Below are 105,557 nucleotides of genomic sequence, written 5' to 3'. Positions count from 1 at the left end.
ACTTGAGGCCAACCTTAAATACAGTTAGTACCACAGTGGTAATTTCATTTGCTCTTATGGGGTTTTTGACGACCACCCTGGACCTCTGTTGCTCTCCTTGGTCAGTTTCTGTACAATGGGGACCTCTAAGTTTACACCTCCTCTCTTGGTGATCTTCTATCATGCATGGAATATATCTGAGATCCATTTTAGGCCTCTTCTCTCTTCACCATTTTGTGGCCATATTCTGCCTCTATACTCCGCTAATGTTCCTTACAGGTCAACCCCAACCCTTTTGGACTTCTCAAAGATTGAGAGTGGTTACAGTCAGCTCTTCTTCTGTGTGTTATGGTTATTTAACTCAGCCACAGGCCTAATTTGAGGGGCTTGCCATAAGAGTTCAAATCCTTCCCTAGGTTTTAGGTAGATGCAGGCTGGGATAATCTGTGGTCATCTTCTACTTTCATTTTGTTCAACAGTCAGTTGAGCTCAGTCAGATCCAACACTTTCACTTTGCTGGAGGTTCAGGTGAGGTCAGCTCCTGGTTTGATTTGGGGCAACCTACATACCTTGAGTTTAATCCCACCACTTATATTCTGCTTACAGGTCATCTCAGCTGAAGCCCATTCTCTGTATTGTGGAAGATGGTTATACAGGGCTAGCTACTAATCCGAGATGCTCCACAGAGGTTAGCTGAAATTGAATATTATTCTCATTTCCTCAGTAGGCTCTCAGAGTCTGACCAAATTTCACTCTCCAGTGTATTGTGAGGTTAAAACTCAGTGTCAATTGAATTGAGTAGTTTGTCCTAGTTCATGTGGCATGACATTCTGCTACTCAGACATTTTCAGAGGTTAGGTAATACTTCAAATTTCATAGCAGAGATCAACTGAGGAGAAGCATCTCTTTTTCATTGTCAGGTGAGACACTTTCCTGTTGAAACCAGGCCACCTGGGATGCACGGTACACACAAATGCTCTGTCTTAGTAGAGCCTGCCCCATGCTACAGACCGCAGAACCAAGATGACACTGGCAGTATCTCTGTGAGACGACTGTTCAGTCAGGAAAAACAGCAGGAGGAAGGCTCATAAGTCAGAGACTGCTTTCTGCATCTCAACCTCACCTCCTCTTCCTCCTCCTCTTTCATCCCCTTCTCTGTTCTGCCAGCCACGGATATGCTGGACTGCCTGCACAGTGTCAAAACCCAAGTCATATTTGTTGAATGACAACCTGAAAAACTGAAGGTTTTATCCATTTATCTAAATCTCTGACACAAAGAACAGAGCCAGACTTTCTTTAGGCAACAAAGTCACCGCTTTTCTGCAGGACTTTTCTCTGATTTATTTCTTTAATCTTCAGCACTTTATCACAACTGAACACCAACATGTAAATGGACCTAGGTTATTTTAAAACACTAGTTTATTTGCTCTGTCCCTGCAAACAGAACTAATGACAGGTAGGCAAAGGAACAGAGCATTGCAGCTGTTTACACACTCCTCAATATGAAAGAGGAAAATAATTTGTTTGGATTTAGTTTGAAAAATATTTTCCCTAGCATTAGTTACCATAAATTAGGGGATGAAATTGTCCTCCAGAATAATTCAAGATGTAACAAGTACAGTAAAGAAAAGCTGAAAAGCAGTAACAGATCTTGCAAAAGGTCTAGTAACAAGGAAAAGGCTGATAATTCTGGTGTGATCACAGCTGATGTGAAGGCCTGGGTCACTACAGACGGGCTTTTCTTTATTTCTGGGATCACTTTTTTCAAGCAAAAAGTGAATGGCATCAACATCCTAAGAATGGAGAACAGATATAAAAGGTAGCTGATATAACACATCTGACAGTTAAGTCAATGGAATGACACTCATTTATATCAGTTCCTTATTTACACTAGTGGCTGTATAGGCTTTTTACATCACATCTAGAATTAGAGTGAAAAATAAAACTGTCATATTAAAGTGATTATATTTTTCTTAAATCTGCAACAGTAACTTGGCCTACCAACTACCAATTTTCTAAGAATCAAGCATGCATCTCAACTCAAAAAAAAAACCCAGTTTATTGAACATCTAATAAATTACGACCCAATAAATAAAACATCTAACAAAGTATCTACTTTCTACTTCCGTAAAAAGATATTTTTACTTATGGGACAGGTATAGAAACAGTCTTGCTGAAAACATATTGAATACAAGAATAGAAACTAATGCTACTACACCACTGAAACAAAAGGAGGAGCTGATACCACATAAATATAGAATTAATACCCGTTTGTTACCTTGAGATTAAAAATAAAAATAACTGCATTATTTTCTGTGTGTTACTTTCACCTGTTTCCCTAGTGCTTGGAAACATATTATTTCACTCTACACCCAATAACAACAGAAAGATTTTGAAAATGTGGTTTTATTCCTTTGAAACAGTATGAAATAGATTGACAAAACCACAAATATAAATCTATTTTGATAAAATATAGATGTAATATCCCTTCTGTCTTTATTGCACTAACAATAAATGAATAAACCTGAACACATCACAACTATGAAAAAGAGAAATTTTCAAAAGCCTTCCTGAGAATGAGGTTTGCAATTTCTGAATATTTTTCATATGTTTAAACTACATCTCCAATGCAGCAGCTGCCAGAAACACATTTTGCTTTGAGTAATCTCAAGTGAATTCCTAAGTAAGCTTCTTTTAATCTCATATTAAAATGTGAGTTTATAAATACTTTGGTTTCATTTTTTTTTTCAGAACTTTTTTCAGAGCAGGCAGTAAGCCTGACTTATTTGAGCAAGTAGCAGGACTTTTTTTCCTGAACCCACCAGAAATATGCAATAAATTCCTGTATGTGCTTTTAAGGAAAAAGAAACACTGAAACTAATAATCAGAAAGCCCTATGGTTTCACATGCAAGATTTCCTCTTCCACACTAGCTGTCAAGAAGCAAGAGAACCACCCTGTCCTGCATATCTTTCTTTCCACATGCACCACAGTTTTAGTGTGGGGTTTACTGCGTTCCCATTAAAGGCTGTTGGGTTTTTTTTTGTTTGTTTTCTTTTCATGTTTTCAGTGAGCATGATCTTCAATCTGAGGTCAGTATTTAGACAATTCAAAGAATGTACAGAATTTGTAGTAACAAAAGACACCATGGACTCAAAAGAAATAAAAATAATTTTTTCAAATTATTTTCATTACAATTTATTACTGAACTAGAACAAAGTGGAGAGGGGAAAGGCCTTTAACCAAACACCCAAATTTACAGTCTAGTAAAATGTGAATCAGCCCTCCCAAAAAATGCAGAAAGCAAGCTGAGGCAAAATTAATTAACCAGCAGGATCACCAAAATTTTCAACTTAGTGTCTCCATGCATGTAAAAATTAGTGCTAGGATAAAAGTACGTAACGAAACAATTTCAAATGCCTCCTTTTCTTGTTTCATCATATTAATACTTCACACTGAGCAAAAATAAATATCAAACATGTTTATATCAACTATATTTTAACACAAATTTGTATCTTGCAAGGATCCCCAATTTGAGGTGAAGGTAGTATGCTAGGTACTAACAAAAAAGAATAAGATGAATCTGCAATGAGCCATATACTGTAAGGCTTCTCACAAGTATTCATTTCTGTGAATGCAGAAGCCACTCACTCTTGAAGACAACAGGAGCAAGAGGGTTGTCAAGAAAAGATCATCTGAAGTATGACTTGCGCATATCTTCAAAACTTAAAAAGAAACAAAAGGTGCTCAAGTACGGAGTTTATTTTTTGTGTCTAATATACATGTGTTCAGAATTTATGGCAATGATTGAGGAAAACACAATCAGGGCAGGACTTAAATTGTCTTTGGCTTTAAAGACATATTTATGTCTCATTTAACTTAACTGAATTTAAAGGCATACTAACAGATAGAGATCCTTCAGAGAAAGTTCTGTCTTTAAAGTATATATGTATGCATGTAAGCAGCTACATCCCTAAATCCAAATTTTAAGATGATAATCACTGGAAGCAGAACTACTATCTTAACAGCAAAGTGATCAAAATCCACCATCCTTCTGTAGAGATACAATTAAACAAATCTCTTTCACAGGCAAGCTAAGCCTTCTGATACATTGAATTGCTTCCAAAAAAGCCAAAGGGAAGTACATTTTTTGCAAAATGAATAATATAATCTCATCAGGAAAAAGGTGGGGGGTTTCCACAAAAATAATCTTATAAAACAATTTTTAAAAATATAAAAAGCAGGAAGAATCTCCTCAGGATGCTCTCAGGAACTGAAGGCATCTCGGCTGAACACAGTGTAGGTGATTACTTCAGTGCCATCATCAATATCATAATCAGTATAAAAACTGGGTACATATGACTTCCAATTCCTATGTGTGCATAGACATTTTCTAAATATATCAAATGTATGCTAGATCATAACAAATAGCACCCTTATGCATTAAAATTTACTGTCAGTTGTGGTGGAAATATGATTTTGTTTCTTTTTCAAGTATAAAGTTATCTGTTGACTTACATTTCAACTGTAGGTATTTCTACAGAAGTACAAAGTTACTTTAATGACAGATGTGATCTGTAATACAACACTAGTTGTATTAGACATATTTCTGCTGAGCACTTCATTTAAATCTTTATTCTACAAAAATCATATTGCACATTGATTTTTGTGTTTTCTGAACTTCTACTGAAATCAAATGACATCAATAGAAACAGAGGCAGATGCTGCAAAAACATACGTATAATTGCATCACTGTTAGACAGAAGTCCTAGTACAACCTGAAATTGACAAGAAGTTAAATACCAAATGGAACACATTATTCTCTGTGACTTCTAAAATCTTTGTTGCCAATTACAACTTCAAAACATTCTGAAGCTAAAATATTATAAAGAAAGGCAGGTCCTGGTTAAAAGCTGAACCATGATCAAGGTTATTCTTTATGCTTGTATTAAAGATCATAGGTTTATCAATTTTATCAATTCAAAAATGAGAAAGGTCAATGATGCTTGTGGGTCCAATAATCTAACCCTTCATTGCTCAACTTGTCCTTGATCTGTTAAAAAAATTCAAGGTGAAACTCCCATTAAATTTTTTCATCTACCTGCTATATCCGTGACTATCGTTTAAACCACTAATTCATTACTCATACATTCTTGGTTTGTCTCTGCATCAAAATCAACAATAAAGAGAATAATATTCCTACAATTTCCTGGAAAGCCTCCTATGCCCAGGGAAAAGTGAGCAGGGGCTCTGCCTCTGAAAATGAATTATTTGCATGTATGTATACCTTCAGGTATGTATATACTTTCAGTTATATATATTATACTTTCAGTTATTAAAGAGTAGAGAGAGAAACATCGAATCACTGTCCCCCCTTTGAAACATACTTGTCACAGTCATTTTCCTAAGAAAGCAGAGTTTAGAACCATAATATACGTTTCAAATAAAAGAAAACAAAAAAAAAAGGCATTGATGGGACAGTTCATCCAGCTAAGAGGTGACCTGCTCCAGGCAATTCACTGAACTGTACGAGAAAGACCAGCACAAGAGCATGGAAGGGCATTAAATAAAGATTTTTTTTTTTTTTACTCCTTGCCTATAGGGTCTGTCAAGGGCAGACAGATGCTTCACTCAGACACCTGTGTTTTGTTCTTTTGGACTGACCCATGGCAGTGATAAGAGGCAGGTTTCTGAGCACACAAAGGCACAGGCTCTGCTCAGAGCCACTGCTTCACAGCCGCGTGTCATACTCCAAAGGCTCATCTGCATCATCAGCTCCTCTGGTGCATGTCTCTATTTCTATTTCGAAGGCTGGGCCAACCCTTTCCAGTGTGTAGTCACTTCTTCTCAAATCTATAGCAAGAAAATAAATTCAACAATGCAGCCAAGTAAATGTTTGAAAAACATGTTACCCCAGGCAGTGTCCAATCCAGTGACTGGTGGCAGTCTGTTAGCTGTTTCCAGGAGGAAGAAAATCTGCAGCAGGGCCAGGGATATGAAAGCCCTGGGGGGACCTAAAATGGCATGAGCTGATACAAATGAACCTTCCCTTATTGTATTCATTCAGCTGATTTTCCCCTCTATTATCTCTAGCTGCCACAGACACAAATAATCAAAACCCATAATACTGCAGTTTCTGTTTCAGAATCAAACAGCAATTATTAGTCCAGGCAGGCATTGGAAGGAAGGAGATTTCCCCTAGAAAAAAATAGGTGTGTGGAAATTCATCCAGAATAACAATCTATTCTAGCTTTGAATCTGCCCCACATCAAACAGAAGCACATTCTATCAAATCCAACGTGAACAACAGGCAATCCAACTAAGCAGAAGGGCTGTAGTGTATAGAACCCTATGTCAGGGCCAGGAAATCTCCAGTGAGTTTTACCCCAGCTGATGCATTTCCAATTTTTAGATTGTTACTCTTTCTCATTCTAAAAATTATTGTTGATGTTATCTGTAGTGATGACCCTGGAAAAATGAGCCACCATTTTGCAAAGCAAAGGAAAGAATTCAATGGGTAGAAGTTTTCATGATGAATACTAAAATTAGGTGGATACTCTCCAACCCTTACATGGTTGCTTGGTAGAAGAGCAATATTCTTGTATTGGCCTTTGCACAGAGAGAGTGTGCCTGCTAGAATTTTTCAGCTCAAAAGAATTTCAGTTATTTTCTTTATACCACACCTAGGCCTTTACTTCCTTGCACTTCAAAAGTTATAGATAGGTTAAAAATTAATCTTTACTTTGCATACCAGGAAGTTTCAGCCTCCTGCAGCAAGAGTTACAACGATGCTTTGTGATGAAGTTTCTTATTGCACCTTCTCCTAGGTTTGCTGGTCCAAATACCATCTTTCCAGATCTAAAAGAAATATTATTAAATAATCAGTGAACTCAAGTTAAAGCAATTGTAGGGGAGGGAGATGATGATTTTTTTTTTTTTTTTTTAAATGAGAGATAAGTTAGCCCTTTGTATAAAGACAATCAAAGCTTAGAGTACATCACAAGTTTCTTAGCTCTGGGACAAGAAAAATGCCAATTCTGGTAAAGTACTAGCTTACATATACCCCCCACACTACTCTTTTTTCCTGCTGCATCTCAAAGGTGTTCTACAGGGAGACAGGACACACCCAGCAGTTCCTAGCAAAATATTCAAAGGAAATTTGGGCACAGTGACATTCAGACAACATACACCTGAATCTGAGTGACTCTGTTGCAGCCACCACTCATTCTCATTGAGCAAATAGTTTGATTCTAGGCACCTGGGAACAAATCAGAGCTAGCAAGGACCTACACTTACCTTATTTAAGAACAGAAAGCCAAAAGAAAGCAGAGTTCTAGTCACATTAATATGCAGCAGAAAATATACAGAATATACAGAAGAAAAAAAAATAAAAAACAAAACCCACACAGTACACTGCTGACAAGAAGGCTTTAAAATTTATTGGCTTCTTCCTATGCTCATTTACATGTGTCTGCACTCTGGCCAATTCAGCAACGTTACTAGGGGATCCATTTGTGGAAGTGTATTGCATATTCTGAATGAAGCTGACACAATTACAAACAGAAAGAAGCTATATCCACACATGTATTAGAAATACCACATAATTATAACAGATTCTTAATGTAGTCTGAAAGACCAATGTTCATTAATTTTAATATTACTCCACCATTATTCTCAAGAATTTAATTGACATTCTAGACATCATGGAACACAGCACACAAGAAACACTTCCAAAGGAACTTTATGAATGCTAGTATTTTATTTTAATGATATGCAGAGTGGAAACAACCCATTTTGAAATCTGAAATCAATTACATCTCTGCAAAGCTATAGAAAAAGATTTTAACTCTCTCAAATCTATCTGTAATCCAAACTAGCAAAATATACTCTCTCTAAAGAAAGCAGTTTTCAAATGTGACATTCTCCCCTTTCACACAGGAGAAAAGCAATGATTAGACAAAACTACTACAAAAAGCTTAGCATCTCTCTAACTTTTGGCAGACACTAAAGAATACCTGTCTCCAGCACCACCTGAAGGACCTGTCTAATCAGCTTTTACTGCAAATTAGTACATCAAATGAGGCAAGAAGTGAAAGATAATTTATGTGCCATATATACATTTTAATGACATGATGCTATATAGCCATTTTCATCCCTTGGGATAATCTGGTAAAATGCCTGTAAGAAAAGAACATACTTAAGTATTTGCTTGGGCAGGCATAGGAAATTGAGAAGACTGCACTAACTCCAAGGCTACAGAACCACTCTGACAATTTCTCTAATCTGTTATTCCATGCAAAGTGCAGCAAATAGCACAAGGCATACTGATAATTTTCTCATGCTGTTGTGAAACAAACAGGGATACTGTCTGCAACAAATATGAAGTAATCTTCCCTCTCTACCCAGCAGTGGCAATGGTTAGAGGGATACTGCAAAATTTGGAAAACTATTTCCAGAAATAAGGGAGTAAATTGGGAAAAAAAAAAAAAAAAAAAAAAAAAAAAATGACCAATAGTCTAGAAATTATGACATACATGAAAAGATTAGGAAGTAGCCTAAAAAGAAAAAAAAAATAAATTGGAGGAGAAGATAGTGACTATCTTTGAGCTTGCTGAAATTTTTTTCTCTATGTCAAAAGTAGACAGGACCAGAAAGAAATGTTTCAAGAAAAAAATCAGGAAGAAAAAACCTTTCAGACAGTAATGATAGCCAACTACTGAAAACAGATGCTCTGGGAAGATTTTAAGGTCATCCTTGGAAGACTTTAAAATTCATCTGTACAAGATTTGTAAAGTCAGGAATGACCCAGTGCAGAAAAAGAACCAGCTAAACTCTTCAGGTCCCTTCTACCTCTACAAATGTTTTATAAACAAGGTCACTCTCCTGGTTATTCAGGGTCTGATTTTGTCTTCAAGGAGAGAAAAATACCAAGCCCAGGTTTCCTATTTCCCAAGCAGGTGCAGTAATGTGAGTTAATGGGTTTTAAAAAAAAAAAAAAAAAAAAAAAAACAAACACAAAACATATTCCTCCTTTTGTGTAGAACCTTGCCTAATAGTTATACTTCATAAATGACTACCAGATTGTACCAGACGGGTCCTGGCTGATAACACAGACTGTGCTGATGCACACAGCACTCCTTAACAGTCCAGAGCTACAAATGCTCAGACAATAAGACACTTACAGGGCTTTACCGATCAAAGGTAAAGGACTGTGGGAGGCTTCATGGCAAGGAACACCTTTCCAGGGAGGTGCTTAAATCATTTATTTGGTATGTTTTTGTAGATTTAGCTTCGAGTCCACCTCTTTCAGTTGTGCACCTCTCCACAGTAGAGGTTCAGTTCATGCAGATATTTTGTCTACTGGCAGCAATTCAACTGTAAATTGTTTGGCTAGAAGTGCACAGCCTGGTAAAATGCAATAGATTTATTCTTCAGAACACATGCTAATGAGTAGCTTCAGAGAAGTCTCCACTTGTTACTAAAACCTTCAGCCCATCACTATCTGCCTGAGAGGTTTCAAAAGGGAGAATAAGAGACGTAGCACCTCTGACTCCTCATTTTCACATGTTTGTAATGAGATTTTTGACAGCCAGTACCCTTTTTCTCACCTCTCTCAGCAGGCCTAATGCATCAGTTCTTTCCAATTTGAAACTCAGCCCACTACTTTCCTCATCTCTGAATCTGCTCTACAGAAACTCTGCACCTAGTGTTTGTGAATGCTTTACCCGTGTGGACTTTGTTGTGGATTTGTCAAACACTACACAGCATCCAGAGTAACAGTTAGAAGGCAATTCTTCCCAACATTTGGGAAGTACAGGATTCTTCAGGGACTGCACTGCATCACAGCCCTGGTGTTGTGCCTCAATTACTTCTGCTTTTAAGGGAAATCTTTTCATGAACATTATACCTGCATCATTTTATCACTTCATACATCCTATGCAGTGCACATGGCCAGTTCTTCAGCTGATATTAAATGTCCATGAACTTACACTGATTTACATCAGCTCGGGATCTGAGATGTCACAGTATCAGGAATACTTTCCAAACTGATCTCTTATTTTTGTCTTGGTACTGTATACAAAACAATGCACTGTCACAGAGCTAAAGATCACATTTTGCCATTACAAAGTCCATTTCAAAACAGCATGCAGGATGCATGAAAGAAAAGACTCATTACAAAATTACATGAGCCACTAAATCAGTGGAATTAAAGAAGCAAAACATAAATAATTTAACTATAAATAGTGCTAAAATTTGAGTCAGCCCCATCAGTCAGATGCCATCTATTTCCTCCTGGGCTTCTAAGAGAACGTGAGCTCAAAGCAACTTTTGAGGCAGCGCACAGGTCTGGATTAAGTATCTTACCTACAAATGAAAATTTAAACCAGATCTTGCTGCTGCCAGAAACGTTCCTCTTGTGAGCAAATGAAGGTTAGACAAAGACAGTGCCTCTACGTTGTTATTATTTTTACTATTTTAGAAATTGTTTCTTAGAATTGTGTGTCTGCTAGCTGCTTACAGAATCCATCCACAGTTTCACTGACATACTCCCTTAGATCCTTGAATCAAAACAATACAGTTTCGCAACTTGCTGTTCTGAAGATTTCCCTGAACATAAGAAAATCGAGCTGGTTTTGATCAATTAATCAACAGTTACTCTCTAACTAGGACTTGACTGTTTTGCAGATGATATAAATAAGAACAAAAAGTTCTGAAAATAAGATCCATGTGATCCTATTTTAGTAAGCACAACAAAATTATTGAATAACAAAAATAATTCAGAAGGACACTAATAAACATACACTTTAAGCTAGTGTAGATAAATATTATTCCTATTTTAAAGAGGACAAGCTGAACTGCCATGTGAAGTACTATTGTCAATGACTGGCCACAGTCTGCAGTAATAACTATTACAGTTTATGCTAACACTGATATAAAAAATCCACTTGAAGAGCAGCAAATCAGATTTCTATACATGTGTAGAAATACCTTAAAAATGTTTGCTAAAATCCTGTGAACAACTACATGATTGATCTCTCTGCCTCTCTATCCTTGTGCTTCTGTCATGGTCCTATAACCTACTCTGTGACTTTGTCACTGTGAGTTGCTCAACATATTTTTGATGTTGCTTCCAGAATAAGTCTTATATGGCCAATACACCCATATTCATAATTAAACATTCATACAACATTAACAGAGTCATTTATTACTAATCTTATTAATGAAATACTAACAATGGTCCCATAGCTAAAAGCCTGCTTCCAAAATTAACTTGTTCTGAGGTCTAGGCATGTCATCTGATATTTCTATAGTTAATTGACTTTTGTATTAAATTACACTATTCATACTTATATCTTCTGTCCTTCCAAATATGAGACATCCCTTCCATCAGATGACAGGAGCTGAGCAAGAGGGAGACAGGCTGAGCAGAAGACAGCAGAGGGGCAGGGATGCCAGGGCACAGCTGGAGAGACGTGTGGGTTTAGAAAGACTCCCTGGAGAAAAAGAACCCTGCAGGACAGCAACCATCAACACCACTGCTTCTCCTCTCACTACAGCAAATACCAGCAGGGAGCAAGGTTGCAGGATAGGAAGATGGCCATGGTCTGATTCTGAAATTTGATGCATGAAAGAAGATTGCTACTTCTGTGCAGTCTCTCTAGTTTTTGAAACTTTCCACACATAATATACCATCTCCATATCACGGCTCTGAGACTGTAACATGCAGCATACTTACATGTACCACCAGGACCTCTAAGAAAGATCAGAGGTCAAGAGGGCCTCTCCTCAACCTCATAAGTCATTGTGGCCCTATATACTCCGTGAAACAATGCCCCACCAGGCAGGGGAAACTGGTCTGCCACATTTAAGTTACTGATGACCTCCTTTGGTACAAATTTGTGAAGAGACTGACAGGGTCTATCATCTCCCATTCACGCTTTCCCAGCACAGCCCTGGAAAATTCCTGTGCTCCCAGCACAGCAACACAGACTCTCTCCATCTTTCACACACAAGTTGGGAGCTGGGACACTTACAGTCCCCCACGTCCATAGTCCTCCAAAGCACAGCGGAGGATGTAGTCTCTCCACTGACATCATAACTTCATTTAACCCAAACGCGATGCAAAAAATAATTCACACAAAACAGAATAAATATCCTAAATATGCAGAATGTTGGCAGAACATCTGAAGCAAATTATAATTTCATCAGAAAATAACCTACTTTTTGTCTTCAGGTTTAATGACAGATGGATCTGTAAGGTTTTCCCCAACACCTACAACGAAATCAACAGTGTGTGTTAAAAAGTAAAGTAGTCACAATCCCATGAGCTGGCACTTAAAAATGTAATTATTCTTTTCTTTGTACATCATAAAGTGTCATAGTTAAAGTGGTCATGAGTTAAAAAGAAAATGCTACAAGTATAAAAATCTGTTAGGTGTTGGCAAATATATAGAGTTCTTATTACAGCCCTGACTTCAGCTGCTTTGACGTTTATTTATATGTATACAGAAGGCTTATGCAAATATACTAAATAATATGCTGAAGCTCAGCTAACTAAGCAAAGCATGACCAACAGTGAGATTGCTATTTAAGTCAGAGTAGAGGTATTAATCAGATGTGGATCTTACTGATATCAATAGATGTACTGTCAGATACATGTTCTCTTCAAGGTAACAAACACAACAAGCCACAACTTTGTGATTTCGTGTTAGCCCTTTTTTCTTCTGGGTGGCCATGAAAGCATATTAAATAAATAACTTCATTTTGATACCTGAATGCTGATACCTATGTTGCAGTTTTCCCCAAACTGATGACATACCCCCATTTTACCAAAAAGCTCTTTTCTTATATCTGAGGAAATCATTGTGCTTTTACAAAAAAGTCTGTGATCATAAGATATGCAATTACTTTTATTACAACAGGCCACTGATGATAAGTTTATGCTCTGCAACAAGAACCAGTAAAGACCACAGCAACAGCATATTGTGATTGAAATACCCCCAAATTGCAACACTCTTCAATAAAGGTCATTTCAGTTGATGCAAACGAGACAAAATGTTGTGTATATGTATGCGGAGATGGCCCTGGTATTATATAGTAAAGTGAGATATAAATTAATTCTCTTAGAACTCCAAGGGGAGCAGCCCTTACACTTTTCCTAAACTCCAGATTAGAGAACTACAAGATGAACACGAGGACAAAACTAGAGCAGATTTCAGTTTGTTTGAGATAAAAACTGAAGCTCCAGTCTTGAAGAGATTTACATAGATGTTTAAATTCTCCATGTTCAAGCCAACACAGTTGGTCTGGAACTGTTGAGAGTTGAATAATAAACCCAAGCAAACTTCAGACAGATTCTAGTAGGCTTTGGTGAAGACACACTCTTTTTGTATTTTTTTTTCCATGTGCAGCTAAAACCAAATGAAGGCAAGGATGGAATTATAGTTTTATTTTGCATAATAAGCATGTCTTTTTGTAATTCACAGCTTCTGGATGCTGTAAAATGTAAATATGTTAAGTCTCTGTCTACCCATACATATTTCCCTTGACAGAAATGACAAACAATAGTGTTTATACTGTTTGATGGGTGATGTTCATCTTCTGAACATTGTCAACTGTTATCTCTTTAAAATATGCCATGCTCCCACTTACAGATATACAGTAAAGTGATCACCTGCTCTTTGATGGAGTCACCAGACTTTGTGAATAGAATTCAGGCTTGCAGCTTATGTAAACTGCTTACAGATTTATTAATATGAAAAATAAAAAAAAAAAATACAGATAGCAGTTCACGCACTTCTGACAGATACACTCTTACATTAAGTGTGCATATATACATGGGTATTCTTGAATCTCTGTATTATTTATATATCTTAATAAAAATACCTTAACTGTGGAGTGTTTTTTTGGAGCTGGCTGAATTGTTCCTGCATACTTTATCAACCTGCTCTTCTGTCCATTCAGCCTAGACATATTTGAAGTCAAATTATTTTCTCATTACACCTACATTAATGTAGTGTGTTTCTGCGGACACACATTTATCAGTGCTGCGCAACAGATATCCCTGGGGTTTCTTGATCTTTGCCAGTAGGTATATGAGAAGATAATTTGTCCCATTCCTCAGTATTAAATTCTCTTTTGAGAGAATGGCTTTTCATTGGTTTCAAATAGTGATCCCATGCTGTCACCTTGCAAATCCAGGACGAGGAGCTCTCCACGAGTGTACACGTAGGTCCAGTGAGAGAAGGCCAGCATTAGTTCTTCCAGCAAGCTGCTGGGAGTAATCTCATCTCCATTGTTGTTGTTGTATTTCCGAAACTCGCCAGTCATATACTTCTCAATGGTCAGCCACTGGTTTGCTGAGTGACAGTAGATAAGGAAAACTTCCAGGAACCTGTAGATATAAATGCAGTCCATCAGGAGCTGACAGGGTAATGAAGATCCTCACAGTCAGCACACGGCACGACGCACAGCAAATACACCAAAAGAAAAATATGTCTTCCCTAGCTGGAGCATTTTGAACAGCAGGAGGTAGCAAATGGTAGACAGCACAAAGGCTTTCTTGGTTTGATAACTCTCAGAACAAAGCATTTGATCAGCAAGTATAGTTTGTGGACAAACAACATAATCTCATTTCCTCCAGCCCACTGTAAATGAGCTATATGAAATTGTCTTATCTTAATTGTATAAAAGGCAATTCTCGCTTAAGTCTAAAGAATGGCATTATGAAGAAGCCTTTTTTGTCATCACATGTAGCTATAAAGACAAAGTTCAAAGCTGCCTACACTTCCTCTTAAAAAGTTGATTAACTATCATTAGACTGTCTAAGCAGCAGCTATTTCAACCGACTACAGAAAAGGAGACTGCACTAGACATTGGAAACCTTTGACATCTAATACTTAAAGACAGTGATTTTTACCTTGGAATATAGGGAATAGTATGAGGCTTCACTTGATTGAAGGTATAGATTAACTTCTGGGCAGCCCTTTGCTGTTGGATCTCCTGAAGAAAATAATGTTGTAAACATCACTTTCATTTTAATGAAGAAAAGTGCCACGAATTTGTCAAAATACACACACACATACACCCCTGATTGTATACTGTTTACAAATGGGAGATATATCTTCCTCAAAACCTTTTTACTTTCCAAAATATAACATCAATCCACATGTCAACCATGCTGAAGACATTCATATGTAAGCAGTATAACATTTAAGGCACATCAGGCTAGACCAGTCAGTGTGCCTTCAGGTCTGAACTCACCCTCAGGCAGAGATGTAACACTGTGCCATCATGAAAGATCTTTTGCCAAGTCTGAACCACCTCTGGCAGAAAAGACTTCACAATAAATACTTGTCCCAACTTTAATATATCATTCTCAGACCATGTACAAATGACCTTCATGGCCCTCCGCAGACCCCCATCCATCTCCTCCCGTGACAAGACTTGGATCATTGCAGCCATACCACGCTGGGACCAGGAAGACATGCTTTTATCAAGGTTCATAGGTGAACTTTCTTCTAGCCGATAGACCGTCACTTCCTCTCCAGCTTAAATAAAAGAAGGTTTTGTTAGCAGAAGTCACACATTGCACAAACAGGAGAGAACTGCATTTTGATTTGGTGTCTTAAAATAACATACCACTTTACACATCTCTGTAAGCCACACCTGAAGAGACCTTTTTTATCACTACTGTTCATCTGTGCAAAAACTTCCCCATTCTACACTTACACTACTTACTACATACACTCTGCTTAAGATCTACTGTGATAACGTAAGTGGTTCAAAGAGCTTTTATTAAGCTTCTAAACAGAAATTAATTTAAGATCTCCTGGACACTTATGCACAAACAAAGCTCATTTATATAGACCAGAATATGAATCAATCTCATTTGCCACAGTTTTTTGAGTACTTAAAGCTGATTGAACTTTAAAAGTACATCTTTTTAAAGGGTTATCATTTTATCTCCAGTGCATGTGTTTGAAAATGGATGAAGGGAAAAAGAAAAATTATTTAAGGTAGTATAAGAACTTAAGCGATCAGTTGAACACCTGCAACATGTTGCCCTTGAGCTCGTCAAGCATGATAAACACCTCCTGGGAAATGAGTATATGGAGAGGCTCCATGCGTAAATTGGGAGACTCCTAATTAGAAACCCCTGTCCTTGAAGATTAAGGCCTTCTGAAAAATAGTGGACTAGCTGAAGCTAGGCAGGTAATGAGAAAGTGCAAACCAAAGAAAGGCCAGTTTCAAAGTGTAGACAAGGTTCAAGAAAGGCTCTTCTCTAAAGACCAGCAGAGACCATTAGAGACCACCACCAACCCCTATGGAAGCCCCCCCAGAGACTTAAATTGCATGCACAGTAACTATGTAAATACGATAGTGAGTTTTGGGAAATTTGAAGAATATGTATGTAACAGAGTGATATAAGCTTTGGTTATTGTAATGTATGGTGGACTGTTAGGTGGAATGATTCCCTCTTTCCTGCTCATTAATACTAAACCCAGCTTTAAGTTTTCATTCCTGATTTAGGTGTCAAATTTTGGCGACTCAGGTGGGACACTGCCTATGAAGCTCAACAGATTCACAGAATCGTGAGGACTCCGTCACCACTGAGGTGTTCTTCCGATCCCCTGATCCCGTGAGCTTAGGTTAAAATCTCTGGGGTTTTTTAAGGCATTACTAAAGGTAATCCAGATTGCAGGATTCAGTCCCGCCTAGAAAAGCCTGTCTGTAAAATGTGATGGGAAAAATTCCCACAGGACTAGGCTATTGAGGGAAATCTGGGAAAGAAGTCTAGATTGGATGTTACTACGAGGATGCCCAGAGTGCCAGCCAGGATACTGAAGGGTATTTGCCACTGTACATTTGTAATTATTATCTTCTATGAGTGGTTTTGTTTGTTCTGTTCTTGTGTACCTATTTTGGTGACACATGAACTTTAAGTATCTTGAGTGTGGCTCCCTCTGTTTATGCACTCGTGTGGAAGGGGAATTTTTAGGAAGGCTAGTTTTAAGTGAATCAAGATCCATGAAACACAATCTTTACCTTGCAACTGTTCCTTACAAAAAAAAAAAAAAAAAAAAAAAAAAAAAAAAAAAAACACAAAACCAAAAACATAAACAAAAAAAAAAAAAACACAAATAAACAAGATAAACACAAACACAGAGCTTGTAATAGTTATTGACTACAAAATTAAAGGGCTGGACAGTGCCACCTTTTGACACAGACAGCCCAGTTGCTTCAAAAGTGGTGATGTAGCCCCAATGAGCCAGTAAAGTTAGATTGAAAAGGACATGACTTCCCTTGGAGAAAGGAATCCTAGGAGAACAAGCTAAAGCAAATTAACAGGAAGTTTACAGTTTTGGTGTTTTGAACTAATATTTTTCTTTTTCCTAGAAATTCCAATATTATTTGTACAGCATAAAATTTCAGATGTCCTGCTCCTGCTAGTAACATTTTTCTGAAAGCAGAAAAAACACAGTGAGCTTTAACTCAGTTGCACTCTGCTTCCCTATGTAATTGTAACAGCATTCCTCTCTTGCAGTGAGACACTTTTTCTGTTGCCGTAATTTGTAAACGAAAAGTGGACTGATTTTTTAAACCTGGCTTTCCTTCTTGCAACTGACATTATCTGCAATGTTAATTTGTAAGAAACAGGTTTTTACTGGCAAGTGAGATGAGGTAACTACATCTGCAAAATGGCAGAGAATAGCATAAGGAAGGACAAACTAGATTCAGACTAGTAGACTTTCTCCCTGCTCCCAGGCCTACCTTCGCCAGTTAGCACAAATGTAGATGCTGTCGAACACCACAATTTGTGCACATTTTAATTTAAAATACAGCAAAGGAAAAGGCAGTATCTTACATAAAAGACAGACACTTGAATAAAGATACTATAACAAGACACATTTTTTAATCTTATATTAATTGTTCATTTTATTATCTTTTGACAATTTAATACCTAGAAAGGTGTATCCTGGGAGCTGCAAAGATTAGAGTGTTCAATATGCTCATAGCTATATTAATTATCTGCAGCAATCTGCTCCCAAGAAATCCTATGATGCTGCAAGTATCAGCAATTAGTTGCTGTGAGACAAAATATTCTACCCATTGAAAACAAGGCACCTAGATCTCAAGAGTCTAGAGGCAGAGCTTCTGCTGCTGTAAACTAATAATGCACACTAATTTCAGTACTATTCCAAACAATTTATGTATTAATCTCTACCACACTTCAGTTAGAGCACCGTTCTTTTTTCCATCATACAGTACAAGTCTTCTGTACCAGATACAGGAACAGGAACAGTACCCTTTCAACCAATACTTAGTTTTCTTCTTGATGGGATACCTTATATATATATATATATATATATATATATATATATATATATATATATATATCTATCTATATATATATCTACATGTGTGTGTGAGAGAAAGAGAGAGAAACAAAAAGATAATGCAGGTATCAAGGTTAAGGGGAATCTTTTTGTTGACTTCAGCTATCCTAATGGTAGATATAGAGAAGACAGGGTTAGACTCATCTCTGAGGTTGAGATTAATCGCATGAATGCCAACGGATACAAGCTATAGCATGGGAAACCCCAAGAAATACTGGGGAAAATACCAGGTTCACAATGAAGTCAGTCAAACACTGGAAGAGGCTGTCCAGTGAAGCTAAGGGATCCACATTTATAGACATATTCAAAATGCAATTAGACAGGCCCTCAGTAACATGATCTGAATTGGCTGTAGAGGGAGTTGGACCGGACGACCATCAAAATTCCCTAAATTACTGCATAACTACAATTCTATGCTGGTTCATCCTTTTTTGAAAAGAATTGCTGAAATTAATCCAAGGAAATTTCTCAAACAAAAATCTTTTCTTTAAAAAGATAACACACTGACTATTTATAAAGCAAAAAACATAACTAGAAGTTGGTACTCACCAAAGAGCTGGACTGGTGTAAATGGTATGGTCTGAGCAAGTCTCATTAAGTTGTTCCTTTCAACAGCTGCAAACGACATAGATTTCACTATTATAATGAATAAACAACAAGATGGTTGAGTTTCAGAAACATCTGGTGGCACTTTACTGTAGTGCACAAAGCCAAGGAGGCTGCAGTGTGATCCTGTGTCAGATCTGATCACCCTCCTACACAGCCAGCAACTCCCCTTTGCACACCATTGGTATCTTACAAGCATCAGCTGCCACTCTCCCATTCATTGATGCCTTTTTCCAAGGAAACAGACCCTCTGGGGCAAGACCCTGGCACCCTGCTTCTGCTAACTCTTCATCCTCCTCCTTCCACCAAGGGCTGCTGCTCTTTCCTCCTCCTGCCAGCTCCAGTGCAACAACATTCACACTGCCAGTGAGATGCACTGACCCCAGCTGCCCTCACTGCCTGTCTCATCAGGCTCAGAAGCACCTGGGGACTTAGCAAGGCATCACAGGAAAACCTTGTTTCTTTCATCTGGGCTCCTTGACAAACAACATCAGTAACGTTACTGTATCTCCCTAATTGGCAGCTTATTTCTCAGGCAAACACCTTCAAAACTTCAGTGTCCTCACAACGACTTAATTATCAGGAAGGGGGAAAGACATGTGAAGTAAGCCACAAAGAGGGTAAGACTAGAACAAAGAGGCAACTCGGACGTTACAGTGCTGACTGCCTAATTTCCTTATCCAATGGCTGAAGACAAAACTAGCATCCAAAGCAGAGAGCAAATCGCAGCAGAGCTGTGTTTCTCTGCAGAGCAACCAAAAAGCCCTGATGGCAGACTCTTCCAGAGCTTGGACACCATCTGTCCTTCTTTTTAAGATTAATTCTCTAAGCTGAAATTAATTAAGAGATTATTTAGCCCAGAAGGAGAGAGCAAAGGGGACCCATGACAGGTTAACCCATCAATTAGGGTTCTCATTTGAGCAGATCAGCTTTTCAGATCAAGTCTTGTTTACATATTCTGAATTCAACGGGCATTGGTTAACATGCCTGAATATCTTAGGAGCATGGACTGAAAATCAAGGTCCTCTTTTAAGGCCTCACTAGGAACATGCTCTAGTCACAAAATTAGTGCATAGCAGGGACAAGGATGTGAACAGGGTAGCTGCCAAACCTGTGCCATCTGTCAGGCCCTGCCAGCACTTACTCTAGAGCCTCGAGAAGCAGTGTGAAGTGGACTTGCACCAGCTGCTGAGCTTGGGTCAAAACTTGGGTTTTTTTGGGTGTACAGAGAGGCAGACTGTATTTGTCTGTACAACGTGATAGCAAAAATAATGCATAAGCAGTTTATGGTGCAGGATTTTAGTATCAGACTTTTGTGCTTAGTTAGCGAAGTTCTATCCCAATCTTCCAGAGAAAAGAAAACCTACATTGGAAACATCTCAAGATGTTTGTCAACTCATAATGGAAACCACTCTCATCACTGCTAAAAACTCCTACCTAATCTCAAATAGTGTGCCTGATGAGAGCCAAATTAATCACTGCAACAGTGCTACGATGTCAGAGAAACTACTCCTATACACTGATTACAAACCAGGAAGTGTTATTCCCAGTGAAAATCACAGAGTTTTTTGCACTTCAGGAGGCTGCTAATGCCCCTGGTTTACCCTAGGCTTCCCTTGAAAGGAGGCCAAGTCCTGTGGGCAAGAGAGACATCTACTGACGAGCTCTGCTCATTTCTCCTCCAAGGGAAACCTAAATCCAAGCCTCCCGGGAATAATCCATGCATACTCTGTTCAGGAAAAGACAGGACTGCAGGCAAATAGCATTCAAATGATTTATTCCCTGCCAGATTTCCAAGAGTTCATAGGTATATAAACACAGATTAAGTAGCACAGGACCAATTAGCTGAAGAAACCAATTCTAGCAAGTACAAAGGAGGATGTGGGAGGTGTGAGGGGAAGTGACAGCTATAAACAAGCAAGTGCCTCTTCTGCCCCCCCCCCAGGAATCGGAGCTCTGTTCAGTGTTTTCACTGATATTTTGAAAGTGATTATGTGCATTCTGCTCTGGATTTGCCAGAAATATCCAGGATGAAGCAATTAGCAGCAAGAAAATAATTTGTAATTTCCTCACTGGATGTTAGGCATGAATTAACACAGAACCTTCTCAGCAGTGGGCAATTGTGCAACTCTTCAAAATGAAAATCACACGGGATGACAAGGGAAAAACTAAAGTTCTTTTAAATTTGTTAAATTACTCAGCTATCATTTCTGTGCCTCCTGCCTTACCCGAGTAGTGATGATGCAGATCTTGAGATGTTTTCAAGCAGGAAAAGATATCTGAAATAATGTTTAAAGGATCATTATGTTAATTATTATAGCAGAGAAAAATGCATGATTTTTCAATTCCTTCCATCCCAGAGTTTGTCATTAAACAGATTAATCAGAATTACTATCTCAGCATTCTAAAGAGGAGAATTACTAATAGGCTTTAGCTACATTATAATGTATAGTATATTGGCAGATTTCAGTCACCAATGTAATATAGCCAGATGACTTATTTATTCAGGGAAATGGTGGGAAACTTGTGATATTAACCTCAAGGACATGTAGCTTCTCTAAGCCAATTATACCTCTGGGATATTAAAAGCACTTTGGTGTCCATCATGCTTCGCAGCCTCCCAAAGGCATGATTTTTCCAACTCCATCCTCAGTCATTAAGCATTCCATTAACTATAGTATTACACCAAAGTTATAATAATACTGTCCCATCAACCCACAGCATCTAAAATGCTGTTAAAATATAAACAGATTAACAATTTCTGTAGGTACATATTTAACAGGCACAGCCAGATCAAATCTGGTGCAAAAATCTTTGCTTTATAAAAAGTCTTTTTAATAAAACCAAGATTAATGAGCATGTTTCCATTAATTAGATGAAATCACTTTGTTGTATTGAAAGAAAATCCTTCAAAATGACAGATTTCAGAAAATACATATACTGTACTACTTTTCATTCTGAAAAATTAGATAATCAAAACTGAATCTTCATCAAAATACATGAACGTTACACTTTTCATTCTGGTGTATTTTATTTGCTTATATTCCCTTTTCTAGCAAAAGAGATCTTAAAAATATAAATACATGTAGGGGGAAGGGCCAGCATTTCCACATTCAAGGTCCCTTTTGCTCTGTTTCTTGCTGGACCCAAATAGTTTTGTTGGTTTTGTATGCTGTAAAACAACAGACATGAAAAAGGGAAGGGGGGCTAAGTCATTCATTCTGAGGATAGTAGAACTGGATTTTAGCCAAAGCAATGGTGCACTCTAGAGAGTAGCCCCACAGCTCACTACACTTGCAGCAGTGTGCTTCAGCACTGCAGCGTTTTCTGAACAGCCAGACCCAGAAAGAGCAGTGCTTGAAGGGGAGGTAAGTCTAGAAGTGACTCATTTCTGCATCACCACTAGCCTCAGAAAGAGACAGGTGCCCAGCTGCTCAGCCTCTTACAGGTAAGTGGCATGTCAGGAAAGCTGGAAGATAGACTAAACAGCAATAAATACAAGTGACGTTAACTAGCACCCTACTTTTGTTGAATGAAGTCATTCCTTGCTATAGCTGTACGTTCCTTCATTGGTCATTTCATAAAAAAAATCAATCATTCACTGATTTCATCATTTCAGGGAAAGCACACAAAGAGAGGAATTACACCAAACTGCAACTTGAAAAATCAGGAAAAAAATTTTATATCACAGTCTATCCTCAGGTATACATTCTGTTTTAACTCAGGAGGTCTCTTAGACTGGCAGGGATGAAAGCAGCACCATTATCTTAAAGAGTTTCTTCCTGCTAAAAAGGACATTACTGGGCAGACTAGAATAAATATATATATTATATATATATATATATATATATATTTTTTTTTTTTTAAGACCTTGCAGTTATCATGAGGAAAATATGTCCTCACAAAAAAAACTTTTTCACATTAAAGTACAAATTAGTAACTAACACATGAAACAATAGCTGAACATTTTCCTATAATCCTCTAACTACAATAAATTAACTTCCTTTTGGATTTAGTACTTCAGAATTGACAGATTTGCAGAGAGGAGTTAAAATGAGTGACAAGCAACCAAAAACTTACTATCAGTTTCCTCTGAAGCTCTCAACCTGTTTAAAAGCAAACATTTGATATTTTATTCCAAAATTTCTGTCATTAAGCTAACACGGGTACATATAAAGAGATGTGATCTATGTAAAGGAACACTCACAAAGGTTTGATCAGCAGTCATAAAACAAAATAACTCTCAGTGCAACTTTGTTCATTGCAACAATCAGCAAATAATCTTCAGTTACTGAAGAATAGCTACATTTTTCTGCATGTTTCTTCCTCTGCTTTATGTTGAGCTGTTCTTATGATTTTGCACCGCTGTTCGTATCGTTTACACTGCAATAACAGTATCAGCTAAAGACCACTTCAATCACATACACAATTGTTCATTTTTCAATCAATCCTGAGATGTATTCAGAGCTACATACACCATTACCATTGCTTGCACAAAAACAGACTTTTTAAACTGATGGTCCTTTGGATTAGCAAGGCTGCAGAAAGACCACAGCATCAGCATTAACATTAAAGCAGTCTTTGTTACCAAAGACAGTGGATATGATTCACCTCACAGACCACAGAGATGCCACTGAAGACAACAAAGTGACAGAATCAGGCCACTCAAATGCCTGTAAGTCCTGCTGGAAAGTATGAAGTTTGCCTACTGCCTATAAATGACTGTGTAAATCCCCCAAACAACCACAGGATCGGTAAAAAAACACAGTATCTTTTTATCTCTTCCCATGGTGAAATCATATGGAATGTGTCAGGTTTCTAGTGCCTTTAATTATTACATCCTCAGTGTTACTAAGAGATACAAAAGAAACTGATGAAGATAAGAAAGAAAAGGAACATATAGACATCACTTCATGTGGAAAAAATGCCCCCAATATTAACATAATGATCAATCAAGCTGGGAAAAAAAAAAAAATCAAAAAACCTACAATAAAACTGAAAACACTTCTGAAATCAGTGTATTTTCACTAAATACAATCAAAGCTTCATAACTATTGAAAACCCGTTATGAAAACCAAGCTAAATATTTTGTAAATGTGCAGACCTGGTACAAAAGAGATTAATCAGAGAATGACAGAAGCTTTCAGGAGCTGCTAGCATTTTAATTATTGAAAAAGGAAACATGCAATTTGCACAGCAAAAGCAAATGCAACATTTCATGCTTGCTAGATTGGAATAATGGCTAGTTAAAGATTCTATGGTGATCTTAGTGACTGAATTAGAAAATTGGATTATTGTTAGAATAAAAAGGGGTGTCTATTTCACCTAAAATTATAGAATCATAGAATGGTTTGGGTTGGAAGGGACCTTCAAGATCATCTAGTCCCAAGCCCTCTGCCAAGGGCAGGGACACCTTCCACTAGATCAGGTTGCTCAAAGCCCCATCCGACCCAGCCTTGAACCCTTCCAGGGAGGGGGCAGCCACAGCTGCTCTGGGCAACCTGTGCCAGTCTCATCATACTCACAGGAAAGAATTTCTTCCTAATATCTAACCTAAATCTATGCTCTTTCAGTTTAAAACTGTTATCCCTCATCCTATTCACTACACTCCCTGATAGAGTCCCTGCCCGTCTTCTCTGTAGCTCCCTTTAAGTACTGGAAGGCCACCAGAAAGTGTCCTGTGAGCCTTCTCCTTCTCTTCTCTTCTTCCCCAACTCTCTCAGCCTGTCCTCACAGGGGAGGTGCTCCAGCCCCTGATCCTCTTCATGGCCCTCCTCTGGACCCTCTCAAGCAGGTCCATGTCCTTCTTATGTTGGGGGTCCCACAGCTGGACACAGCACTGCAGGGAGCAGGGTAGAGGGGTACAATTCCCTCCCTCGACTTGCTGGCCACACTTCTCTTGAGGCAGCCCAGGACACAGCTGACTTTCTGGGCTGCAAGCACACATTGCTGGCTCACAGTCAGTTTTCCATCCACTGATACCCCCAAGTCCTTCTCCCACAGGGCTGCTCAATTCACTCATTTCCCAGCCTGTATCCCTGTTTGGGATTGCCCGGATCCATGTGCAGGACCTTGCACTTAGCCTTGTTAAACTTCATGAGGTTTGTACCTAAAGTTATACCACTTTGTTTATATGGATCTTCTTTATCTCCATTAATAAGTTTTCATTTAAAAAAAACTTAAACAGACTGAACTGCCTTAACTCTTTGTTTCACATAACTTCTCATCCTAAGTATATTGCAGAACTGAAGTGGAATCCTGCAGAAAGTATAGAAGTTTTTTTCTAAAAGCATATGATGAATATCTTTATATACTAATAATACATACAAGGAGTTCCTGTTCAGATTACTTTTCTTGGTGGTTCCAAATACGCTATTACTCAAATCCTGTGAAAAAGAGAGATACTTTTACTAGTAAAATCTACACATCACTGTCATATACACAGTGAGCAATTCAAAAAGATACAATCTTGAAAACACTTACTGATAGGCTTATTGTTAGCATGAATAATTACATTGACAGGCAGGTGAATCACAGCATTGCTATACCTACACTAAAATGGAACTGTTGCTCATGTTACAGTTTTCCATGCTGTCTCCATACACTTGAATAAAATACTCAGGTACCCACCTATATCTCCATACACTCATAAAAGAATGTTAAAGATCTTCTAAGATAGACAGTACTAGATAAATCTATTTATATTGGAAAATTCCAATTTACAATAGGCTTTATCTACAGTTATTGAAAATAAAATACACTCTAAATCTTTATAACAGAAGAAGGTAACACACTGAGCAGCTTTCCAGTGATATTTAGATCACATATTTTCCAGGTCTTATAGTTAAATAAGTACTCAAATAGTCTTTTAAACTTCCAGTCATATTAGGGAAAATTGGGCCAGCTAGGTCCTCCTAATGTACTAGTCAGAAGTGGGACTACTCTTCTGAATAGTAGTCATTAGTCTCAAAAGAAACAGAGCCCCCTAAAAAAGTTCAAAGATGACAAAGTTTAAAGATAAATTAAATAAAATCCAGCTTTGAATATTATCTGAAACTTAACTCACCATTTTTTATTTTCATTCAAATTTTCACCTTGTAGGTTGCTTTGCAGATGAAAAAATCTTTAGCCAAACCAAAATCTTCCTACACACACCCTTGCTTTGCTCCCTGATATGTACCGGGAGGGATTTCTGAACCACTGGTGTTCAATGGGTAAATCTGAGAAATAGCACTTTAAGAAAAATACCTTTCTTTAAAATATATCACACTCCAAGCAGAACACAGTTGGATGCAACAGCATTGTTACATCTCAGCGATATATGTAAAATCTCATAACCCAGACAGGACGTAAGGTAAGGCATAGTGACTGAGTGGATACTGGAGGCTGTATCTTAAAAGAATAAATAATTTGGTGTTCTGGAAGTGACTAGATTCAGCCTAATTCCAATCCTGCTGTAATCAGTGGAATTTTTCTGAGAACTTTAAAAATCCCACCCCTGAGTTCTACCCAAGACACCCTAATATGAGTTTTGAAGTATCATATTACTTGGTCCCTTCACGCAGTTTTCCTGACTGTACCTTTATTTTGCTTGTCTGACCCTGTGTTTCTCATTTCAAAGATTTATTGATTTAGACTCCAAACTCAGGTTTTACAAAATATAAAATCAGTAAATTTATTTATCTTCCTCTCTCACTCTCTACTCTTTCATAAAAAAACCCTGTAATTTTAAAAATTTAGGTTCAAACCCTCTTCCCTGGTATTCGAGATTCAAATTCTACAGTACTCAAAACAGAAGATCTGGAACTATCTAGTCTGTCTAGTTTATTTTTATTCCTTAGAAAACCAAAACAAGACAAAAAAAAAAAAAAACACACACACACACACAAAAAAAAAAAAAAAAAAAAAAAAAAAAAAAACAACCTCATAGCATTTACAGTGAAAAATAAGCTAGGCTTTTAAAGATGACCATTTTAATAATCAAGAGTGCTGTAAGTAAAACAGACAAGGAAGGGTGCTGTTGAAAAAGGATTATTTCACCGTTCCTTTTCTTAATTTATTCTTTGTTAATCTCCTTTTGTACCTCTGAAATACCCCTATGCAATGTAATGAAAGACACATCTTCCATTAGCTACACCATTTTAAAAATGATAGAAGTTTCTACAATCCAGATTCCTGCCCCAAGTCTTCAGGAAATATAAATTGGTCTAGCTCCATAAAAGTCCATGAGCCTATGTTGGTTTACATAGGCAGAGTATCTTTACATTATAGAGCTGCAAGTAATTCTGATAAATAATAAGATACACTGTTTATAGGCCAGTAGTTAAGAAATTTAAGCTTTGAAATTATTATCAGTATTTAACTCCCACTTTTCAAGAAAAAAACTTTCTCTGTGTGATCGATTAAGAGTTATATAGCTAACTTCACAAAACTTACTTCACTCTTCACAGGTTCCAGAACAAGCTGTGTGCTCACTCATTGCCTAATGAAACATCAACACGCGTCATTTCTGACTGACTTCTTCATACTCAGAACCACTCGGTGATTCAATAATTTAATATCCTACTTCAATAATCTTAACAGAGTATTAACAGCTGTTAAATTATTCACTTACACACAAGCACTCTGCCTGCAGACAATAAAGTTCCTCATCTCTCAAGAGGTATCTCATGACAAACAACCTATAGTGGCAAATCCAAGGACATCAGTAGAGCCCAAAATATGGGCTAGGATGTGTAATCTTAGGTCTTACCTCTCGAGAATGCCTCAGGTAATCACAGAATGGTATGGTATGCCTACCAGTGTCTTGGGTTTTCATTTTCTGGTGCATATAATTGAGACGTTCCAAACCTAGCCAAAAGAGCAGTTGTCAGCTATTTCCAGAGTGTAACTGAACTGCTCTACTGCTACAAACTAAACACCTATGCAGGGCTATAAAATAAACACTTATATACCATATTGCCACAGCAAATGTGTAATGGTCTGTGTAATGGTCTGTAAAAGCAGCAACAGAATTTCACAGGGTTAAAACAGACTGTTTCCATGCTCTGTCAGCAGATTTTGGAGGAACACAGTCCTCCTCAGAGCATGGTGTGCTGAGTCACAGCATTCCTTGGTGCTTCTCCCAGCAGCTTGCAGAATAAAGCCAGTGAGCTACTTCACAGCAAAGCTGAAAGATAAAATGAACTATGCAAAGGATTTCTGAGAATGAAAGAGCTGGAGAATTACTAAAAGAAGAGTAAGAATACCAATCCCTTTTTATTCCAACAGACATGATACAGAATTCATTTCCTCCCTTTGGAGGATGTGTTTCTGAGCAATGAGTAATGAATAATGCATGCAGAGGATCTGCCAAAAGATACAGTATTGCAGCACTGCCTGTGAGTGTAAACGTCCTGAGAAATTCACAAGAGAGTTTATTTTTGCAATTAGCCAGGATGCCACTTTAGAAGACACCTCAGGAGAGGAGACAAGGATATCATCATCCTTGCTTCCCACTTTTCCTGAGGATTGGTACTCTCTCCCACAGAAGACAGGCAGAACCCCCAGAAAGATTTAACTGATCTTCTACCCAACCTATGTCCCTTTCGCCTCTGCAATGATGCAGCAAATAACTAAATTGTGTGTGCCTGCAGCCTGAGTCTAATTCTGTAAAAATTATGTCATGAGGTGAAAGTGGTGGATGACACTTTGAATTTGTGAATTTTTATTTACTGCTTCTTTTTAAAAGCTGTTCCAGATTTCACCCTCTGCAAAATATCACATACTTAGCTGACTGAAATTAGACACAGAGAGCCAGTTTTTGCTGTGTTTCTCTTGCTCATCCCAGACATTGATCTCTGCAGGCTCGGAGCTCACTTGGGTGTTCTGGGGACAATCATCCACTCTAATCACCTGGCAAGACAGACGAAACGACACTCAATTTATAGGATGACTAGCACCTTTGCAGTTCCTCTGACTGCCTGTGACCTGGCCTTTCAGAGCATCACTGAAATGCCAATGACTGAACTCACTCCCAACTGAGAAAGAGGTTTTCCCATTTTTGTTACAAGTTGTAGAAGACACATTGCTTTTGTCTAGTAAATACTGTTAAGTATCTAGCACTACAGTTTTTTAAAACAAAGTCTGAAATCTCTCAGAACACCTTCAGAGGTATTAGGTCTCAAAGCTCAAGTCTAGGATCTGTTGCCAAAGTCTAGGATCTGTTGCCAACCTGAGCACCTTATGTAAACAAATCAGTCTTCAGCTATCATCTCATTAAACAGAGATGCCTCTTTCCAATTGACAAAGATCCTAGAAATCTCTTTATAACTTTCTAAATAGATTTTTATATAAGTACACACACATATAGTTACAAAAGTTGCTCCACACATATGAGACAATCAATATGATGTCTGCGAAGTGCTAAATGTTTGATGGACTCAGAGAAAAGACTACAGGACTCTTGCAGGCAGGAGGCAACATTACAAGGCCTGACTTGCTTGTTTACAGTGGCACACAGCCTGGATATGGCTCACCACTCCTTCAGTCTACCTTAGATCATATGAAGCCTCCCCAAGTCTTCCTGCCAGCTAATGTGCAAGAAATTACTCCTTTCTGTGTAAAATCAGTAACACCCCTGTGTTCCAGATAGTATACTATCTGGAAAAGGCCAAAGACTTCAACACACTCAAAACTGAAATCCCACACATCCAAACAAAAGGGACATTAAACCAAAGCCAGACACACAAAGAAGACGCCCCAACTTGTGTGAAGCATTTTAAATGTATACAATCTCAACTAAGCCACACTGCAGAACTGCTCTTAACAAATGAAAAATACAACTATGGGATATTTGATTCTCTTGCATCTGCACATACCGGCACTTGAAGGGGTTTTTGATTATTCTTTCCTCTCCCAGACTTTCTGTGTCTGTTTTGTTGTTTTGCTTTTGTTGTCTCACTGTGGTGTAGCTCACTGGATCCTAACGACTCTGTGGGAAAGAGTCAAAAAACATCATTAAGCTACAGAGTTTTTGTTTACCAAGAGAAGACCTGGTAAGACTGAGAGTTGGCAGCTCTCCAAAGCAAGCTGAGAAAGACTTGTGACACCCAAAACTAATACTCATGCAGTTCAGTGCAAAGATGTACACCATCACAAGATATGAAACTACAAACATTTTCCATCATCTCATACAATTCATACTTAGTACTGTATCTGCTGATTTTAGCTCTTGGTAAGCCAGCTTGGTGGTTGACAGGGAGAGTTTTAAACTGGCTATAAAAATGTATACCTCTTCATTCTCCATGCACCCATCTGACCTATGAGACTGCTAACATAGCTCCTAGGGATTGTGTAATTCATTTTGGCTCCTGCAGCTCTTGCATTGCATCTTCAGGGCAGGAGACCTCCCCAGAGTGAGCAGAGTCCCTCTGTCACCCCAGCTGTGTAGCCACAGCTATAGGGATCTGGTGAGATGCAGAGAATCAGGGTGGCTGACACACAGGTGTGGTACAGCTTGAATACTAGGCACACTTCAGAAATTCCTGAGAGCAGTCAGACCCAGCAAAAAGAAAGTGAAGGAGTAACTCTGGACTTTCTGCTACTACCCTCAACTGCAGCTAGTATCTTCTGGGTACAAAGGAAACATTTCTGTGTCTTGGGCTCCCCAGTAAAAGATACTCTACAGGTGTAGTGATTTATAATTATCACCTCTGGCCTTGCAGGGTTTCCTTCTTTTCTCTTTCTTAGGGCACTGTAAGCTCTTGCTCCTGTGGAAACCCCAGTCCCTCCAGAGTGGGCTGATCCAGAAGGACGTGCTGCGTTTCAGCTTGTTTTGAGAGACAATGCTGCTGTGACATGACCTGTCAGAGCTGTAGGAGAAGGACTTCGATTCTTCTATCTGGACATGCCTGGGAGGACTACCTGTGCAACCGTAGTCACTGTTACAGGTGGAACGTATGCACAGGGCCGCCTTCTTTGTTTCTGAGCTGAAAACCCCTTTTTCATCACCTTCAGAGAATCCCCAGTTCACATAACCAACTTCAGTTTCTTCCCTCTCATCACAGGAGGGTGCAGCACTCTCTTCAATATCCAGCGATGGCTGGACACCAAGAGGATGATCAGCCTTTCTGGCATTAGCCTTTTCTGATGGCAAATTAATAACAAAGTCTCTCTGGCTCCATTGATAATCTTCTGGCTCTTTTCCAATGAGGCTGACACTTCGCAAGTTTTGCTGCTCCACAACGCTACTTTGCAGTTCATCTCTGAATGCGTTGTCCCTGTTCTTGGCAGGAGTGCTCAAAAACGACAAATTTAAGGTGACATCCTCAGAGAAAGACCCTCCCTGATGGTCAGGGGGCACCAGCAAAAATTGTCCATATCTAGGGGTTGACTTAGTCTCAGAGGATACTCCCGAAGTGAGTGTGTCACTTTCTATTTCTATCTTTCGAGAGATGTCTTCTACCACCTTGTTACTCTCAGTCCTCAATATGTGATCTTCACATTCTGATGGCCACTGACTCCTTACCAAGCTCCGTAAGAGGGAGGGTGGCATGCTGTAATAGCGGTATTTCTTGTCATACAAACACTCCAGGCTGCTCAAGGTCTTGGAATAGAGCACATTGCTCCAGCTATGGGGCAGCTTCCTACCGGTTCGATGTTTTGTATCAGCCAGTAAGGCTTCTTTCACCTGCAAGGTATCTACAGCTGAAAGCACTTTCAGGATGTCCACTGTCAAGGCAGACAGGTCTTGCAAATGTCCTAGCTGGCTGTCCAGAGACAGTAAAGACTCCTTGATATAAAATACCTTCTCATGTACTTCTTTAAGCTGCAGAAACATCTCCTCGACTCTAGGTGGAAAAAGAAAATATAATTAAAATACCAAAACACAGATCTTTACTTCTGTTTGCCAGATGATGAAGGAATCCATTAACACATTTCAGAAAGTCAGTGTTTCAAACAGCCCTTTGTTTTTTTAATGGTGACTTCCTTTACCATGAATATCTACCTATATTTGACAAAACCCATCCAGACTTACAACATGTCATTCAGATTACTGGGTCAACAGCCAGTGACTTTTAAGGAAACAGGCCTTTTGCTCCAGGATTAGCTATGTTTAAAACTGCTATTTTTCTACTAATGTTCATTCCTTGCCGTAGAACTACTAAACCATGGACAGCAGGACACAGCTTTGGAAATGCTGCACTGGCTATTGCTGTAAATGTAAAATGCTGTAAAGTATACTTCTTGTCAGTTAGTCATCCTCCATTTCTACATTTTGTGCAAGCATGAGAAGGACAAGGCTCACACAAACCTAGATACTCTCGCATTTCTTAAATACTGGAGACTGCTGCGAAAAGGGTATTCCCAAGGACCTATTTGACCCCTGGGAACAGATTCTGTATGTCTGATGCCATCAGTTATCTTCAGGTAAAATTCAAACTGCCCAAAAAGCAAACCCTTTCTTTATGGTCTTCAAATCCCCAGTGAACAGTGCAAGAAATTCTTGGCCTGGAATGATATAATTTTAACAAAATCATTATGTTCACGTTTCCTGAAAATACTCTCTGGTGCTCTATCACTAAGACAATGATAAACTAGCTGCAGGCAATATGCAAAAGTTGCTCCTTTCTTTTGTCACTGAGTAATTAAAAGATGTAGTATTTAACCAATACCCGAATAAAATCATAGACCCGTGTTCCAAAATATTTTATTCATCTAAATTAATTTATTGCATTAATGTTATTCAATGCTGTGAAGCGTGTTTCACCTTAGCACTCAGAAAAACAACTCCTTTCCAGATCTATATTTATCCAGTAAATGAAATCTTGCTGTAATCAATTCTGTAGCTTTTGAACAAAGCAACTTATTTCTTTTACCGGGGACATTAATTTTGCTTGTGTGTTTTGTTTCAGTATGCAGAAAATAAGATTATGAGCAGGCAAAGATTAAGAGGCTATCTTTCTCTGGGCAGAATAAATTTATTAGATGAGATCAGTATTGGCATTCAGTAAGACTTTTTATAGTACTCACCTTCTGTAGCTCTTCCCATTAAACTTAATGGCACCTTTGCCATTGATTTCAATAGAAAGCTAAATTAGGCCAATATTGAGAGTTTGAAACCCCACTGACAATTGTGTATAGACATTTTGCAAACCAAGACACTATGTTGTAGATAATGCTAGATGGTTATTTCTGTAAACAGTAGTTATACTCAGTCACAAGCAATACTCTCACAGCATTCCTACACTGCTAAGTCTTTATGTAAAAAGACGTATCGTATGCTGTACTCTGGCATGTTTTCATGGTGCTACCTGATCTGCAAAAGTGCAACTGAGCAAGATCGTACTGTACCCCTTTAGCCACCTGCACACAGAACACATCTGGGGATGCAATTCTGCCAGCAAGGCTTCCCAGCCAAGCCTGCCATGAAGTTCAAACAGATACATTACACTTCCATCAAATTAGCAAAATGCATGTTATCGCTCCTCATGTTCACAGTGGCCACAATCTCTTCCAAAAGCATTAGCTTATAGAAGGCTTTTTATATGACAAATATATAGCAAGTGCAAACAAATCAGAAGCAAAACACACCTTTCTGTTGTCAGTCGGATCCTTTCACTGTCACTGGAACTCAGACTCTCACTCTTCTCATGAAAATATTTTTCCACACACTGTTCCTCAAAGTCATGGAGCTTCTTTAACTCTTCATCACTCAGGTACAGCTCTGAACAAAGAAGTCAGGAATCGGTATGAAGCATGCTGACAAATGCAATTGCTTATAAGCATACCATGAGAAAAAAAAGAAAACCATCAGAACTGGTTTCCTCCCCCTCCCTTGACAAGAATGAATCAGACCTAAGTCCATGAACTTGGGCTTATGTATAAAGACTCGACATGCTAAATACATGTAATCATGTTTTTATCCTTCCTTAGATAGGGAGCAAAAGCACAATGACAAAAATTTCCAGTGCACTCCCTTTTAAAGCCTCAAATGTACATACCCAGATGACTGCTCACAAAGACTTATTTTCTCCCAAACTTTTTCTATATTTTGTTATACATGTGTGACTCCCAAGACTTAGATATAGATATGTAAGACTTACAAATATTTCATTATAATTTGGTCCAGACCTTCATTTAGGGCTAGTCACCTATAGCAATTACTGTCCTTTCAAGTAGTCAACGCTGTATTTTTCACTTAATTGCTTCACATGTTCATATGTATACAACATTAAGCAAGATTACTGGGTGAAAAATAACACATTCAAAAGTTGAAGACTTCACAGCTTGGGCTGATCATGTTGCTATTCTTCTAGCACACCAATACTTCTGAGAGAACAGATCAATTATAAGTCAGTATGAAGAAAGGCATATGGTGGAAAGCTGATTCTTTGATCCAAACTCCACATCTTTCAAGTTCCTTTTTTCTTTCTTTTTTCACATACCAGAGTCCTTGCTGTACTTGCTAGGGGTGTATCTGTGCACACAGCAACACAGCAGTGTTTGCTACAAGCATGTAGTACTCGGTTGCAACACACAGTTCAGCATGGAAGCCCCCCTGCACTGTTCTGTGGTCTCCCTCTCCAAATGAGACTTGATCACCTCCTAGGGTCTTTTCCCCCCTAACTCACTTGTGTTCTTGCCTCCAAGATTTTACTCTGTATCTTGGTATTTTCATTGATTTTCCACAGGGTGGCACTGGGTCTTCATTGATAAAACAAGCTAATTATAAACACACCAAAATTGAAGAAACTTACCAAGCAATACATAGGCATATAGAAAAGGGACACAAAGGTACACAAACAGAAAAAAAATGTCTCTCTCTGAGAGAAGTGTAGGCAAGGCATGAGACCTCTTCTATCCAAGGACTTCTAGATGTGCTAAGCAGTGTTTCATTTTTCCTTGTGCCTAATGCACCTTATAAGACACCCTCTATGTTAGTGACTTACACTATGCATGCATATAAAATAAGCAGTGGTACTTCAAAGGCAGGCTGATGTACCCAGTCATGATGGAAGAGCTGAGCCTGGGAGCAGCAGTAAAGCGGCTCAGCATTTATTAGTTAAGCCCATTTTTGAACTCTGTAACCACCTGTGAACATGCCAGACAGCTTCAGGAATTCATGTTCAGCAGTGAAAATCCTAAGTGAAGCATAACCCGAGCAGGGTCTGCTCACCTCTGTTATTAGGCACCAGGAGGTATGTTGCATTGAAAGGATGACACCAATGTTCTCCAATGTATTTTTAGATAAAGTTACAGCCACCAGCCACTCCTCCTCCCTATTCCCCTGCCTCACCCGACCAACCACCAGGTCCCTCTTCTGAGTATTCATTCCCATCCCAACATCTTGTGGTCCTCTCCCCATAATGGCTGGGACTTCTCCTGGCAGAGCTTGCAGGAGCTGGCAACTTGGGATGGGGAACTGGCATCACCTTAAAGAGGCATTAGGATGGACCCAGGGATGAAGAAATCCAGGTTGAAAGGAGTAAAGGAGGTGGGACTAAGGTGCAGCGATGAACCAGCGCACAAAGGGAAGGATGTAGTGAGGAGTTGGGAGGCCCCTATACCCTCTCACTGCATCTGCCGTCACTGGATCTCCTCTATTCTTGGGCTCTGAGGCTACTTTCTCCAGACAATTAAAAAGAAATTGTTGGTCTTTTCAGGAAAAATGTATGGAAATGTATACCTCCAGTATTGTTTCCTTTCTTTCAAAATAAGGCTATTAATTCCTACAGAGTAAGTTGCTGTCACTTTATTTCAGCTCAGAGTGGTGATGTATCTTGACTGATGCAGAGTACGTAGCACAGCAAAAGCCAAATACAGAGCAAAGCATTCCCCTAGTCACTTTTTCCTAAAAGAGTTCTTAGACAGGCAAGTTAAATTCAGTTTTGCAAAGAAAAACAGCCTTCTACCCAGAACACCTCCATTTTTTTGGGGGGAGCAGGTGGGGAGGAACTGAGATACAAAGTGATGGGAAGCTGGCAAAACTTTCCTCATCAGCTTTTTCTTCTGGTCCCCAGCTTAGCTCTGCTTACTTAGTCCAACATCGCCTTCCTCTTGATCCAGCTCATTTGGGGGCCGGTGGTGGAAGATGCGGTTTATCAGAAGTCCAATGTGGCTCAGGATGATGAAAGGTGGAGGAAGCCACGGCTTCTCATGGTAGGTCATAATGTAACGGTACCGATTGTACTTCCAGAGCTTGTTTGATATGGATTTCAGATCATAATAAACATTACTGAGAAGAGAGTAGAAGGGGAAGGAGGGTAAAACACTCCTGTGACGAATATTCCCAATACAGCACAATATGCTTGTCTACAGATCTAATTTGACACTGAAGAAAAGTCCCATCCCCCCAGTGAGGTAAATCAGCTTAGCAACTTTCATTTAACATAGCAGCAGCATGTGCCTGCAGCTAGAGCACTGAGAATGAGATCTTCAAAGCTGCCTAACGGATTTGGAGATCCAATTCCCATTCACATTAATGGGAACTGGGCAAAAAATATCCCTGAAGTGGCTTTGAAATCTCAGCCAGATTATTTAAACTTTAATACATAGCCTAACTGAGAATTCAACATTGTTTGTCTCTTTGGATTAAATGTAGGAATCAGGCTAATGGAAGACTGATAACAAAACAGTCCTGTGCACACCCTCTAAACAAATTAATTGCTTCAAGCGGTAGCTACATGAGCGATTCTTCTGCAGGCTACTCTTTGGAGCTGTGATATTACTAAATGTGACTGTTGTTGCACTGAGTAATCTCCCATATCTACTATCATAGACCTAGGTACAGAAAAGTAACTTTGTGGTTTCTGGCACTATAATTCCAGTTGCACTGTCATACTACACACCCAGCATATAATCACAAAATCATCAGCTTTGCCTCTGGGAACATAATTAAATATATTGCTCATACCCATTTTTGCTCCCACTTCTGGAACAATCAAATCACTAAGCAGAAGATTTAACATATCATCATTGCTGAAGGTTTAAATCTAGAAATAATTCAAATTACAATTTCACAGCTGTGTATTAGAAAAAAAAATAATTTGATGCCACAATTTCAGGAAAGGGATTTCTAATTGGAATTGGGAATAGAATGGGTTTTGATCATTCCGTTTTCTTGAATATTAATCACTATATTTCTTCATTTGAATGTCTTTTAACCTACAGCTGACATTTTCTTCCCCAGAAATACTAGAACTCTAGGAAAAAATAATGAACTACTTGGGTTAGACTGCTTTTTACTGATATTTTAAGGAATTTGGTCCATTACAGGGGCTTGCCTTTTAAAACTTGAAAGGTCAGAATTACTGTGGACATTGATTAATTACTACAGAATTATTATGAATTACTATAGAATTACTATAAAGACCCTTCCTACTCTGGCAGCAGACATTAAAAAGCAGATAGTTAAAAACACTACAGTTAGATTTCTGTCTATAACGTATCAAATTGCATCAAACAACAGGAATTTTCAAATTATTCCCTATAGGAAGACCATGCTCCTACAAACCCATCATCCTCTTCCCTTGAATACCTTCTCCACTTATCCACTAACTTAAATCTTGGGCTACCCTATGATGAACACTATATAGGCTGTCAAATACAACTTTTAGGAACAGAGGACAAATTGCTTCACATCTAAATTAACGTTTCCTATTTGCCAACTGGAGCTGTCCACTTTCACAGAGTCAGAATCTCTTTAATGGGCAAAACAGTTTAGGTGTCTGCCCACCATCCCCTTCCTCCCACTCCCTTGCTTCCACCATTTTTTTTTTTATTCACTGGACCCCCATGGAAGATGGGGTAACAACCACCATCAACATGCCCAACTGTGGCAATTCAGGTGAAAGGCTTTTGCGGAAGTGTTGGCAGAACATCTATAAGTTGCTTTTGCTTTCGCAACAATATACCATGATACCTACTTAAAAAAAGCAATAAGCAAGTTGACCATGATGATGTACTGCACAAAGAGGTAGACAGCTTGGAGGAACGGCGTGAGGAAGGAGCCAGGAGGACAGTCTTCATTGGTTTCACAGACTGAAAGTGAAGGACATACATACAGAGCATGGTTAGCATGGAAATCAGAGCAGAGCACAGCAATGACATGCTCCTCATTCACCCCTGCACAAAACAGAATAGTCCTCATTACTTTCACAGAAATACATTACTAAATTCCCAACTAAAAAGTCTACTTCCACGTAAAGAAGACCTGAGACCTCTTCATGATACTACCACCCTACAGTTTCAATTGCAATTCAGAAGCTGTAAATACCACTTCACACACATCAGTTTGTATGTCAGTTTTCCCAACTTTTTGTTAAGGGGAAAAAATGATGCAGCTGAAATGTATTTGGGAGATGGATCACACTCAAGTAAACTGAAATCCAAATCTCTGATCCTTAAATCAAGTGGCAAAACTTTCAGTTTTTGCCACTTTATCAGTACTGGAGTGTTATTCCTTTAGAGTTTCAGAGAGATCACACTCATGTGCAAAAGGACATATGGCTATGAATACTTGTGAGATGAACCAACAAATCCTAAAAATTAAGGGACCCCTCTTAACATTTTTAAATTGTCAAAATAAATATTTTTCAGTCTTTATAATTAAATTTTACACCTTTGAGGAAATTTTAAAACAGATTTATAAGGCAGCAGCCCTAAATTCAGGACATCTTCTGCAGCATAAAGAGTCATTAGAGAAATACTAGCTTTATTTGGGAAGTGTCAAATTTCTAAAGGTTTAGCATTAATAAGTGATTAAATGGATTAAACTGTGAAACTTAACAGTGTGCTTTCATTTAAAGAATTTTGATTTGCATAACCAAAATATATAGCCATCGCATGACTATTTTAGCAAGAACAATGGATGCAACATCTTAAATTTTTTTAATTAATCAGGTCTATGCTGAATTATGTATCTTCAATTGCATACCTACTTTTCTATTTTAGGGACTGTTTTACTTGTACCCATCCCTTAACAGCATGAGAGTGCCTTCCATCCCTAATGCTGAAATACCTCCTGAAGTGCCTGGTTCTTCGCTCTTACTGAGACAAGGTCAAAGTCATAGTCAAGAAAGAACATTTTTCTTATTTACATTGATATGTTCTATTTTCCTATGTTCAACTGGCTTATCTGTTTAAGAACGATGCCAATTAACTCTTACTATGGTGCAAAATTATTTCTTGTTCTTATTTTTCCATTTTTGTTTTCTCTTTAATTTTTCCTCCTTTAAGACAACTTTGTAGTCTTTTCTCCAAGAGATCAGCAGCTTTGGATTTGCTTAATTGGAAATTGATTTCACTGCCAGATCCCCTGACCATGAACTAGCTTAGTATTAGTTCTTATGTGCTTTGCTCCGAGCTTTGCAATATACTTCATTTTAAAAGCTAAATTTGAAGATTTAAAAGCTTAATCTTTATTTTTAACAAATAAATGAATAATATTCTCACCTTTATTCATGCAGTATAACTCATTAAGGACATATATATGCTAGAATCAAAATTGTTTGAGAAAGAAGAGACTCACTATGTAGTCAAAATTCTAGTAGCCCAAAGTGGACCTGCTTCTGCATGTATTAAATTTAAGCTGTTAAATTGTACTGTGAAAATTACATACCATCTATTTCTCCAGCATAGACCTCACCAAACATCATCCAGTAGGGCTGAAATACAATATCTCGTGCCAGAGTCCAAGAAGGAGGCTCCTCTGGTGAAAGGATTGCCTTTCGTGACACTCCAAAACTCAACAGGACTATGGCCATCATGACCACAATATAGAACATGTTTGCTGTCTGGAAGACATGTTTTCATGAAAGAATTAGCTGTGTTAATTATATGTAAAGGAGACATACATGTTAGAGAAGAGTATCAATCACTGCTTTTACAAATCAGAATATAACACAGGGCCAATCATCTAATATGCTGCAGGATATAAAAATATTTTATTCCTGTGACCTGGGCTACCTAAATAATTTAGAGAGGTTAAAATCATCCTGGATCAAAAAGGCCACAAGTCCTACTTGCCTCTCAAGTCCCTCTTAAGATCTTAAGCAAGATTTGAAAAATGCACAGACCTTATGATGGTACTTTTACCCAGTGGTATTTCTTCCAAACTGAGATCAAGGAATAGCAGTGAAAATTATTTTGCCTTGTAACAGTGAACTGGAATTACTATGCAAGACAGAATAGAAAAGTATTAATAAGATAGTTCCCAATAACCAAGGGAAATTACAGTGGGAATCTGCAGATGTCCCGCAAGACTAGGCAGCAGATCAGCAGCAGTTCTTACACCAAAAGAGAAAAAAAATTAACTTTGATCTCAGAGAAATTTTGCCTGCTAAAATGGGATATAATTATTTGAATCAAAATGTAAAATAATAATGAGATAGTTTCCAAGAGCTAGGGGAATTATCTATAGTAGTGAGCCCATTTGCAAGAGACAGTGATTTTTCTTTCTCCTATTATCAAGCTGGATCAGAAACTCAGCTCAAATGCAACCCTTCTCTAAGGAACGAAGCAAGAATGGCTTTTGTGAATAAATTCAAATAATGAATAAATTAGAGACAAGTGAAATCTGATTGCGGTCAACACACAAACAGAAAAAGACATCGTACTTTCAGGTAATACATTCACTATGAATTATTAGGTGACCTCTCCTTTGACTACCATTCTTTTCTGTCACTTCTGACCTTTACACATTCCTTAACAGATGCCTTAACTACAAAAATATTGCCCCAAAGCAAAATACTTACCATTTTCCCAATCATTGTCAGGTACGGGCCAGCATGCTGATTCACAGCAAAAAGATCAAGCAGCCGAGCATACCAAAATATTATGTCCAAGCAGTAAAGTAGCCTCCCTGCAGTTTGAACAGGGGGGGCAGACCAGCGCAAGCCAAAACCAATCATAAAGAGGATGATAGCTATAGAATCAGTAAAATTCCAGTATTCATAAATCCACACCTTCACTTTTTGGTGGAATTTTCCAGGTTCTGAGATAAATACCTGAGTAGAATGCGGAAAAAAAAAAAAACAGGGAAACTCCATTAAAATCACAGATACAATCTTTAACCTATTCTGTTTGAACTGTTTCATGACATTTGGGAATGTCTTGGGTTTTTTCAATTTTTTTTGCAGGCCCTTGTACTGCATATTGCCATTCACCGTTAATTGAGGTTTGTACTTAATCTATAGTGTCATATTGCTCAAGTGTGCCACACCAAATAGAATAGATCTTCCTAAGGAAAAATGATTTCTGAGCCTGAACCCATTCACTAAAGAGCACATTCCTCAGCAGAAAAGAGCAGCCAGTATAGAATTGTTATGCATACATATCATTACAAATTAACAAGCATTTTCTAGAGAAATGGTCATGACCTGCAACAGCCCTTTCAAAAGCCCCTAAGTCATGGAAAGTACCAACCTGCCTAACCTTGCTGATGGGAAAATAACTAACGCCTTTTATTTCAGACTGAAAATATAAAGAATGATCCTTGTATTCCACCAAGGACACGCTAAAAAAAGAAGTACTGCCAACTAGCAAGGTAAAGAATGAAATGTTCACTCCTCAAACTGTGAGGTGCCCCAAAGGGATTTTAAGCTTCACTGAGCAAAAGTGTGAAGTGGAATCTTTGAGAGGTCATAAATAAAACCTTTGCACATTTTGTGAGTGAGGCCAATAATGCAGTGCTATGCTAGATCACACTGATAAGTACCAAGCAAAGGAGAGATCTGAAATGTTATACCCCGATCCTGCAAGAATTTACTCATATGAACACATTAATGTAAACGAGTAATCCTATTCAATTCAGCTGGACTAACTCACATGAGGAACTAGTTGCAGGATCAGGGCCCAGGGCTTTAACAATTAATTGATACAATCTAGAGAAATAGAGGTTTGCAGTTATATATAACAAGGCCCTCAGCAGTTAATAAGCAGTACGTGTAAGACACAGTGTCCTAGTCTTTGCCAGTAGACCAGAACTAGTACATGGACAGAGAAAATCAAGTAGAAGACATGAATTTAAAAGTCTCAAATGAATGTTAATGCTAGAAAGAAGAGCTGATGTTTCCACTGTCCCACCATCAACATGATGCAACAGCACAACAGTGATTTGAAAAGTGCTTGCTATTTCACATTTCATTTTTTTCTTAAATAGACAATACTTGTGTAGAGATTTCCAATTTTATCTCATGAAGCCACAGAATTCGTGTTTAACCAAGCTTCAATACATTCCCAGCATTTCTGCTGCCCCTTGAAATCCTTTACCTCTCATACTGATGTTGCAGTCTTCTGAGTGATCTGTTGTAACAGCATCCTTCACTCTGACTGCTTTTTTTAGTTTTATTCCTCTAAAAGTACAGGAATTCAAATGTCTTATATATAAAAGATAATTCACACTACTTTTGTGTACTACATGTCAATTCTACAGTGAAGATATGCCCAATCAGATACAATAATTTGGGAAATACATGGCTGCATTTGTCCCCACCCTCAGGTTTGAAGGGCAAGTTGTGTTCAGAAGCTTGGATCTAATCTGCTACAAATAACTGCAATTAATTTTGTTTGGAATATCATTTTTCCATGCTCAGTGAATCCAGCATTATAATTTGATGGTGGCTTTTTTCCAGTTTTGTTTATAGAGGGTCAACTAGACTTGATAAAGAGCCATAGATTATTCTACACATAACACCTATTAATTGATAAAAATGTCCATCCTCGAAGTAAATATCTAATGACAAATTCCGTATTTGTTAAAAGGAAACTAATGGTCCACTCAAAAAATTAAGAAACAGGTGCCTACTTTGGTGCTCCAAATCTCAATTCAGCACAATCACTGTCACGCAACCTGCACATTAACACTGGCTTTACACAGCAAAATAAAGATTTAAGGACAAACTTTAAGATGCATTTTCAAAGCACAGTTACTGGTCTTCAAATAAAGACTTCTCAGAAATAAATGCCCTGCTAAAATAAATAATTACTCTCTGCTAAATTCTCTACAAAAAGAATGAAGGATTTGGCGCTCTTCAGTTTATGGTATTCTCTGGTTTATAACATATCCTCTATAGATGAGAAATGTGAATGGAAAAGCTTACCTCCCTGACTTTTTCAACAGCAGTGCTGAAAATATAAATGATAACAAGCCACTCTTGCACACTTGGTCTTGGTTCCATCTTTACCAACACAGTGTAAGTGAAGAGCATGAGAAATGCCATGTATGCCATCTACAAAACACATGGTATTCAATCCATAAAAATCTCCACCAAATTCCAGTAAACATATTAACAGGTGAATAGCCTGACTATATGTATTCAAACTGCTGGGGTCAGATTTTTGAGCCCAAAATCTTTCCTCCAGTTTTCCGAAGTGTTTTTATGGGAATATCTATCCTTAAACATCATCTGGAAATTGACGCTTCAGTGATGAATAAATGGGAGCAGAAGACAAACTTTTGCAGTGCATGTTCAGCTAGGCTCCAAACCCATATATGAAAAAGACTGTTTTATTTGCACATCATTACTTGAATGTAAAGGCAGTGCTATGCTTTTATCCCAACCTTCTCTAGAATCAAGTAACCATTCTCAAAGCTACGTGAATAACTGATCATTAATCAGTGACTTCCAAAACACTGGAACAATATCAGATGGAGAGTATTTATTTTAAGTGAACCAGAATACACTGTAAGGGTAGCTGAGATAACGGATTAACAACCTATAAAGCAGTTAACCACACCCTGGTAAAGGAGCAACAGTTTATGTACATGGTGGTCTGACCCAAGAGTCAGGCTGACCTCAAACACCCTAAGATCTACTGACACAGGGTTAGCTACTAATAAATGCATATTTCTTTATAGCAAATTCTCTCACATAGGTTAATATTCACTCCTTCAGAAACAGTTCCTAAAGGAAGGGACATGAGTATCTGTGAGGTATTTAAGGCTTCAAATCTATCTCTAGCATGTGTGATTACCCACAGTAGAAAACCCTGCTCGGATTTTTCTTTAATTCTTTGTAATTGTTTTTTTGTTCTTTTTGGTTTTTTGTTATTTTTTGGTTTTGGTTTGGTTTGGTTTGGGTTTTTTTTTTTAATGCAGCTGCATGACATTAGCAGAAAAACGTTTCACTTAATTGTGAGAGATATTCAAATGTCTTCCTATCCACTCCCCACCGCTAAATGGCTGCAAATCCATGATAGGCAAAGTAAAAGCAGCATCAAGTGGTATTTGAAGGATCAAAGGAGGGTTTTGGCAATCCGAGTTCTAGAATGATGACCAACCGTGTGAAACCAGAACTTGACAATTGGTGCGTTGTAGAACTCATAGATTTTTCTAGTTCCAGGCAGATTTCCTTGTCCACCGTCTACTTGGCTTTCATCAGACTTCTGAGTAACCTTCTCCACATCATAATCCTTCTTTAAAAGGAAACAGCATTTTGAAAGTAAGAAAACTATGGTCTGTGACTGAAAAGGTTGTGTCATGTTAGAGGGAAGACAGGCACAGATGTTTAATCTTTGTTCTGAATACACAAACCATTACTGTACCTTGATTTTGTCTAGTTACAACCATCACATTTACAACAATCAACATGCATACTTTACCACTATAAATACACATTTAGAGTTTTCTCTTATAACTACAGGCAGTGGACTGGCCATCAGCAGACCTGAAGCCACTCCTGTGTCTGCCACACATTTCTTTAAGCAATGTCACTTAATCACTCTGTGTCTCACTTTCCCCATCTGTGAAATGCAGATAAATAACAACTCCCAATACAACGTAAGTGATATCTAGAACTCCACTCACAACTGTGGCACATTCTGAAATAAGGGAATAAGCATCACATTTCCACTCATGTACAGAGTTGCACAGAAAATGTCAAGACAGTGAAATTATACAGAATCTAATTGCTACTTTTGATACATTGTATGCCTGATTAGAATATGAGGATGAAGTAAGTACTCTCTTACAAAGACCTGCCTACAAGAAATACAGGTAACTTCTTTATTGTCTTCAGTAAAATAAAAACAAATGACACACCCCCCACCAAAAAACAAAACAAAACAAAACAAAACAATGAAACAAAAAAAAAAAAAAGAAGGCAAACACACTTTATTCTATATCCAGAGTTTGGTATTTGTCCAAGTACCCCTCTGAAAGTACGAATATCTGATTGCCACTGAAGCCTAAGAAGAGCTGCATATACACAGCAGTGGGCAACTGACAAAACCAGAAGGTGCAGGAAAGGAGATTTCAGAGATGAAGGAGAGAGGTCTGCGGGAACTATAAATAGCTAATAGCTGGACAAGGCTGAGGGAACCAGCCTCATTCTGTTTTGTTTCAATGCTGGCCAATTGCCTTGTCTAATATCAATGCTAAAACTTACTGCTACTAGACATCTGCAGCATAGCACTTTCTATCTGACATATTTATCCCTACTCTACTCAACATTTCCTTGGGTTATCAGGTGAAAGATGATTTTCTTTCATCATATTACTCAGAAAAGTGCTAAACAAGGTAATTTGATACACAGAATCATCCCAGTATATTAACATCAGATCCTTCAAAGTAAAGGAGAGAATTTGTCCTATGAAAGAGTGTAATTTCCAGCTCCAGCAGGTCACTGGAATTTATGACCATGTGTGAAAGGTGCTATATATGGCAAATGTACACCCTTGAAATTTTTTGTACATTTTTCTATACTATTTCATATCAGAGTATTTAAGAAGAAATGGTAGCTCAGCCTTTTGTTTTAAACAATACTCTGTATTAGATAAAATCAGAAGTTAAGCTTATTGCTAGCACAGGAAGGAAGCAGCCCTGTCTGAGGCAGGTCAGAAAAGTGCTAATGCAGATTGCTGTGCTGCCTTCTACCAGACTGCAGGAGTGGTCCTGCTACGAATAATTGCAATGGGCCTGTCCTCTGTATCACAGCTGTTACCTAACCCCGTAAAAAGCAATTCTGAACTGACTGTATTATACTGGCACTGCAGAAGATAATGGCTTCAAGCATTTTCCTGCATCAGAGAGAGAAAACACAAGCGTGGCATTGAGAGGCCTACGATGCTGCTGAGAAAGCCCGCAACAACAATGCATTCCCTTTTATTTTACAAAATTGAAAGTTAACTGAGAAGGTCCCAAGCAATCTAGAATGCTTATCTGCTGTACGATAAGCAGAGCAGTGCAGAAAAGATTGCCTGACAGCTCTCACTTGTCAATCCTGTTTTCATTGGTTAGCAACACATCAACATTTACATTTTTGGATGGAAATTCTACATCTCTGTTGTCTATCTCAGACTGAAAACTTTTGGAATTTTCAGTTCAAGGCATGCTCTGTGGAGAATGAGAAAAAGGACAGGCAATTCTGCCTAGAAAAGTCTGGGGGAATTCAGATCTTAGAAGGCAAAGGCTTCACCTATACTGGAGACTCCCCACAGACAGGCCTAAGAAGGACTTTTGCGCAACCACAGATCCCTGCAGAATGTTTCCAGACTCAGTTCAGATGACTAAACCAAAAGCACAGTTCTCTTGTGCTTTAAATGGCATCTCTGCTAGGCTCAAGCAATGCAGAAGTAGAGATACCCTGTTTTTCAACAAGGAGGGCAGGAGTTAGACCTCTGGAAGGGTTATGATGTAATTCAGGAAACAAAATCTCAGGGAGACACTAAGAGTGAAGGATGGCCATGGAGAGGAGGAGAGGCTGCTGGCCAGGCAGAGTGGGAGGACATAGTGAGTTGGAGAGGACAGGACCTGGACTGCCTTAGTTCTGCTGTTTCCCTGCTTTGGACAGCTCCACTGGGCAACCTGAACTGAGTTTTATGGATGTGATTTTGTGTATGATATGAAACCATTCTTAGATTATTTCATATACAAGATTACACAGGTATTTATCTGCAGCTTGAATAGACTTTGCACCCTAAAATACCCATGTAACTGACAGATAATTATAATCTCATTCTACTTCTATGAGATTGAGAAGGATTTTCTCATTATGACAAGTACAGAAGTGACCCCTGGACAGATGAAGTGCCTTGTCCAAGGTCACTTCAGTCTGTATCCAGACCACAGACCCTACTTGTTGAGAACTGGGCCCTGATGCTTCCAGCTGATAAACTTCTCCTCATTCCTCAGGATTATACTGTGGTAAAGAGACAGAGCCTGACACACAAATGACTGATCACTGCAGACTAACCAGAGACAAAGCATCTTTAGAGCTGGTTGGGCTCTCATCCCCATGATACCATGTGAACTGGTGGAAGTCTTGAGACTGAGGCACATGTGACATTTCTGCCTTGCTTTTAAACTCCAGCATCAAGATGGTAGGAGGCAAAAGAATACTCATAATGACCTAAAAGAAAGACACAAGATTCAGGAAATTAATTCAACGGTGATAGCATAGATCTGAGGACACAGTCTGCCATGCACGGTGCCAGCACTCAGTGAAATTCCACTGGCCTGGGGGAGAGCAACTGGTGCAGAAAATCTCTGCATGACACTTTTACAGCCTCTGAAGGAAGCATGTTGCTCTTGGCTGTTTTGTGGCTTTGAAGAGTGTCATGGTATCTGGGAATACTTTAGATACTGCTTCCTATGCCTGGAAGGCATTCTTCCCATCAGCAGCTCTGCTGAAGAACCAGCAGTGCAGTGCACAGAGAGCAGGTGGAGTGGGACGGAGGGGTGGTGAGAGAATAGGAACAGAAAAAAACTCATAAAATGCATTCTCCTACTGTTATCTCGCAGCAGCTTTTGCAAAGAAGTAAAACAGAAGGAAGTACTGTCCTCCCCCCCCACCTTTCTTTTTTTCCCAAATGTGTACATTCCAATCCATGCTTAAGCACATCTGTCCGAAGCTGCATTCATTAGACATGTTCATAACCACAAAGACACACATAAAGCACCTAAACAGCATCTAAATTCTCAGAAAAAGCTAGAGTGATGTTACCTTAAACCAGGAGTTCTTTCGCATCTTCAGGCGTCCCATCCACATATCAGTCAGCAGCATCTGTGTGCAAGTATGGGATACAAAAGGTCGCAGCCCCACAGACACTGCTAGTTTTAAGCAAGTTGAGTTGCTCCAGTTTTTCAGTTCATAGGTCAGCAACTTCATGGCCATCTGCTCATTTTGTTTGAATGCCTTCTCCAGCACATCTAAGGCAAGCTGCCCAAATTCCCTACAGCAGAAAGGAATTAACAGTTAATATAACAGGGATCAGTCAAAACTCAGAATCACTGCTGCAAAGAGGCTGGTTTGAAAATTTCATTAACTAAATTTCAGCTAACATTCTCAGTAAGTATGCCTCCTCCTATTTTTCCTGTTGCTTTATCAATATATCTAGTGAAAAAATACTTGGGGAGAAAATCTAACTATTTAGTCCTAATCACGAGGTTTAGGGTCATCTTGTTTTCTGTTTTTTTAATTGATGTGTTCATAATCTCACTCAGTAATTCAAAATGGACCCTACAAAGTTCTGTGTACCTCTTTCAACAACACACTCATCATCACTGTGGGCAAGCATTGCACACAGTTGCAAAAGCCTCTTCTTTTAACTGGCTCTTAAACATCTCTGTAGGGAAGACTCTTCAAGGAAGACAGACCTTCCTTTAAGCTTTGGAGCTGCATGCAAAGGAAGACAGCACATCTTATTGTACTCTGAATCGGAGGCATGATGTCTACAAAGAATACAGTATGTCATTAACAAGAAAAACTACCACAAAACACTAACATGAAACCACAAATTTGAAGAAAATTTTTGGTCTACTTCATTTTTTTAATCACCCAGCTATTTCAGCACACATTTTTCTTTATGTCTTACGCAAAGCAGGATATAAGCACTGATTTTAGTTTGCTCATTACAAAATGTTACACATTTGAAAAGTCCAACACGTATGCGTCATATGGCTTTTTAACAAGTTGAACTGGAAGAGAAGCTGTAACGGAAATTTCAGTCTTCCACTTGACCATTTAGCAGACAGTGAGCCACACGTTACTCACCTATATATTTTAACCTTCAAATATTCAACTAGATAACTAGAAATATTGAAAGTTAATAGCTTTTCTTTGACCAGATTGCACACCAATACATAGCTCCATTATGTAATATGAATAGCGGGCAGCTGAAAGTGTTTCTTTTATATTCTGTAGTCCATGGCACCACTAACCTTACAAACTCTTAATGGATTAGGAAAATATCTAATCATTCTAAGCACTGCAGTACTTCATCAACTGAAGGGACAACTCATACTTTGAGTACTTCTTGAGTTCTTCTGAAGTGTCATCCACCATGTTGCTCTGTTTAGCTTCACGTGCCATTGCCCTGTAGAGCTTACACGCCACAACAGCTTTGACCATGGCTTCCTCTCCATGCTGCCAGAAGAACATTGCCATCTTCTGCCTTTTCATTAATACTGCCCAAACCAGGAGGTCATTATAGGGGTAGATAAAGCCAGATGACTCGTAATTCTCTGCAAAGTTTATATCCTCTTTTGATTTCTTCTTACACTTATGGAAAGCAGTGGATCTTTCCTATAAATTTGTTTTTCAAAAAAGAAAAAAACTCAATGCATGGATGAGGTTCAGACTCATGTAAATAAAACTGCACACAAATCTGAATTAAAAGTAGCAAACTATTTGATCATTACATACTGTGTTACATACTGTTACAGCTGTGGTCATAAATGACAGCTAGGATCACATTCAAATTACCAAACAGCTAATCAGCTGGTAATATTAGTGGAGGAAAACCACTTCTTGCCCTGCACTCATGCCATTTAAAACTTCCCCTTCCATAGTCTTGGGCAATCTCCAAACCCTGTGACACCAAGATCCTACTTTCACTCTTCTCTTGTACTTGTGTAATGACAGGGAAAAAAAAAACAAACAGTAGACTGAAACATGCACAATGCATGTGTTATACTTAAAGCTGATTTTTACTCTATGCCACACTTGTAATGTAAACTTGCTATACATTTACATCTGGATATTTCTCCATTAAAGGCAAAGAAAAAGTCTTACTGGTATAAGTGAGGTTGTCTCAGTGCTAGAATGGGATCATCTTGCCTCAAACTAATTCCAATAAAGCTGTTTAAAATCATTCTACTTTATTTTTTGTCTGTCAGATGTATGTATGTGGCCATTTTTGCTCTTTTATCATTTTGATTTGAAAGAAAATACTCTGTCACCATTATCCAGGTATCAGAACTGTATCTCTTCTTAGCAGCCTTACTGTAGCTACTTTAATAAGAAATCATGAGAAAATATCAGGAAAGTCAGAGATCTGTTGCTTCCAAAGAAGAAGAGTTTTCACCCACACTTGATGTTCAGAAATTTGGTGATACTACATGTCAGGTAATGAAAGCCCTTAGCAACAAATAAATGGAAGTTAAAAAGGAGGAGTCTGAGCTTGATTTCAACATTAAAATTACAAGACTTGTACTTTGTGAACAGTAAGACATTGCTTCCACTGGTATTTAATTAGAATTACAACAACTAACAGCCTGACCAACACATGTCTAAAATCTCTCAGAAAAATGATTAGCAGTCCAGTACGTCCTAAGCAAAGTCCAGAATAAACAATTATATTACCTTGTACTTGTAAGGCTGTGCTGTTCTGAAGAACTGAGAATGCAAAGTACTTTCAGCAGATCCCATTTTGCTACCTGTCTGATTACTCTGATGAAGGGAATGAGACAGGCTCTGAGAAAAGGTGGAGAGCACTCTCTAGATCCAAAGGCATACCATAAAACATAAGGAGAGAAATGCAAATTAGAGATGAAGTTTGCCTGTACTTATCTTTGATTGTAATGGTGCCTGTAGGAACGGATGTTATTCTAAGACTAGTGAGTCAGCAATCGCTGTAACTACCATTGGAGCTTATAACAACAAGGAAAAAATAGCCTGTTTCAGATCTAATTTAAAAACTATCTATTTTTCTGAATCTTTAAATTCAAAATACTGATTTTCTCAAATGCACCCACCAATTACAACAACAACAGGGCTTTCACCAGATTGGAATGACCCAACCTGGAAGCTCTTCGAAGTGACTACCCTTATAAAAAGTACCATAAGCCCCTTAAAAAACAGAAGTTCTCTGAACTTTTTGCTGACCATTTCCTCCAAAGGATGGCATGTCTAGTATCCCTGGGAATTTTGTTCAGTGTTGACTGAGAGGGAAGAATGTTACCAGCTGAATTCACTAATGCTCTTCCCTGCAGTTCCTAGTTATATGATCATGTGGTTTCACTCATCCCTGTTAAGGTCATATTTCATGAGGATACAGCGAAGAGAGTTACAACTGCTCAAATATGTCTTGTTGAGTATTGTATTAAGCCAGTGACACACAGGAAGCTCTGTCTATGTGTTTCTATTCACTCCAAGTAACAGTTTTCATTATTTCTTCTCATTTTCCCTGATCACCCTGAGGTTCTTCTGTTGGTCATGAAAGCAGTACGAGGGGATGAGAGGTTTTTGTTGGTTTTTTTTTTTTAATATATGAAAGTCCCTCCACTCCAAAAGCTGGGAAGAACTTTTATGCTGTAAATCTGCTCCTTCTGTGATGTGAGGAATGGTATTTGGCTAATTTAGTGAGAAGTTTAGGCTGTTTTCAAGTCACAAGTTTTGGAAAGTCAACGGAGAAAATGAAAGTGCTAGTATGTTTGCACACTGTTGTACAAGTTAGGTTGTTTGTTTGTAGAGATGATGCTACTGATTATTCAGACATGGCACAATGCTATGCCATACAGTGAAACACCTTAAGTATCTAGAAGGTGCAGAACAGCATGCATGTCCAAGCACAACCTTCTGCCTGCACAAAGCCACTGCATCCTGGGTGCATTCGGGCACATCCAGAATGAGACTTCCCCTGTGACGACCAGTGCATCACAGAAAAAGCTCTGCCAGGCAAACACAGCTCATTGGCCCAGGCAGGAAGGTGCACCACTAGCACTGAAATGCTTCTAAAAGCTAAGACATTTGCTCAAAACTTGCGTCAGGGATCTCCATGTTGCTCTTCACTATGACATGCTGACACAATCTAAGTCTAGTTAAATTTCTGTTGAATTCAGTACTTCTATGATATGGTTCAAGTTCTAAGAGCAGAAACATGCAACTGCTTTGCAAAAGGGAAAATGGTACAGCCTTGTCAATCTTTATTGATGGATGACAAAGAACACAAGCCAGCTACCAGACACAAAAGTAAATTTACTGAACTAATAGTTAATTTAACCATCACTGGTGGTCTTGAGGGGCAAGGAGTAGTTTGGGGAGTGATTTGTCTGTTTTATTTGCAATCTCTCCACAGTTGGCAAAGAGATTCATAAAACAAACAAGCATGGCATAGATTTAACTGACGCTCATCAGACAAACCACAATGACAACCTGATCTATTTTCAGGTGTCACATTTTGGCTTTTCTTGGTGGCCAGAGGCAGCTGTTTCACAGAAGTTACCTTGTGTTTTCTGTAGAGATCATTGTAGAGAATTCGGAAGTGCTTCCTTGTGTAGCTGCTCCGATAAGCTCCACCAAGGAGGTACTCTATCACCAGCCCAATATCAATCAGTGATATCTTGTAATCCAGTGAAATGGTATTCTGAAACACCAAACGTCATAAGCACTTCATTATGCTATTTTATGCAACACTCAGCCATGTCAGAGCCCTACTACTATGAGGGAAGTCTGGAAGAAGGTGCAACCAAGAGCTCCTGAATCTGTCAGGAAAGTGTACACATTCATTGGTCATAGGAAACTCCCCTAGGAGGGAGAACACAGGCACATCCACATTTTCAGCCTGGAAAGTGTGATGTCTACAGCCCACTGCACCCACATCACATAGGGTTTTATACTGCAATGTTCACAAGACCTGATGCAGTGAGGGTAATGGTTCTTCAGGTTAATCACCAACAGCCAGAGAGACTGATAAAAATCTTCTCCTCATAACAAGAGAAAACTAGCACGGTATGATTTGCTCATTAAACTAGTTAATTAAAAATGAAGACATGGATGAAGCATGTATTTAAAGTTGTAGAGGAATTCCTGGAGACTGGTAATCTCTTGTAGATACTCAAGGCTGTCATGACAACTAGGACAGCAGCTGCACAGGCATTAATTATACCTTCTGTGTCTCTCACCACTTCTGTTTAAAGGACCACTGCTTCCAAGTTTACCTTCACTGTCCCTCTAAGACACAAGGTTTGTGACAAATCCTCTGAAGAACAGATCACCTTCCATGCAGATTTTAAAGCTAATTGGTAAAATATTAAACCACAACTCTTGGAAGTGAAAAATGGGCCTGTATATAGATGAGATCAAAGGCATTATGTATTCCTAGTGATGTATGCCTTTCAGACTGTGAAAAGTCATTTCTTCATTAGCTCAGGTTTTTTTCAATAGGCTTTAGTGGCAAGCCTCAGTATAGTCAGGCAAGGCCTCCCAGCCCTGAGGAACAGAAGGCATCAACAGGCTGAGGACTCTGCCAAAAGCACATCTCGCAGGATAGAGCTTACCAGCTCTGTCATTGAGATTTAGGCAAGTAATTCTGACTGTCTATACTTCTAGATACTTCTTACCACTAAAAAGCATGTTTTATGCTATCAGGGCAGACTGCAATGTAGCTTCATTCAAATGTAGTAGCAGCAAAGCTGGTCACACTAATGGAGAAAATATTCTGAAATCCATGGTCGTATCACTCTGTTCACTGTTCTAGCTACTGTGTTACCATATTTAATAAGGCTGAAACTGCACAACCCATTCACAGAGCATTTAATGCATACTTACAGAAGCTCAGGTGAAAAATCATTTAGATCTGTTTGTAGGTCCCAAGTGAGTTTAGCTTACCCAACAGCATAGAAAGTTTTGTATTTGTGCAACCATTTACTACCTAAATTTCACAATTTTACTTCAAGGGCCCAAAGCTTGCCTTTAGAGCACACACTGAGTTTTCCCAGAGTGTCCTGAGATGTAACCAGGCCATGGGTTTTAGGAGAGGGGTCATACCAAGAAGCAAATCACTTCAATGTCAGTGAGAAAGACTGATTTCTCAGACTGGAAAAGTTCAATGTATTTTCAACATTGAGATCTTCCAGATCTACCACATAAATTAGACCTCAAATATGTCCATCAATATGGGGAAACAGAAAATAGCTTACTATAGAGACCAGAATACCCTATACATATCTACAGAACCATCAGTGGGATTGAAATGAAAGCCACCCACAATAAGGTCATACCAGAAATCCCACTACTTGAGACCACAGAACTTGGCAAAGTCAGACCTACCATTTTATTTTATTTTAGCATTCATACCCTGGAAATAATTTGCCAATTAATCTAGTTTTGGATCTAGGCATCTCCTGCAGTGGCAACTAGATGTAGAAAGAACAGCTCATCCCTTCCTGGCGAAGCAGTGCTATGAGGCACAATATAAAACAGAAATACTGAATAAATTAACTGTGTAGTGAAATAACAAGACTGCCATGAAATTACTAACAGAGCCAGTGCTCCATGCAGTAGTCATCCACTGCCACCTTCTGTTCTCCTAGGCAATGCAGCACATTAAAATAATATTATATCTCATCACAGTATCTTTTTGTTACTGTTCAACACGGAAAGACTTTTTTAGCTTTGAGTGGGAAAAAAAAACCTTAAAGCAATGAGCATAATTATTGCACTAAGTCCCTAAGTCTTTTGTACAATCACTTCAGAATGCCACTTCAGTAACTGATCTACATAAACTGCTTGGCTTTGAAATTAAGGTTGAGGACCTTTGGGAGCATTCAGTAGTAGTATGCTAGTTAATTGCTTAGTGGGATCAGTGGGATGAAGATAAAACCATTTAGTAGATATAGAGGCACAGTAATGAACCCATCACTTCTATTGCTAAAATTCCCCTGTATTACCTAATAGCAGTATACCAGTGGACACTGAAGTTGTAAGCTACCATTTTTGCTCCCCAGCCTTTCCTATGTCTATTACCTGTTTCACATCTCGAACTAGGTGATGCAAAAGTAGGTTTGATGGTCCTTGTTTCTGTGATGTGAAAAGACAGTAAACAAACATGTCACTCTACATGATCTAAAATCAATAAAAAGAAAGCAGCTAAAAGATCTTCAGGGTAAGTTACTATGATTCAAACTCTCACCACTCAATCTCTCCCCACAAAACTCTTCAAAAACATTTCAACACCAATCTACAACATCTCCATCTTAAATCTTGACATATTCTAAAATGAAGTCGGTATCAACTTGATTATTTTGTTAAACAACATAAAATTTTCAGCAAGACAAGCACGTATCACGTACCAGATTGAAATCAGAACATATTTCTAATGAGCTTCGGGTGACTACTCAGTCTGGTTCATGTCAATGAATCAAAAATAAAAAGCTGGGACACAAATCCAAAAATCCAACATTACAATCAAAAATTATCAAAAACCACAAATTTTCAAATTTTTTCAAAAATCCTTCATAAAAATGTGGCCTAATTATCAAATCTCTTCAGCAAAACAGTACCCTTTCTAGGCATTCTTATCTAAAGCTCTACACTGGGATTTCAAATACTCACTGTATTGTAGAGTTCTTCTAAACGAGATATGGTAAGAAAACGGTGCATGTTCACTCCATGCTCTATTAACAGCTTTACAAAATCCACACGGTCCATCACTAAAGCATCCAGCATTGCCTGTTCCAAAGCACCAACCTCCAGAAGGACAGAGATGAAGGAAAAGCTTAGAAAATTATTATTTTGTTTTGGAAATAAATAAAACATTCCTGAATAGCTGGGGATCTCTTTATCACAATGATTTGTCTTTACATATATTTAAAGTGTACAGTACAAAAGAAAAGTATGCTGGAGGAAGTATATGTGTAAAAAATCCAACAAAGAGGGGGAGGAAAACCAAGTCTCCATAAATCCAACATCTGTAGAGACTTCTACAAATCTAACTTTACAAGCAGACTCTGATAATACATTCCCTACTCTTTAATTCACTTCAGAAGCTAATGTATGATAATGCAGGGGGTGGAGGGAAGCTTTTCTTTTTTAACACATGACAAAAGCCATTTCAGGGTACTATATTTCAAGATCCCTCTATAGAACTTGAAGTTCTTTAATGCAGACTTCTTTTCAAATATAACAAGAGAATCTGTATTAGGGTAAACTCTCTCAAAGACACCACAAAGCAGAGCTCTACCTAGAAGTGTCCAAGCGGCAAAAGCACTCTACTCATGGCACATGCACAGAGCTCAGTAGGATTTCTACATGTAAAATAGCAAAGGAGTTGGCCATATGAGGTTCATATAAATCCATATAAAGAATTTCTACAGAACACATATGCACAGAAAATTCAGTGAGATTAGCAGAATGAGGATGCTGGCACACAAGTGGGGCAGGTGCTAGCGCTAACTTGGCATGTGAAATTAATCCTTTCCATGTATGTATTTACATTTGGCAGAAGTGATATTAAAAGATAACCAATAAATGTTACAGAATTGTCACATGTCAAAAGAAAAACTGCACTGTTCCTGAATTATTAGTGTTTCTTCCAGAAATATCTCAGAGTGACCATTCTTGTATTAAATTCCCTCAAGCAGTCATTCTTTGCGCTGCCAGTGTGTCTAAAGAGGTTTAGACAGCCATCTGGTAACTACTAGAATGACATTCTTCATTGTAAAGTCCACCTGAGACCGAAGTGAAATTTAAGCAGAAACTTTGTTACAGATGGTTACAGTCTTTACCTTCTGAACTTTTAGGACCAGAGTTCTAAAAAAAAGCGGCCACAGTCTGTGCATAATTGTGCATGTTTCCTTAAAACACTAAACAGACAGAAAGATACTAAGACTGCATGGACAATCACCTAAAAATTGCAGCTTAAATATCTAATTCAAAATTTGAACACACAACCACATTAACCATGCACAAACTGACAATTGCAGGTCTGGAAGACCCTGACAGTCAGAGGGGTACTCCTCTTTATTTAAGAAAGCAACTAAGTCAAAAGCAAACTTTAAAACTGTGATTGTGAACTTTTTTTCTTTCCTTCCTTCTTTTTTACAATGCATGAAGAAAATATTGCTATTTAAGACTTTTTTCCTGCTTAGTGAAAAGAAAAACTTTCAGAAATGTACATCATTCTAATTTTTGCTTGCAGAAGCAGCAAGAGATGTAAGCCTTGTTTATTATGAGCTCTTTACATCTTACTTGAATGGGAGAACATACTCATTATTTGAAAATGACTTTTCATTCAAAATGGCGCTGAACAATTTCACTTTAATAGATACAAACAGGTACATGTATCCTTTTCAAACATACCAGAAGCAGAGGAGCAGGAGTAGGGGGACTGCCAGTCAATTCGTAAGGCCAGAGGACGATCAAGGTATAAAAGAAACACACAAGGAGATAAGGCTATTGCAGAAATGGTAAATTAATTCATTGCCTCACTGCTCATTACAGAACATGTTAGGAAAGGTCCTACATCAAAGCTGTTCTTTATGGCAGAAAAATCTGAAGAACTGTGTCAAATTGAAGTGTCAGTAGAAAAGATTATAGAAGTCATTCGTAAAGTGGTAGCAAAATTGTCAGGACCAGCTGGTATTCACCTAAGAGTTCCCAAGGAACTGAAGTATAGCTGAAATCAGCTCCTCTAACAGCAGAAAGGAAGATGCTAGAAAATATGACAATTGTTAAAAAGATAAAGGAGTGTACAAGTTGTCAAAGTATGGCATATCAATAGCTAGAACTTTCTAAGGATAGATGTAATGAAACTACAATAAGGAATATCAGTAACAGCAACATGATTAAATACAGTAGAGTAAGAAGAAGCAAGGCAGTTATTTTGTAGAATGAAATTACAACTCTACCAGAACTTTGAGAGGGACAATGAGCATAAGGCTGTGCAACTGATATAGTGAGCAAAATCCCTGCAAAAGCTTTTGATTACGTCTTTCTTGATGAACTTCTAAACAAATCAATCTGTTACAAGGCAAAAGGTCCTCCAGTAGTTTATTAACAGATCAAATGGTAGGGAAAAAAATTCTTAATAGTGGTAGGAGAGCAAGAAAATCCCACATATTGAATATTGACTTGACAATACTTGCTGATGATACAAAAATACTCATCATAATAAAACTGATTGGGAAGAGGTGCAGAAAAATCTCCTAACATGTGCTAACCAGCCAAAAAATCAGGTGAAATTTAATATTGGTAAATGTGAAATAATGTGCATTTCAGAAACATCTCTACCTGCACATCGGTCTTGGAATAACTCAGAAAATTGCTAGTGGACCTATCTTCTGAAAGCATGAGTACAGGTTGGATGTAAGTTGGAAACAAGTAAAAAAGGTATACAGACTATTAGGATTTACACTTAGATGAATACAGAATAATCTATGAAATATTATTGTTTCATTAAATATCTCAATGAAGAACCCCACCTCTTCAATACTGGGTACAGTGATGGTCTGCCTATCCCAAAGATTACTTTAAGACCTGAAAAAAAGTACACAGAAGAGCGGAAAAGATTGTCCAAAATATGGGAAAACTGAACAGATAGCCACCTTGGGAAAGCCAGGAGTGAAGTGGGTAGAGGGGGCCTATGCAATAGTTCTTTAAAATCTTCTGTGCCAAAGAGGTGGGGACTACGAAAATGTCATTTAATATTTCCCATACACACAGAATCGTTTTGATTGGAAAAGACGTTTAAGATCATCAAGTCCAACCATTAACCTAACACTGCCAAGTCCCACTAAAACATGTCCCTAAGTGCACAAACTAAAAGATGTACATGATATAAAACAATGAAAGAAGACATTGGGAAGAATACATTTTCTTCATAGAGTCAAAATACAGGAGGATATAGTAAAAAAAAAATTATAAAGGGAAAAATACACACGTCATTGTGTATTACACAAATCTCTTCCATATTTCATAAAAACAAAAGTCTGTTGGACAGAAATACTGTCAAGGTTATGCAAATACTCAAAAGTTATCAAATAATTCATCATCATGAATAATGGTACAATTATTCATGGGTCAGTCATATACTATGTTTCCCCATATGGTTTAGTCCCATTCAGTTCACAGTTCCCTTAGCAGGTAGCTATTCAGTATTTTGTTCTAACTTGATTATTTCAGGCTTAGCACATCCCTTATTTTTCACACACCATTCAAATCCTGAAAATGAAACCAGCAATTTCCTTCTTTGCCTTTCAGTGGACAGTTGACACCATTTTACCAAGTTTTGTGCAAGAACATAACATGATAGTCTCCACTTCACACGTAGTGAACTGAGCCCCAAGAGGTAACAACAGCAACAAAAAAATCCTTTAATTCATGGATGCCCAACTGTAGACATCTCAGGCATAGTCCTCCATGTATTCACCCTTATACACCACAGGAAAATAGAGCTGGTGATAAATAAATTCAGCTCTCTTGTGTCAAACAACCAGCTGCAGTCACTCAAAAAATCTATACCCACTCTGCATTTTCCAAAATGTATACTGTAATAAAGAAAAGGCACTTGGGACTATAAAAAAATCAACCTTTTAATCCTTGGAAGGCAAAAATTAAAATGGACTTCTGGGAGCATCAGATATAATTTCTTGAAGAAAATATTTTCTCTTCTAACAAATGGGAATAGCATGTGTTGAGGCACATACAGTTTTGTATTTATCATCTATAAAAAAATTTATTATGTACATAAAAATTCACTTAGGGAGGCTTAAATACTGGATTACAGTTGAAAACTCAAAACCCAAAATTTATAGGACTGATTCAATTGTTATTGCATGTACTTTCACACACACATATAGTTAATGTAGGTCTAAATAATGGTTTGCTTGATTGCAGCTACTCTTAACAAACAATATCTGAAACAATGTCATGATGCCACGTTACCACAGTTAATGCTAACTTCCTTCTACCTGGTGACACCATAAAGGACAATGATTTCTGTATTTCTGTCTAGAGCTAGGAAAAGAGAGGCAACACTCTTTTGGAGTTTACTGCTTTGGAGAAGACAGTACTCTGGGCTACAACAAAATATCCTTGACCACCAATGACTGTCAACACAGGCTTGAGGAATACATATATAGAAGGACCACTGAAAATATTTGGAAAAGTTAGCAGCAAAAACCTCAGGAGTTTTACATATCATCTCTTCCCTGGGGCAATAAACTTGTGTGATTTTTCATCTGATGCACTCTGCTGTTGAATACTTCTCAATTTTAAGAATAATGCCTCTCCAAAATCAAAGATTATTACTCCAGAAGAATGACTCCAAGCACCAAACTATTCCTTAATTAAAACTTGGCAAATGCAAACCACAGGAAATTAGTCATCATAATAAAGTGTAAGGCCACTGTGATAATTAAAAGGTAATAGTACCTTCCAGTGTTGTCCATAAACCAGTATGTGTTTCTTGGCAATATCTAGCCGGTTCCAGGCCAACGCCAAACCTAGCTGATCTGAAGTAGGCATATTTGTACCTAGGAAACAAGTAAAGGACCTAGCAGTTTTCACACATTGATGTTACTTCTTTGCTTTGAAAAGGTAAGCCAATGGGACTGTATGTCAGATGAACACAGGTCATATTTTTAGACAGGTACCTTTCAAGAGTGCAGTCAGAATTGCCAAATCAATGTCCTGCTGATCTTCTGACTCCGCATCAAATATGGTTATCTGTTAGAATTGCAGAAATATACTATTTGAGGTAAGGCAGAGAAGTCTGTAGTTATTTCTTCTTGGTAAGGGCTGTGGTAGGTTAAATCATACACACTTCAACACAAACAATGGCAAAGGCCCAGACATGACACTCCTTTGTTTCAGACAGAAAATGTACCATTTCACTTTTAGCATCCCAGGCAAACTGGAATCAGATTACTGCATAATAGCATGAGTCGACTTCCTTCTGACTACCCTTTAAAACTGAGAAATGTAGAAATGAAACATAAAACATATCTACTCAGCTTCCAACTAGAAGACAGACACTCAAATAAAGTAAAACAAAAAATAATAAAAATATATTGGGTAGTTTCCATTTTAGTGATCATTGCTACAATTGTCATTACTCCTGTAACAAATAGTACTCCATCATATTTGAAAAGTTGTGGCAGACTGGTGAAGTCTCCAGTGACTGAAAAATGGGAAACATAACCCTTACTTTTAAAAAGCTAAAAAAGAAGACCTGAGGAACTATGGGCCAGTTAGTCTCACCTCTGTGCCTGGCAAGATCATGGAGAAGATCCTCCAGGAAACTATGCTAGGGCATATGGAAAACAGAGAGGTGACTGGTGACACCCAATGTGGCTTTGCTAAGGCCAAATCGTGCCTGATAAATTCACTGGCCTTCTACAACAGGGTTACAGCGTTAGTGTAGGGAAGAGCAACTGATGTCATAGACCTGGGCTTGTGCAAAGTGTTTGATACTGCCCTGCACAACATCCTTGTCTTTAAAATGAACAGACAAGAATTTGACAGATGGACCATGTGGTAGATAAGGAATTGACTGGATGGTCACACTCAAAGAGTTATGGTCAGTGGCTCCATGTTGGGGTGGAGACAAGTGATGAGTGATGTCCCTAAGGGGTTGGTATTGGGACGAGGATTATTTAACATCTTTGTCAGGGTCATGGACTGAGTGCACCCTCAGTAAGTCTGCAGATGACAATGAGCTGAGTGGTGTCGTTGATACTCTAGAGGGAAGGGATGCCATCTAGATGGACCTTAACAGGCTTGAGAGGTGGGCCTGTGGAAACCTCATGAAGTTCAGCAATGCCAAGTGCCAGGACCTACACGTGTATTGGGGCAATCCCAAGCACAACACAGGCTGGGTGATGAGTGGATTGAGAGCAGCTCCACAGAGAAGAACTTGGGGGATATTAGTGGATCAAAAAGTGACTATGAGCCAGCAATGTGCGCTCACGGCCCAGAAAGCCAACCATGTCCTGGGCTGCATCAAGAGAAGTGTGGCCAACAGATTGAGGGAGATGATTCTACCTCTCTACTCCACTCTCGTGAGACCCCACACGAAGTACTGTGTTCAGCTCTGGGGCCCCCAACATAAGAAGGACATGGACCTGCTCATGTGGGTCCAGAGGAAGGTCATGAAGATGGTCTGGGGGTTGGAGCACCTCCCTTACGAGAAGAGGCTGAGAGAGTTGGGGCTGCTTAGTCTAAAGAACAAGGGGCTCCGGAGAGACCCTATAGCGGCTTTCCAGTACTTAAAGGGAGCTACAGGGAAGACAGGGAGGGACTCTTTATCAGGGAGTGTAGTGAATAGGATGAGGGATAACAGTTTTAAACTGAAAGAGCATAGATTTAGGTTAGATATTAGGAAGAAATTCTTTCCTGTGAGTGTGATGAGACTGGCACAGGTTGCCCAGAGCAGCTGTGGCTGCCCCCTCCCTGGAAGGGTTCAAGGCTGGGTTGGACGGGTCTTTGAGCAACCTGATCTAGTGGAAGGTGTCCCTGCCCATGGCAGGGGGGTTGGGACTAGATGATCTTCAAGGTCCCTTCCAACCCAAACCATTCTATGATTCTACTCGCAAATGTGCACTTGAGCCACCAAACGTGCCAGCTCATTTCAAAAGTGCATACCGATAGTCAGAGACAAGTTCTAGCATGAATCTGTTATAAGAATGGGTTGAAACATTTCTGAATTAGAAGTAAGACTACTAAAGAAGAAAAAAAGTAGGAATTACTTGATCTTTTGGGTAAAAACAAAGATGTCTGGCCTTTTACTAAAATCAGAAAGGCTGTCATTTCATAAGCAACCACTATGAACTGAGAAGTTAACTAAACGGGATCTGTGGAGCTACCCAGTCTATAAATTAGCACAAACACCTTTGTGTTATCTTTATATTAGAGATAACACCATTACTTCTACAGCTGCTGTGCTCATGCCAACCCACCGCAGAAAGAGCAAAACAGGTAACAGCAAATGAAGACATCCTAAACTCAAGAGCATGAACCCCACTCACGGATTCTCTGTGCTGCATGCATTCCATCAAAACATGAAATAGATGACTGGACTGTTTCTGACCCAAGCTAAATGTGTTTTGAATCATCACTAAGACTTCCTCCTTCACTTGAGGGCGCAGTTCCCTAAAAAACAGATATATAAGCAAGAATAAGTATATTTTTAGCTACTTCTTACCAGCCTGAACAACACCTCAGAAAAAGACAGAACCTGTGCTAAGCAGAGACATATAAGAAATCTCTTTTATTTTTACTTCTCTGTTTACTTATTCCTGCCTTTTTTCAACAAAACAAAGCAAAGGCATCCCATAACATAAATTATTATTCACACGGGCATGAGTTTTGACCATATATATATATATATATATATTATTGGAAATAGAATAAATGAAACAGTTAACAATTTTCAAAGGATTGTCTGTAAATATAGAGCTAAAAATCACTAAAAGTTTAGCAAACTTTTGATTTCTTTCATTAATCATATAGGGATAAAATTCAATTCCTCATTATTTGTTCACTAGGCTTCATATATCTCCCATCTTTTTCCCTCATTTGTCTTTCTGTTAAACTTTCCATCCATATTTTCCTTTTCTTTTGAAATGGCAGGATTTTTTTAAAAAGATCAAAAATATGGAAGAGAAAGCAAGTGAATAAAGAAGTTCTCAGTACAACACACTAGGAAAAAATATCACCCCCTAAGAAGAATATCTAGAAAATATAATAAATAAAAAATTAGGATATAAATCTTATTAGATTTATTATTTTTTTTTTAAATTGAATCAACCCACACCACCTTTTTATTTTTTTTTTTTTTTTAATTAAAAAACCCTTTTGACTTTGAAAAGTTTTCACAAAATTATTAATTGGCTATACAAATGTATATATTTATTTATCTCCAGTTGGGATGTAAAATTTTCATCAAGGTAGGTTTAACAGAGTCTGCACCTGAGGCTGCACTGCAGGTGACATGAAGAGGTACAACTAGATGAGGATGACAAATCCAGGTTACTACTGGGTAAACTAAAGCCAAAACCAAGGAAAGCTTAGTCCTCCTCCTTCTTTAGCCTGAAGCTCCTACAACAACTAACCCCAGCCTTAGTCTCTGAAGTTTTGTGCAACCCAAATCCAAGCCCACTTACAGAATACTGACGGCAGGAGAAAGGATTGAGCCAAAACCCAAGCAGGCAGTCTGGGGTCACCCAGCAGTGTCCCTTGCCAAAGGTAAAAGACATAGTAACTCAAAATAACTAGACACAGTTTCTTTTTCCTCTTCAAAAAATGCTGTACTAAATTTAGTGGAGTAAGTCTTTCAGCACTAGTTTAAGGCAGGGAAGGAAGAAACTCTGCTCTCACTTCACAGAAGTAAATGCCAGCAGAAGACCATGGCAGGGCAATACTACCAGAAGCATTAAAAATTATCTCAGCAGATTTGAGACAGGTGTTTTCAGGTTCCAGTATGACAGACCAAGGAGGAGGAGCACTATGCCACTACTCACCCCGTATCACCTGTGTGTTTGTGGGTAAAAGCCAGGATATCTGCAGCTCTGCCAGTGCCCTCATAGACCACCACAGGGACGGCTGGGCTGGCCCTCACGTACTCCCACACCATTAGGATCACATTGGGGCCTCCTTCCACCACCAACCCAACTATGGGTACACCTTGGCCCATTCCTGTTTCAAAACATACCTAACCAGTTACAAACAGGTCTCAATCACACAGAAAAATCAGAACATCTGGTAAACAAATACTCATGAAGAGTTTCATACATGGTTCAGTGGAGGAAACCATGCGTTCACCACCTCTAATTTGACTTGCACTTTTTAAAACTTTCACAGAACTTCTACAATCAGATCAAGATGACCATGAAATCCTCCTGATAAAATTGTAAGTGGCCTTAGCACTGGAAAGAAGAAAAATCCTTCAGAATATCCCTCTGCCCTTTATGACAGCTCATATTTCTCCATTTCTACTGCATTTTTTAATAATCAAAAATAAATTTCAAATAAGATGCAACAGAAATGGAAAGTCTGAATTGCAAAAAATCATAGTAAAAGAAGATGTACGAGGCTGAGTAAAAAGCTCTAAATATGAACACAATAAAAAGCAGGTAAATTTCTAAGTTTGTAAATACTATGATGTGATCAGATAAAGGAAATAAGGATTCAACATCATAACTCTGTTAATGTCTTTTTAACATACCTCAAGATTTAAATCACTAGACAAGAGTGAACTTTCATAAATAATTTATACAATCTAGTGCATAAAATGAAATACTTGTCTATGTAATAAACATTTAATTCATGATTTGTATACCATAACTCAGTTACTGTATAGGCAAATGGACATTATGCAATCTGATGAACATTGGCTGGAGGCATTCCTTTCCTAACCAGTCTTTGGTTTTGTACTGGAGGAGGTCACAGGTTTGCAGTATAGAAGAGTAATGAGAATAAAAGTAATGAACAGGGGAAGAAGGATTCAAATTATAGTTAATGTTGACAATTTTTCCACGTAGAAAAATGCTAGGAAACTATCTAGTGCTGATACAAAGACCATGCAAACCTGAAAAGTGAGCAAATGCCCAATACTTAGTAAAGAATCTGAGCCATTTAGATGTCTCTACAACTGAGAAACCAAAATGCGAGTTAGCCCAAAGGCATAACGCTTTATTTTTAATATTTATTGTTGTCCTTTTCATTTTCCTGAGATACAGAGTTCAAGACACATGCAATTAATAACTTCCAACCTCAGTCAAATCTGTGGCAAATGAAGATGTACAACAGGTAACAGGAAACGTCAAGTACCTCTACAACTTTTAGGATAGGTTTTTCTCTCATAAAGCTGATCATAGCAGTACTCACTTGTGTGTATTTTTTGAAGTGATATATACTTCTCCAAATTCCTCCTGAGCATCATTTCATTCCCATACTTGCCTAGTGTCCCATCATCTGCCATTAGAAAATGAGAATGCATGCTGTTGAGGGTACTTAGCTTGCTGAGCGGATTACCAAGAGTCTGGTACAGGCAAACTACCTAAGAAAATAAAAATAAAAAGACCTTCAACGAAACCAACAAAATATCACCATTCATGTTACCTCTCTTGCATGTATTTCATTAGATTGTGATCTTCTGAGAGCCTCCATCACACTTTTGCATTTGAGTTTTCATTTGATTCTTAACAGCAACAAAACCACAGTTAATACCACAGAAAGCATTTCTAACTAGGCTTGCAGTCCTCAGTCAAAGTCACTGCCTGCTTCTTTTTTCAACAGCTGAAACACAATGGCATATTTCTTCTGGGTGTATTCGCATTAAAAACATGTGAGCTACCATTTATCAGGAATGATTTCACCTTGTCAAGTGTTTTTAGACAGTTATGCAGACTGCGCCTTCACACTGGCACTCACATAAAGTTCTAGTTTATGAATAAAATTCATATATTAATAGCCTATTTGTGTATATCATTAACCTGACTGCTCATCCTGAATCTCATGAATATAGAAATACATCATTTGCCGCCACAATAGACTTGCTAATCAATTACAAAATTTCAGAAAGAAATGGCAGTTTCCTGCAAGGATATAAATATTTTAGAACTATTAATTTACATACAAAAAGCAAAATACAGTGCCTCAACATGCCACAGAATTCTAATGCTGAGCAAAATATAAGCCTCTATTACTGAGAAAAAAATATTAAACCAATGAAATGAAGCAAGCTGAAGATAAAGTATGCAAGAAAGCTATAACATCCCCTGAACATGAAGGCTTTTATTATTAAAATGTGTTCAACTCACATCTTTTCCAATGAGATCCCTCTGGTTCTCAATGATACCCCATGGAGGAATCCCAACAGCACAGATCTTTCTCAGGTGTGGTGAGGTACAGCCTTTCAGTGCATCCCCCACATGCCTGGACACTCCTAAACAGATAATTAAATCATCATTTTTCTTCTTTATTTGGAGACCTGCTACAGGACACCAATGAAAAGTGCTTACCATCATTTACTTTACTCTATGGTTATGTTTTAACCAGAAGCAAACTATCCCACTCAACTTGTATACAGGAATTGTAAGGGTTAAACGTAATGCACCAATGTTTCAAACTCAAAAACTATTTCTAATTAATTTCTAATTAATAATACTAATGCTAATGGTGCTTTCTACCTCCACAAAACTTTATTATTTACATAAATGCACAGGTCAGCTCTCCTGTAATGTCACTGGATTGAATAAAAGCTAAGGAAGTTAAACCTGTTTCAGTTTCGTGGCTTACTGACCCCCTCAGTTTTTGAGAGTAGTCTATAGGGAGTTTCAGATGCTAACAGGCTAATCAATGGATTATCCAAATTCACAACTTTCTTAATGATAAAATATTAACTAAATTTTGATTTGAAAACTGTTCCAAAAACAGCAATCACAGTCCTCAGAACCTAAATATTTTAATGAAGCAGATAAAAGTGAGTGCAAATAAGTTCTGGTTATCTACTATCAGTGTTTCTTACTACGTGCAGAATACTTTGCTCTTGAATAAAAAAAAAATATTAAAAATTTTCAGAATGCCTGTCACCAGCAGAAGACCATGATGTCACTCTTTGAATTATGCATTGCTCCTTAAAAACAAAGCCTCATTTTGTGCTAAAATATGACAAATGGTCAAACAATTTCATTGTATTTGCCCTAAATGTATATGCTTGTATGGCAGAAAAAGAACACCAGAGGAAGACTGAAACAAAGAAAAATAATTGCACTACCGCTGTTGATGCCTTCTGTAATTATCCATGCTCCTGTAGTCTCAGCAGCCTTCACCAATCCTTTGCTGAAAACCTGCTTGACCTTTGAGGGAAGCTTGAAATTTTGAATGCCTCCATGAACAGAGATCACTAGCTTTGGCAACTCCATCTGCCATTCTTTAACCATCAGGTGCAACAGCTGATCCAAATTACTATCATATGAGAGTCTAATATACTGGAAGAAATAATAATGGGTAAAATAAACATCCTTTAAATACGCCAAGAGAATAAACTGCAACACCTTACAAAGTTTGCAACATTAATGTCTTAAAAGACTTTGTGCAGGATTGGGACTTCCGCAATACTGCTAACATGACAGCACAAAAATAAATCACTGAGCAATACAGGCAGCAAGACAGACCACACCTAATCACAATGAAGTTGAGCATAAAAATATAATACACACACTCTAACTTAACTTACTTTTAGATTCCCTTGCCTTTCTTATGCTGAAATTACAAAAATAAGTTGGACATATAAACTCAGCATCTATTACCTTGGCATGGTAAGTGTGATCTCCATCTTGAAAATTGATTGTACCAAATGCATCTGTCGGACTCGTCTTTGTGTGTTTTTGCACGGACCATTCTCCAGAATCTCTCTGTGGGGCAGCCTGATAAACAGACCAGCTACAGTCTACTCCTGGGTGATCTCCAATCAGCCGTCCACAGCAACACCTCACATGAAAAAATAAAGAAATTAATTTATATCAAACACATTCACAATGCTACTCTAGGATCTTCATTGGAATATCCCAATTAGCATTTCTCTAAAGAAGGCTATTGTAGCTTTCTGACACAGAATATAGTAAAAATTAACTCAGCTGAATAACATTGAATTAAATCATAAGCATGTTTTGTTGGATATAGAATTTTTTTCTTGGATATAGAAATGTTCTCTACCTGAGGAACACTAATAACAGCTGGGGGGTTGGACTAGATTATCTTCAAAGGTTCCTTCCAACCCAAACCATGCTGTGATTCCTTGTGATTCTGTAACAGTCTGAGTGTCCCGTACAGCAATTCTGACCAAAGCAATGAATGCATCTCAGATTTACTGGTCTCAGATGTGACGTTTCAGAGGAATATCCTAGGAGACCAAGGTTTGATGTTCTAGGTACTGAAGAAAGATCTAGGAGTTGCCATCATTAATCAGGGTGAGAGGAGCAACCCTCAGTCTAGAGAGAACTTCAAAGTGACCTTTATACTAACCCTCAGACAACAGCAAAGTGAATATACAAAATAAATGGATTGAGGTACAATGTTAAGGGAAATTTAGCAGAAGCTCAGCTAGCATTAAAGGTTTGAAACTGCATGAATAACCCAGATTCCAAATTCAGTCAGTATTACTGTCATACAGGCTTCGACAGGCTCCAGTCTCTTCTACAGGATTAATTTCAGTGTAATTTATAGTGACATCTGACAGACCAGTTTTCCCTTAGACATTTCAGAAGTTAATATACCCTGGGAAATGGAGATAAATTCTTCCCTTTTACTCATTTAAGAAACCAAACGGCCTTCAACAGCCCAAACTCAATGACTGCCTTGAGACTCTGATGTATTATTTGTGGATCAAGGGACAGGCTAGATGTAAACATCTGCAAAACCCTGAAGAGGTATATTCAGAGAGACAGTTTTCTGTGGAGATGAGTGAGAAATAATTGGTGAAAGAGAAATAGATTAAAAATACCAAACAAAAAAAAAATCCCAAAACAACCCTAAGCAAATTAAGGAAGTGATTTCTTTAGAAAGGTACTTTCTGATAAACAAAAACGATGAAATTATGTTTGCGCTCCATTTTTTTCAACACAGGCAAATTGCATTTGACTGATTCAATGCTCTGCAAAAGCAGACTGGAGAAGGAAGTCTCCCACACTCCTGGGGAATTAATAACTCAATTAAACAGTCTTATTCAGTGGAGAATTAAAGCAATGTAGAATCCTAGCACTGCAGAAAAGACTTGAGCTCTATTGTCACACGTATGATGATGGTTAGCTAGAAGTTAGAAGGCAATATGGACTACCAAAAATGCTCAAATTTTTGTCAAGTCAGTTCAAAACAGACTATCTAACTAAGACCACCTATACTTTCTCCCTAGCTGAGACAAATAGTAGAATATCATAGAAATACAGGGACTTCCCAGAAAGAAGTCAGGAATGCATTCACAACTGAATCCTGGAAAAATTAAGAGGAAATGATCTAGAGGGAGTGAGGGGGAGGCTAACACCTCACAGAGCAGTTTTTATTGCCAAGTTACTCTAACCAAAGTATTGCCCAGTTTGGCTCACTGCATGACTCCACAACCATTTGCACTGTGGTAGTGACAGAAAGAAACCCAGGGATTAGCAGAGGGGACACAAGAGCTGCTGAAACAAACTATTGATCTAGGGACCTCATTTTGATGACCCAAAAAGCAAAACCCATTGTAATTTTGCCTCCTCATAGACAAACAAAAACAGGTCAGGGCTGATGAACGAAACAGAAAGTATCCAAGATGGAACTTGAAGAATCAGCCAGTTGCACTAAGCCACTTACATATATACCATTAAAACTATTTCAGAAAACTGTGAGGGATCAACACAGATGAAAAATCATTGCTGACATTGCGTTGCTAAAAAACATGGACTTAGAATCCACACTCAGAGTTGCCATACAGACATATCCAAGATCAGCGTTTCAGAGCAATGTAGCTGCAAAGTATATAGCACAAAGGATGCAGATTTGGATAAAATCAGCCCACAAAGAGCACAAGGCCAATGACTATCCTTGTTTATGACTCTCCCTGCATACCTCAGAGGAAGGACCAGAAGAAAGAGGTAGTTTTGTTTTCACTATTAGTCTTCAGAGGACACATTTCTCCACAGCTGAGTTATTACCCTGCTTGATCCATTTTTTTCTGCTTGCTTTCTGGGGGAACTTCAGGGTAAGAGACAGCAAATGTCAGGAAAACAATGATCTTTAGATGAAAGACGATAAAAAGCATAGATACCCTATTGTCCTTTCATCCTGAAAATACCCTGTAGTCACTGTACTGCTCCTAGAGTGGTCTCACAATAACAAGACCTTTCATCCAGGCATCACTCCAAAAGACAGAGAACCAATAGCAATCTCAACTAAATACTACATTACTTTACATTACTTGCTTAGATACCACATTACACAGTCTGAGTCTGACTCAACAGATACCAGCACTTGGAAAGATAGCACTGAAAGGCAATCAAGCTCATCATCAACGGATTACATTTTCTAAAATCTGAATTAATTTCAGCCCATCATCAAAATAGGAGCACAGAATTACTATCTACCTCATATGTTATTAATCCATACAGGGTCACAACAGCAGCCCGTCCTAGAGCATCAAGAGCCAGAGCACCCTGCCATTTCAAAGCAGAGATCTTGTGGAAAGGAACTAACCATCTGACAAGACAAATCAGTGCAGTAACCTCAAAACTGAGACTCAATGAACACTGAACTAAGTAACTACCATATTGTGCACTACATACTTAACATTTATATGTAAATGCAACCAGAGATGAGCTGCACTCAGAACATCTCAATTAAACTGAGCAGGCAATGGAAGAACTGTACATAAACTTCACACACAGGTGTCCAGGGTACTGATACAGGGCCAAGATAGGAACAGGGGATGTAAGGGTTAACATGAGAATAGCAAGAAGGGGATGACAAAAGAAAATAGTTAAGATAATAGTTCAAGGGAAATAGTTTAGATAACGGTTAACAGTTCTGCTTAGTGAGCAGACAGTTTGTAAAACACGATGAGCTCTCTAGGCTTTATCAGTACCAAGCCGATTGGAACTAGACCCGCGGTTTGGACAACAGCCAGTAAGAAACTGAGTCTGCGCAAAACCTGGGGTCACAGAGCGGACAGGAGGAAGAGGAGCTTGACTTCATCCCCAAAGACCCCCACGACCACCACCAGAAGACACTGCGCAGACTCAACTAGGAGGAGATTATGGAAATGCTAATTATAATACGAAGCGGGGATAGGTGTTGCATATGTATAGGCGTATTGCGAAATATTATGAATATGTAATCATTTGCTCTATAAATCTAAGGTAACAGCACCCCACGTTGGGTACACAATAGGAGGAGTTATCCCCTGTGTACCTCAGCGCTGAATAAACATACCTACTTTACAATCTATCAGATTGTGGAGTCTGTTTTCCGCACGTCAGTACATGCATCTGCTTTTACCTTAAAGATTACCACAGCAAGAGGTACGAACTCAAAAGGTCTGGGATTTCCCAAATAGCTCATGCTCTGCTCCAAGTTGACATGCTCATTCTCTCTAGCCATCTAGCAGGAAGTGAAAGAAGGTTGCTAAGGTCTCCTGAGCTACCTAGGAGGTCATAAGCCATGACTAAGAGGCTCTCAGGAAGGTTGAGGAAACCAAAGCAGAACATTACGTACATTTGTTTGGGGTTTTTTCTGTAAAGTTTTGTGCTCTGTGCATAGTGACAGGACTCAAGGAGGAGAGAAGCTACCAGCCAGGGATGACAGCTGAGTTGGGATTGCTTGGGAGCACTCAACCCACACATGTCACTTGGACATCTCAGGCTGCACCCCAAAGTGCTGAGGAAAACCAGTTCTCAAAGGACATGGAGATCAGGGAGGTCCCAAAGAACCAGAGAAAGGCAAATGTCACACCTGCCTTCAAAAAAGGGCAAAAGCCACCCTGAGAAACTGCAGGCCAGCCAGCCTCCTGTCAGTCCCAGGTAAAATCAAGAAGCAAGACCTCCTGGAGCCCACACCTGGGTGCAGCAGGGAGAAGACAGTGATGAGGAGCAGTTGGCAAGGATTTACCAAGGGTTAATCACGCCTGCTCCACCTGACTGCCTTCTGTGACAAAATCACAGGGGTGAGAGGAAAGCAGCGAATGCCACCTACCTCCACTCTAGCCAGGATTTTGGCACTGTCTCCCCCAGTATTCTTGTATCTGGGCTGGGACGTTACAGTCTGGGCGGGAAGAAACGTTGGTGGGTGAGAAGCCGGTTGGGTGTTGGGCTCACAGGGCGGTGGCTGATGGCTTGGATGCTGCCTAGAGGCTGTTATCAAGCAGAGTTCCGCAGGGTCTATGAGGGGCCTGTCCTGTTCAGCATCTCCACCAGCAACCCAGAGGAGGGGATGGAGGGCACGTGCAGCCCTGGGGAGGGGGCAGCTCTGGGGCATGGCCCTGTGCACTGGTGGGCGGCGAGCTGAGCCGGGGCCACCTGCATGCCCAGGCAGCAACGAGGCACAGCGGTGCCTGGGGTGGTGTGAGCAGGACACAGCCCTGAGTGCCAGGGGAGGGCAGGGAGTGTCCCCTCTGCTGGGTGCTTGTCAGGCCCTGTCTGGGTACTGCCTCCAGTCTGGGTCCTCAACACTGAAGAGACACCAGCAAACCAGAAGGACTTCGTAGGAGAGTGATCATCCTGGTGACAGACTGTGGGGTTGGAGACCTTGCCCTCCAAGAAGAGGCTGCGGGACAGGAGATGGTTCAGCTAGGAGGAGGAGTCGTTTTGGGGGCATCCAAGAGCATCCCCAACGCTGATGGGACAGGATGGAGGAGATGCAACCAGGCTCTTCACAGTGGTGCGTGGTGGGAGGGCGAGAGGCAGCGGCACAGTCTGACACATGGAAGACTCAGGCTGGAGATAAGGAGAAGCCCTTTGCCCAGGAAGCCAGCCCAGAGGTGGACCCAGGGCCTGGGGAGGGTGGGCTCTCTCCAGCCTCGGGGATTTCATTTCCTGACTGGGTGAAGCCCTGAGCAGCCTGGTCTGCCCCCCTGGCTGAGCCTGCTCTGGCAGGGGCTGGGACTGGAGACCTCCCCGGTTCCCTGACAGCCTGAGTTATCATGTGATCCTATGAATATATCATGTGTATTGATTCAAAGCATCTTTGCAATGACTTTACCTTCTTTGTTTCAAAGGCTCACTAAGCTACTAGTGAAGGAGGGAGCAATGTCAGTAACACAAGCAGATTCCTGGAAAAATCACACTTTGAGCAACAAGGGCAAACATGGAGGATTGACACTGAGGTAAACATAACTGCAGTAGTCAGATTACAAAATCCAGTGCCCTAGCAGGCAGCACTTCAGAGACCGTGTCCAAAAAATACGCCTAAAAGGTCAGAGACAGAGACAATTTGTTGGATGTGTAAGGATGCAGAAGTTCAGCAGCACATTCCTGAATATTCATGCAGTGAGCTCAGTCTAGGTGCTGTCTGGGATGTGTTTGTGAGCACTGCACTGAAGAGTAAATAGAGGCCATTTCAACACACCAGGGAAGCATGGACAAAGGTGCCAGTAGATTACTCAAATCTGATTAGCAACTACTAGATGGAGTTATTCTACTTAGTATTAGCAAATAGTTGCATAACCCACACATAAACTGTTTGGAAACTTTGGAAGGTGTCTGCAAGTAAGAAATCATTAACAGATTTAATTTCTCTACAATATTAGGTCAAACTATAGTAGGCATCAAGTACATTCCCATGACTTTTCAACTGTTGTGGAAAATTACAGGTCTCAGGAGGCCCCGAACTTGTTTCATTGCAGCTCTAATAAATACAATATAACCAGTTATAACACTTGTGCAAAAATTATTTCCCCTTCTTAGGAACACAAAAATTCTCCCAGAACAAAGCTCTGTGTATACCTTAAGATATACAAGAAGTCAAGAACAGTTAACATTTGGGAAAATGTACTTGCAAGGTAATGGATGACTGAAATAAACATCAGACAGACACACACCTTCTGTATATACAGCAAACTGACAGATAGGATTCATATGACTTTAAACAGCATGAAAATGTTCAACAAAAAGTGAAAGGAAAAACTACAAGATAAAAAAACCCACAAAGGTACGGCATGTCTTTCTAGAAAGGTGAAATAAAAAAACTCAACCCTGCGGGGTGCACATTTCCAGTTTTTCTTCCTCGCTCTCCCACTGCACATTCGTGTATCTAAATGGTATTTGATTAGGATGCTGATTTGGTGGAAAACTAATCTTGCTTTGGTTTTCCACCCCCTCAAGGTTAATTTTTATACTGATGAGCTTACCAGAAGAAATAACAACACAGTTACTCAGCAGTGGGAACGGGGGAGGACTGCAGAACTGCTGTAGTCTCTATTTAGACAGGATTAAACCACTGTATTTTGAAGCACAAGTTAACTTCAGCTTGGATACTCACCTGGATATCTGCGGGTTACCAGGAAGCATTAAAATCCTCCCTGTATTTCTACTTCCAGAACACCTGCAAAAACCTTTGAACTTCTATTCTTCTGCTCTAAAGCAAAATACACACATGACCATTCCCTCAGAGGGAGTTGACCCTTTCTGAACAGATGTAACACAGATCATTTGCCTTATTTACAATGCCAATACCATTCTGTATATCAGTCCTTTACAGTGATGTGATTTCAAGGAGTAACTTACTTAGTTTTTGGAAAATGTGACTCTTGTTTCACATAAATCTTAGAAGCAAAAACAAATATGAAATTTAATTAAAAGCAAATAATCATGCTCATGAAAGTGACAGGACTAGTTAGCACCAGTTTGCTAGTCATTAGTTATCAGAAACTCATTGTTTTCCATTGCTTCAGCCTTCAGAGGCCTTTAACACAAAACAAATGTCAAGGAAAGTTACAATTTTTGTTCCAACAACCAATAATACATTACAGTATCGAAACCTGTTTGGGAATACAAGCTGAATGACAAATGTTGGATGGAAAACAATTAATACAAACCACAAAATATTAGCTGTCTGAAAAAGTCAAAAGCACCACACACAAGTCAAAAAGTACCAGAGTAATGTAATTTTTGTTGCTTGCCTCTGCAAAGGCAGGGACTCAGAATGCCCACTGCAGAGATGAAAAAAATCTTCAGAAAACCTATCATCAGGGATATTTATATTACCTTCTTTCATAGAATGACAGAATCACAGAATCACTTAGGTTGGAAAAGACCCTTAAGATCATCGAGTCCAACTGTAAATGTAGCACTGCCAAGTTTACCACTAAACCATATCCCTAAGCAACATACCTACAGGTCTTTTAAATACATTCAGGGACAGTGGCTCAACCACTCCCCTGTGCAGTCGGTTCCAACGCGTGACAACCCTTTAAGTGAAGAAATTCTTCCTAATATCCCATCTAAACCTCCTGTGGCACAACTTGTTTCCTCTTGTCCTATTGCTTGGTATTTGGGAGACAAGACCAACACTCACCTTGCTACAACCTTCTTTCAGGAAGTTGTAGAGAACTATAAGGTCTCCCCTGAGCCTCCTTTTCCCCATGCTAAACAACCCCCCATTCCCTCAATTGCTCCTCACAGGACTTGTGCTGTAGATCCTTCACCAGCTTCACTGCCTTTCTTTGGACACACTCCATCACCTCATTGTCTTTCTTGTAGTGCAGGGCCCAAAATGGAACCCAGTATTGAAGATGCAGCCCCACCAGTGCCAAGTACAGGGCGACAATCACTTCCCTAGTCCTGCTGGCTGCACTACTTCTGTTACAAGCCAGGGTGCTATTGGCCTTCTTGGCCACCTGGGCACACTGCTGGCTCATACTCAGCCAGCTGTCAACCAACACCACCAGGTCCTTTCCCACCAGGCAGCTCTCCAACCACTCCTCCCCAAGCCTAGAGCGTTGCGTGGGGTTCTGACACAAGTGCAGGACCCGGCACTTAGCCTTGTTGAACCTCATACAATTGACGACAGCCCATCAATCCAGCCTGTCCAGATCCCTCTGTAGAGCCATTCTATTCTCAAGCATATCAACATTCCCACCCAACTTGGTGTCATCTGCAAATTTACTGAGGGTGCACTTAATCCCCTCATCCAGATCATTGATAAAGATATGAAACAGAACTGGCCCCAATACCAAGCCCTTCGGAACACCAGTCATGACTGGCTTCCAACTGGATTTAACTCCATTCACCACAACTCTTCGGGCCCCACCATCCAGCCAGGTTTTTATCCAATGAAGGGTACACCCAGCCAAGCCCTTAGGAGTCCATTTCTCCAGAAGAATGGTGTAGGAAAGAGTGTCAAAGGTTTTACTAAAGTCTAGGTAGAAAACATCCACAGCCTTTCCCTCACCCACTAAGCAGGTCATCTTGACACAGAAGATCAGGTTAGTCAAGCAGGACCTACCTTTCATAAACCTATGGTGACTGGGCCTGATCACCTGGTTGTCCTGTACATGCTGCATGATGGCACTCAAGATCATCTGCTCCATAACCTTCCCCAGCACTGAGGTCAAGCTGACAGTCCTGTAATTCTCCAGATCCTCCTTCCAGCCATTCTTGCAGATAGGCATCACATTTGCTAGCTTCCAGTCAACTGGGACTCATAACATAACCTCACAACAACCTTGTAGTCCTCCTGAATGGCCTGCCTCTTGTTCCAAAGGTCGTAAACTCTCTTTTTTTTCCTGATTTCCAGCCAAAGTTCTCTCTTCAGCCATGCCAATGGTCTTCCCTGCCAGCTCATCTTCCAGTACATATGGACAGCCTATTCATGTGCTTTTAAGGTTTCCTTCTTGAGGAATGTCCAGCCTTCCTGGACTCCTCTGCCCTTCAGGACTGCCTCCCAAAGGACTCTATCAACCAGGCCCCTAAACAGGCCAAAGTCTGCCTTCCAGAAGTCCAACATGTCAGTTCTGCTGGCCCCCCTCCTTATTTCTCCAAGAATCAAAAACTGTAATTTTGTGACTGCTATGCCCAAGACAGTCTTCAGCCTTCACACCACCCACAAATTCTTCTCTGTTCACAAACAGCAGGTCCAGCAGCGTGCCTTCCCTAGTTGTCTCATTCACCAGCTGTGTGGAAGTTATATTCCACACCCTCCAGGAACCTCCTAGACTGTTTCCTCTTTCCTTAATTGTATTTCCAGCAGACATCTGGTAAGTTGAAGTCCCCCATGAGAACAAGGACTAGCGATCGTGAGACTTCTCCCACCTGTTTATAAAATATTTCTTCTGCCTCTTCATCCTGGTTGGGTGGCCTACAGCAGTCCTCCACCATGATCTCTGCCTTGTCAGCATTTCCCCTGATTCTTACCCATAAACACTCAACCCTATTAAAACCATCATTAAGTTCTAGACAATCAAAACACTCCATAACATAAAAGGTTACCCCACTGCCTCTCCTTCCTTGCCTATACCTTCTGAACAGTTTATAGCTACCCATTATAGCACTCCAGTTGTGTGAGTCACCCCACCATGTTTCTGCGACAGCAACTGTTATCACAGTTTTCCTGCTAAACTATGGCTTCCAACTCTTCCTCTTTGTCGCCCATGCTGTGTGCATTGGTGTAGATGCACTTCAGTTGGTCTAATGATTCACCACCTTTTTTGGGGGGTAGAAGCCCTAATTCCTATGTGACCATTCTCAGGCACTTCCATGGCTTCTAACACATCAATAAGCCTTGCAATAAGCTGCCACACAGATCTCCATCCCCTACCTCCAATGAGATGGCAGACCAAAGGATCCCACTATCACTCCATCTCTCAAACATGGGCATGCTGCCCCCATGCTTGTCTCTAGCGAGCCTGGTTTGATCCATTGTCCCCTTCAAATATAGTTTAGAGCCTTTTCAATGAGCCCTGCTAACTCCTGTGCGAAGATCCTTTTCCCACTTTGAGACAGGTGTACCCCATCTGTTGCCAGCAAGACCGGTGTCATGAAAACAGGATCAAAAACCCCAAAATTCTGCTAGTGACACCACTCTCAGAGCCAGGTATTGATCTGCTGGCTCTTTCCATTTCCTTCCTCATCATTCCCTGCAACTGGAAGGATAGAGGACAACACTGCTAGTGCTCCCTATCCCTTAACCTGTCATCCCAAGGCCTCTCAATTACCCTTGGACTTCTTTATGCAAATTAATTGCTGCCTGCCTGAAAAATCAATAATGGATAACAATTTGAGGGCCACAGCAGGGTAGGAAGCTTTATCTTCCTGTGTTTAACCCAGACCCCAGGGAGGCAGTAGACTTCCCCAAGAAGTGGGTCCAGTCTGCATATTGGGCCTTCTGTTCCCATAAGTAGGGAAGACTCTCCGATGACAATGACCCATATTTTCTTCTTTAAGGAAGCAGTTTTCACACATGGCAGAGGCCGACTTAACCTTGGTGACACCTCCAAGCTAGATGAACCATTGTCCTCATTATTGTTTGGTTCCACTTGCAGAGACTCAAACCTATTATGCAGAGGCACATGAAAGGTGGGGCAGTCCCAGAGGAGATGTGCCTGCTGCACTGGGCAGGAACTTGTCGCCATTTCCCCCTGCCCCTTAAGTCACTGTGTCCAGCCAGGCAGAGCGAGGACAGGGAATCCTCCATATCATCTGTCCTGTCTGCCTGTTGGGCCTGTCCCTGGGAAGGTGGGGTGCGATTCCAGCAGTCTCCTCTTGCACTCCCCAATACGCCTCAAGTGACTCACCGCCCCCCGGAGCTCTGTCACTGACCCAAGCAGCCCCTTTTTCCCGGGCGCTCCCCCCACAGTGGTGCTCTCTGCTGCCAGCCCGTCCTGCAGCCCGGCACCAGGGTGGCAGTGTGTTCCCGCCACAGCTCTGCCGTGGCAGGTCCAGAGCTCAGAGAGGCCACGTCCTCCCATCGGGTGGGTACCGCCACTCCCTGGTCGAGCCGGCTGAGCTCCAGCGCCCACCTTCCCGTGCAAACCGCCATGCCACGCGCCCCTCGTCGCTCGTGCTCCCTGAGGGCTTCTCGTACAAAGCGGGGGCTCGCCTGCCATTGCGACTGCCCCGGCCAGATCCTGCCAGCTGCCGTGGGGGCTCTGCCAGCTGCCTGGAGCTTCCCCCCAGTTCAGGAAACCCTCTGCCACGGGTCCTGCCCCGGCAACCGAGTTACACCATGTTCTTCTCCCTTCATTTTGTTCTTCCTCTTTCCATAGTTCCTACTGTTTTCCGTTGCCTTCGCCTCATTCTCCTCCATATCGTGCAGGATATAGCTGGAATTGTGTCCCATTTAAAGGCATATTTATGCCTTTCATTCCTCAGTAGAAGATTAAGACAAACTCATCCACACAAGGTATTTCGATAAAATTTTCTGTTAGAAATAAATTAAATATTATCATATATTTTTTTTAATCAGATTTATGCTAAACATTCTCCAGCACTATCCCAGAAATGCTGATCTGACAGTATGAGGAAGGATATTTTTGATGTCATTACTTCCTTGACTAGGAATCACTAACTCTAGGTCATTATAAAAATCAAAGATACACATTTATGCACTCTTACCTGATTAAATTCTGGCACACCTGGCATCCTGCAGGACACCTGTGATAACAGATGGATAATTAATACATGCTTGTATAAAAGAAAACATCCGTAATAGTACTCATAAAGTGTCAATTCACCTATGAAAAAATTCTCAACACCATTAAAGGCTGTGTTCTTCTGCACTCACCCCTGGAAGATGTAGTGGGTAACTTCAGTGATTTGTCTGGCATTTTATAACTCACACTGTATGTCAAATCTGCATATCATAGATGAGTTGCCTATCTTATCTACTCTACACTATGTGTTCAAAAGAGTATGATCAAAAATACAAACTTACATCCTCGGGATGGGATCTCACGAAGTTTATTTAGGCAACACCATCCACTAGATACACAATCTGGAATGCCAAATTATGTTTGCTTTTTCAGGTCTTAAAACACAGGATTTGATCTTTTCCTTAACTCATTCTCTCAATGGGATGCCATACAACATTGGACTGAGTGCAACACATCTAAGAAGACTAGGAAAGTCAAATGTTGCCAGTTTCCAGTTCAAACTAGCAGCCCCACTTAAAACATACTGATGACAGTATTAAAACCCATAAGAAGCAGCAATCACCAACTGCGGCACTGCAAAACTGCAAAGAACTTCATCCAAGCTACACACAACACCCATAAAAATTATTCAGATTATTTCTAAATGTAACAGAAATAAAGTGACATTCACTGTTTTACCTGTGAGGATCTTTTGAACTGGGAATGATGTGTGCACATTCTCTTTTACTGAAGACCTCTTCAATCCAAGATTTGGGGGACTGAAAAGACATTTCAAACATAATCATATTCCTAAACTTAAGAACATTATGCCAAAAATTGCACTATAACGTCTACATGGCTGTATACACATAACACAGAATGATTCCCATCACAATGTTAAATGAAACCAAACACTATAAGCTGAAGCTACAGCTCTGAACAGTCCTAGCCCTTCACAGCGAAGCTTCACACAGCTCCATAGAAAGATCAATATTAAAACTTGTTCCCACCCCTCATTAACAAACATGAAAATTATTTTAGAGGATCTATCAAACACATGTGCAGTAGACGAAGTGGTAAGGGTGAATCAGAACTGCTTACAGGACTGCACTTTCCTTCTGTCAGAAACTAGCAAATGGCAAACTTACCAAAGCTGTAAATGTCAAAAAAGGCAAGATTTTCTTTTTACCTGAAAGAGATGGTTGATTCCTTCTTTTATGATTCTTAACAGAATTAAGAATAGATTCATCCTGGTTGTAAGTTTGCTGAACTAGGAGTACAATGAAATGCAAAAGCAGGGACCAAAGACTACACCTAGCACTTACAAGTGTATGTCAGGTGGTCTTTTTCCACTAGTCTCCTGGGACACTCTGAAAACTGTCTCAGTGACGACTGTTGCAGCCAAGTAAACTGAGCAGTCACTGAGGTACTAATTTTTTTTTTTTTCAAAGAATCTCACTGGGAGTCTTTGAACCTCTTTCTCTTCAGGTTTATCATGACCAAATTCTCAGAAAGGAACGATAGTTTTTGGATGATGAACTTTGAAATCTCTGGGACTGAATTTAGAAAATACTGGAAGCAAAGGATTTTTTTCATCATGAATGGAACTACCCTGACAATGAAACATGCAGTGGACAAATATTTTCTCATAAACAGTAAATACAATTATACCAGCCATTATCGTCGCATTGTTTCTCACATTCATCTCACTCTCTATCTCTCTGTGTCTACCTCACATGTAGACAGCAAGCTCTCAAAGACAGGTCACAGTATGGTCCTGGTTTATGAATAGGCATACAAGGCAAACAGTAACCAAATAATAAACATCAACTCCTTCTTCACTCTTCATGTTTAAGAACAACTGTTCCTCTGCAAAATGTCTACCCTATAAAAATACTTACGGTAAGTACTTGTCTCTATGCTTGTTTGTAAAATGTGTCTTTTGTACAATGACTTAGGAAATAATTCAATTCATGAGAATGCCAGTAATTTAACTTATTAAGAGTACTTCTGGGAGAATTTTATGGATAGAGTTCAGCAATATTTCTTACAAAAGAGAATACCTCTCTTTTATCTCCTGACTGGAATTATGATCCTTAATAAAGCAGGCCCTTCTGAGGGTTTTTTTAATTCAGCTTCACATCCCTATCCGCCCCCACATAATCTCCCAGCTAGCCACAGAGTTATGGAGGGCCACAAGCTACCTGAGCAAACTACTGACTTGTCTGCAGGTGGGGACCCAGCTTCCACCAAGACTACTAGGAGTCCTACCTTTGCTTTTAATGTACTCTGAAACAGGACCCCACTGACAAAGATGAAAGAGATCATTAAAAAACAGTTTGCTGGTATTGGTGTGCCTGTGTATTCTTCTGGGAGCAACTACCTGAACTGTGCCTGGTTGAGCTTCGAATGAAGGAGTAACAACGTGGAAGATCCTTGGGGATGGACAAAGCATGGGCATATAAGAAAATTAATTATCTCAGAAAGAGACCTACTGAAGACAAAGTTCAAAAATTAAATCCAGACAATAGCCCTGGAAACAGTAAAGCAGATTTCATTACCTGAGGGCAGGCACACACTACTCTCAGAAACCTTCTGGTAGTATTCTCTTTAATAATCATTATTGTTTCATGCTTCCTAAACTTTATTCTACTTGTTTGAGCTACCAAGCAAAACAGCTAAATGTTTCTAATATTACAATAACCTGGGACTCTGATTTTTCTGAAATCCATTACTATTTCTGACCATATGACTGACCATAAGCCTCAATCTCTGTCCCCTTGGCCCCTGAGGGCAAGGAGGTAGAGATATCAGGAGCAAAGCTGAGCCTGGGAAGAAAGTAGGGGTGGGGGAAGGTGTTTTTAAGATGTGGAAATGCTTCTCACTGTCCTACTCTGTCTGTTAAGTGCTGTTGTTGTTAGTGTTTGAATTAAATTTATGTTCTTCTTCTTCCCCTAAAGAGTCTGTCTTTTGCCTGTGACCATAATGGCTGTGTCATCCCTCCCTGTCCTTACCTTGATTCCTGAGCTTTTCGCTTCATTTTCTCTTTCCCATTCCTGAGTGGGAAGAGGGGAGTGAACAGCTGGGTGGTGCTCAGTTGCCCTCTGGGCTCAAACCACCACAATGGCACAAGATAAAACACCAATCAGTAATTTTAAAGGAAGGAGAGGTCATCTGGTACATAACAGCTGTTTGGTGTGGTTATTTCAAACCAAAACATAACTTACAGTCCTCAGCGATGGCAATACACTGTGTGAGTTGAAGTTACAACATCTAAAATGGGAGATGAAAAGACTTCTTCTCTGCTATCAGCTTTTTAAACACCTAAGCTGTCTCCTAAAAAACATACTTTGTTTTAGAAAATCCTCTTTTTTTATTTTTTGGAGGACAGTTTGGGGTGAAGACAAATGCTTAAAATTCTGGGTGTTTTGTGTATCCTTTTTCAATTTTTTCCAAAATCACCTGAGGCAGTAAGGGCATTGACCAACACATGCCACAGTTGATGAGGCCACTCTAGTCACAATGGGTCAGGTTCAAGGTCCAACAAAGCCAATGGAAAAAATCCCTAAAGCTTCAGATCACATGCCGTGAATGTAACCTTGATACTGCAGAGGTCACTGATAAAATTCCCATTTTTTTTCAGGCAAAGGAGATCACTATGCAATTTATTTGACCTCTGAATCTCAAAGCACTGGGGATGCACCTCACTCACTGGCACAGAGACTCCCATAGCACAACACTCGTAACAGTTAACTCCACTTGAGGATTCTCAGTGAACAGGACTGAAAACAACATTTCAAAGTGCAATTGATACAACACTGGGAGTTTTCACCCTGCCCTGCACAGAAACATAGTGTCTTCCCATATAGGTATTTCAACATTAATCTCTGCTTATTTACATAAAGAGTTCAACAGTGTTGCCTATGATGCACTCTTTCACCTCCTTGCTTCCTGTAATTTTTACATTTTAAAAAGCAGTACTTAGCATATCATCTGTATATGATCCTGATGAAGCCTGTAGTTTTACCATTTATTTTCATCTCAAATGATAATCATTTGCGAAGTCTCCCATTTTTTTCTTTAATAAAGTTCCTGAACAGATGGTACTACTTAAAAATATACAGATTGAAATTCCAATTAGTCATAGGAAAAAATAAAATACAGGACTGCATCACTGTACTTCATCTTGTTAAGCACAAATTTCAAAACTGAAACACTGTGAGACACAACACATTTAGCATTATTCTTTATTTTATATAAGGTGAAATCTTCATTTAGTATGTAGAATTTACACCTTAACAATAACATTAATTTCTTAATCTAAGGATTTACTTAGGTTTCTAAGCTAATTGTATAATGAAGAAAAGGGGTTTTAACCTTCATGCTTTTTACAGTCATCGATGACTTCAGGGCTGGGCAAGTAAATATGACCAAAGGAGACTTCTGAACAGCTGTTTGTTTGCTCTTGATTCCCAGCTTTGTAAAAGACCTCTGTAACATGTATATCTCCTTTCACAAAACTCTGGCTGACATTTCAAAACTGTCATAATTTAACATACTTCAACATAATTCAACAACAAATTAAAATTTCTCCCCTCGCTACAGAGAGGTACATATATCTCAGCCAGCAATCTGTATCATTTTACTGCCAAACCCTAAAAGAGGCTAAAATACACCTATATGTTCGTTCTGACAACAAATTTATGTTCTGATATACAGAAGACCTGAAGCCAAGTTTAGATTGTCATTTTCCTTCCAATTTTCCTGCCAGAAAGTCCTGAAACCTTTGTTTGGGAGTTTTGTCTTCTTATTTCTTCCCAGTCTGAGGATTAGGATTGATGCTTGTACTTCCCCGCCACAGAAGAGGCTTTGGAGATTTCTAGACTGATTTAGTCAATGGAGAGGCAAGAGTTTGGCTCTGAAATGTAAGGCACATCAGTAGCTTTTAGAAAATGGTTTTAATCACTTCTCCAATATCTTTAATGTCTGAGATCCTTGCATAATATGGTATTACAGGGACACTGTCAGGTCAAATTTGGTTAAACAGAAGTAATGTTCAAAAATTAAGGTTTCCAGGATGAAAGAAAGAGATCAGAGCATAAAATTTAGAGAAACACCTGCACCACTTATTTCTTTCAAATCCTTGCTGACGGGGAGTGAGAGCAGACAAAACCCAAAAACCCAGCCTAGCACAGAAGTAATCTGTCCTCCAAAGTCCGGGGGTGCCATCAGGGAGGTGAGTGACACCGTGCTGCCACCCTGCCAGGGTCACCGAGCAGGTACACAGTGCTTGGCTCACCAGCCTCAAGTGGATGGGGAAATGTAGCCCTGTGATCACCTGCTGTACCACTGCCCCCACTGATTTCACCACCCACCCATCCCACATGAACAGGTGAATGCATTCACTTTAATTTTTGCTGCTGCTTTCTTCTGCCCCAGTCCAGCCCACCCCTTCAAAAAAGACTTCCCAGAGTCAAAGCCCTTGGATGCACTGCACCAGTTAAACAATGATATAAGTAGGGGCTAATGTGCATTTGTCCTGCTTTGAAATAACTTTACTAAACCAAGACCTTCACGAAACATCCAGCCCCTTCAAGACCAGACAATAAGCACTGTTCATTGGTTGAGTACCAAACTCAGGATAAAACTAGGTTACACTGCCAATAATGAACAAATTTTTGGTACCATTAGCTGCACTTATGTCCTCTTTGGGGTGAAAGGCACAGATACACACATTTTCTAATGAAACAGCATGCTGCTCCGGACACCATTCAATTCCCTGCAAGAGGAAATTAAAAGGCACATATCTCTGTGTCAGAATAATTTCATCCATTATTGAAATATAACCGTTTATTGGACAAAACAGCTGCAACTGCCCTTAATGACACACTGTAGATCCAGAGAAGGGCAAATAATGAGAAATCATATAATGACTAGCCAGTTTAAGTGGAAGGTTAGCTCATTTATGCAACATACAGTTGTGCTGGAAGCTAGGCAGAACAATCAGGTTATAAATTGCTTACTGGAACTGCAACAAATTTGTACTGATAGCAGAGAGCAATAATGTCCACCTTGTGTCTGAGCCAAAACACTACTTCAAGAGCTGAAAAGTGCTGCCAAGCACCATACCTCAGCTCTGCACACACTCTGTGTGTAGTGAATCCACTACACACAATCACTTTTCTATGTCACTTTTCAAGAATTTGGGTTTTCCTAAAGATCATTTAGGATCATCTATTACAGCCAATATTTTTGCATGGCTGAGCAGGTTTGACAGAATCTTAGGAAAAAAGTAGTTACACATCACAACTCTTTTTCCAGTTGAGAAATTATTTGTTACCCTCAAAATGATTAGAAGAAAGCAAATACTCATTTAATAGCAACAGATTATTCTAGGGCTAATAAATTTGCCTCAGAACTCCAGTATACTTATGCAGTACCTCTAAAGAATCTTTACTACTGTTGGCAAGAATTAGAAATACCCGAAAGATCCAAAACTGATTTTCAGTGCCTGCGAAGGAGGAAGACACCATTTTCAGCTGAAAGCATACCTGTGAGAAAACAGTGTAATGCAGTGAGTGGCCAACCCTTACTCAAATACACAATGAAGGGAGGGAAAGAAGAACTTCCCCTTACTACAGCCACTGCAAGAATCCAGCCTCTGTGTTCAGCACAGTATCCTAAAATATCTTAAACCCTTTTAAAAATTAACTACACCTAGAGCCAATCACTTGCAAGAATATTAGATACCTGAAATGAAGCCAGAGTTCTTTTAAGCTAACACTCAAGACTATTTCACAAGAGCTTAGCCTATAAGCACACTGGTATCTCTTGAACCCTTACCCTTGGAAACTCTTCCTGAGCTATAAACGCTAAGGTAAACCTGCAGGTATCATCAAGTTATGCATAATAATTCTTAAGTGAAAAACAGGACTTCAGCAACATTTCTGCATCCCGTGGCAACTGGTAAATTACTGCCAACATGAAAGAGATTTCCAACTTAACAGGCTGTCTTGCATAAGCTTTCCAGGGCAGGAACTTTCTGGTTCAGCATCCATTACATGCATGTTTATGGTATGAAGTAATATAACTGAGTGGAACAAAGAACACCACTTCAGATCCACAGCGGGTAGAAGTGCATTGTAAAACTCCAGAGTCATGTGTAATAAAATACAAACCCAATGTGAGGTTTTCAAGGAACTCTCAGGTCTTCTAGAATTTCCGTGTGTTCAGACTACCCTGTCAGAGGACAACAGCCTGGCTTTGTAACACACACATGCTGTGGTTCCCCTCACCTCCATCACTACAGGACATCAGCACATCTGTTACTAACTAGCATCTTTCACTTACATACTCCTCTGCCCAAGTCTTCAGGACTCTGCACATCTGTGGAAATACTGCATTATGAGTGATTTAATTTGCAACAAAATTTTCATCACAACATTTCAAAAAGACTTACAAAAATATTGTGCATATAATTTAATCTGAATGTTTCCACTGTTGTTCACCAGTTGTAAAACAACTATCAGTTAAATCCCAAACTGCCTTTGCAGTCAGTCTGCAGATTCAATAACACTAAAAAGTTTCTCTACTTTCCCCTTTTAAAGATAACATATCATTTCAAGTCACAGCAGAATTTCTGTGATGATTTCCTAGTAATTAATTTAATCACATCCACTGTAAACATTTTTTCAGATCTTCACAAATATACTACCTGCACTAATGGAAGAGAAGTCACCTATGATATCAGGGTAAATGCAGACCCAAGTAAGAGACGGGTAATAGAACTTACTAAAAATCTTCAGCCATAACGAAGAGAGGTTTTACATTCTTTTCCTTAACACAAATGGAGTGTGTCAGCTTCTCATAAACATATAAATTCAGTCTTCAACCAACAGCATGCTATGGCGTTTTCTTTCACATTTCAACAACTGCACTTAGAAGCTAGCTACATATGCCTAAGTGCTTTTCTGGACAGGGGCCTTAGATCATAGGTTCATGAAAATGTTTCCAGTATTTTGATCCCAAACTTAGCCAATAAAAGAAAAACCCTTTGACTTTAACAGGCCTTCCAACATGTTGCTTCTGATTTCAGAGTGCAGCACACAACACAACTGGAAGAATATTTCTGAATGCAAATAGCAGTGGGGTCATGACGAGAAAACTCAGCAAATACTAAATACAAAATTCTGTCGTCAAAGAGGCTCCTGCTTGGCCCCTGAAGCACAGAGCTAGACAACTGACCGAAAGCTTAGCCCTGTCTGAAAAACCAGGCCTTTAATTAATTTATTACTTTTTTAAGTTTATTAACTAGTCAATTAAGCCTTTCTTCTATCCCTGAACACGTAGCATTTTGGAAAATCACAGCAAACAGCACTGCCCCAAGAGCACGCCCAGCTCAGGGTGAAGGTGCTCGTGCAGGGATCCCTGGTTTGCAGCTGGAGGATCAGTTGAGACTCTCCTGTCCCCTTGCACAGCCCATGGCACTGGACGAGAGGAGGAAGGCCACAGAGACTCTCATCTTAGCATTTCTGCCAACAGCCCAGGCTTTTACAAATCAGCTAAACACAAAAAATCTCTAACACAATTTATCTTCCTCAGCCCTATCCTTGAAACAGGCCCCAGAAACACTGCTAAAAATCCCACACTGGAATTAGACAACTGCAAATTACTTTAAAACAGGTTTCCTGGGCCATTCTCCAACTGGAAACAACAAAAAGTCTCTGTGACAGGAAATATAATTCAGTCTTCTGCCCAAAATAGGCCACTCCAAACCCCACTGCTCTAGAAGCATGGCAATTATTGAGAAAGTTTGGATCTGGCTGTTTCATAACTGTGGCCCATGCAGGCAATGAAAAAAATCTGTGCTTAAAGCTGATGGCATCTACCTTGCTAAAAGCTGACATTTGTCTTATATTTCCAGCATTAAAATACAATATAATACTGTGTATCATCTCCTTTTATAAAGTCAATTCAATGATCAGCATAAAAATGTGGATTATTGAACAAGCTTGCCATACATAAAGATATAGTAAGACATTTCCTAGAGAATTTAGATGAGGGATAACAGTCCAAATTGCAGAACAAATTATAAAAGACACACAAAACTTGTGGCAAACAAGAGCAGGCACCAGTTATAGATCAAGAAATTACAAATTAATCCAAACTATATTTGCAAATTACTACAAATCCTTAAATATAAGAATGGCCTTATTTCATTGTGCCTCTTTCAGAGACAAAAGTTGCAGGGTTTCCTTAATGAACACCCCTGGCTGTCTCACTAACAGCATTTTGGAATTCAGTAGTACCATTCATATCCCAAAGAAAATCAAGCGTTTGATCTTATTAACTAATGCAATATAATCAGAAAATCCCACAAATTCAAGACAAGTTACATGTCCCCTTTGAAATGACCTTGTTACAGGTCATTTTAAAGAAGCAAAAATCCAGGCAGCCATAAGAAAATGATGCTTCAGGTGAATTATTCAGAGGGTCAATACAACGCTTCAGGTCTTGCTCGGGTTTCCACCTGGGGATCAGTGGAAGTCAGTGCTTCCTCTTTGTTCAGCACTTGAAGTTAGCAAAGAACTAATCAACTTGCCATTTTTGAAACTGGGTCTCATCTACCTGGCACTGAGCAATCACAAAGGTCAACTACCCACTGATGTTAAAAACGCATTCCTCCACCAAAGCATTCAAAATTATACAGCACAAAGCTCTTCCCAATTTAAACCAGGAGGAGGAAAAGAAGAAAAATAACTTCTAATAAATTTCAGAGCTGTTTGTTTATGTTTTCACAACACAGGGATTAATATTGACTAGATACTTGACTCTCTGAAGATAGGATACACCTAAAGTATCCGAAGTGGAAAACAATTGCAGTTCGCAAAATTCTGCAAGGGGAAGCATGAAGGGCCCCAGTAAATCACAGCCTGATAGCAATCTGTAATAGACGGTAGTAGTTTGAAGGATGTGAGCGACCCACACAGTTCACCTCTGGAGCCACAGGAGTGTTCACTGTCACCATTGCTCTTTTTGCTCCACTGCTTGTCTCACACAGTAATAAAATCATGGCCTTGGCAGCTGCGTACAGCAGCCCTCGCACACACTGGAAGACAAGCAGACTGTCACAGGACTGAAATCCCATTTTCCAAAGAGAGAGGGAGCACAGCTCAGATGATTTCTCAGGAGGCTGAAGGTCCAGTCCCACCTCTGCATTTCCCACCCAGCCACCGGTCACCACTCGCCTCAGCATTGCCCACCCCACCACCCTGAAAAAACAAAAAATATTAAACAAGTAAACAAAAAAAAGCTTTCCTTTTCAGTGCTGTCTTGCTTTTAAATGTTGTCATACCGCTAACCCACTGAACGCTGCAGACCCGCAGCCACCGAACGCCGCAGACCCACAGCCGCCTCAACCCAGTCGCAGGAAGAGCCAGCCACGACCTGGGAGCAGCCACAGGGGCCTGCGGGGACGGACACATCCTCCTGCCCCTTTGCCACAGAGGCCATGAACACACCCTCGGGCTCTCCAACGGGCCTTTCCACGCCTTCGGAGAAAGGCATCTATCCCAGACACGTTCTGCGATACCAGCCTGATCTCCTGGTTTGTTTGCGCTGGAGGTTGCAACAGCAGTCAAAGGGACCCCAAAAGGCTCGGGTTCCCCTGGGGCCAGGCAGCGAGGAGTGGCTGTGGCTGCTGTTCCTGCCTGCGCTGGACAGCCCGGCAGCCCTCGTCGTTGCCCTCCTGGCCCCCACCATCCCACACTGCGCTGCACTCCCCGGCACACCCCCCCTGCAACCTAAAGGGACTCAGCTCCACTCTGCTGACAACCCCTCTGCCCTTCCTGGCAGCCCCAAAGCCAACCCACCCTCCCGGGAGCACTCCCTACGCACCACGCTGCCTGGCTGCATCTGCGTTTGGACAGTCTCACGAGCTGCACCGGCATGAGGGCAGAGGGAAGGGCCGGAGCAGGGGCAGGGAGGGTGCTGTAAGGAGCAGGGACAGGGCGAGCTTCCTGAGAGGGCTGAGGTTGCAAAGCACCGCCACCCAGCCTGTCCAAAACACCGGTGAGCTGGCGTGTGGAGGGACGGATGTATTTCATAAGCACTTGGGATGTACTAGTAGAAGATCCTCTACCCCTCTTTGGGGGTTAAATTTCACCAATATAACGTAGACAAATGCAGTAGTTTATAGCAGTAGGACTGTGATAAAACCTGGGATTGTTCCACCCCAGACAGGCTGGTAAGAAGTTTATATCTGCAGTTGGATCTCAGCAATGCAGCCTAACCCAACTGACACTTCAGTCACAAAAGGCTACCAGCCCTTCATGGGTGTGACCAAGACCCTCACCAGCTCTGTGTAATCCCCAGCACTACCTGGCAGCTTGGAAACCACTTGTATAATGAAAACGTTATTTTTTGACACTGCGTGGCTAGCACCTAGGCACAGCCATGGCTGTTTACCAAGTTCCAGACCATTACGCCTGAAACCATGGAAGGCTGGGAGGTGAGCGTCTGCCCCAACACAGTTCCTGTGCAGGGTTTCATAGTTACTGACAACGCTAAAGAGGGCCGAACTCAATTCTCATCACTGAGACCTAGTTAGGAAAAAACAGAGGGACCCATTTCATTAGCAACCAAAGACATTTGATTTGGAAACTGTGATAACAAGATGTTACACCACCGATGGATTCTAAAACCCCCTTGCGTTTATCAACATGCAGCACAACAGCACCCAGCTTCTGTCCCAGTGAAAAGAAAAACACAGTAAATGTTTTTATATGCCTCCTTCTGCCCCCAGGGAGGGGACAGAGGGAACTGGAGAACTCAGAGACAGCATGTACCAGCAAGCGCACTACAGCAGAGATGCAGAGCTACGCCAGCCCCAAGGAAAGGATGAAGACAAGGTAAAATGCTAGAGATGGGAAGGTAAAGCAAAAGAACTGGTAATTCAAAGCACACAGAGTGGATCGCAAGGGTTCACCTAGTACGTATGTTATACAGAAATGTTTACGTACTACAAGAATCAGGGAAGTTGTAGTTGGTAGAGCCAACACCAAGGGAAGATCAAAACTAACAAAATCCTGGCCACCTCAGCTTCCCATTGTGCTGTGAACTGCCTGAATAATCTCAAACTCATTAGTGCAAATATCAAAAAATTGGATTACCCAGCTTGGACCTACCACCTCCACAGACAGCACCTGAAAGCCTACAGATTGGCTTGTCAGGGGACACATGTAGGGGGACCCACCTCTTCAGCTGACATGGTGCTACTGCATGAAAAATAAATTTAAGATTAACTGAGCCTTGAAAAGGCAAGATGAAGGAGTGACTTATTTAGGAAAAGAAGGAGAAAGAGCACTGCACATCATTCATACAGGTTTTCCTCCTGGGGACATTTCGTTCAGCTTCAATAGATGCAACCAGATTAGATGCACCCTAAAAGACACTGTACGTGGGACATGACAGTCCAGCACAGTCTGTGCCATCCTGTTCCTAACCCCAGTCATGTTCACGGTTGTGCTGATAATAATATGAAGGGATTGACCACCTCTTTTTACTGCTGCAGCCTTCCACAGACATATTATCCTTTACTGCAACCCCACTTTAAAGACAATACAATAAATTAAGGACAATTTTGGCCCCATGACCATTAAAACCTGTTTTCTATTATCTGTGGGCACCTCCCTCTGCGGTTATGCAGAGGCTAACAAGAACTCCTTGGGACAACAGAAGAAGTGACACACTGCAGCTGCCCAGCCCATGAGGTTTTCCACAGAAAAAAGTGGCCTCGACATACACAAAATTTCACTGGTCCCAGAAGGACCTATGCTCTTACATGCCAACAAAATTTTTGAAAACTGGGACCTAGGCGCATAAATCATTTAGATGTCTTTAAAAAGTTACCTGCAGCCCAGAGTGGAGTACTGTGCGCAACTGCATGCATGCATGGCCAGGCAGATGTTTACTGAGACCTCATTTTCCTTTATGAGCCGTAAAAATTTTAAATTTGCCTAACGTCTGCTTTTTTAAAACTACTACATGACTTTTTGCCTTCCAATCAGATGGTCACAAATGGGGAAAAAAACAACAAAAAAAAGTAACAATTATCTTATCTGCTCCCTGCCCTTACAACATTTAAAAAAAAAAAAAAAAAAAAAAAAAAAAAGTGAAGGTGAAGCTCAGAGAGAAACATCTTTCTCCAATACGGTTCTGTATGATTCTTCTGTTTGCTTCCTGATACCGGTCACTTCCAGGGGCAACGTCCTTCAGCACATTCACAGCTGCATTATTTCTGTGCCCCTGACCTTGTAACAGCCAAGAAAGCTTCAGCATTTTTCCCTTATCAAGCCACAAAACAATTAAGGAAACTTAGGTTCAAACACAACCTAACCTATTTGCTGCTTATCATGTTTTTTAATAATACTATATAAGCCCATTACTACTTTAAGCAAGGTTGTTATGGTATGACATAAACTCATCAAAGAAGTCTGTTAACTGATTTCACAACTTCAGAGCATATTTTTCATTTAAAAAAAAAAAATAAAAGCAATGGTGATGCTTCATTAAACTCATTTTAGCCTCATACCAGTATGAGTTTATTCTCATAGGTAACATTGCAATTCCCCCAGAAGGTACAAAATACACTAAATTTCTAAAAACTGGTGACTCAGTTTTAGTTCCAAGAAAAGGAGTTCATGGTTTAACTCAGGTGCTCACAACTTAAAATACTAGCTCGTTTTTTCACGGTGTACAAGCTGATGCTGCCTATTTTGAAAATTATAAATACTCACATGGAATACTCCACTGTAAACATATTTCTTGTACCAGCAAGTGTATCAGAAATGGATACAGTAGATATGTCGCTACACCATGATCTGTGTGAAACACCATCCAGTCTCACAATTTCATCTATAGTTAGCAGAGTTCTGTTCTTAAAACACCAACATCTGAATCACACACGTTTCTGTTTTAAACTTAAGAAAAAAGGCTTCAGTCAGCATCACGGTAAAAGGAAGTGAAAATTTACAAAAGCCAGAGGCGTTTTCCTGACATCTAACCGGCGTAAACCTCGGGGCATTCAAATAGCACTACCACAAAATCACCGTGCGATGTCCTGCTCGTAGCGTGGGCAATCCTTTTTGCTGGAAGCCCGTCATGGCTACGAGATTAGAAGCCGAAGTGTGCGTGTAAGTAAAATCACTCAAGTCCACATCTGCAGGAGCGCAGGGGGGGTTAATCGGCGCCGGCACCCGGACACCGACTCCCCGGCACGACAGCCCCGCCGCAGCCGCCGTTTTCCTCTTTGCCGCCAGTCCCACAGCTCTGCTCTCTCCCCACGGGGCCTGGGCTTTCAGGTGGCGTGGGCCGCCTGCCGCCGAGGTGCTCGCACGCCACTCGCGACGCGGCCAGCGCAACGCGAGCGGCGCCCGCTCGACGCCGAGCCCCGGAGAGCCGGCCGCTCCCACGCTCCCTCCGTGGGGCGGTGCGGGGGGGGTCCCCCTCTCCCCCGGGGGCTCCGGACCGGACGAGGAGGGAGGGGATCGGCCCCAACAACGCCGGCTCCTCCGGCAGCCGCCCGCCGCGGGGGGGGCTGCCGGCCGGTCCCCGTCCCCGGGCGCAGCGCAGCGCAGCGCAGCGCAGCGCAGCGAGACCCCCGGCCGCGCCCCCCGCCCCCCCCCTCACCTGCGGGGGGGCCCGCGGCCGGCGGTCCTTCTCCTTCTCCTCCTCCGCCGCCGCCGCCGCGCAGCGCCCGCGGGGGGGGTGCCGCCAGCCGCCCCCCCGCCAGTCCCGGCCGCCGCGGCAGACGGAGCCCAGCTGCGAGAAGAGCAGGTCCCGCCAGGCCGCCATGCCCGCCGAGCCTCCCCCCGCGCCCCGCGGGCGGCGCCTCCGCGGGGCGCGGCGGCTCCCGGGGCGCCCTCCTGTACCCCCGGCTGCTCGGGTAGTTACGCGCTCGGCGGTTTGTTTTTTTCCCCGATATGGGAAGGCGAGGTTTTCCGAGGCGGGACGAGCCCAGCACCGGCTCTGCCTCCGCGGAACCCCGAAAGCCGGGCTGAGCGCCCGCTCCGCGGCCCCCCCACGGACACGCTCCCCCACGCAGCCCGAGCCCAGCGGCGCCTGCTTCGACCTTGCCGAGTCCTGCCTCGCGTCGAGAAACCGGACCACAAGTACCCCAAACTCCAGCCTATAGGCTTTGGCTCGAGTTTGCCCGCATCTCCGCACCCCCCTCTAAAAAGCCTGATTTTTTTTCCCCGGTCATTTTTTAGGGTGTTGTGAAAATTAATTTATGGTGCTAGTTATGGTTACAGCACTCACGATGAACCTAACGGGAAGGCCCAGGAGGAAACCATCAATTCTCTCTCTTGAATTACAAAGACTTGAATCGTACGTAATCAACACGTTGTTGGAAGGCAAAAGGTGAAAAAGAAACAGTGGCAGTATTGCAGCTCATGATGATGAACAACTCAACCAGTGTACAAGAAAAGCAGTATGTAACCAGTGTATTAATTAAAATCCTCATAAAGTAATGAAATTTGGATATAAACCCAAATTTTTGAATACCCGGGTTCTCGGTCTCCCTAGTCTTCCTCACATAACTTTTTGTGTCACTTTTTCCACACTGGCAAAGAAAACTCAAAGGTGGAAACTCAGTAGCCCTTCAGCAGTTACCACCCATCTCCTGCAGGGTTGGAGCCCTTGAACGTGCTGAGGACCACAGCCATTTGATCAAAACTAAGCACCTGCAGCAATTACAGCTGGCTAACACAGCAGGCATACGTCATTCTCCCTTGCTTCTGAGTTTCATTTTGTTTCCAGTCTTCTGTATTTCCTCCAACTTGTCTCTCAAACCTCACTTTTCTTTAAGTCTCCATTTTCTTTTGCTGCAAACTCACCCTCTTCCTACAATCAATCCCAGCCTCTACTGCTTTGGTTTCTCTGCCCTGCCCTCTCATTCGCTTTTTGCCTAGTGTCTCTTATTTTGTTGGTTTCAGCAGTGCTACTGTGTTGACTGTGAGCTCCAATGTCCGCCTGCCTCCGGATTTAATCTGTATTTCCCATCTACTTACTCTGTCTAGATGTTTCTCCTATTTTCTGGTCTCTCCATTTATAATCTTCCTGCCCGGCCAAGCCCCATCTCCCAACATGGTGCCAAGCTCTCCCTCCTCCTTCTCCCCTACAGGTGAGCCCTGCCTTCCCACCACACTGCCTCCGTTCAGGAGCCTGGACACTGAGCCTCCCAGAGCACCAGGGACAAGGCACTCCCACTGTCAGGTCAAGCACCCGAGCTCAGCAGCACCCCAAAAAACAGAGCCAAAAAGCCTGCTCAGGCTGGGGGTGTGCCTGTTGAAATGCTATCTGTTAAAGTGAGCGCTGGTTTCACATAAACCATTCTTTCAAAGACGAGAAAGATAAGAAAACTACTTCCAGCCAGACATGCGTTCCTGCTTCTTACACTGCTTCTAATTTGTCTTTAAACTTACTACATTGTACTTCTGACACAGTAGGCCTTCAAACTGCATTACAGCTTCCACTAACAGAATGCACCCTTAGAAAGTTTCGCAGGTGATGAACATGTTCATTCTTTTCCTAGCTATACCTTTTAAGACTTTATTTTCAATTAAATCTTCTCAGACAAGTCATCCTGAGTCAGCACAGAAAGTTTCAGCTCAATTTGCTAATTTCACCAATGTTTATAAGTGAAATAATGTTATTTTAATAGGACATATCAGTCACTACTAGCAGACCCACTCTTCATATGAATCTGAATCCTGTAAGAAACTTGAAGCACATGTATCCGAGCACATGCAGATGCTCTGGACTTTGACTGGGACACAGCTAGGTGTACATGTTCCTTTAACTGCAAGAATTTTCTTGATTCCACATTTCTGCCATTTCCTTCTAAGCTGTGCATCTTCTTTCAGACCTGAGAAGTTACCAGTCTCCCCTGGAATCAAGATTTGCTGCTTATAATGTAACATGAAGACTTAAAAATCTGTTCTGCAAAGCCATACAAACCAATTCTCACACTGCAAATTGTCACACCCAATTCCCAGCACTTCACTGATACGGAAACACATGCGATATGTTTTATAACAGACATTTTAGTAGTTCGAAGTCCACATAACTATCATGTACTCTTTACCCTGTTATCTCTAGAAATCAGAACTGCTGAGATGTTTTCTCCTGCATTTCTACTGCAGAATATCAATCTTATTTCTACAGACTTACCTGAAGATCAGCACTATCTTGCTTGTCCATCCTTTATGCTTTTTTCATAAGTCCTATATTCCTAGTGTCTAAGCTGCCATGTCAACAGCAGTGCAGCCAGCTCAGTTCTTGGATGCCCATTAGGAACAACGCGTCACACCTCCTGCTTTTCATGTCCTAAGTAAGTGAAGTGCAGGCCTGTCAAAGTATGACTGCATTAATTCACACATTTCATTGCTTCAAAGTCCAAAGCTCTCCTACCAAAAAGCAGTCTTAAGATAATATGCTTAACAGAAACTTTTACCAAAACATCAATGGCTTTGTTTCTGTTGTTTTCATGGGGTGTCTGTAAGGGCATAAGCATCCAGATACCCACACTGTTCACTATGTTCTGTTGGATCATGCCTCCTATCCAGCAAGTATATTAAGATGTTTTTTCCACCAACCGTGTTTAATCAGGCAGGATCTACGAAAGGTGTGTCCAGATTTTGGAATGAAAAAGCCAAGACTAATCTACATCTTATGCACTAACCTGCTTTACAGGGAACTCCCAGTTTCATTGTTTCATCATCTCCAAACACACTGAAGACACTGAGTTTCGTAAGACTATCTACAAACTTTTACCTTTGCCTTAGTGCCCTACAAGATCTTCAAGAACTGATGAAGCAGCAAAGAGAGGAGCAAGGAATGAAACTGGTGAAGACTGCTTCTAGATTTCTCCCTGTCTCGTATCATCATCAACAAATCAGCCTGCCGCTGGGCTTCCTTGCCTTTATCTTCCAACATAAATAAAGAAGCCTCATAAATTAGTCCAACACGAAAGGCTGGCAGCAGATACAATGAACACACACGCATCAGATGGTGACTGTTTCAGCTACTGCTAGAGCATGCTGTGGAAAGGTACAGTGGCTAATTATTTTCCTTTATAGCGCAAAACTTAAATCTTGTTTTACCATGCAGATTCTGGACTAGAGCAGAACAGAATCTCCCACCTTGGTCTTCCCCTTCAACTTAGGGTATGTAGAGGCAACCTCCTGGAGTGAGCTTAAGTCATACTTTAGGGCTTATTTCACAGTATGAAAATATGCAATGATTTTTCCAGGTCTGACTGTAGTAGATCTTCCCTCTTGCTGCCCAATGCACAGTGATATGAGACACTGATCTCCCAAAAAATGCTTTTCCGAGTCATGGAGAACATGACTTCCCTCATCGTAAATAGACTGGCTTTTTTGATTGAAGTTAAGGATGACAGAACTCAGGCAGGCATATAAATTCCCATCAGCTACTGGTTCACATGATAGATGTGCTTCAACAGGAGGCAAGAATGAAGACAGTCTTGAATACTGAATTATAACACAGATGCCCCATATTCTTTTGGTATTTTTTAATCAGATCATTCGGTGGTTGCACCAAGTAGTTACTGGTATCTGAACATGGCTCAGAAGCCTTCAAGATAGTTCAGATATTGCATTTGCATGAAGAATTATTCCAAGTCACCAGGACTGTCTGAAGAATTTATTCTATGAGAAAAATTGACATTTTAAAAGTTTTTATTAGAGTTTGTGATTTGCCAGGAATGTAGTGGGGTAGGTTTTGTCAGCTTGATGGTCACAGTCACAAATATCCAACCATCAGTTCTCCCAAAATGCATTTTGTAAATACCTTTTCAGTCAGTGAAGACACTAAGAACAAAATGTGACGGTACAGTTTAGTCTCACAACAACCACGAATAGTTTCTGTGCCTCTAGTGATAGTCCCATGGAAACCAGCATACTGCTTCCTAAGGCAAGATATCACAGTCCAGGATTGGGAAATAACATTTCAGATGGTGTCACTGGTCTCTGTTACTCAATTTTCTTAATAAAGGTAGTAAAATGAGTGAAGAAGGCCTGAGAAGACTCAGTGTAGGAGGGTGTTCGGCAGCTTTAATATTTAATAGTCTCCATCTCTTGAGAATAAACCCTTCACAGTGATGGAAAAGCACAATGTATTTTTGTAGGGTGACAATCATGGAGAAAAACACGAGGAAGATGCAGGATCAAAGGATAACCACTTCAGTTGATGTTCTTACCTCAGTATTAGATGACTCCTCAGATGGTACGTGTTGCTAAACAGTAACACCTTAAAAATTTTCTAAGTTTCTAAGTAGCTTTCTTGAGTGTTAACACAATCCCTGCTTCACAGAATAAGAAGACTTAAGAGTTTTGTAGAATAGTCTCAGGGAATGCTGCCTCTCTTCAGTTTTCTCTGTCATTCCTTGTATCCCTCAGATTTGTTAATAGATTTTTCAAACGTGTCATCTTTCCGAGTACTTCTAGAATATACAAACTCTGACTCATCAGCTCCCTGGCCTGGGTCAAATGACAGGCATATGCGTTCTTCAGTAAGACTATCTCCAGATGTGACCCCCAGACCTTTCAAATCCTCATTTTAAAACAATTTTCAAAATCTCTTCTTTCCCACCTTTTTTTTTCATATCAGATACAATGTATCTTTCTCACAGTGACTGTACAGAAAGTAGGACTGGAGGGCGGAGGTTTGTGTTACTATTCGCACCCAGAGACAAGTCAAAGCAAACGCTTCAAGCTTTAGAGGAAAGGAAGGAATCAAAAAACTTCCTGCCTGAGGCTGAAAGAAAAAGAATCTTATCCACATGACCTCTTTATTTGGAACTAACCTAAATGGGTTAAACAGCAGTGAATGTACGGGAGCACCACGTTCCACAAAGGAAGAAGGAAGTCTGTCCTTTAGTGACCCATGTCTGGGGACAAGAGGAAGACCTGAAGACACGTATGAGGGTGTCAGTCAAGTACACATGCTCTCAGAGTGCAATAGGTTTGTACAGAAGACTTCAGACAACACCAGATTATCCAGTGTAAGAAGATGGGCCGATTCACACAGAATAGTATTGTCCCAGGCCTGTCTTCCAAGGGCTGGGAGCAGCCGAAGGCACGTCCAGTTCACGTGATGCTGTGCCTTTCAGATAGAATTGCTGACTGCTCTGCAGGCAAGTCCAAAACACTTAGATGTTGGGTTTCACAGCCTGTCCTAGCAACTGTGGGGTTTGGGCAAGGGCTCCCCGTCAGGCACAGCCTGATGGCAAGGCCACGGCACAGGAGGAAAGTGACCCTACGGATTCACCCTTCCAGCCCGACCCGGTGTGCAGGGCATCCCCCCCTTGACCGCTCCATGCCGAACCGCAGGCAGCAGCCCTGTGGAGCAACACGGAGGTGCTAGTGCCAGCTAGGCAGGGGGCTGTCCTGATGACTATTGCTTTCAGGCTGTGTTTTGAGGAGCTACCACATACTACATGACAGAAATATGCCGCATCATGAACCTTCAGACTGATTAACTTGGCTGTTTGTTGCTGGCTGCGGAAGTTTCACCTTTAGGTACCTACATTTCTAAGAAGAAAGCAAAGTAAATTTAAGCTTACTTCTATTCAGCAGATTAAGAAGTTCATTTTAGATTTCTTCTCTGCACCAGTCACCCCTTTCTAAAACAATTTTTCTGCTATGACACAGTGTCTTAAACTTTGAATAATTTTTATATCACTGGGTTGGCTAATTGCTTTGTGTTTTTAAATAGTAGTTTTCAACATCACAGAAATCAGCACTGGCAACTGAAATAATTCTCTTAAATACTTACCTCAGATGAAAACACCTTATCTATTTACTCTGAGAAAAAACTGACCAATCTAGAAGAGAGAATGATTTTAGTTGCATCCTTGGCTCAAAGTGGTGTGACTGATTTTTTTTTTTTTTGAAATATGTGATCAGATAGAACTTTTTTTTTTTTTTTTTGATAAAACACACTAAAACCACTATTAATTGTTTCCTTGACTACTTGAGACTCAAGATAAAAAAACAAGGACCTCTTCTTCTAAATGCTAACACAAGTTTCTGCTCACTACTGTGACCTGTCCTGAAAGCACAAATCTTCTACAGCATGAGTACACTGCATTTAGAGAACTGTAAGTCACAATATTTTATCTCAAAAAAATCAAATTCCACTACTTTAACCTGTAGTAAAACAATACCACTGAAACAGAGACCTTAAAAATTGGATCTGTAAAAGGCAGAGTGTTTCTAATTTTCCTTACTGAAAGTCTAATAATGCACTTTTATCACTCTTTTAAGTCAATGATAGACACTGGTAATCAGCACACAACATGGTCTAAGGAATCTGAGTGTTTTGATTGTTGAACGCGTTATTTAAATGACTGGTCTTCATAAATTAGTAATTCTGGCCTCACAATAATTAAAGACTACCCAAACAAAGATAAAACAAAAATCCCCAAATGATTTGAGACTGGAGTAGTTAGCACTGACAAATCCAAGATATTCATTGATAAGCTGCACAACATGAATGGGGAAGAAAGGAATGCACTGAAATGTGGCTTCCAGAATCTGTCTCATGCCTCAAGATAAGGAGGAAGATAATGGGAAGCCTATTCTACCTTTTATGCTATTTGATGGCATAAAAACAAGTAGGCAAGTAGGCACTTTCAGTACCTATTTGTTCAACTCAAAGGGACTCCACTGAGCAAGATGCATCCTTAAAGCACTTTGGGCACACGTGCATTGTATGTATGGACTCTAAGAGAAAACACAAACACACTGTATATCAAAACTATCCTAATTTCTCCACTAAGCCTTGCCACGTAATAGAAATTAAGGCATTTTGATATTACGTTGCAGGTTTGATACTACTATTAAGTACAAACATTTTTTACTTGTTAGCCATACCTTTCCCTCTCAGATCATACCATATTTAACAATCATACTTTAGAATTATTTTTATGGGTTCAATTTAAGCAATGAAAAACTGTCTTTACTATCTCTATATCTGAAAGCAAATTTTGTATTCCAGTTAAGGCATCAGATAGAAATATCCACTATATAGCATCAGGCTTCAGAGAGAGGATATTTGACACTTAGGGTAGATCCAATGGAATTAATTATCGTGTGTTCCAACTTAATTAAAAGAGCATTGTGTACTGCTTAAATGAAGGACATTACTGTGGTCTTGCACAGGTGAATTTTGTAAATAGAGGTGACTCATTTCCATTCATAGCTCTGCATGAAAAAAGCCTTTCCTCTGGCTTACACTTCATTGAAGACAGTACAATACTATTTTTGTTTACTTTTCTCAATCTCAAGTGCCTTGGTAAAGCACTTATTTCATCACATTCCAATCCAAACATGAACCCCGGGTATTCATATACGAAAAGTAGAAAAAAAAATGTAATGTTTAGCCAGTCCATATCCCTTCTTTCAAAAATTCACTACTATAAAAGAAGACAAAACAAAACCAGGAAAACTTACCATCCACCACAATCGTCCTTAAAAGCAAAATAAAATTACAAACAAAAATTGACTTTGCCTCCATCCTACTTTCACATTTTTTTCCCCTAAGAATGGTAATATATCAGTAATAAGAAAACTATTTTTTCCTTCAGTAGTGAAAAAGTTATGATCTGTGTGGCTTTAAGAGAAGAACAATGATTTTTAAGTCCTGAGAAGTGACTAAGTCACCAATGCTGTTTTTCTGACCAAGAGCATTTAAAACATTAATAGCTGAGTTCACTTACAAATGAAATATCAATAATTAAAATGTACCATTTGCTGCATCACCACCAAATTCTCTAATACAATATGAAATAGGAATTTTAAATAAGCGACCTTTTAGCAAGCCTACTTGAAATTTCCTCATACATTTTAAATATATTGTTACCTATACACCAACATTTAAACACTTCATGAGTTAGTTTCTTCTGAATTAGCACTTACCTCTTTCTTCCTCATATTTAACAAGTACATTTCAAGTAGCCTTCAGCCACCAGCCGAGATTTCCATCCAACACACGGTCAGATAAAGCTTGCTTTCCAGTTCTAACTAATGGAAACAGTGCTGAAAAGCACTGGCAACAAATTCCCATGTATTACATTGACAGCTTTTTTCCTTTTTTTTTTTTTTTTGGTGGGGTGGGGGTGGAGACGGAAACAAGAGGTAAACCAAAAATTCTTAACACAACGTTTTTACTCTAATTATGCTGAAGACCTTGTGTCACCTTATAATCAGGAACTTGTGGCTTGATCTGCCTTTATTTATGTATCACAGTAAGGAAATGATTAACATTCATGATGTCACTGCCTGAATTTTCAGTAGCAGTTCAGAATAAAAGCATACCCCAAACATTTTCCAGTTCCACTGTAGTTTACTGTGTATGTGTATTGCCACCTAGAGAGTCAAGGTTATAACTGTAGGCATGGACATAATTAAGCCAACCCAAGCACACCAGCTATTTTGAAATGCTTCTTTGAACATAAGCTTTGCTATACCAAACAATGAGTCCATGCATTCTATCCAACATCTCTTATTGTAGCTGTCACCAGATGCTTTCACAAAAATACACATGAATTCCTCACAATAAAATCTGCCCTAATCGGAACCAGCTGCCAAATGCTGGACAGTAATTATCTTTGGTGCCACCTGGAAACAAACATTTGCACACTCTTACTTTCTACACAAAGGATCCCGTGTATTTTTCAACTACCCATATACACAAGTGTGTACTTTTTAAATGCCCATCAAATTCCCCGCCCTGCCAACAGGAAAAAAAATATCAAGCAGTAACTGTCAAAACAGTGAAAAGACTAATAAATTTACTGTTGATCACCATATTCAAATTATTGTAAATGCTGCTTTGCTGAAGGTGGAGCCAACGCTGAAAACATTACTTCATGTCATTGCTCTGCGGGCCCACTCTGCCTGCACTCATTTGCTATGCTACTTTTTCATCATCACCTATCTTCCATTCCCCTTTTTCTTCTTTCTACCAGTCTACTTACCCAAGACGTGGTCATTAACGCAGCTTGTTCTTCATAGTAGTTCTTCACTTTCCTGACTGGAACCAAGCTTTAGGTTTCTCCTGAAGGCTTATCTATCTTGGGAACCATAAATATAGTGCAGGCCTTCAACAAACACAAATCAGACCATATAAAACAGGCCTTCAGTTTAGAATGAGACAGAAAATTTAAGAAGGCTGACATACGGGGTAGTACTATGCTGTTTAGATCTGTTCTGAAACATGTTTAACTCCAGCGTTCCACTTCTCATTAGTATGCCCATACTCCTACTGTGCTACTTCCAGATGCAACAGCCTTATCAACCTTGGTAATACCTACACGACCTTTGTGGTTACACTGTGCATTTTCTTACCCTTGTGACAGTGGTTCTTCCTTTTAAAGAGTAACATTTTAGAGAAAAGCCAGCTCCCAATTACCTAGAGAGAATATAAACATATTTTTCTGAAAGTTTATCAAATGAAGATCATCAGTTGGTAGGTATTATGCTACTCCTGAGCTGCCTTAGAACTTGTGCCGACATTTTTATTTCAAAAGAACATTTTCTTCTCGCTGGATATGAATGCACATGCAAATTAAAACATCTTAAGCTTACTTATATTTTATGTTCAGCGCTTGAACAAGAGATCTCTAGAAAAATGGAATCAGAAGTCAATACCAGTGTTTTGGTAGCACACAGTGACATACGGTATCTGGAGACACCAAACACTGAGCAGTGACATGTCTTGGTTATCCCTTTGGCATCTCTAATGCAAAGTTTATGTAATCTATGATCACACCCCCTTAACTTGCCCAGCCTTTTCTTTAACCCTAACAGTTTCATTTCAAAAAGTTTTCCAAGACTTTTAAATTTGTCTCAATTTGCAAACACATGAATGGAAAAAATTAATCAGCTCTGGAAGTGCTTTGAAAGTAGCCATAACATTCCAGCCCTTAACCCAGAGCTCACAAAGGGAACAAGGTAAGAGCAAAGTGCTTGTCTACAGCCTAACTGCAAATAAAGTAAACATATGGACTATAACACAGCGAAAGTTTAATTTGCTTCAAAGGGCTTATTATTTTGTTAGGGAATAGCTCAAATATACAATTTAAAGACGGTAATAAAACCTCTTCTGTCCTGTTAATAGAGTGGAGAGAGAAATCTTAATGCTAAAATGCAGTCTATCACTAGGACATACCTACAGTGTATAAAGCTCCAAGCAGATTTTAAGTGAATAAAGTATGTCTGCAAAGATACTAGCTAATAATGCAAAATACTGGTTCATGTGAAACATTATGAAAACCACAAATATATGAACGCGTATATTATCTAGGGTGAAAAACAGCCAACCAAACAAAAACACAAACCCAACAACAAACCTAATCCTTCAACAAATTAATAAATCTATTTCCTCACTAACTTATTTTGGTTATAGTAAACATGAAATAGCAGTTGCATTCTTGCCAAAAAATGAGTTTGTTTTAAAAAACATTTTA

The 105,557-nt window shown here is 39.9% G+C and overlaps 1 protein-coding gene across 1 annotated transcript; it reads right to left on the bottom strand.

Annotated features, from left to right (window-relative positions):
* Positions 1–3,147: 3,147 nt before the first annotated feature.
* TRPM6 (transient receptor potential cation channel subfamily M member 6) lies at positions 3,148–103,261 on the bottom strand. The gene is made up of 39 exons (XM_032983874.2): positions 103,006–103,261; positions 80,702–80,781; positions 79,986–80,024; positions 68,220–68,400; positions 67,685–67,898; positions 66,729–66,853; positions 65,794–65,965; positions 64,428–64,602; positions 62,934–63,057; positions 60,561–60,633; positions 60,340–60,440; positions 55,522–55,656; positions 54,934–54,987; positions 52,412–52,552; positions 50,551–50,685; positions 49,211–49,491; positions 47,911–48,139; positions 47,161–47,316; positions 44,249–44,383; positions 43,069–43,197; positions 40,723–40,974; positions 39,588–39,762; positions 37,894–38,008; positions 36,004–36,203; positions 33,560–33,692; positions 30,677–31,815; positions 29,845–29,957; positions 28,753–28,879; positions 27,738–27,835; positions 25,313–25,371; positions 23,066–23,091; positions 21,214–21,264; positions 18,929–18,994; positions 15,243–15,529; positions 14,899–14,981; positions 14,168–14,373; positions 12,201–12,252; positions 6,730–6,836; positions 3,148–5,831 (listed from the first exon to the last, which is right to left on the bottom strand). The coding sequence occupies exons 1-39, from the start codon at positions 103,033–103,035 to the stop codon at positions 5,710–5,712; spliced, it is 6,120 nt and encodes a 2,039-aa protein (XP_032839765.1). The 5' UTR covers positions 103,036–103,261; the 3' UTR covers positions 3,148–5,709.
* Positions 103,262–105,557: the final 2,296 nt, after the last annotated feature.

The sequence above is a fragment of the Tyto alba genome, unplaced genomic scaffold (genome assembly GCF_018691265.1).
Source record: "Tyto alba isolate M040663 unplaced genomic scaffold, T.alba_DEE_v4.0 Super-Scaffold_13, whole genome shotgun sequence".
Lineage (NCBI taxonomy): Eukaryota > Metazoa > Chordata > Aves > Strigiformes > Tytonidae > Tyto > Tyto alba.
This window is presented reverse-complemented; position numbering and strand designations above follow the sequence as displayed.

Bases quoted from the DNA above. Each gene is read 5' to 3' on its own strand.
- TRPM6 (XM_032983874.2), bottom strand. From the start codon at position 103,035: ATGTACTTGTTAAATATGAGGAAGAAAGAG. The intron at 80,782-103,005 runs GTAAGTGCTAAT...ATGTCTTTTCAG, and splicing joins TAAATATGAGGAAGAAAGAG to TCCCCCAAATCTTGGATTGA. The intron at 14,982-15,242 runs GTGAGTTCAGAC...TATTTTCTTCAG, and splicing joins TGTTACATCTCTGCCTGAGG to GAGATCCAACAGCAAAGGGC.